At 43.7% G+C, this 144,179-nt stretch overlaps 1 protein-coding gene across 1 annotated transcript; it reads right to left on the bottom strand.

Moving 5' to 3' along the window:
• Positions 1–31,652: 31,652 nt before the first annotated feature.
• Positions 31,653–94,826, bottom strand: NR6A1 (nuclear receptor subfamily 6 group A member 1). Its single transcript, XM_077836257.1, has 9 exons — positions 94,813–94,826; positions 61,580–61,827; positions 52,898–52,953; positions 46,749–46,906; positions 45,519–45,743; positions 44,548–44,802; positions 37,312–37,433; positions 34,333–34,485; positions 31,653–33,256 (listed from the first exon to the last, which is right to left on the bottom strand). The coding sequence occupies exons 1-9, from the start codon at positions 94,824–94,826 to the stop codon at positions 33,168–33,170; spliced, it is 1,320 nt and encodes a 439-aa protein (XP_077692383.1). The 3' UTR covers positions 31,653–33,167.
• Positions 94,827–144,179: the final 49,353 nt, after the last annotated feature.

Consider the following 144,179-nt stretch of genomic DNA (forward strand, 5'->3'; position numbering starts at 1 on the left):
CTGAATTCATGGCCAGTTTAGCTGCATTTGTTCTTGTGCCAAGCCTGTCCTTTAGCTTCAATGGCTCTTCACCCTCCCTGGTGTTTACCCCTCACGTATTTATCGAGTGCAGTCAGCTCCCCTCTGGGCTGTCTTTTGGCGAGACTAAACAAGCCGCGCTGTTCCAGTCTCCTCTCCTCCAACCCCTGATCAGCCGAGTAGCTCTTCTCTGCACCTGTTCCCAGGGGGTAGACACATTTGCCTGCATGACACACATCCTGCAGCCTTGCCCCTCACCAATTAACCCATCTTCCTGCTGCCAAACTGCTAGACAGCCAGCATGGCTGTAGGGAAACTTTTCCGTGGGCTAAGGTGCCACGTACATTAACAATAAGCTGTACCCCAGACGGTGAATTTCCACGCCGGTGTGTCTGTCTGTGGGAGGAAAAATACACCTCATCCTAGCACATCCTCTGGGCTTAAACTAGGATAGTGGTAATAATGAGAACGGCCCTCATGAGGGATCTCCCCGGAAGTAATTGTTGGGTATTTAGATCCTGTTTCATGAGGACTCTCTCATGTTGGGTGCCCAGCTGGAGAGCAGGAGTTCAGAGCTCCCTGGAGCAGTACAAAGCAGCAGTACAAAGCCGCCCCCCCCCCCACCCCCTTGCGTGTTGGTTGTGAGGAAAGTTTGGGAAACAATTTGTATTAAAGTGAAAAAGTGGCTCAAGCCTCAGCATTCCCTGGAGGTGGCTTGGGCCAGGTGTGGAGACCGGCAGCTCTCCTGGGCCCATTACCCCAAGTTCCCTGGGACAAAGGCAGCACCAATCCTTAAACAAGTGAAGCACCTGGAGGGGCAGGGGTGGGGTTCAGCACTTTGGGAAGCAGCAAGGTGTGTGCCGTACAATGGCACAAGCTGTCCCAGCTCCACACTGCGGGGCCTGGGCCAAGTGTTGGTGGGAATTCACAATAGCAACTGATTCCAAAGTTTTTATTCCAATAACCGGAAACTGAAAAGGGGAGATGCAGCTTCAACCTCCCTTCCCAAGGCACCACTGGAGCCTCCCTCTCAGCCCAGACAGCAAACGCCCAGAGTTAGACAGGGACCAACGCCCAAGCAGAGGGCTGCGCTGGTGCGGCATTGCACGCCAGACACTGCAGAGTCCTGGCCAGCCCCAAGAGCAAGTGGCTCAGCCTGTTTCACCCCCAGGCAGGAGCCAAGACAGCACTGGAGGATTTTAAAAGTACAATGATTGAAATGACCTTGATTATCTCTGCTGTGAAATACTCACTCAGAAGGCAGCTCTCTGCTTGGCAGGCTGGGGCAGGCGGGCGAGTCGGCGATCTCGTTAGTACCTCCAAAGCGAAACTCCAGACCAACGAGCCTTGGCTTTAATGGCTCAGATGGACTGTCCCACACGGCCGGGGACGGGGCTGATTTGCAGGCCCTCTGTCTCTTGCGTGGGTATTTAAACATGCACACGCACACACCGTCTTGTGCTGGAGGCCCAGCCAATCTCCTCCCCGCTGGGGGCTAGGCTTGGGGAAGACGGGGCCAAACTAGTTGCCTCATTGGCTTCTGTGGCCACGTGACTGCGCTAAAAAATAATTAAGATACAAAACCCTGCTCATAAACTAGCATTAGAAAGTGACGGAGTGGAGATAAGTGGGACCTTTGCCATAGATAAAGCAAGAGGGAGAAGAAACATGCAAAGGGAGGGATGGGATGGACACAAACGAGCCAGGGAGGGGAGAAGGAGTTCATTAAAACACAAGGGAGGGGAATGGAAGCAGGCGGATTTACAGCCCCGCTCAAGCACGGGATTGGGCTTTTTGGTCCCCTCTCCTGCCCTGAGATATAAAAGAATGGGGGATTGTGCACCCACCCTTCCCATACAGGCCAAGCACAACTCGGGGCCCCTGGGAAGAGACTCCCTCCTTTCCATCAGGCAGTGCCATTCCTGGGATTGGAAACCTAGGGTTCACGGACTTGTGCCACTAGGGTCCAAACCAGTCTGGCTTGGGGAACTCAAGGGCTCCAGAACTTAACGAAACACTTCACAGCTCATCATCCAAGCTCATAAGAACGGCCATAGGGGTCCATCCAGCCCAGGATCCTGTCTCCCGACAGTGGCCGGTGCCAGATGCCTCAGAGGAATGAACAGAACAGAACAATTATCGAGTGATCCATCCCCTGTCATCCAGTCCCAAATACTGGCAAACAGAGGCTAGGAACATCCAGAGCTTGGGGTTGTGTCCCATTGATGGACCTACCCTGCATGAACTTATCTACTACTTTTTTGAACCCAGTTATACTTCTGGCCTTCAAAACAGCCCCTGGCAAGGAGTTCCACAGGTTGACTGTGCATTGTGTGAAGAAATACTTCCTTATGTTTGTTTTAAACCTACTACCTATTCATTTCATTGGTTGACCCACTGGTTCTTGTGAAGGGGTAAATAACACTTCCCTATTCACTTTCAAGGCACCATTCGTGATTTTAGAGACCTCTAGCATATCCCCCCTTACTGGTCTCTTTTCTAAAATGAACAGCCCCAGTCTTTTCCCTGCGGCCACAGAAAGCTATTAATAGACATGTTTGTGTAGCGAACTGGAGAAGTCCAGGGCAGACAGCTCCTTGGATTTACAGAAAGAAAAGCTTCCCCTTTTATTATTATGCACAAAGTTCCCGAGGGGAGAGCGAGAACTCGGAGCAGCACCATAACCAGTTTCCAGGCTGCGCCTCTTTCTGCTCTGTAGCGGTCACACCTCAGCTGAACAGTGTTCCTTCTAAGTCAGACACAGGGGCAAGCTAGAACATTCGTTGTCACATTATTTCCTCCCCCCACAGAGCCCCTAGGGAGATTTTATTATAACATAGGGACCTGGTGTCTAATTAACCAGTGTGAAATAGACTCAGGTACTGAGCCCCCAGTTGCTAAAACCTAGTGCAAAGAACATATATAGCAGTTAAAATACTTTGTGTAAAGCATATTTTAATGGAAATCGTTTTTTTAAAATTTAGATTGAAATATAACCTTGCGATGATTCCAGTTCAAACATTGCAGCATTTTGCTTGTGCATAAAAGCAAGAAAGTGAACCTGACTGGGATATTTTCATTCTCCAGTCATGGAAGTTTGAGGTGGGAAAAAGCCATCTGATGAAGAAAAAAAAACACGTTAGAGAAAGTAATACTCAGAAGGCACTGACTGGAAACTAAAATCCTTTGTTCAGCATGGAGATCCTTTAGGACCCCTTGGTCTATCCCATATCACAGACAAATGCTAAAACAAGCACACTGCAAGAAAACTAACCTTAAGTGGCCTAAGGGACACGTACAAAGGTTTGTTGTGGGACCATGAACTCTCCTTGTAACGGGCCTAGAGTGACCAGATAGTGAATGTGAAATATTGGGCCGGGGGTGGGGGGTAATAGGCATCTATACAAAACAAAGCCCTGCATAGTGGGACTGTTCCTATCAATTCAGGACAGCAGGTCACCCTAAATAGACCAGCACCCAAGGGCCTGGCTAAACACACCAACCCCTTCGGCAGATTGGACATAAGAGTGAGGACTGGCCCCAGTCCTGCAGAGAATCCCGGAGATGGAGATCTTTACCCACCTACACTGAAGTCAGTGGGTTCAGTGCAGGGCTCAGGACTAGGAGACAAAAAGAGCAAATAGCTGGATGCCGTCTCTCTCTCTAGCAAGTACATCAGAGAGACTCAGGCAGGGCTCCATGTGTGAGCAGTCACCCACACAAAAAGCCCCACTGAATTCAAAAGGGCTGTGGAGGCCTGCTCATTGGAGGGGGGGGTGGGGGAGATAAGCGCTAACAAAGGTATGCTAACAACAGCCATTCCCCTGCGGTGGCATTGCCCCGGCTTCCCTCTTCCAGGACAGACGCATTCTGCAGTGACACCAGATCACCCAGGGCTTGGATTTGACCAGGCATTTTAGCATAGCCTTTGCAGGAAAGCATCGAAGTGAGAGAGTCGTTCACAACCCACAGACCCAACAGCAAACGCCCAGCGGAAGTGCCCCACGGAGCACAGACCAAGGCAGAGCATTCGGTGCTAACCAGAATCAGGCACCACAGAAAGCTTCCGTGGAGGTCTGCTCTAGTCCCACTTGCTTACTACCTGGGTTCTAACCCCCAGCCTGGGGTCTGTCTCAGCCTCAAGACACAAGAAAAGCCTGCAGGATCTGCCCTCTCTAAAAACCCCACCGTTCAGCTGTCTCCATCAGCCGCATCAAAAGAAATGAGCAGAAGGAGAGATGATTTCATACTGCTGCTAGGAAGACAGGACAAGGGTCAGGGTTTGAGCTTCAGAGGAGCCAATGTAGCAGAGGTGGATTAGCTATAATTAATATCTATGAGGAATTAAAGGGGGGAAGGACTGCCCGTGTTAGCAGTTAAACATCAGTTTGGTCTCAGCAGCATTAAAAATAAGATTTCTCCTGCTACGAATATTGCCCTCGGTTGCAAAGGATGCTGCTTGCTCACCCGGAGGGGAAATAAGCCAGCAGAAGCAGTTACATGGTGAGAATGAGAGGACAGGCATGTATGCTGGTGAGCAAATGGCAGTGGCCATTGTGTATGCAGCGCAGAGCTGAGCTGAGCGCCAGCATCGCTAGTTACCTTATCCCATGTCTCTCAGTACTGGGGGGTTTACGATAAAGCCCCAGCTCCTGGAGTCAAGTGATTGTATCAGACTCTCAGTTTTCATTTTTACAAAAAGAAAAGGAGGACTTGTGGCACCTTAGAGACGAACCAATTTATTTGAGCATGAGCTTTCGTGAGCTACAGCTCACTTCATCAGATGCATACTGTGGCATCCGATAAAGTGAGCTGTAGCTCACGAAAGCTCATGCTCAAATAAATTGGTTAGTCTCTAAGGTGCCACAAGTCCTCCTTCTCTTTTTGCGAATACAGACTAACATGGCTGTTACTCTGAAACCTTTCATTTTTACAGTGTTTCTAATTCCTCCTGTTAGTGGAGAAAAGCTCGAAAACATGACCCAAAGGTGCCCAACAGCTGAGAAACCAGAAGGCAAATGAAAACCTACAATTTTTTTTTTTTTTTTTATAAAAGCTCATGATTTTTGAATTGATCAATTGACTCATGAATTGCAAATGTTTGGGACTGGTGCTATGGATACCCAGGGGCAGCTGGGAGAGTGGACAATGGCTCCGTCTGGTCAGAGACGGGGAGGAAGATAGCTGTGCGGTTAGGGGCTGTGTGGAGAGGACTGGAACCAGGAGTGCTCTGCCTTGGAAGCCAGGTCGGCTGGGCGCTGTTTGGGCCAGGGCTAACTTTAATGGGGATTGATAAAAGCTCAGCTCTTATCCAGTGTTTTTCCTCTTAAGGTCTCCAAGCTCTTTACCCAGGGGGGTTGGTATCATAACCCCCATTTTACAGGTGGGGAAACTGAGTCAGAGCTGCTGAAAAATGAAGACAATGACAGTGGGATCCTGGCACTTCACAAAGGGATGGAGGGTTAGTTAGTTAGTGTTTGTAAACACCAAGCAAGGCCTGGAAAAGCAGCCTCCATGTCTAGGAAACAAAGAAAACAGCCTTCCTCAGCTCTGGGAGACAAGAAGCTAGAACCTTCCAGCCCTGTGGGATAAGACCCTTAATAATTCAGGTCCTGAATACTTGTGGACTGCCTAGATCTTACCCTCCCTCCAGCTGAGAGAGACCTTGCTCCTTTCCTGGACTCCTTCCAGAGCTGGCTCAGGTCAGGGAGTCCAGCTACTGAGCTCCTTCCTTGTGTCCACTGAGCCCTTCTGCAGCTCCAGCCATGTGACCCTTCAGAGGGCCTCTGTCTAGCTTAGGGCAGGCAGATGGAGTGGGGGGAGGGGTTCCCCATCATTTCTGCTTTGTGAGACATTGGCCCCTAGTCCACTCGGTCTGGTGCTGACAACGACCCCCCCAAGGGGCTACGGTTCAGCAAACAGCCAACTGCAACCACTGCCCTGCAACCCATGGCTCTGGGCTTGTCACCTTAGACTGCTAGCACCCACGGGGCAGGCCGCTGGAGCTCAGCCAGCAAGAGGATTCCTGCCTAGATAGAGAGACCCCAGCCCCGGGCGCAACAGAAAGCCGAGAGAGGCTGCAAGGACAAGCCCCTGGCTCTGCAGGCCTGGTTGTTTTTTCCTTGCTGTGCAGCTGAAGCGAAGAGAAAGCAAATGAAAACACAACTCTGGAAGAAGAGCCAGGCTCTGGAAAGGCAGCTTCCGCCACGATCCCAAGCAATTATCAGCCGAATGCCAGATGTTCCGATGCGATGCCAATGTCATGGAAAATAAATCTTTGGCAGGTTCAAGGTCTTGGCCGGGCTGGGTATACAGCGACTCAGCTGCTCAACACAAAACACAGGCAGGGAAGGCTTCTTCACAGAGTGTCCACTTCCTCCCGCCGGGCATTGTTCCCCCGGGATGCCCCGACCACACACTGCTCACTTGCTATTTTTGCAGCTAGGTGTTTTCAGGGGTAAATACGTCCTCGCTGGCCTTGGGCATTTGCCTTGGAACAGGCTCGTGCCAAGGACTTAGCCTGGCTTCTAGAATTAGTAAGTACCCCGGGATCATTTTGAGTTCATGGCATTGCAGCCACCCCACGCCAGGCTGCCATCTCAGCAGGTCTCCCCTGCTGAGCAAGGCGGGGCTGGCATGGGACTGGGAGACCTGCCGAAAGGGCCCAGCATGTCGCTGCCCGTGGCACTGGAAGCAGAGAGCCGACAGCTGCCAGTGGTCTTGGGCACAGCAGGGGGTGCCCTCCTTTGGCATGGGCAGCTCTTAGAGAACCGGTGCCCCAGCCTGGGGACGGCCGGACAGAGAGGGGAGTGCCAGGACCCTTCACCTGCGAGGGGCTAATACAGACCTAGGCTCACATGTGCTGCTTGGACGGGCATCCCTGTGCACTGGGGATATGGACTAAGAGCAGCACACAGCCCCTGACCCCAGAAACAAACAGCTCCAAGGGCTGGGCACCCAGAACAGAGGGCGATGGCTCTAGGTTCCCACCCCCGGTCTGTCTTCAGCTGCTGAGGACTGGGAGTTATGCAGCTCATGACTCCCAGTGCAAACACAGACCCCTGGGAGCTCCTCACAGCCACAGAGGGCCTGAGCCACAGCATCACCTCCAGAGCCTGAGTTCAACCCTCCTCCCACAAACTCTGGGCCACTCACCTCTCCGGCCTGGCTGCCAGACCCAGAGCCGGCGCTGGCTACTAGCGCTTGGCCATTTGCCCCCTGCAGGCTAGAGCAGCCCAGGGCCCACCGTCCCCATTAGGAGACCCTAAAGAACTCCCCCCGAGAGCTCAGAGGAGCTGCTGCACCCTGGAGGACGAGTCGTCTGCATTTGGAGTCCTCTGGCAATGCAGCCTGCAGCCCCTGCACCAGCTTCGCGCTCTGCCTCCACGCGGGCCGGGAGAGAGTTTGCAGTTATCAGACTGAAGCCCAGGAAAGGCAAGGATGGGCCAGGTCCCTTTAACACTGGCCCTGCGTGGGCAGGGGTAGCAGGAGACAGAGGGTGGGGGAGTCAAGGGCAGGGGGAACAAGGAGGCCAAGCGCTGGCAGTGGGAGGTTTTGGGGGCAGAGTGTCTGGCAACTGACCTCTCTCTACCCAGAGGGGAGCTGAGCGTATTACCAGGCTCAACACGCCAGCAGTTGGCCTCAGTTTCACCCCAGCCCTCTGGAAAAGGACGGGATGGGGTGGAGGCTGCTTGGTTTTCTCTCAGTGGCAGCCCTAAGAGCTCCATGCTGTTTGCCAGAGGGAAGGGGGGTGCTAGAGAGCCAGGCTGGGGCAGGGTTAGGGTCCTTTAGTCTCTCTGCCTGCACTCCCCGTCTGGGCCATGAGGGTCACCGCCCTGCCCTGCCACGCAGCAGGTGTGCAGATAAACACAGTAACCACCTCGAGGAGCTCACACGCCATGCTGAAAGGGGCCGGAGAAGAACCTTAGCTAGCTACCGCCTCTGTCCTCCTGCCCGAGAACCCGCAGAGACAGGCTCCAAACACGCATGCCTCAGGCACCCAATACGCGTCTCTAGGTGCCCAAACACCTGGCCCTTGGTTCTGGCAGTGCCTGTCCTGGCCTCTCTCCTCCTCTGGGCTGTGAACAGCCTGCGGCCCTGCTGCAAATAGCCTCAAAACCAGATGTAACTTTTCCCTTTGATCCCAACACTCGGTGGAGCTTCCAATGGAAAGGGTCCGCCCTGCCAGCTTCCTTCCTGCTGGGCTGGGGACCCTGGTGGGAGAACATGCATCCACCTCTCCATGGAAGGCTGGGGGACAGTGCTGGTGTTTCTGAGCAGTCAACGGCAGGACAGGCCTGCTGGAACATGGTCTCCTTGCTGGTGCGTAGCCTTGACGCTAAGCAAAGCATATCTCCTTCTCGGACTTTATCTCCATCCACTAGTTATTCTCCAGCAGGGCCAGGCCTCTTGCCTCTGCCACGTTCCTGGAGCGTGCCTGCAGCAGGTGTGGCCGACACTACTGTTTGCCAGTTATCTCTGCCTCTACTGTCAGACCCCAAAGTCCCTGACTCCGGGGCCCTCTGCTGATAATACATGTGGTGCAATAACTTCGCTGATAGCACTCCAGATGACATAACCTTGTTCCTTACATTCTTCCAATGCCACGCAAGCCTTCCGCTCTGTGGCTGCAGACAGGGCCCTCCGCATCTCCTCGCTTGCAGATGGTGCTCCCCCAGCGCTCAGAACTGCTGGTGGTCTGCTCCCTGGAGGGGCTCTGACATATCAGTCACATAGTTCTGGATAATTGGGACTTGGATGCAGCCTCACTTTGTGTGTCCTCTTGGCAGTTGCCAACAACATGAAGCACTCCTAGGTTAAACTGACAGCCTTTTGTTTACTACTCCTGCTTATGTGCCTCGTTTTCTTCAAGGATAAAAGCTCTTTATAGGAATCTTTATTGTGATGAGGTTGGCGAGGAAAAGGTTTCTCTCCAGCATTCTGTTCCTCTTTCACAGCTGATTAGCTGAGTCGGAATACACAGCGACCGGATGGCGCGTTGCAATTCAGACTCTGGTCGGGGAGTAGCAGGAGTCATGAGCAGTAGCTGTTCCAGTTCAGCGTGACACCTGCCACACCAGGCAGGCTCCACACAGAGTCCCGCATCTGCCCAGCAAACAGGAGCAGCGCTGGGATGTGTGCCCGTGACAGGCAGGACCCCTCCGCACATGAGCTGGTTACCTTTGGGTAACTGGACAGGATATTCAATGTTACTGCTCACTGCCAGGGGTGGCTCCATGGCTCACCTTCCGGAGTCAGGGTCCCTGCCCCATGGAGCTTATAAACTAACCGTAACCAAGGGGTAGTGGAAAGGGGCACAGCCTGGAAGGAAAGCGGCCCAGGAGGGAGCTGACCCCATCAGTGCAGTGCAGGGCTTCACCACCCCCATGCTGGCTTTGAGTCAGAGCTACAGACTTCCCCCGAAGTGCTCCCAGATTTGCCATACACAGCTGGCTGGTTTCATCAGACTGCAATTGGCCTGAAGCCAGAGAAGCGGCTGCCATCGTGGCTCCATGGGTATCATCTCAGCAAACTGGTCTCAGCCCACAATCGGCCTGAAGACTGTTCTCTAATTTCTTGTGCTGCAGATGTGCCCTGGGCCTGCAAGATCAAGGGAGCTTTTTCTGCTTCCTACATCAGTGGCAGCAATAAAGAGCTTGCCGTGAGGATTCTGTCGCTGCTCAAGACAAGAGTGGCACCCAGCTCACTCTCCCAGACCCGAGCTCGTTCTGCAGAACAAATAGGAGGCACAGCAATTGTGATCGGCTTCCCACATGCCCTGGTATAAACCAGGAGCAAACAAGTGTTTGCACTGATGTGACTCTTGCTTAGGAATAGATCAGAATCTTTAGTGTTTGCTCATTGCCCTAGTGGACAGAAATTGCTTTAGTTTGTCTCTCTCCAAGTATCAATCTGGCCCATTGCTGCAGAATCTCAGCTAAATCACCTGCCAAATAAATCTGCTGTGGATCAGCTCTGAGCTCCCCGAGCAGGAGGGAATAGGCACCTTTCAGATGGTCATGTTTGACCCTAGGACATTCCTGAGGGGCAGTTTCTGAGAGCAACCCCCAGAACAACCTGCCAACCCTGGGTGCCAAACCCCTAAGACAGCAGGAGCTACTGTCCAAGGTAGCGTCAGCTCAAGACAGGGGACTGAGCAATGATGCCACAGAACACTGCTGACACCAGTAAGTGATGAGCAAGGGAAGAGCGCTGGCCCTTTAAGTGTATTCTCTTTCCTCCTCCAATATCCCTGCCCTAGAGCCAGAGGCTCTCTGCAGAGCAGACCCCCCCAGCCGGCAGTGCAGGGAAGAGCCACAAGGCCGATGGAGGGGTTTGGAAGGAAGACACGGTTCGGAATCATTAACAGAATTAAATGTGTACTGTGCACCCCGGAGAGGTGGTTGTTCAATGTGATAAAGAAAGACAGGGTAAGGGACATTAGAAATGAGGGGGCCAGGAAGCATGGTGCTCTGCCCCAATTGGACGTGCCTCTTTACAGACCCATGGCATTATGAAGGCACCAGCCGCTAATCAGTGAGATCGGCCCAGGAATGGATCCGACTGGCCAAAACCTGCCCCTCGTGTACTGACCACCCCGCCCTGGGGACACGCTAGACGTGCTGAGTGGCATTTTTAAAGGAGCCAAAGGGAGGTGGGGGCCCAGATGCAAAAAAAACGTGTGCATCTGTTGCCCTGCAGCTCCTTGGGCAGTCCCAGCCATCCACAAGGGGCAGGATAGCACCCCCAGCACTCTTCCAATCTCACAAACGCTAGCAGCAGCCTGACCCGGGCAGGTCGGGCCGATTCACCTGGGACAAACCGACCCCGGGACGGAGGAGGACGGCACAGGTCCTCTGCTCCTGTGGGTGCTGGGAAGGAGATGTTTGATCTTTAGCTCAGGTTTACTCCTGTACTCTCTCAGGTTATGTCACAGAGTCCCTGGGTGATGCTCTGGAACTGCTCCCTACGAAGCCAGTCAGGACTCTGGGGAAGTCTCCTGTCTGTGAGCAGACTGTCTACAGGACACACAGCTCACACAGCTTCCACCTTCCTGGGTCTGACCTCGGAGCATTCAGCCTCCTCTTCCCCTCCGTGTGCTTCCCACAGCGAGTCCGCCAAGGCGGGGTCCTGGGGAAGCCAGAAGGTCCTGCACCCCAACTCCGCAGTCAGACGTGAGACTCAGCCAGCCAGTAAAACAGGTTTATTAGATGACAGGAACATGGTCTAACACAGAGCTTGTGGGTGCAGAGAACAGGACCCCTCAGCTGGGTCCATTTTGGGGGGCAGTGAGCCAGACAACCCCATCTGCACTTCACTCCATGTCCCCAGCCAGCCCCAAACTGAAACTCCCTCCAGCCCCTCCTCCTCTGGGCTTTGTCCCTTTCCTGGGCCAGGAGCTCACCTGATCCCTTTGTTCTCCAACCCTTTAGCTCTCACCTTGCAGGGGGGAAGGTCCAGGCCATCAGTTGCCAGGAAACAGGGTGTTGGCCATTCTCTGTGTCCAGACCCCTGCACACACATGCCCTCTAGGGCTCTGCAATGATCATACACCCTTACCCCACCCCCTAGATACTTAAGAACTGCATGGGGAAACTGAGGCACCCCCACACTATTCAGAGGAAACATTAAGAACAGTCCTGCTTCATCACAGGTTAGAATGCACTGGCCAGCTGGGGAGGGACTGGGGCTTAGAGGGGGGTAAATTGTGACCCCCCCCAGCCAAATGCAGCCCATGGAGTTCCACAACACAGCCGGCAGCCACCTGCACCCTTACTTGGGAGGTGCAGCATGTGAGAACTACAGTTCCCAACATGCACTTACGTGTCTTGCTCCAGAGGTTCTTTCATATAAAAAGAAGCAATGCATGCTGGGATCTGTAACCTCTATAAAGAAAGGGGGCTTTAACAGACTATATTTAATGAAGAGCCAACAACATCTGCCATTGTCAGCAGGTCCCTATGCTGGGTAAAGTCTGGGCATGTCAATGCAGAGCTTTTGTCATCTCTCATTTGTAGGTTCCCTTTGAGTCATAGCCACTGCCCATGGGGGTCTGACCTTTCTGCTCACTACTATTTCCTAAAAGCCCCCAAAAAGACTTCCCCAAGCAAAAGGCCCTGCTCAGCCCCTGACGCGGCTCCCTGTCCTACTTCCTTCAGACACACCCCTCAGTTCCCAAGGAGCTTCGCCCAGGCAGGAGACACGGCAGCTGCTTGCGAGTCTCTGCAGCCCCCTGAGATCTGCCTGGACCTTGCCGGTCAGCCAGGTGGCTCCTGAGGGTGCACGCCGCTGGATTTACCTTTGTTTCCATTAGAAGCGGGGCTACGAATGGGAATCCACGCAATGGCCTTCGAGTCCCACCCTCTAACTTGGCACCCCCGAGACTCCTGCTAACTGCTGCAAGATGCTGCTGAACCCCCAGAATGTCCGTTCTCACCACGGGGATTTGCCAGCATGTTTGGGTGTAAATCTATAAATCATCGAACCAGCATCCTGTCTTAGGACCTAGCACAAGTGACATCATTCTTCTCTGCCACGGAAACACACTTCTAAGCAGCCTTCCGGACCGTCACCATGCGAGGAGGATTTCTTCGTACAGCATGGCTGCAGGGTCCCGCCAATGGATCCCATCTGTGATTGGGAGGGTGCAGTAAGATCTTGGTACAATGATTGGGAAACCAAGTTAGGCCAAGCCCTAAATTACTGCGCTAGATCCAACTGCTATAAAACATCACCTGTCTCAGAGACACACCCAGCCCCGAGCCCAGCAAGGAAGATGAAGGAGGAGAGGGAGAGCAATCTAGTTAGAGACGGGCATTGGGAGCCAAGATTCCTGGGTTCTGTTCCTGAACCTATCATTAGTTTGCTGGGGGCTTCCTGCTGGTCACCAACCGGCTGCGCGCCTGGCTCTCTCACAGTGAAGGGGTGGCAGCCCTGGCCCATCACCTGGGAGTCATTCGGCTTCGTTCATGTTTGGGGGGTGCTTGTGAATCCCTGGCTGAACAGGGCAGGCTAAGAGCAAAGGCTGCTTGGCTCTAGTGCAAATGGCCCTGGACAGTCCGGCCTTACAATGGTTCTCCTGAGAGGTTTATTGTCGCTGGGCTGTCTGAGAGCTGACCATTCCTCGGGAAAGCGCACTGAACAGCAATGTCCTGCCAGCCCCACCAGCCCTCCTGGGGAGGCCCCAGCTCACTAACTACTGAGACTAGGGACCCAGTTAGTGACCGGCCTGATTTTCTGCTGACACGGCGAAGGGGAGACAGTTCATCTCCCACCAGTTCACTCCAAGGAGAAGGCTGGGAACCCATTTGCATGAGCAACTAGCGTACTTTAACACAATGCAAAGGACGTAACAAATGAGCAGGGTCCAGCTCCCATGATTAATCCAACTGCGCCAGGTTCTAGACGAAGTTAGTTCAGGGAACTGGATGGCAAGAGGATCAGGAGCCATTCGCCTCCGAGTCGCCAGGTCACACCAAGCCCGGGTTGGGAGTGAACCAGCTGGCTGTGTAGTGGCCTGTGCAGAATCAGCCCAGTTCCTTAGGGCCTCACCTGTTTGAGAGCCTCATCAGAGACCCAGAGTGAATGGGGCGCACGAGCTGAGCCTGCCACTGGATGGGTGGGAATGAGGCTCCTGGCCGTTACAAACATCAGATTGTATTGAGTCCTGGTGTTACACCCTGCTGTGTTCTGCAACCCTCGGCATGGTGCGTGAGCACATTCAAGTCTCTGGGGTGGGAAATGGACATGGCCCATCCAGCCACTAAGTGGTCTAGGTGTCAAACATCAAAACGACCACTCAGGGACTTCCAAAGGGATGCCTGGACAACACCCCCACAAGCACTGGGGAAGAACATCTCCCCAGGCTCAGAATCAGCTCCCCAGGGAATTTCACACAGCAATACCCAGACAGAACTCTCCAGCCAGTCATCGGCCCTCTGCTGGAAGGCTCCACACAGAGAACGAATTGCATGCAGCTGAGCCATGTTTGAATGAGGCAGGCTGACCAGCGACAGACTTGCCTCGGACACAAGCGTGTCCCAGGCAGGACCGGCTCTAGGCACCAGCCAAGCAAGCACGTGCTTGGGGCGGCGCAATTCCAGGGCCGGCGTCCGACCATCCTGTTTCGTTTTTGCTTGGGCAGTTGCACTCTCAGAGCTTGGGGCAGCAAAAATCCTAGAGCTGGCCCTGGTCCCAGGGCAGCCAGGACACGCCATTTTACCATGGGCCATGACTCGGGGAATCCAGCCTCAGTTCGCTGACTAGGAGGCTGCTGGCTCCCCGGCACTCTTGAGTGGCGGGGATGAGCTGGTGCACACCCTCCGAGAGGGGCTTTTTTTTAAGAAAGGAAGGCAGCCTATCCTTGGAAGTTACTCCCTGAAGGTCAAAGAGTACGACTATGATAGAACAGCCTGACAACCACAGCGCCGAGGCCTTGGGCCTCATAATGTATGTTCTGGGCAATGTTGACACTGGTGATCCACCAAAGATCAGGTTAACACGGCTGACGTTAGTGACAGCATGATTTGTGCAGCGCTGTCTCTGAATTCATAGAACAGCTGGCCTTCGGTGATAAACTATTGCTCCACACACAATGCAATGGCCGCTGTCACCAGCCCGAGCGAAGAGATGAAAGGCCAGCGGAGTTCTAATCAAAACACAGTGGTCCGGAGAGGCTGAACTGAAAATTAAAATGTGCTGGTACTTTTCCCTCCTCCGATTCTGGTTTTCAAATCGCCCTGTGTGTGACTAACACAGCGCAGCCATCACCAGCCCAAGCCCGTGGCCAGGCTCTCAGCACACTCTCTACCTTCATTTTAAGGTAGGGACAAACCCACCCTTCTCGATGAATAAAGTGTCGTTATCCACTCCCGAATGTCGGACACCCCCCCAACACTGACCCTCAGCACCCCACTGGAGGGAATAAATCCACAAGGGTGGCATGTTGTCAAACAAGTTGAGCTGTGTCGAAGGAGGAGAAATGCTGTAGAGCTTGGAAGAATTAACACAGTAGAAACAGCAGGGAAAAGGAGTCTACTAAGGACAAAAGCAAAGATGCAGATTCTTTCACTGTTTGGGTTGAAAGAAAATGAACCTTTCAATGGCAAGCAAAGAGAGGGAGAGATTTGAACTGCCTGGAATCCCAAAGGCCCTGGGCTGCGTTCCATGCAGGGTGCTGGGGAGCTGCCATGTCCCTGCAGCTCCAGGGCCTGGAAACCCAGACATGCTGCCGTTCTAGGTGCAGACACGTCTGGAGAAGCTTGGAGTGGAAGCCTGGGCTGGTGCAGTGCACCCCTGAGGAACACCCTGAACTCAGAGAGGCGGGGTGTGGTTTCTTTGGAGCCCTGGTCACACTGGAGCTAGTAACTTACAGTCCATCCTAAGAAAAGAAAAACACATTGGCCCCCAGACCCCAGTCCCACCGCCCCCATCCCCGAGCACAGAGCTCCCCAGCCTTTCAACTTACCCACAGTCCCCCGACAGCCTGGGGCCGTCTTGGGCAGCATTCCAGGGTGGTAAAGACCCCAACCCCCCCCCCCCCCTCACTGACAGTCACTCCCTCCTCCACCTGCAGTGAACCATGGCGCCCCATTCTCTGAGTCGGCCTGCGCTGGCATAAGCTGCTCACATGTCTACCATGTCCCTGCCCTGAGGGCTTACAGCATCTCCTGGTCTCTAAGCCCCCTGCCATTGCTTCGCTCCTGCTGCAGGCTCCCCAGTGTGGGAGGGAATTCCGCCCAGATGAGCCACTCAAACCACTGCAGGAATCCTCCTAAGCACAAACCCTGCTGGGGATGTGCAATCTGGTCTGTAATCCCCACAACCCACCAGCATAGCCTGGAGGCAGCCACCATCCTCTAGCTAGACCCTCGAGCCCTGGCCAAGCAGCAAGAGGACCAGCCACTGAGTCATCCCAACCTGCAGCACCTTGGTTTCCCTAGAATAGGGGGCTCAAAACCCCAGCCTCCTGGCTGAAGCTGCCCCACTTTAGGTATTTACCTGGCCCCTGGAGATGCTCATGTTCTGCAGAGTCTCAGCTTTGAGGTCTGTTTTGCAGTGGGTCTGCCTGAGTCTGCAGAGAGCCTGAGCCCACAACCCACAGTGGTGGGCTCCTGTGGCCCCTATTAATCTCACTGGGTGTCCACTCAAAGGGTCCGGGAAGGGCTGAGAGCTCCTGCCGCGCAGGGAAGGAGAGAGGAGGCTTGCAAAGGCAGCAAAGGGAAAGGAGGTTGGGGAAGACAGAAACACAAAGAACAGAAACAGCATTGGCCTCAAAAGGGAGTGGGTTCTCCCATCGAGTGATGCTGAACACAGCAGGACTGGGCTGAACGAACGAAGGAAGAGATCAAAGTTTAGCTACTATGGAAAGGCTTCAACCTAGCTATGAGCAGCTTCAATCTTTGTGCAAATCTCAAACTGCTGGCAGTGGGAGAGAGACTTTGTACATCAGAGCCCATTTACCGATGGACTCTGGCCTTCTCCATTAAATGAGACACACTTAAAAGGCCTCTCAGCCAAGTGCAGGTCCGGCTTGGCCCCGCTTAGCTGAAAAGATCTCCGCTTGAGGCAGGCTAGTGCCAGGGATACTGGAGAGTCTCCCATTGCCAGCATAGGGTGGCACTCAGAGAGAAATGGCATCACACACCAGGGAGGCAGGATCCCCAGTGGTTAGAGCACTAACCTAAGATGTGAGAGACCTGGGCTCAACTTCCTGCTTGTCCACAAACCTCCCATGTGACCCTGGGCAAGTCAGTTAGCCCCTCCGTGGCTCAGTTCCCACCTGTACAATGGGAGAACAGCCCTGCCCTGACTCATGGGCCGTCTGAGGGGTAATGAAGTAAACACGGAGAGGCACTCGGATACTATGGGCTAGGGCCACATACCTACCATAGCTAGATCCTGGCTCAGCTCCCCTGCGACAGTTACCAAAGGGGCCAGGACAGCAGGGTACAGGCCCCTGCTGATCCAGCAGAGACTGTGTGGTGCGCTGTATGTACTGAGGACAGGCCGTAGGGAAGCCTGAAGGATGATTGTCAGGTCGATGGTAGAGCTGCACCAGGGAAACAGCCAAGCCTCTCAGCTCCTTTCTCAGGCCACAAGGCGGGTTTCTGCCCTTAAAAATTGCTGTTCTTTCCACACGCCCCTGAGGGAGACAACACTGGCCAGAGTGAGAAGCCTTTCCTGCCTGCAGCCTGGCTCCAGCAGGGGACAGGAGCACTGGCTGCCATGAACCAGGGCCCCCGAGATTGGCTCATGGCCACCGCAGAAGGAAAGCTCGATCCATCAGCCAGGCCAGACCCTTGCCTGAAGTAACTGGGGGGCAATTCCCAGTCCGACTCTTCATGCCAGGGAGTTTTTCCTAGTGTCCCCTTTCTCGAGGCCGATCCCTCTTCCCGTGGGGCTCCCTCCCACACTGCTTAAGGAACATGCCCCATGTGCCGGGCAGGTCGGAGAGACAAGGCCCAGCTCCCCAGCAGCGCTCAGCATACGTGCCAGGCCCTGAGCTCGAACAGCAGGTAGCTGCTGACTTGCGGTGTTTGGAGATCACCCCTGTGCTGGGTCTCAGCCAGGGCCTGGCTAAGGAATGGGGTGAGCCGGGCGAATCAGGCCTGGGTGCCGCCCCCTAGCGTCATGCTCTTGCTTGCCAGGATTTTCCCCATTCCACTGCGGTTCCCATAGGGGTCAACAGGGAGGCTGGACGGGAGCCCTTCGGCCTAGTGGGGTGAGGCTAGAGACACGGACGCTCCCCCCTCTCCCTCACAGCTTCCCCTACAGCAGGGGCCGAGCTCCGAAGGAGCCACCTTGGTCAGACCAGCTGCTCTAGCAGAATTTCCTGCACCAGAGAAGGGGCCACGTGGACATGAGGCACCTGCCCCTCAGGCTCAGCTCTCCCCAGCCAGCAGCTCCCGCAGGGGCTCAGGGACTGTGGGGCCAAGGGCAATGCTGCGGCCGTAGCTGCCAACACACCAGTGATCAGCCCACAACAGCGAACGCTGCATCCCCCGCGCACTCAGCTACTGCACATGTGGCTGGGCTGACGGCACCAGCCGCTGAGCATTCGAACAGCATCGGTCCAGGCCTACGCCCTGGCCCTGGCGCTCAGCGATGAGACGGGCTGGCTGGGGATGTGCCGGGGTCTGTCAAGCTCTAACTGACTCTGCTGGCGGCCGCGCTCTGCTGAGACCCCCACAAGGGCACTTGGATGTTCTGATTTGGGGCCAGCCCCCTGCTTGGGGGAAACTAGCTGGTCATGCTGGGGACCAGGAGAAACAGAAAAGGGGGAGATAGGAGGGGCTGTTGCTACAGCAAAGCATTTCACGTGGCTCCTGTTGCCCAGGGAACGGGTTCTGTGACACCACCAGCCACATCGGGCTCCCTTGGATTCCTGTTCTCGGTGTCAAGAGCAGGCTCCCACGTCAGATGGGCACGAGTCAAACCCGGCATTACAGAGGGAGCCCCAGCCGGGCAGGGAACAAGCCAGAACACAGCGCCTGCGAGTGGGACACATGGGCTGACACGGGATGGTGGAACTCTGGACCAGACCAGGGGGAGGGCTTGGCGCGGTAGCCCGTATAATATCCCAGTGGGCAGTAGGGCAGGGACGGAGCACAAAGGAAAACCCTCAGAATCCCCAACGGTCTGCTGAAGGGAGAGTGTGGGAAAGCCCTCCCTGCAAGCCAGAGAGATCCACCAGAGGGCAGGTGGGGAATGGCTGAAGCACAGGGCAGGGAGTCGGGACTCAAGGGCCCTCATGCTGGCTCGCGACTGATTCACTTTGTGATTTAGCAAGTCCCATCACCTCTCAGTTCCGTCTGACACTGGGGCTAGTAACACTGATGCACTGCATGGGCTGAATCATCAGCTGCAAAACACTGGGCTGCTCAGATGGAAGTGAAAGCAGCCCAGAGTGCACCTGCAACATCCCAGGGACAAGGCAGAGCCCCTAGGGTTTCTGTGTGGTTCTACCCAGAGTGCATGCAGATCCAGAAGCAGAGGTGGTTAGAACAAGTGCTAGGGAATCTCACCAGCAGCTCTCTCAGGAACATCCAGATCAGGAAGTTGAAAATATTTGACTCCCCTGGACTGGATCCTTTCCTTCCCTACCCTGCCTGCATTCACAATCATCTCAGAAGACAAAGTCAAGCCAAGCCCTGGACTGGCAGATACTGGATTGGGGTTGCGAACACCACCCAGTGGGAGCCAAGACGCAGCAGCTCATTCCAATAACCCAGCGGGCCCGGCGCACCATTGAAACAAGTCTGCAGGTGAAGCTGAGCTTCCCGTCCTAACGGATACTCTGGCGTGTTGATTGCTGCTGCCGAGAGGGCGAACCGAAAGCCAAGGGTTCCGGTGCTGCGCAGGAATTACCACTGTGGCCTGCTGTGAAGTCCCGCCCAGGGCCCAGAGTAGAGCAGGCCCAGGCTCTTACTCCTTGGCACACTGCACTTCGGTCCTTTGGCTCAGCCCAAGTTTTGTGACATACTCTCCCCTCCCTCCACCCTCCCAAATCTAATCCATGGCATCAGGCGGGAGCAGGAGCCTCCTGAATCAAGGATTCCCCCAGTGGAGGATACAAACGGGAAAGAACCTGGCGGGAGCTAGCGCCCCCAGGATGAAGGGTGCAGGGACAGGAGTCACCAAGGGTACATCCACACTGCAAAACACACAGCCCCATGGCAGCGAGGAGTCTCAGAGCCCAGCTCGGCTGAGTGAGGCTCTCATAAGAGGGCTAAAACTAGCAGTGTAGACATTCCCACTTGGGGTGGAGCCCACGCTCCAAGACCCTCCCCTGCTGCTGGGATCTGATTGCAATGAATTAAAAGTGCCTCTTCTTACCAGGAGACTAACTCTTCCATTTCTCTCCAAAGCATGTTGCCTTAGGGTTTTTTGGGGCTTTCCTTTCCTACTTTGCAGCAGCTATGAAGCCAAGAGAAGGAACGGCAGAGAGACAGAGAGGAACATGGCAGCGCCCGCTGCAAGAGATGAATTTTAAAATCCTGAACAGCTGGGTCACCAAAGTCTTGGGACAGACCTGGAGAGAATTTTGAGGTTGCCTTTGAGGGCTACGTTTCCCAACCAAGTCCAATAGCTCTCATTGCTACATAGGGTTCAAATGGAGATAAATTAATGTACTAATATCATACCCACAACTCAGAGCTGCTTGGGCCAGCAGATCCTGGAGCACTTTTTCAAAGCAGAGTGACTCCCCCTCTGCACTTTAGAGATGGAGAACCAGTCCAAGTAAGGTGAAGTGACTCACCAAGGCCGAAACAGAGTCTGAGGCAGGAGGCCTGGGGCTAGAACCCAGGCCTCCCAACCCCTAGCCTCGTGCTCAGGCCACTGGAACACAGCTCCTGCTGCACACAACATGTAACACAAGTCAATTTATTCTTTGCCAAAACAGCAGCTGCCTCCAGATTAAGCTCTTGGGACAGGGACTTTGGGGGGCACTACTCTCCAGTGGTGTGGACTGGCCATTATGAAAAATATCACATTGAAGGGACAATCTCCCTATAAATGAAATGTGTTAAGAACGAAGTCTCCGGTACAACTAGGCAACCAACTGCCATTTTTATCAAGCTGGTGATTTACAGGCAACAAAAGAAGAGAAAGCAGCACCTGAGTGCAGGGGAGCAGCTGCTCATTTGGGGAGCATTGCTGCCTTTCCATGGTTTACCACTGAATGGACCCTGAGTGCGGGGCAGCAGCTGCTCATTTGGGGAGCATTGCTGCCTTTCCATGGTTTACAACTGAATGGACCCTAACGCACGCATGCCAGTATTTATAGACAAACATACAAAACACCTCTGAGTCTTTTAGCACTTGTCTGTCTCAGTGACACGAAAGATCTTCAATTGATTTCTGCAGTTTCTCGGCAAAGCACACTGGTCAAGGTTTTTTGTTGTGTTTATTGGGATTTTATTTCTTGCTTTGCAGCAGCTATTAAGGCAAAAATCTCCTCCTTGCTGGTTTTAAGAATCTCTTTTCATTGTACCCAACAATGGGGACGATTGCCTATTTAAACAGTCACATGTTCTGAACACCTCGCAATGAAAACACACACAAATCTGTCATCGGAGAGCCAGTGCAGAGATGACAAAGGAATTCATAACAAGCTGCAATAATTACAATGCAGAAGATCTGATTTAAGAGGGAAAGTTGCTTTCTACACCCGGCTCAGCAGGAGAAAGTGCATTTGTGAAGACAACATGGCCTTCTGAATTCATTACTTGGCAGAATTCCAGAGAGGCCACTAGTATTTGCCCTCTCAGTCACACCTCTCATGCTCCCCCCCCCATCCCAGTCACCCACCCTCTCCATGGCTTCCACAAATCCCACAGCAGTAAAGCTACTGTCACTCTCCTGTTCCAACAGACAGCATTCAGTCTCAGACTGGCCCCTCCTCAGGGGCTGGCAGTGCAGTGGGGCTATTTAGATTGTAAGTGCATCAGGGCAGGGGACACCGAGTCACTTGGGATTCCACAGACAAGGAGGAGAGATGCTTTTCCCAGACCCATGAGCCACAGAGATGGCAATTTCCTGCATTATCCTTTGGGACCTTATTGGATGAAGTATCTTTGGGATCTATTGTATTAAATGAAGGGTCATGACTTACTGTGGACTGGGATTGTATGTAACCTCTTGAGGGAAATGTGACAGATTAGAGACCCGGGGTTCAAAGGACTATACTGAAATGTGCAAGGCAAGAATAGACTTTTGGAACAAAATGTGGTAAGTCGTTTTCCTGGGGAATCTCTAGGGGGAGGTGAATACAAATTCCCCACCTCTGGTTATGCAAAAGCCCAGGCTTTGGAAGCTACACCCTAAGAGGTGGGCCATTGTCTGCTGATCACCTGTTACATGAGGTCAAGATCAAAGGCCCAAGCTATATAAAGGAAAAGAGAAATATTCATGGTTGTTCTGGTTCTGAATTTGGGACAGTCATGAACTTGTAACCATGGGGAAAACCCAGTTGAGGGTTTTGTAGGACTGCCACATACTAGAGCCCAAGGCTAGAGTTGGTAAGTAAGCTCTGGTAAGCTCTTTAGCATAAGAGTAGGTTCTTTTATTGGTTTTAATATTTTCTCTGTAATGCTTTCACCTTAAGAATAAATGTGCTTGCTTATAAAGAGCTATGTGGTAACTTGTAACTGCAGGCAAATTCTGCTGTTATAGCTTCTGGAGATAAAGCAAAATGCAGATGCTGGCCTGCTTAGGCAGTCTGGTTTGCAGGCATATCAAAGTACAGGTAAGGAACTGTGTGGACTGGAAAACCTCGGCTGGGAAAGAGAGGGACGTGGGTCTCTGCCTGAGAGGTGACAGATGGGGAGCCAGGAACTGAGAGCAGGTGCCCTTGGTGGCCCACGAAGCGGGAATTCAGATGCAGTTGCCGTGAACTATGGACATTTCAACTACTGGCCTCATCACAAGTAGGAATGAGAGAGGCAGGGCAGAGGCTCAGCACCACATATTTGCAAAGTAAAATGTGCCCAAGTCCAGCATTTGACCTTGTTACGCTGACAGAGTCCCTTTATCGGCAAATGACGAGAAAGAACAGGCTGGAGGAGGTCAGTGAAAGGAAACACCAGACTCCCAACCTGCGCAGAACAATTCACATTTATTAGTTCAAACAGCTAACACTTGCTAAACATGCGTTTAACACTTATTGGTCACATTTCCACAGGTAGTCAAGTCACAGAGCAGAGCAGAGACAGGTCAGACATGAGCAGCCTGCACGTCGGCCCACCAGTGGGTGAAGGGCGGGCCCCACAGCACAAGCAGGACACATCAGGAGAAACATTCATTTGGTCATAGTGTAGTGACAAGAAACAGCTCCTGAGATGGGAAGTGTGACCAGCCCCCCCGAGGTGCAGCTGGGATCCCTGGGGGAAGAAGGCAGGGGCCAGCCATGCTGACCTGTCTATACTCCAGCTCTGAGCATGTTAAACATAACAGCTAAACGCTCACTATTAGTTATGTTGAGGTGACATCCTGCTTCCCTGATTTATGCAAGGGATCATGGGAAAAATGAATTGTTTTGCTGTGCTTGATTGAATGAAAACACATTCCCTATAGCACATCTATTGACAGGGCCCAGTCCCAACGCAAGGAGAAGGCACATTGACTACAGATATGCCACATGGAACAGGTGAGACTAAGGGCCAATGCAATTGGGAGGGTTTCTGGACTCATTTTCTTCTTAAGCTGTAAACGTCTGTAACATAGAACACATGCACAAGGACGCTGAGGAAATCCCTGGCTACCAATGTAACGCATACATATCATGCATCTGTTCAGTGCCCATTGTGTGGCTCTGTTCTATGGCTTTCGAGATGCCTGTGGCATAGAGGAAATTCAGTTTAGTTGGTGAAAGCTGCATTTTGCAACAACAGGCTCATGCTTGGTGTGTTAAACCAAACCAGAGGGAGACGTTGGGCAAGGGCTGCAGCCAGCCCTTGCAAAGCATAGCAACCAACCTGGAGAGGCCTGGGCACCCTCTAGAGGAAAGTGCAGAGCTTTGGTTTTCTTGGTCTCTTGCTGACTGGGGACATGTGGGGATTTGCAGCAGTGCAGCTCTGCTGGTACAAATTGGGGCTCAGAGTGAGGGTGCCTGCTTGCTAGAGGTTTGCACTGGTACCGTGACATGGCTGACTGACACCATGGGAAATCCTGAAGGTGGCCATGGCCTAAGTGAAACTCACTAAAGTTCCAGCAAAACCTGAGCAGCCCCGGCAGGTGTCTCCACCATGGTGGTGCTTGGAGTTCCAGTTCTGATCAACAGAATCACAAAATGTCACCCGAACATTCAAATGCTGCTGCAACAATTGTTAAAGGACTAATATCCCAACGACAACTAAATCAAAACGGCCACAAAACCCGAGACATTTTCACTCCACATTTTTCATCAGAAACATGTAAACAGAAAGAGGAGCAGTATTTTGTTTTTCACACAATCCCTTTGAGATGATAAACAGGATGTCACACAAGAGGTAGTTTTGTTATGGAAATTGAGTCAATAATGTTATCAACTATTACAAGACATTTTATAAAATGAAAGAAAACAATGAATCACAAAAGGCTTTGCTGAGGCTGATCGGCATGTGGTTTGGTTTGTTTGTTTATTTCTGCCTTTGGTGGCATTTCTGCCTTTGATTGCTTCTTTCATACACTTGTTAGAGGTCAGTGCACAGTCAGGCTTTTTTTCTCCCACAGTGAAAAAATAATACCTATAGTAAGCGAACATCTCTGAGCATGGACAGTCCAAGCTCAGGCTTCCAGATACTGGCACACCAGGCTGATGAGACAAACAACCCGCTAGCCCTGGGGACGGCTGCTGACCATTGTCAGATTCGGTCATTCTGCCACTGTCTGAGGGCTCATCTATATGGACACTCACTGCACAGCAAGCCAGGGTGTAAAATCCACAGTGCACAAGCCTGCTGCACACAAAGTTTGTGTACAGATCATGCTGCTCTGCACTAAAAGTTCCCTAGTGTACTTTGACCTACCGCTGTTTCAACCATCAGTAGGGAAAGTGCACGAGGGACCTTTCAGGGAGCAGGAAGGGCTAGTGAGCGCACAGCAGGCTGCTGTGCTGTGGATTTATACGAAGCATCCATATTGACAAGCCCTGAGACAACAACCTGTGGTGATTATATCATGGAACAGGGCTCGTTTGGATATTCTCTCAGTACAATTCTCAAGCAGTTTGAATGCACCTAAATCCCTAGGAGGTCTGCAGTGAGAAAGCTGTACTCTACAAAAAGAGGATGACTGCAGAGTCCTCACGGGTGCCATCATGGAGCCTGGCATTTTAAGGCGTGGCCATGAGCACCATGATTTTTATTCTCTTCCGTATTTATTACGTTTTTAAAATAAGGTTTTTGAAGGATAAAGCACAAGCCATTTGTAAAGTGCTTGGAAGAGGGAAATGCAGAAGTGCCCAGTGTTACTACAGCTCTGGGACCTCTGTGTTCTCCAGTACGGCCTGCCAGGAGCTCTCCGAGCACCGGGGGCGTTTTCTCAGAGCGTGATTATGTTGTCACTAGGGCTCTCGATTAATTGCAGTTAACTCATGTGATTAACTCAAAAAAATTAAACGCAATTAAAAAAATTAATCACAATTACAATTTTTAAATCACACTATTAAACAATAGAAACCGAATTGAAATTTATTACATATTTTGGATATTTTTCTACTTTTTCATATATATTGTATTCTGTGTTGTAATTGAAATCAAAGTGTACATTATTTTCGATTACAAGTATTTGCACTGTAAAAATGACAAAAAAAATAGTATTTTTCAATTAATCTCATACAAGTACTGTAGTGCAATCTGTGTCGTGAAAATGCAACTTACAAATGTAGATTTTTTTGGTTACATAACTGCATTCAAAAACAAACAATGTAAAATTTCATATCCTACAAATCCACTCAGTCCTACTTCTTGTTCAGCCAATCGCTTCGACAAACAAGTTTGTTTACATTCACAGGAGATAATGCTGCCTGCTTCCTGTTTACCATGTCACCTGACAGTGAGAACAGGCATCCACATGGCACTTTGTAGCTGGCGTCGCAAGATATTTATGTGCCAGATGCGCTAAAGATTCATATATCCTTTCATGCTTCATCCACCATTTCAGGGGACTGAGTGGACTTGCAGGCTCTAGAGTTTTATATTGTTTTATTTTTGAATGCAGTTTTTTTGTACATAATTCTACATTTGTAAGTACAACTTTAATGATAAAGAGATTGCACTACAGTACTTGTATTAGGTGAACTGAAAAATACTATTTCTTTTGTTTTTTACAGTGCAAATATTTGTAATAAAAAACAAAATGTAAAGCAAGCACTGTACACTTTGTATTCTGGTGTTGTAAATGAAATCAATATATTTGAAAATGTAGAAAACATCCAAAAATATTTAAATGTTATCCTATTATTAACAGTGTGATTAATCGCAATTAATTTTTTTAATTACTTGACAGCCCTAGGTGTTGCATTAAAGATGCCCATCAAGATCAGCAGAGGGCACTGCTGGGTACATTGGGCTGAGGGAGGGCATTTCTATATTTTATTATTTTTGTTAAGTTTAGTGAAGCCTTAATGGGGGGAGGGGTTATTACAGGACACCTCCAGGCCATCCCAAGATTTCCCCTGCAGTTTGCAACCATCTTGACATTTTCTCCTGTCAGCACATCAGTATTCTCTCACCAGTTTGCCCTGACAGACTGACAACGCTAATGATTATAATCCATGCAGTCACAGCATCTGACCTGATGTAACTCAGGGTGTCTTCTTACAGATTTGCAATAGCTCAGAACAGGCAACGTACATCCGAAGGAAATTGTTATTTGTTGTTACTGACTGTACACAAGCCACTGATGTAAGAACTCCGCACAAATAAAGCCAGATTTTTCTTCCCAAAATCCAGATGTGGAGATGCTTACTGAGATTATAATGGGCTTCCAAACAGGCCATGAAAGAAGCTACTGTTGCAACATCAAGATGAGGGTTTCAGTGGGTCACATTTAAATACATATCCCTGAGCTTCTGTGTGCGTTGCAAGCAACGCACTGAGAACCCAAAGAAACGCCACAGCTTGACGCTGACATCTTATGTAGTGTCATCTTTGATTTACACATCATCTAAAACTTACAAATTGGCTTCATACTTAAACTACTTCCCCAAGTTCCCCCCTTCTCCTGCCTTTTATGTGGCAGGGATGATTGCCGCTTCTTATCCTGAGAAATACAGAAATATCATCATCACAGACACCGAGCTTCATAGCTTCAAATCAAAACCAAGGACGAAGCAGAAGAAATGAACCAACGGTGATAGCACATTCACAGGAGGGATTTTTGTTGTTGTTTTCCTTTTAAAAAGTATTAAAGATAAAAGAAATTCAAGTTTTTTAAAAAAAGATTGGTTTGAAGGACTGGACTTTTAAAACCAATAAGCAGAAATGACCATCACTGCTTTGTGCCGAAGTCTGAAGAGTTTGTTCATACCAGCACACAGATCCTGTAATGCAGCAACATAACGGAGTATGGGACATACAGGGCAGACAACAAGCAAGACTCAAAGCAGTCTCCAGTCTTCCTACTCAGGAGAGGGGAAAATCCCGTTTGTTGTGAACCTTCTCATTTATGTTAGCAGGTTCTCCGTGTCAGCCCTGTGCATAGCAGAGTCCCTCCTAGTGCTCAGGCACACATATTCAGAAGGGACATAGGAACATATCAGGCAGAGTTAGCCCCCCAGCTCTTTGCCCACTTCTTGAACTGAACCTCTCTGAGGTGTTATCTCCAACCTCCTATACCTCAACTCTGCAGCTGTGTTTGCACTTTTGGGCTCTGACAAGAAGCAAAAGCACCATAGCATTGGGAAAAGGCTCCCCTGGGACACTGAGCTGGCTGGAAGCAGGAAGTGAATCTTAGAACATCTGCTTTTGACAGAGGTCCAGCCCAATTTTGCATATTCAAGGGGATCAATAAATATCTGAACTGACAAACCTGACACAGTAGGGCCATTTTCATTTCAGTGATGAGGGTATTCAATACTCAGCTTCTAAACTGGCATATATACACAGCAACACTGAACATTTAATCCACAAGAGCTGCATTTTTAATCGGTAAGTTTTCAAAACATGTGGTCTGCTCTTTGGTCTTTATGCCTGTGCAACTGTGGATAAGAAAGTTCAGTACCTGAAGACATGGAAAAGTGGACAGCTACACGAACCACTGAAAAGCAAGTGTTACTCTATAGTATTGTCTAAAGGCTTTAGGAGTGAGCTGGAAAGTGGCCAAGATATTAACATTCAAAGAGTGGTAAGTGTGCATGTGAAATTAATATTTGCAATGAAGACCTCAGCTTCTTCCCACCACATGGTACCTATTAGGTGTTCATATTTCACACATTCAGGCGTTGGGCACAGCTTAGGAAAAGGCATTTCATCTCTTCACACAGTGTGTGCACTGTTGGGGCTGCACTGGTAGCTTCCCTGCATGCACTATGTTTTGGAAGGTTCTTGTCTTCCCCACAAGCAATTCAACACACAAACCTGACAAGCAGCAGGAAATGAGAGAAGAACAATGCTGTTCTTTGTTGCTGATGCCCCAACCTGAGAAACTAGACTTTTTGATGCACAGACCGTTCTAGATGCCAGTGGTGCTAAAGGAATGTTTAGCGTCACACAGACAGACAACAATGTGTTACACATGGTTGTAAGCATAGGTGACACGGTGGGAGGGTCATGCAGGGTCACATGCTGCCTCCTCCCCCCCCCAATTTGCTGATTGGCTTGTACTAAGCATGCTCACATGGACTGAGCATGCTCAGTAACATTGCTGAAGCTTCTGCCCTCACTCTGCCCCCCCACTATTGGTAGCCATAGGGTCATCTCTGGTTGTAAGTTTGCCTCCTTGTATTGGTGCTGCTGAGTGTAAACCTGATAGGCCCCTCCCCCTTGGTGAGAACCCAACGTTCATGGTGTTTATGAAACTAACAATTTATAGTTATAACTGGCTTTGATCTCTTGCTGGCATGACACACTTGGCTTGTGAGTTATGTCCCCTTCTAGTTGCTGGTCCCCACAGAGGATAAAAGCCTACTACTGCTAAAGCTAATGGAGTAAAAATTTACTCTTTCAGCTCAAGTTGTGTTTCTATGGCCTTATTCACAACACTGAGGGCCAGTGGAAAGATTCCAACTGACTTCAGCGGGCTTTTAATCATGGCCTGCGGTGCCAGGTCATTAGCACATAAGTCCAGCACCTTCAGAACTGAAAGCATTGACCTTGCCGCTTGAGCTAATGGAGTAACACCATTCGCTGGTAGCAGCAGCTTCTTGGCAATGCAGTGATTGGCGAGAGATGATACTTAGAACCTGGAGTGTTTCCTGGAGCAGATTACAAGAACTTTAAACTTGTTCATTTGCGATTCCCAGACTGAGTCCCCCTCTGAATATGTGAGCATATGCACTTCAAATTTATATCCCAAAATCTGTTTGGACTAAAAAAACTCTTCAGATTTACATTTGCACAAATACTATGAAGGAAAGGATGGGGTCGATTGAGTTATCTTTCAAACCAGAGATAAATATTGACTTGTCCTGGCAGAAAATTCTGCCAAAAATGATTATTATTGTTTGAGTCTTCTGTCATAGAAGTCCAGATAAGCAACAGCAGATACCAAAGATAATGAACATCCCCACCTAACTAGCATTAAGCACAAATAAAATATGGTTCCCTGTAAACCGAATGTTATGTGAAGATTGGGACAAACAATTCCAACTTTTGTAGGATGTCCTTCAAACCAAATTCACAAATACATCTAGTGACTGACCTAATGTCACTACATTTCTAGCTACATTCCTATCTTCTCATCATAATACCTGAGTTTGCAATGCAACACATTCACTTTACCCTGTTTAAAAAACACAAGTCATTAGAGGACTTGGTGCAGAAAACATTAACGACTGTCCAGTGAGTTAGGTTCTGGTTCGGTATGTTAGTCTCGTTCTAGCTTGTGAATTTAGCACAGCTTTTATGCTCACTGCGATACATGGGGGTTTGTTAACAGATACTGCTGCCAATCAACATTTATCAAAATGGTTTACACAGTTGCAAGTAGTAGCACATCCCCCCCTTCCATCCCCATCAAGTTTATTAAATCTTTGCTTGTGCAGCATTTTCTTGGGGAGTCAATTAATTTTGGACAGAGTACAAACTAGATGTTTTTGTCAGGTATTTGGCAAAAACAAGTTTTCTAATGTTAGCATAGAGATCTTCTAATTAAACAAACCCTTATTCATCAATAATTAATAATCTAATAACTGTGGAATAAGATTACTTCTGTGCAGTTAAACTATTCCTGAAATGTGTAAGCAAGCCAGAAAATAACCCGTAATACAAGTATCATGTGGAATTATTTGAAAATGAAAGTTAAAGCTGTCAATATTTCCTAACTTAGAAATAAACAGATACACTAAAATCTTCCCATGTATACTTGAGGTATATACTGAATGCAGAAGGCTTTCCTGAGAAATATGTGCTTGTCTCATTTTATAAACAGAAAGCAAATGAGAGTCTTGAAACTAACTTTGGATTCGTCAAGTGATATAAAAGTGGACTTCTGCTGATCCCAGCAGCTGTTACCCGTAACATCTTATTTTACGAAAGTGTATATCAGCAGCTAGTGGACTACCTAAAGCAAGGGAAACAATCAAGTGGGAAGATCCACAAAGCAGAACTAAAGAGAGCAACACTGCCTTTGGTCTACATGGTTAGTCAACAGCTTGTCTCTGCTGAGATGGTTTTGGATGGAGTAGTCTTCATCTCTTGGAGGCAGGACCCATTTGCACTTATCGTACAGAATAACTGTTGACTGACCTAGAGATGTGCCAAGCTAGCAAGTTCCAATGACTGTTGGGTTGCTATTTCACTAGTCTGTAGGTAGCATTTGGGGCTGACTTAATGATATGCTTCTGCTGTTCACCCAGTTCTTTTCTACCCACTAGCAGGTACAGTACTTCAGTGGAGAGCAGGGGCTTGTTCAGAAGAAAACACTGCTTCTCCTGACCACATATTTAATTTGTGCCATACACTCTGATGTGTCATGACTGGATAGAGGATGGCAAGAATATAAGAATGGTTTCTCCCATCCCAGAAGAGCAGAAGTTGTTTCCTGAAGAACTCAAGGTAGTTTAAAAATAGCAGGTTCTTTAACATTCAAAAATGTCTCAGCCTAATGTAACCACTCAAAACAGATTTACAACTAAGGGTCCCAGCAGAAAATTCAGCAAAGGCAACATGGCTGCCTATTAGAATGAGTGGGATTTCATAAATATATGAATGATGGAAACAGGGAAAGAAATCTTCCCCAGCTAGCAATTGTGTGGCTACAGGAAGCCATGGAGGACACTGAGGCTTAATGGACAGTCATACGTGTTGTTAATCAAACAGCTGAACAGCAGCAAGTAAAGCATTTTTGATGTAATGCAAGTGACTGAAGTTACTGGGTGGAACATCTAAATTCTGGGAGAATTAGAACCAAGTAATATACATGAATTGTACTAAGAGCCAGGTTTTCCTACTACTCTCCCCTCCAAGCAATAAAATGGTACATGCAGCACTTGGTTAATACCCATATATTCTCCAAGGGTCAACAGACACCCAATAGCAGAGGATACTGAAATCTCTTATCAGAAGTCATTTATTTTATCCATAGGAGGGATAGAAGCTGCGAGGTTTGAAGTGTTCGCTGATGTCAACTACTTGTAACTACTGTAGTAGGAAATCCTCTTCACTGGAGTAATTTAAAAACTAGGCCAGATCTAGCCATGGAGAACGTATATTGCCCAGGCTTCTTAGAATGCTTTTCCAGTTTGTGATTCTAAGAGATAGCATTTAGCCAATAATTAAATTATTTGCAGTCTGCCTGGTTTATTTCTGCCTCCCTGTTCAAAGCCTGTTATTAATTACGACACAATTCCAGTTTGGTAGGAGAGTCATGAGGGAATAATCATGCATCAGTTGGAGAGAGAGAGAGAGAGAGAGAGAGAGAGAGAGAGAGAGAGAGAGAGAGAGAGAACATTTCTGCATTGCCCTGGGAAGGGGAATGTGGGTTAGGGGTCTTTCTCAGCCTTGGAATGCTGCAATTCTCGTGACAGAATTTCAGGGGGACCCAATTTACATCATGAGAGCTGCATTTGAAAACTGATGAAGTTTAGCTAGTTGACCAAAAAAAGTCTTAATTTCTCCCTCTGATTCCAGAGAAACTCCATTTTGAAATCCCTAGATTCCTGGCTTCCATTTTAAATAAGCAAGAGTCACTCCACCACTGGCTGACAGCTGCAGGTCATGTAGTATTAGGAAGTGGTAAACAACAAATGACAGATCACAACACTGAGGTAAGTAACGGCCAACTGGAATGACGGATGTGTGACCGTTAGCAAAGTAGGGTATAAAAGTCAGCAGCAGCTGACAGTTGAGAAGGCAGCTGAGCAGAGAGCTGAGAAGGCAGAGGGAGGCGTGAAAGAGGTGAGGGTGAGATGAAGGAGAAGCAGCAGTAAGCAGTGGGAGAAGAGAAGGACGCAGCAGAGGAGTGGAGAGAGAAAGAAAACAGGGAAATATACTGTGCCGTCAGCTGAGTACGGTCAGACAGAGTAACAGGTATAGTTATAACAGTCTAGTGTTTGCGTGTGCGGGGGGGTTAATACAGATGTATGCATGTGTGTGTGGACTGTGAAAGGGGTTTATACGTGTAAAAGCTAATGGACATCTAAAAATGGCTGTCAGCTACCTGCAACAGACTGACCATCTGAAGCAGGGAGCATCCGCTCAGTATCATTTCAAGCTATAAGGCAATGTGGTTTGAGGTGCTCTTTAACTTGTTATGAGGGATTTGTGTTTAGATTGTTACTGTGTCAAGAAATTGTTCAACAAAAGGTGCCTTGTTTTGGAACACTGCTTGTGTCAATCATTTATCCACGGCTGTATCTGTGTCCTCCAAGTATTCCCTTAGCCACCCTGGAGACCCACACTTAATGAGAACAGGTTGGCTATTCTGGGGGTACCCAAATTCTGGTTTTGGGGTAACACCTTTGCCCCCACTTATCTTTTTTGAAGCTTGGCACTTCTCTGATGCCCACACTCCTCCAATATTCTCCAGCATTTGGGATGCTAATAGTTCTCCCAGTGGAGTGAGGCAGTTTGCTCTCTAGGCAAACACTTTGGATATGAATCATGAAATGATCAGTACATGAACAGCATCTTCTCATTGAGGTAGTCTTAGTCATATCGGCCCCCAGCCCCCCAAATACAAAAGAACTAACCCTAACAAACACTGTAACATTAAACATCTTTACATTCTGTAAACTGCAAGAGAATGCAGCTGCTGCATTCATACAGAACCATGTGCACTGTGTTGAAGATCATACATTCAACTCTGTCGTGAAATAAATATATAGGAAAAGAGTTTAAAAAACAAAAACAAAAGATTCTTGCTACAGTGACAGGGCTACCTGCCACCTTGTCTCAGCAGCTCTCTACTGCCTTGATCATGGTTTTTTTCCCCCCTCTCTCTTCACATGTGAGCCAGTTCCCCACCTGAAGCACCAGAGCAAGGCATGGGTTCGGGGCAATGAAGGCTCACTCTTTGCTCACGCTTGTCTTGCAGGAATGCAGAACGGCTTTAAAAAGGAGGGGCAGCTGCTCCAGAGGGACATTCACCATTTTTCCTGTTAAGAAAGAATCAGAATTAGCTGCCATTCCTGAGCCAGATTTAAAAAACACGCTCATCTCCAACAAGCTGGTGACATTGGAGACAGTTTCACCTTGAACCTTTAGAGAAACAGTAAATCACCCAATTCCTACATTAGACATTTGATATTCTTTTGGAAACAACAGGATGTGTTAAAGAGTGGAACAGAAGCTAAGTGCGTTGGCGAAGTCAGATAAAAATGATTTCCCCATAATGGAAGCATATTTATGGAAGATGGGAAAGAACACATCCCACCTGTCAACCTCCCCTGTCAATCACAATGAATAGATTGTGTGTGATGTGTCCACCTGGTGCCAGTGGACAATCCTGCTTGGTATGACAGAGGAAGGTGAAACACGCAGATCCTGATCAACGTGCCCCAGGGAAGAACATTTCTTCCCAATCGCAAATAATCTGTGTTCATTATCTTAACATTTAGGTACAAATGTCTGATGTTCTCATGAAGATCCTGGAATAATTCCTCTAGAGCCAATTAATGATGCATTGAGATGGAAAATTCACATGCAGATTTCAGTAACCCAAATGCCAGGGAAATTCAGATTCGGGGACTTCATTCAAGCCTATCTAGGCTTTTATATTGTGATATTCACTATGGTATGCAAGTGCCATCTCTGGACTCAGTGCGAGCTCCTCCCCACGAGGCCTATGCCATCTACAGATCAGGGTTATTTCTGCAGCAGAGAAGATACTTCAGAGTTGAGTCTGAAATTAAGACCCTAAGGAGGTTTCGATCAAGATACTAAGGAGAGCTCGTTATTGGTGAGAAAAGAATATGCCTTCTTACTCCCTAACCTAGGAACTGGAGTTCATCACTATTTGTAAACACAGATGGCTGGAGCTACTTATAACCAGACCCAGTTGTTACACTGGGTTTAGCCTGGTAGAGAAAGGCTCACATAGAAAAGGTCCCACACTGGCACTGCTGTCCAGCCAAGTAGCTAGGAGTTTAATTATAAAAAGAAGAAAGTCTCCTTTAAAAGAGATTTAACGATTCACACAGGGGCCAGCTGGGAGAAGAGATCAAAAAGTTACCTGCAATGTATCGTATCTCTGGCAAACACATCATTAGATCTGGAAAACGGTTTGGCTGATGTGGGTACTTGTATTCCGTAAAATCCTGGCACACGTACCAATACCGTTTATTCAACTGCTCCAGTTGGGATGTATTCGTCAGGCCCCTAATGTCTGAGTGAAAACATAAGAATTAAGTGACTGGGAACAGCTGTAACACTAGAACAAAACCAGATTCAGATTCTTCCTCATCACTATTCGAGTCAGCAATTGTAAAATGGAAGGACAAATCCATTTATAAAACTCAGTCTAACAAAATCTACCTAAATTATACAATGCTATTGAGCAGAGATTTCACGTTTATAGTCACCACAGGATTAAAATTTCACCCTCCTCCTCCAGGACATACTGTAATGAGTATCTCCTACATGTACACACTTCAGATTAGATGTGAGGGTACAAGATCTTCCTTTCATAAGGGACACGGATGAGAACATATAATGTCCTAAGTTGCTCAGGCTCAGAGATCATGAACCTTTCAGAAGATAACAGCTCTAGCAACCTTAAATCTCTACTTCCTTTTTATAAAGTAGCTATATGTCAAGGCTTTCAGTCCTAGCAGAGGGTGCAACATAAGATTTTCCACAGAAAGCAGCATGTTGATTCTAGTTACATCGTCTCATCTCTATGGGAAGTGTTCAGATCAGTAATTGAGGGTGTCGTCTGTTTAGGAATTTCACCACGTGAGCTTTATAAACTTGCCAAGCTTTTATTTTAAAAATTAGCGTTTCCAAATGTCAAGCAATTTCCTCAAAGTAGACATTTCAATGCTAGCAAAATAATTTGAGAAAGTCCCTCTGAATGTATTTCAGCACGATCAATGACATTTATATACTACTTGATGTCATGGGAAGGGATCCAATAAATTAAGAATAGGCAAAATATGCAACTCCTCTGAGGCTCAGTATTGTTCTTCAGAAATACTGTACAAGGGAAGGAGCATTTATTTGCTGTCCAAAAGCTGACCTTTAAAAATAATTTTCAGGTATTCCACATAAAAAATTTGCAAACTCCAACTAAAAATAAAAGAAGACAGGAAGTTAATGAAAATACATTTTGGAAAACAATAGAGACAGCTAAAGAAGTCTATCATCCAGTGTCAGGAAACTGTCCAGGGAAGCAAACCGGAATCTGTGCCGGGGCACACACTGAAGTGTCAGCACAAAACACTTGGTATAACCAGGGGGAGGAGGGGGATTTCAGCATATCCTTGCAAAGTAGAACACTTCCTTGTGGTATGGAAAATTCCCAGTGGTTCTTATTTCTTGAACTGCTTTTGAAACTCACCTATGAGGCTAGTGCCATTGAATAGCTTTTCATTTATGCACAAGCAACACACAGACCTGTGGTAACATGTTACTGCACATGTATGAAGCATCATACACACACGAGTACTGACATGGGAACCACACCACGGTGTCAGACTGGAGTGACCCATACCAAGTGTTACTGAAGAAATTGAACCTTCCAAATAATTTCAGCATGGCAGAGTTTCAGAGAAAAGACCAGTAACTTCCCACCCTGGACTACCATTGCACAGGGCCAGCTCAACCGGTTTTGCCGCCCCAAGCAATTGCCGCCACGGACAGCAGGGGAGAGAGAAGCTGCCGCCGAATTGCCACCGTGGTGAAAACTCTGCCGCCCCTTTCTGACTGCCACCCCAAGCCGGCCCTGCCACTGCAGAATCCATTTGCATGTTATTTCTATGCTGACTTCATGAATTTTCATGAATTTTGAAGTGTTAGGAGTTTCATAACAGAATTGATGGACAGCTCTGAAATGCTGTGTTTGACCACAAACATGGAGTCAGTCCTGTATTAGGCAGCATTCATTACCTGCAAATATTACTGCATTAGGCACCATATTAAAGGACAAAATGCATATTTTCACTTTCTTTAAAAAAATGTCAGACAAAAGTATTAGGTGAAGGGAAACACAGTGATGAAGAATCCAGAAAACCATGCCAGTGAGGTTATCCAACATTTAGCGCACAAAGGTTTTTCAAAGCTAATAGCTTAAATTGGAAAAAAGTGATGCAAATTGGTTGTCTTGATTGCTGCCTGTCAGAAAATGCCTAGACCAGTGATACTCTGACTTAGGCTCGCAAGCCACAAGTGGCTCTTCAATGCATCTCCTGCGGCTCTTTGCAGCACATGCTATTAAAACACGGTGTGATTTAATTATTAACCCATCTAAGTTATTAACGAATCAGGATGCTTTTACTATGTTATTAGCCAATTGTAATTTATAAAATGATACTTGGTCAGTAATTTTGCTGGGAGAATAAAATAAAATTACTCCACTGGATGCATCCGATGAAATGATCTGTACCTCACTAAAGCTTATGCTCAAATAAATTGGTTAGTCTCTAAGGTGCCACAAGTCCTCCTTTTCTTTTAACACACAGAGTGAATTCACACAACTGTGGCTCTTTTAGGTAATACTTATCGTTGAGTGTCACTGGCCCAGACCCTTCCGCCATGAGCAGCAAAATTTTCAGATGGCATGCACCTTGCGCATGATGAGAAGTTTGCCACAACAGCTGGTAGGTAATCAGTCATTCAGGCCTTATCTAGAAAGGTTTCATCAGTCACTCTGCTCTGTTCTTATTCTGCTGCTGGTAAAGTAGGTACGTATTTAAAGTGACGCACATACTGTCCTTGGCGTCTACGATTAAAGGCATTAAAAATTGATCAAGCAAAGTGAATCCTTTTCACTTCCTCTGTAATTGCTTCATTTAGGTGTCTGAAACAGCACACACTTAATATGGCTTTAACTGTGCAATCGCAAAAACAAAAACCTTTTAATGCTCAGGAGTCGATTTCAGTTTGGATTTAGGACCCCCCCCTTTCTCTCCCCATCATCCAAAGGAAGCAAAGATTGACTAGCTTATTGACTAGTCATTTACTCCAGTGGGACTAATCCCTTTCTTCCACTCACCTTGATTTAGGAAGTTAATGGCTTTCATACATGCATACTCCTCATTGCTGACCTTCAACTGGTTAAATTTGCGGTAGAGGTAGATCAGCCGTTCCATCACCTCCATTCCCTCTTCACTGAATCTGAAGGAAAGGGAGACTGATGTACACAACAGGGTACTCAAAGGGGAGAGGCCCTTTGCAATTAAAAGTAGGGAGCTTAGTGACTTACTAAAACTCTACGGCGCTTAAAATACTTTAATACCTTGCATTATAAATCAGAGACCCAGAAGCTTCAGGTCTGTTGACACTCTTCATGAGAAGCAAAACTGGTTACAAGGTGATTCAGAACAACATATTTGCCAGTTACATCAGACCTTTAAGGAAAATGGGGATTTTGTGGGTGCACATTGGTGTATATTGGCATAGCTGCTTGTGGATATGTGATGCCTGGTCATGGTATTAGGTTGCTATGACTGGGAGAAACAAGTATTAGAAGTTCCTGGCTCTGCCAATGATTTATTGCATGGCCCTGGACAAGTTACTAATCCTGTTGTTTCAATTTCCCCATATTTAAATGAAGATATTTCCCCACCTCACAGGCTCGTTGTGAGGCTTAATTCACTAGTCTGTGTAATGGGATGATCCTTAGACAGAAAGCTCTGGGGTTGTGCAAAGTATTATTATTATACACTCAGTAATAGTTATACTGTATTTTATGACCCATCAACTGTGCAGGTCCATCTAGGAAGTTTGGTGAAATTTATACGACTTCCAGCTAAATTATAGTTATTCACTATTACAAGGTATCCATCATAAAATGCGGGCTGCAGGACAAAGGAAGGGTTGAAAACAGGGACAGGAAAACCTCAAAAGCTTTAGTAGTTTTCTTCAGATGATATTTTTCAGAAGCTCTTATTTAGAAATTAGTCTAGAAATTTGGAAAGAATAGACTGTCCCTCCTGTTCCTGCTACTCATCTTGGAACAGACTCAGCAAAATCAGGCTTGCCTTGCCAGGTTCAGTATGTGCTAAGTATCTGATGGTTGGTCCTGGACACCCTAGGCCTTCACGCTGGATCCAGGGCACTCATTTATCACATTACACAGCACTCTGCCTGCTTCAACACAGCCACTTGTTCTTAAGGCTTTATACAGAAAAAAAAAAATCACGCCATCCTCCTCCACTCACCTTCCCAGCACTTCCCCAGTTCTCTCTCTCAGCTCCAGCCCTCTTTTAGCTGCCTTCAGCCTCCCCAGCTTGAACTTTTCTCCTAGCCATGCAGGCTGTAGGAATAGGATGTTAGAACATCTCAGGTGAGATGTTCACCGGTCACACAATGTAGTCATGTCATGACTACAGGTAATATAAACGTGATCTGTTTGTCCCATTTGGACCCAGGTTTCCTCCCCCATTTCCAACAGCATGGCTGTACCCCGCCATGTCAGAATGAAACTGCACATGGAGGGCACATGGATATGTGCTGATGTGCAAAGCTTCAGATGTGAGCTCTAAACTAGCAGGTGAGCAGGAGATTACATGCAAACGTGGGAGTCTGATGCATGAGAGAGAAAACGTCCAAGCAATTTTAGAGTTAGGAGGAGGTGCTGAACTCTTTCCAAGAAAAGAAAACACACAAGGTACGTGTAGCTTGCTTACAACAAGCTGCAACTCTCTCTCTGAGCTAGGACACTTGCCCAAAGAACTTGCTAACGGGGAGGGACGTGTAATACAGTAGGTTGGGAAGGGCTCACAACAGTCCAGTGAGTGCAGTCTCTTAAGAGCTATGGGAATGACCTCAATGGAAACTCTGTAGTGAAGAGTCCTAGTCCCATAGGGAGTCCTAGATTTCTGCAGGAGGAGTCTGAGAGGACCCCTGCTTGCAGGTGACTGGATCACAGGACAGTAGACAAAAAGATGGCATAAGTGACATTCATGAGGAGCTGAAAGTACAGATCGCATATTTCAGTGTTCTATTTGTGCAAATGGCCAGTAGCCATTCCTGCTACATGTGGTTTAAAGCAATAAAGGCTAGTTTGGAAGAAATAGCATGTGGCATAAATCTTTAGCAGTGAGACAGAAGTGTTCAGGAAAGCTTCAGCTGTGTGTTCTGGCATTATACAGTACACAACCAGAGCACAGCCAGAAAGCCATCTCTGAACAAAAACAGAAGAAAAATAAACCCCCCACCCTTCACTGAATATCATCTGATTTTGGCACGTGTATTTGTTTACTTCAAAGTTATTTGTAAAATGCATGGTGGAGTTTGACCTCAGAGAAGAGAAAACAAGCTGTCTGAACTTTAGGTCAGTTCTTCAGGGAAGTAATATTGTAAGTGATGAAAGCCTTGTCGGCTAATCTAAAGTTGTACAATTTTCTTGCTCTCAACTTGACATTAAAAATCCTGCAGGTGCAAGATTGCAAAGCTCAAGAAGTTAATGAGCACAAAGACCACTCACAATCCTCTGCTGGGTCTAATTGTTTTTTGAACATGCACATTTTTACCGACCACTCGTCACTTCCATAAATCCAGGAGAGCTCTTCTCTCATGCTTGCAGAAGAACAGTCTTGGTTTTCTGTGCATACATTCCTCCCCTTTTCAAACAAAGCTGTTCTGTTTTGCACAGCCCTATTCCTTCTGGAGCACTGACTCCTCCACACACTGTCTGCCTCACAGCTTTTACACCAGTCTAATTCCTAGCTATGTATGAGCAGGAGTGACAGTAAAAAGTTTAAGCTGCCATGCATTTTATTTGCATTTTTACTAGACTCCAGAGATTTAAACATTAGATCTAGAAAACAAACACCATTTTGCCAGCAGTTTAAATCAGAATTAAAACATGAAAAAGTTGATGATATTCATTCATTTTTCATCTACTTATATACTGGCAGTCACGGTTATAGCCAGGTACAGAAATAAACTACAACCTTCTAAGTGCCAGGGCATCTTAGATCAGCATATTGTTTTTAAATTGGCTAACAGACAACATGAATCTCAGACAACAGCAGTCATTCATGAATATTGGAGAATCATTACGGTGAGCCGCTCTACCATGAAAAGAGAGCCAAATAAAACCCTCTGTTACACCCAGGTAACCCCAGTGAACTCACTGGGGTTACATTGGTTTATATGAGAGGATCATGCAGACCTATTTTTCAATGAAGAGTCAGTGACTGCTTCAGAAGAGATGGCCTCTGGTGTTACTTGCTGGAGATGCAAGTAAAAAACACTGCTTTTGTACCCCAGAGGGACAGCTGGTTGATAGAAACGACCGTTACAAAGCCAAGAGTAACTCGGAGTGTAAAAGGCACTTTGAGCAGCACATGCTCATTAGGGCAGCGCTGAGCTGGCCAGTGGCTGGTGCAGCAACCTAGCTCTCTGTCAGACTTGTGAAATCCCAGAATCCAGTAAGAGGCTGACCAGGAGGAAGAAACACCACACACTGATTTAGTAATTAAAGATAAAAAAGAAAAGGCAAGGCGTAGTTTTGGGGGAGAGAAAACACCTTGAATAAGCCTAGAGCTGCTTCTTTGCTGGCTAGGTGTTAAAGAGTCAGGGAGGAGCCAGCCAGGGACACTTGGCTCCCACAGAAGACAGGAGGGCAGGAGTGCACTTGCATGAGCACATGGGAGAGCGCTGCTAAGACTTTCACTCGAATACAACAGCTTAGTATTGTTACTACTGCCCTGCTGCACACGGATCTTTAAGCTATAAATAAAATGCTCACTCTGAAATAAGATGACTGCATGACTGAGTGGGCACTTGCACATGTAGGTCCCTCAGCTGTGCACCTCACACAACACTCCTCCTTCCTCCCAAATGGCCTGGTAAAGCTACATTTCCACTTTTTTGCGAACGTCAAGTAGTGATAGTTTAAATGCTGAATCAGTAACTGAAGTTAAAGGAACCATTCCACTGTCAAAACATATCTATTATTTTAACCCCTTGGATAAATACACAGATCTTCTCTAAAGCATCCCTGAGGCTGGCAGGTTAGAAATTGGCAGAGTCGGAAGGGTTAAGACGACTCCTTTATTATCTCTCTTTCATTTTGGGTCTGCCTCATATTTTATACACGTCAACTTTTGGGGCCTTGAGAGGGAGAGCTTGAGCATAAGCAAACCTGCACACAGGAGTAAGTGCTTGGCTCTCGCTGTGAGATTCCTCATTGAAGCTGCACTCGTTGCACTTTGAATGTCTATTAGATCACGGATTATTTATAAAATGACACTCAAGATTTACCATCCTATAATTACCATGGCACAACGACCAGCTCCAGCAAGGGCAGAGCCACAGAAGGTCAAATATTAACAGGGAGGCTGGGCAGCCAGTTAAGTAAATCCTGCAAATGTTCTGTCACAATGCTGTCAGTCTCTCTGCTATCCAAACAAGAATCGTCTGGGACTCGGACTACAGAAGAAAGAAAACTGACCAAGATGATGAATTAAAGGCAGGTCATCACTTGGAGCATCAGATAGCACTGTTTCCTCTGCAGTGTCAGCTAAGTTGCAACATCATTAAATTTATGTAATCAAAAACAATGAAATAGCAATTAATAACATAATATTGTGGAAACAAGGTCACTAGCTGTGTGATCAGTTCTTCATTCTCCTTCTAACTGGGAAGCTTTGCGAACAAGTTTGTCATTTTGTATCTCGTGGTTATTTACAATATTTATATAGTATTTCTTTGAGCCTGAGTAATTCCTCACATAAAGGGGCTCTCCTCTCAATCCTAGGGTGAAGAAAGGAAGAATTTCTATGGGAAAACTGGCCTTGACACTAGGTTATCACTCTCTGCTTTTCTTCAGAACGCTGGGAAAAATCTGTATTGTCCGAGGGGGATCTTCAGTAGTTAAAAGGAACTACACTGATGAAACTAGAACTATAGGTTACAGCTGCTCAGTCTTGTGCCATATTCTTTTTTGTACTACGTGCAGGGATTACTCCCAATTTGTGCCCCTCTTCCTTACCCTCACAGCATAAGTACTGCGAGTACTACCGTGCGTCAGGCAAGGCCCCAGGAGCAAGCTTTTGCTGGTTGATTGGGTTAAAATATCTAGAAATGGATCATTTTACCCAAATTTTTGTTTAAAGTTCACTGCACTTTAATTTCATCAGGTCTTAATATCAACCCTGAGGAAACAATTAATAAAAAGCAATCTGAAATAATGCACTGAAGTATCTTAGAGAGTTTCAGAAGAATGCTTAAGAAATCTGCCATATTCCATCAGAATAGTTGGGGCAAACTTCTGTGAACTATATACGCTCAGACGGATGTGAAGAAAATGAAACCAGCCATTTCAATGACAAAAGTAAACTGAAGTCATGGGATCTCTCCCTCTGATCTCACAGGACCTGCCCTTTTTCCTATCTCGGGTTTCAAAAGGATATTTCAAATTGAGAATTATTTAAGGCCTCGTCTACAGTTTGAGCCCTGATGTTAAATTAGCACAGAAACTCTGCGTAGACTAGCTCTAGATGAGTCGTCTTAAAGGAGACATAAGTTGAAACCCGACATTTATGTTTTATACAAATAAAAATTGGAAGCTTGCGAGAGAGAAATCCTCATTTAAAAAGAACGGTATTTTTTTAAACTAAGAGATTTTTGAACATTTCCCTGCGTACAGGGAAATCCAAACATCACAACCACGTGGCAAGAGCAAGGGCCATGATTTTCAAAAGTGATGGCAAAGCTGATTGAAATTTTGAGTTGTGATTGTGAAATCACAAGTCACTAGACTAGATGTTTTTCCTTAAAACTCAAAATTTGGGCACTCAAAACTGAAAGCGAAATGGACTCGTTTAATTTCACAGTCCCAAGTGAAATGAAGTGTAAACAAACAACAGAAGTGGCGCTGGTAAGTTGTAAGAACATCATGTGTGCTAGGAATGCAGATAAGGCATATTTCACATATTTAGGGTCTGATTTTCACAAGTGTTGAGTCTCCATATCTCCAGTTGAAATCAATGAACTGTGGGGGCTCAGCACCTCTGAAAACCAAGCCAATGCTATGAATCTCAAAAGGGTCCTTTAATACAAGAGCTATATCCCCATTCATAATTCTTCACACCAGCTAAGGCTTTGTAGGATTTAAATGTTGCAATGTAACAGACTTTTGACTTTCTCCCATTTATGCCTGTCACCCTTGACAGCAGAGCTGAAATGACATTCCTCAGCAAGCTAACTTGAATGGAGCACACTGAAAGGAGGCCAACCTGTGCACAGAAAGAGTCCAGCGGAGGGCAACAAAAATGATTAGGGGACTGGAACACATGAATTTTGAGGAGAAGCTGAGGGAACTGGGGATGTTTAGTCTACGAAGAGAAAAATGAGGGGGGATTTGATAGCTGCTTTCAACTACCTGAAAGGGGGTTCCAAAGAGGATGGATCTAGACTGTTCTCAGTGGTAGCGGATGACAGAACAAGGACTAATGGTCTCAAGTTGCAGTGGGGGAGATTTAGGTTGGATATTAGGAAAAACTTTTTCACTAGGAGGGTGGTAAAACACTGGAATGCGTTACCTAGGGAGGTGGTGGAATCTCCTTCCTTAGAAGTTTTTAAGGTCAGGCTTGACAAAGCCCTGGCTGGGATGATTTAATTGGGGATCGGTCCTGCTTTGAGCAAGGGGTTGGACTAGATGACCTCCTAAGGTCCCTTCCAACCCTGATATTCTATGATTCTCTGACAAGGTTTTCCGGAGAAAGTCGATTCTTTCTATTACAGTTTTGAGTAATTGCCCACCTCCACAAATAGACTTTAATTTTCAAATATCTAAATGGCTTTCAGGAGACGGAGAGGCCTAAGGACAGCATTGGGATTAGGGCTACAGGCAGAACAAACGGAATGCACCCTACTCCTGGGGAGTGGCAGGCATCACTCCCTAGGCAACCCTTTGGCAGCTGATTGACAAGATCCAGAGGGCATTCCGCACAACCAACCCCACGCAGGGATTTTGAGATGGGTAGAAAGGGAAGGTACCCCTCCTTTGCCCACATGCTCCCCACCAAAAATTTCTTCTCTTAAGCAATGATCCCTACACGTACATATAAAAGATTTCAGAGTGATATACAAGGGTGGGGACTATAATCCCTTCATACCAAGATGGAAAGTGAGATGCCAGCTGAGAGACTTGTCCAAGGATAAACAGTGAGTCAGTGACAGAGCCAGGAACAGACCCTCTTCCCCCCCTCAGCTCCCCCCAACCCAAATGACTAGATACTGCTACAGCCCCAGAAGATTTAACCCACCACCTCACCTGTGCAGCTCATCATCAGAGGGAGAGTACTTGGAGGTTACATCAGCAAGGTCACCAAAGATCTGTTTACTGTAAACAGTTAGTGAGGACAGCAGAATCAGCTCCTGCCATGTGGAACTTAGCAGGCAAGTATAGTCCTTGATTGAGAGTTCACAGAAGAATGGCAGCTTCTTAATCCAAGCAATCTGCCTGAAAAGCAACTCATCTGCCAGACGACACAGCAATGCAAACAGCTCTGCCTGAGTCACTTTATACCTGCAGTAACAGTTAATAGGAAAACATAAAAATGTATTAAAAACATTGGAACACAAGGCACCAGGACAACAAGATAACATCTGCGTGTGTCTTAATTCCTGGTGACCACAGTGTCACCCAGTGGTGAGAACAGAAACTGACTGCTGGCTTTTCTGCTCCTGAGCCCACAGATAGCAGGTGATGAAAGGTACCATCCCTGCACCTGTGTTTTTCCCCAGAGAAGAATGCCATCCCTGCAGATGCTGACTGAACCTAACTAGCAATCTTCTCATTCTACCAGCAGCTCTGCTCTCAGGAAGCCTCCTGCAGTCCTGGATACCAGACAGATTAACAAGCTGCTGCTGCTTCCCATTTACAAGGGAAGCGGACGCTGTACTCCAAAGATGTGCAAATTATTATGCAAAGAACAGAAAAGTGATTTCACTTGTGAAATAGATCCTCTCAGCCTACAGACATTAGCATCACAGTATCAGCTCTAGCCCTTGGATGACATTCTTTGGCTACTGGTTTCAGAATCAGGCATAGTTTATTTAATTACCTATACACATGCAAAATTAAGAGATCTGTAAATACGTTATTATTAATTTAAATACTCAAAAGGTGTTCCCCCAATAACAATTTATGCACGTTCCATGTGCTGTGCATACAGAGACAGTACCGGCTTTACAATGGAGCGGCTCAGGGCAGCCTCACTCCACCAAATCACGTGCACTTACCCATCTTCAATAAGCATTGGAGTGCCAAGTGGTTCCAGGTCCTCAGCTGACACTAACTGATTGATAAGACTATGTGACTGGGGATCTAGGCTTCGGGTCTGTGGGGGCATCAGAGCTGAGTGAGCAGAATAGTTAAAAAGGTGCGGTAGGTACTGATAGTGCGTGGACACTGGAGTCCCAATATATTGATCCCTGAGTGCAGTGAATCCATTCAGCTCCACAGACCTACTGAAAAGGGAAGATCTATTTAATAGACTGGACAAACTCCATCTAATTCATTACAATCTTTCATCCAGCTCAGGGACAGATGGAAATAACGCTTCATAGAGAAGAAGAGAAAAGAAGAGAAGAGAAAAGAAAAGAAGAGAAAAGGGATGAAAAATCCCTTCTGGTTAAATTCTGTGGTGAAAGCAATCAAGAGCATGCAGACAAGCTGCTTCATACTTGCATCATGTCCAGCCTGACCTCCATGCTAGTTCCATTTACTGTGATTTTCTAAAAACTCTGCCGCTTAGAAAGCATTCTTAGATTAAATCACATAGCTAAGGTTTGTGCTAAGCATTTCCATCTCTACTTACTGAAAGGCCCAGAACTTAGGTTTCTGAATAAAAAGGTTTACAAAACCTATGAATAAAAATATTTTCATTTACATTTTTAAAACAACTGATAATGGAAGAGTATGTATGTGTGGGGGGACGAAAAGAGGGCTGGGGGGGGGGTTGGTTTGGCATTTAAACATTCTTTCCCGTGTTTGCAACCCAAGTACTGAAACAATGTGCTAGGGGATGCGAACCTGAGAGTAACACAAAGTAATTAGAAAATCAAATAAGCTGACTAGCTCATTTTCAATATACAAACAAAATGAAACGGAAGAAAGTAAACAGACAGCATTAATATTGACAGGTAAATTATGTGTATAAAATTTTCAGATTTTCATAATCTGAAGTGGTATTAAAACAGATTAAAATATTTGCTTTAAATGTAAGACCTTTAACACAACGTTTCTTTGTCAATCTTTCATGAGACTTTTACTCTCAGATCACACTGGATTGATCTAACACAGTGTATATGTCTCTAGCTAAAATATGTTTACAAAGAGGTCAGCATTCGCAAGATGTGTTTGAGTTACACATCAAAATGCTCATTTTCACTTTTGGCCCAAAATGCAGCCCTCAGGGAAATACAGGCAGAGTTACATTCATCTGAAATTCTTCCAATGGAAACTCCCACCTTGAAGACGGAGTAGAAACAGGTGATGGCTGGTTGCTCTCAGAAACTCCATTCCCGGGAGAACTATGGTCACTGTCTCCATTGTTACTCCAAGAGATGTTTGCCTCCCCCTCAAATTCTTGTCCAGACATAATTCGTTCAATCTCCTCCTCGGATATCTTTTGGGTAAAAATGACGACAGTTAGTGAGGCTTATTCAAGCCAAGCACAGAGTTAAGCGAGGCTCTGAGCTGCACGTACTGCTGCTTTAGTGTGGAAAAATTACTAAAGCCTAGAATTCTTGAGAGGGATCTTTTATATGGGAGGAACGTTCAAACACACTTAAAATCTTCCATGCTTTTCTTATTGTTTTCCTATTTTTTACTAATGAGAGATTTGTTTTTAAATAAGGATTACAGAATTATATGACTGCCCAGTCATAACAGTACAAGCCAAGTGAAGTCAATGTGGTTCTACTTAGGGGAGGAAGTTCGTATAAATGAGGCCAGAATGAGAGTGTAAGGCAGAAAGAGAAAGTTACTGACCTTATAGAAACTGGAGGTTCTTTGAGATGCGTGGTCCCTATCTGTGTTCCACTGAGTACACATGTGCTCCACGTACCAGGAACTGGAGAATTTAGAAAGCGGCATCCATTGGTCCACACATGTGCCCCGGCTCACTTCATGCCTCCGACAGAGGAGATAAAGCACGGGGCAGACCGACCACCTCTGTCTTCTCCACTGCAAATCAGAGAAGTTCCGAAGCAGAGGGGAAGGAGGGCAGGTAGTGGAAGTGGAATACAGATAGAGACCACACATCTCGAAGAAGCTCCAGTTACTATAAGGTAAGTAACTTTCTTTTCTTCGATAGCTGGTCCCTTTGTGCATTCCATTGTGGGTGACTGACAAGCAGTACTCGAATAAGAGGAGTGTGTTAGGTCATAGATGGCAGAGCCAAATGAAGGACTGATGTTCCAAGAGATGCAATCAGCAGAGGAGTTCTGCACCAACAGACAGTGTCAAGCAACTGTATGGACTGAGCTCCATGTAGCTCCCTTACAAATATGAAATGGAGGCACCTCTTGAAGTGACACCATAGATGTTGCTTGCGCTCTTCCCCATGAGGGGAAGATCAGACAGCTGACAGAGCAAAATACACCCAGAGACCCATTTTGAGATTCTTTGAGAGGATATATCCTGACCTCTGACCCTTTCTGCTATGGGATTTCTTGATTGTTTCCCTTCTTTGCAGGTAAAAGGCTAAGACTCGCTGAATGTGAAGGGAATGCTGCCTTTCTTCTGAGGATGTGTGAGGTTTTGAGAAGAACACAGGTCAGTGGATACACTGGTTCAGGTGAAACGCAGAGACTACTCTGGGAATTAATTTAGGGTGTAGACATAATGAAACCCTGTCCTTATGAAATATAGAATAAGGAGGACCTACCATCAATATCCCAAGCTCATCAACCCTCCTGGATGAGGTGATGGCTACGAGGAATGCAACTTTCAGGAATAAGACAGACATGGAGCAAGAAGCTAATGGTTCAAAAGGAGGATTAGATTAGAGAACAAGGTTCAAGCCCCATTGAGCACAAGGCTTTTTTTTTTTTTTTTTTTTTTAAATAGGCAGAAAGGTTCTGATTGACTAGCAGATTCTGGAAAGGCCTAGAGGGTGTGCAAAGATCAAGTAGCTCTGTGAAGGCAGATGGTATGCACTGATTGCTGCCAAGCGGATCCATAACGAATTGACAGGCAAACCTGCTGTCTTCAAGGAAAAAATATAGTCCAGAATGAATGGAATACCTGTTGCTTCTGGAGAAATAGGCCTGGAGAAATAGGCCCAGATAAATGGTTCCCCTTGACTAGGTAACATTTCCTAGTGGAATCCTTCCTATGAGGAAAGACATTCTGCACAGCTTCAGAACATGACTGCTCTAAGGATGACGCCCATCCAAAAACTAGGCTCTGAGATGAAGCAGCCGTTGGCTGGAATGCCTGATAGTGCCATGCCCTTGAGTCAGGAGACTAGGAAAATGTAGGAATGTGATCGGTGCCCAAAATGCCATGGGAAGGAACCAAAACCATCTGGGCCAGTTGGGGGCAATGAGATTAACTCATGCCCTTTCCTGCCAAATCTTGTGCAAAACTCGAGGCAGAAGAGTGGTGGTAGAGGGAAGGCATAGTTCAGATGATCTGACTATGGAAGTAGTGTTGCCCTGTGAGTGACAACTCAGGGCTCCTCTAGAACAGAATATGTTGTACTTTCTAATTTGTTGGAGAGGAACAAGTCCCTGGTGGGGTCCCCTGTGGAGCAAAAATATTGTTTACCACAGAGTCATGAAGCTCCCACTTGTGTTCAAATGCAAAGTGTCTGCTGAGAGAGTCCACTAGCACATTCTGGTTTCCTCAGGGGTAGACACTGACAGGGTAATCTGATTGCCAATGCACCAGTTCCGCAGGCTGACCACTTCTGCACATGGCAAAGGGGAGGGGGCAGGCGGGGCTCACTCCTTGTTTGTTGTTGTAAAAGACAGCTGTGATGTTGTCTGACACAGAGCGCATGGTGACCTTGAACAAATGGGAGAAAGGTTTTGCAAGCTCTTCGAACTGCTTGTAACTCTAGAACATTGATGTGCATCTGGACTCTCAAAATGTCCAGATTACTTGCTCTGTATGGTTGTCCACATGGACTCTCCAACCCAATAGTGATGCATTGATAATTACTGTCCTGTCTGGTGCACAGGCTACTGCTTATTGAGGACCAGTCTTGGCAACCATTTTCCCTTCATCTATGACAGCCTGGAAATGAGCTCTGTCCTGCTGGGGGAGACTGTCAATGGAGTCTGTGAATTTTGAATAGTTTAGGAAGTCATACTTAGCCAATAGTGCTTGGTAGCTGGCTATTCTGAACTGGAGGCTAGAAGAAGAAAATACTTTCTCCTTCCCAATAAGTTGAGATGCTTGCCCTCTTTATCAGTCAGGGTAGATTGCGGGTGTTACTGCCCAGAACTCTCTACAGCCATTTGGACCACCAAAAATTAGGAGTAGAGTGAAAGAACAGAAATTCCATCACCTTGGCTGGGACAGAGTCCCATTTCTCTACCCTCTTGGGCATGGAGATGCAGGTAGCTGGGGATTGCCAGACCACCCTAGCTGGCTCCAGGATAGTTTTATTAACCAAAAGCACTATTCTACTGGAGGCGGAGGGCTGAAGGTTGTCCAGGAGCTTGTGTTGAGGCTCCTGAACCTCAAGAGGAATCTGCAGCTCCCCTCCAATTTTACAAATCCGTTCCTTGAAGTGCTTATAGTCATTGGAGGAGGCTGGAGACATTGAAATCACTACCTCATTTGGCGATGAAGACGGCAATCTCGTCTGATCTTGTAGAACTGCTTGATCCAGTGTGTACTTCTATTCCTCAATAAAATCTGGGGGCAGCTCCAGTTGTCCCCTCAAAGGGGAGGGAAGGGGTGACTCTCCAGCAAACCACTGAGATGGTACTGGTCCCATGGCCCCCAGCGTGGCCAAAAGAATGGGTCAGATGGGGGTTGCTGTTGTCCCTAAGGCATGATGAGGCAGAGGTTGGTCCCAAGCTGTTCCTGGAAGGTGTTTTGGAGGAGGACATAATGATCCATCTCCTAATGAGGAAAAAGTTATTTTGGTTCCAACACGGTTGCCACTGTAGGGAAATCACAGCCCAAAGATGGATAGGGAGACAAACTCCTTCAAAAGGCCAGCTCCCCTGGTGGCAGATGGGGGAGGGATAGCTCAGTGGTTTGAGCATTGGCCTGCTAAACCCAAGGCTGTGAGTTCAATCCTCAAGGGGGCCATTGAGGGACCTGGGGCAAAAATTGGGGATTGGTCCTGCTTTGAGCAGGGGGTTGGACTATACCTCCTGAGGTGTCGTTAGAAGCAGCATAAGTCTCGTCTCTTACCAGAGCCACACTAGAGACAGCGTGCCAAAGCTGTTGAAGTCCGATGGAACTGCATGTGACCAATGCTCTCAGCTACCGGTCTTCATTGGTGCCAGGGGAAGTCAGGGCTTGTGCTCAGGAGGTACTGGTCCACCCAATCATGACACGGTGCCAATGAAGCCCTATACTTGTGGGCTCCCTTATCATGCCTCAGACTTAGTATGTACTAAGTTCCCTTGGGCTGGGGGTTAGTGCTCAGTTTACGCAGGGCTACATATGACTTTTAAGTGGATTTGGAGGAAGACTTATCCTCTTGCTTATGAGAATGCTCCCTGCTCTCCCAACAAGACTCTACTGAGGGATCTGTGAGGGTAGACTCCTTCGTTCCTGTTTCAGACCTCATGGAAGTAGACATGCTGCTTGCTGAGTCAGGCCAAAATGGGAGGGTGGGGGGGAAGGGTCCCTCAGCCACAGTCTGATAGTGGCCTCATGGCCCTTTCCATTAGGTGCTTCCTAAGGGGAAATTCCACCCTTTCAGGGTATGGCTGGAGAACAAACAGATACCGCACCTTGCTGCAATGTGGGCTTCCCTGAGACAGTACAAGCAGCATTGGTGGTTTTTCACTGACGGAGGAGGATCACAGGCAGGAAGCACAAATTTTGAAGCCCATAGTCCTGGGCACAGTCCAGTACCCAAAGGAAGTCTGGGGAAGAGGTGGTGCTCCCCAGGTCAGAGAGACTGGCTAACTATAAAACACTAAAACTGGCAGATAAAAACTTCAAAACTCTTGAATACTAAAACTATTTAGAGATATCTAAATACACTTTCACAGCTAAAGAAAAAAGCTGAAGCATTCGAAACAGGAGTGTCCAACCTGGATCAGGAAGTGGTGAGAAGGAACCGGAGAGGCAGTCAATCTGCCCTAACATTTATGTCCTCAGTCGCAGGCACAAGGTGAGCCAAGGTACATGTGTGGACCAATGGACACTGCTTTCAAGATTCTTCAGCTTCAGGCATACCCACAGCATACACACAGTGAGATGCACATCAGATTAGCACTGGAAGAGCAATTACTAGATCTGGACCATTTTGCTTCCTTACAGCCCACAACATTTCCCTATGATTTAACTGCATGTGTCTGGAGAGGTGAACTGCGAAATTTGGAATTAATATTCCAGAAGCAGCAGCTGGGCTGGGATCAGTATTATTCAGATATTTCTCTCCTCTTTTTTTTTGTATACAGACCATATTTCCTTTCCTTCCCGTCCACTCCAGTTCTGTGCTGTAGTGAGTAGAGATTTTCATAGATGCACAGCCATGGACAGTGTCATGTAAGGCTCTTTCTATATTATTAAAATAAATAGTATTTTTAAAATAGTGTTTCTTGCTGCAGGCTGGAAAATGGCAAATCATTTCTCACTTGTTCAGGAGAAGCTATTGTGCCAAATTACCTAGCATTTTATAAGACATCTCCAGACATGCTGCCCCATCAATCAGGAAGACATTTATTGGGTACCCCACTTGCAACAACTTAAGAAATTGTGGTATGGACACTGCAAGATTTACTGGGAGCTTTGCAGGGATTGAAGTGCTTGTCCTGACCTACGAAGGACAGAAGGTTTCCTACAGTCTGATCAAGTAGTTTAGAGATTGTCATTTTATTCATGTACCCAGCTGATGACATGGCCCCAGTGGGTTACAGGTTATGTCTCTAGGGCCAGGCAAGATCAGGGCTTTATTTACAAATCTGCTGCCTAAATGGAATGCATCCTTAATGACACGGGGCTGGCTGGAAGATTGTCACCAAATTAATTCAGGCCTAAATCTTGGGCCTGGTTGCTTCCATGGCATAGAGCCTTGAGATGCTAAGTAACCATCCTGGGTTCTGCGGTGCAGCAGCCAACACAGATCCTAAAGAGAAATATCCAGCACATTCAAGGCAGTCCTGAAACACCTACATACCCCCAAACTCCAACTCAACCCCTTCTCCTAGGGTGTGTTGTCCACGACTGTGCCTCATGCGGCAGTTAGAGGCAGCAGAAATGATGTCAAGGGACGCTCTGAGCATATGCAGCCTCCCGGCAGGATAGCAATGTTTTCTCCCCTTCAAAGCCTTAATGACTCGGTCACCTTCCCCGTTTCCTGAAGTAGCATGATGGTGTCTTTGTACAAATGTGCTCTGGTGTCATGTGATTAAAGGCTAACAAACACTACAGAAACTGAAGAGCACTGCACTAGGGAAAGTGAAAATACGCTTACCTGGACAGGTCCAATACTTTTGTTCCTGCCTCCTGGCATGCCATCTTCTCTGATTGCTGAAAGGAAAGAGCCAAACGCTGATTAGGAACACCACTGTTCTTTCGCATTCTGGAATGCTATTACACAGAGAACACCTGGCCTGCAGGAAATCGCCTGTTGTCTAGGGAGACATTGAATCGGAGTTTTATTTTGTTAATTAAGGCAGCTCACGTGTATTTCCCCCCGGGGGAAAGGAGAGGCTGTGTAGTATGTATTGAGATTCCCACTTGCAATGTGAACCACAAAAATATTTACTTGGCTGACAAGGGCAATCAGAGATTTAAGTAATATTTATATAGCCACTGCAGATCCTCAAGTGAAAGGTGATGTAGAAATGAAAAAGTACCATATCACCACCAACTGCCTGAAAATTCAAGAGATGATAAAGGGAAAACACCCCACTGTACCACTAATGAGAACTGGTTGAAGTAGCAATGTTCTCCACAGCAGGGTGTGTCCCCCCTTCACTAGTACTGGGATGTATACGCCTATGCCAGTGGTGGGCAAACTTTCTGGCCCGATGGCCACATCCAGGTGCGAAACAGTATGGAGGGCCGGGTAGGGAAGGCTGTGCCTCCCAAAACAGGCTGGCCATGGCCCCTTATCTGCCCCCTCCCACTTCCCGCCCCCTGCCTGTCCCCCTGAAAACCCCCAACCCATCCAACCCCCCTGCTCCTTGTCCCCTGAACACCCCCTCCCGGAACCCCTGCCCCTAACTGCCCCCCCAGGACCTAACCCCCCCGCTCCCCGACCGCCCCCCCCAAACCTCCGCCCCATCCAACCTCCCCCTGACTGCCCCCCAGGACCCCCTGCCCCTTAACAACCCCCCCAGCCCCCTTATCATGCCGCTCAGAGCAGCATGTCTGGCCGCCGCACCACCAGGCCGGAGCCAGACATGCTGCCATACTGTCCTGCATGAGCGTGCAGCCCCGCCACCCAGAGCGCTGCCGGCGTAGCTGTGTGGGAGGGCGGACAACAGGAGAGGGGCTGGGCGCGAGCCTCCCGGGCCAGGAGCTCAGGGGCCGGGCAGGACGGTCCCACAAACCATAGTTTGCCCACCTCTGGCCTATGCACTGTGCACAAAACCAATAGCAAACACCTCTCTGGATTAAACCAGGGTCCTGTCAGAGTGTTAACTGATTCCCTCTAGTGTTGAGGCTGCAGACAGCACAAAAGACAAGAGGCTTCCATCCCTGCTATTGCACAGGGTAAGGTCTCCTCAAGACACCACAGAGCATGGAAAGGACACACTTTACAAGTTGCCTGTATGTGAACCAGTGACTTGAAATCCTAGCTGTTCGAATAGGTAAGGAGTTTTATTCCAAAAGGAGGAAGCCCTTTGAAAGGCTTCTAAATAGTGAGGCTTCATTTCTTAAAGGCTCACAAACCATTTATAGAAAGTCTCAATTGTATTCAATTTAGAGCTAGTTTCACCTCTATTTGGTGTTTTCTCTATTCTCCCACAACCCCACTTTCTTCTATTACCAGGGAAATCCTGCATGGGAAAAGGACCATTGTGCCAAAGGATTTCAGCTGCTCCTGCTGCTTATTCTTCTTAAGCCCCTCTTAAGTTTGTGAAATTGTGACCCAATAACCCCTTTATGCTGGCAAGGAGGTTCCAGGAATGCCCTGATTCTGGTAGGTACATTCTGGTTTACCACAGAATGTCACCTGAGGTCTTTAGTGAAAGATCAGTAATGCTGGTCGTTAGTATCACACTGAAATGTACGTACTGACATTGTATGAAATTACATATATAGACAAAAAACAGGCTCCTAGAGCCCAGACAAAGGTCTGAGTCTCCAGCAGAGGCGAAAACTAGACAAGAGGTTTTATCTACCTGTCTCTCTGTTAGGATGCAAATTAAGCACTGCGAGCTAACACTCATTTATATACAAAGTGAATGGAGAGATGTGAAAATCAACAGGGAAGCAGCGCAGAGGAAAAAACCACAGGTGGTTATCCTGTCTGAAAATCAACAGGGAAGCAGCGCAGAGGAAAAAACCACAGGTGGTTATCCTGTCTCTGAGGACAGACAATGAACATTGGGGAATTCAAGTAGAAGGCAAAAAGGGGCATCCCCAAATCCTGCATGTAGGAAGCAAATGGACAGCGTGTTTACATAATTGAAAATGAAATCTCATCCAGTCTTGATTGAAACACTGCAAGACACTTTGGGGATGAGATAAATCTTTTTAGCCAGGAGGTTAGACTGTTAGTTAACTTTAGTCCCTAGAAAGCATGCTACAATTTTGTTTTATATGTAATCACCATTTGTTTCCACTATTCATACTTACTATCGCTTGAATCCTGACTTTTTGACAACAAACATTCTTGTTTTCACCAGAAACATATCTCAGTGCTGTGATCAAGGTGCTTATCCAGAGTCAAATCATACAAAAGGGTGCATACACCATGGGTGTAGTTTGGGGGGGTGGGGGTGGGGCGTTGTCCCCCAAACTGCAAGCCTCAGGCGGGCGTGAAATTTGCTCCCACATGAGCAGCCCTGTTGGCCTGACTGGTGCTTCCCCCCTCCAAATATATAAGTCAAACTGCACCTATGGTGTACACTGTTCTTTGGGGCTGCAGATCTGGTATTTCTGTGAGTGTTCAGCGGATGAGTCACTGACCACTACAGGGAAATGCTTCAAAGGGACTCAAGGACTGGAGTGCACATATTGTAAGGCAAGGTAAGAGCTGGAATAGCCCAGAGGAGTGTGCCTGAGTGACTGACAGGTGGTGCTGTCATGGAACTGACAGCCCGTTAGGCATAAGCAAGACTCCCTCAGGCTGGAGGGAGGGGGTGAAACAAGATGACTCTTAGTCCCGAGTATCCTGAGAATCGACACATAGGTCACAATCCCTTTCCTGGCCACCCACCGTAGACACAGCTCAACGTGGAAGACAACTCATCCCAGGCGCAAAGCAGCCTCTGGCTGCTGTGGGGTACCCTCACCCTCCCTCTGCAGGAGCTGATGAATGACTCATGCAGCAGTGCACAGTAAGGGGGCAGGAGTAAAAAAATAAAAAATATATATATAAAAAAATCCAAGGATAAACTTCAGCCCCACTATGAATAATCCCAGGGAAGCCTAGTGACTCCCAGTAGCAAGTCACTGTTTCAACAGGGGTTCTCCAATGTTTTCATTCTTCAGTGCACTTCATCGGTGAGATGACTTCAAGGTATGTTCACCCTGCAGCTCGGAGCAGGCCTCGCAACCAGGGCAGAGAGACTCACACTTGCGGGGCTTGAGCTAGAGAGCTAAGAACAATAGTGTGGACGTTGAGGCTCAGGATCCAGCTCGAGCTGTCAAGCCTACCTGACTTCCAAGGCTTGAGAGGCCCATCTGCAGCCTGAACCACAAGGCAAGGGAGAAGCTACCACAGCCAAAGCTGTACAGATAAAAGGGCATCACCTCTGGCTGGGCAGCCTGCGGACTGGCACTCAGGCGAGGAGGCAGCAGCAGCATTCTTCATTAGCCTCAGGAGGGAGAAGATTCCATCCACAGCCCCGTAAAACCAGGCTGCGTTAATGAAATACAGAATGCCTGAAGGATGCCTAGGAGCTAGCATCACACACATGGGGTCTGTGTTTTACAGCATGCCCTGTCACTCCAGCACTGCCCACCTCCCTGCTGAACTGGTTTGACAAGCTGCCAGCCATCCTTCAAAATAGGCATGTGCAACCAGAAGAGCAACTACAGTCTCCAAATGAGCGAACACCTCCTACAACCTCCCATACTCTTGGGCCTATTCTGTCCGCCCGCAGCACTGAATTGTAATGCTTACCCTGAACACTCAGTCACTGAACGGGATCTTCCTCTTCATTTTGTTTGCTTATCTGATTTTCATAGCAAAGGCGTAATCCAGCTCTAGCTGATGCAAGCCCCATACTTTGTACTCACCGATACTACTTTATGCAGACATCTGCAGAGATGCTGCACACCTGGCAGCAGCAGTCCTTTTTGCTGTTCAGCACCCCTATTTTGGACTCCCCCTTTCTTTACGCAATAGTAGTTACAAGGTGCTTTGCCTGCCTCAAGGTTTTTTTTTTTTTAATCATGCTTGGAAAGGTCATTTATTTAGTATGTTTTCAAGTGGGATTTTTGAGAGATTTTTGTTACCCCTTGTGAAGTGCTCCCAGTTCTATAATGCCTGTAGACGTGATGTTTGGTGATGGGTCACATGTTGGGGACAGTTCTGTTAACCTGTGTAACATTTCTTTCATGACTTACATGCTAGAAAATGCTTGATGCTAGAACAGGCTGCTCTCCAAGCATTCCTGCACTACCTGTCTTGGTTACCAGGCCCTGTCAAAGGCTCTTCAGGAGAGAAATGGCAAGTTGGACTCCTTGTAAGCTGAATGCTAAGGGGCCTGTCGACCCTACAAAAAGATACGTTTAAACATGGTTGTGAAATATATTTGTGGATCAATCATGCTATAACTTTTTTTCTGGCCAATGAGGACAGAAAATAAACCACTGTGAAATTATGCTTGAAACTTGGTACCTACTGGGGTAAAAAAAATGAGCAACTTTCCTGTCCACCCAATAGCCATATAATAACACATCTGAGCCACAAAGATCTTTGAAGATGGTGAGTTGATAAGTTACACAGGTCTTGTTTGGAAACCCCCCCAGTTTAAAATTTATTTATTTTTTTATACACACAACTGAAAAGCCATCCAGCCTGGAGCATTGTGAACAGCTATAAATAATGTTACCACCAGTCACCCTTTTTTTTTTTTTTACCATTCTAAAAGAACATCTGGGTTTTCATCTACAGAAAAAGCCCTAGCTATTTGACTTTGCTCTTCAGTGAGATTAATTAATGGAGTTTCCCAGGAGAAGGAAGGAAAGAAAGGAAAACTAGTCTTTTTCACTGTGGTATGCCTGAGCAGTGGCCAGGAGATGTCGCTGTTTCCTTCTGAATGAGCAGCAGCTAAAGCCTCCCCTATGTACTCCCTATGTACAACGGCAGATTAAAGAATTCCCGGAATTTACCGGAGCCCACTGAAAACTGGGACTCCAGCTTTCATTGCAGGGCAGAGACTTGGAATGTAGTCAGTCCAGGGAAAGGGGAGCTAGCAGGAATGAGGCCTGCATCACTTCACAGTAATCCCCCATTGGCCACTCAAGGAGCAATGGAGATTTAAACTTTTGTGGGTCGATATTTAAAGAATAGATCACTGTACGGTTTTGATAATGTCTCTGACAACTGCTAGGGGTAGGTGGTGCATTTTTGGTGTGGCAAGGGCCTCTCACCAATAGACTCGGCATTATCATAACATCTACAAGAAGGTAGGAGGCAAAGCACACCAACCAGGAAAAGTAAAGCGACCATTTCTCCAACCCTGGGGAGTTTTGATCATTCAGAACACAATTCTCCAAGTTTAAATTTAGCCAGGCCTAACCCTTGTTCCCACTGAGCAAAATGCCCTTGGATCTTTTATGAGCACAAATGGTCAGGGCATCACTTTCTTCATCTCATCTCAAACACCATTTACTGTAATGAAGTTTCACTATAAAACAGTATTTGTGGAGCTCTGGGTTTAGTGACTGTATAACATATTCTGTAAGAACATCTAAGAATGAATTTGGTGATGGCTTTCACATTCGTGATAACAAAGTCTTAGGAGAATTAATAGTTGGGTTTAAAAGAAACGACATTTCTGCTTCTGAATCCAGGAAACAGCTTTTCCCACAAGGACTACTCATTTGCCTTCTGAGGCCTAATACCCTCTATGCATATCAAAGGAGCAAGCCTGAACAATCACTGTATTACAGCTTCACCTCGTTCTACTCAAATTTCCTGTTTGTTGTTGCTAAGCTAAAAAAAATCTGCTTTTAAAAAGTTTAGGAGGCCACATTGCCAAGGATTTAAATGGTCAAAATGTTGGTGCGCCAGTGAACACAAATGCATACCAAAATCAAACTAGGAAGATTAGTTTTTAAAAATCAGTTTTTCATTCCAGGGAAGAGTAAAAACAATCCTTGTCAAGTTAAAACAGGGAGTTGATGGGCTAATTAACCACATTAAAACTTCTTTACAAGAACACTTTTCTATTTAAATTAAAAGCCCGCATCATGTGCGCACCCTAGATTACAAAAACCCTGCATGGCCCATTTAACCACACACCAGTCATCCCCTGATCAAAATGACAACCATATTATCTGATGCTGCATTGCATTTTAGACCCATTGCTTCTGTCAGTGTTCAGATGAAAGGAAATATAACACAGATTTACTTTAGGTCTTTTCACAGACAATGTCTAAACTGAATATTCCATTATAAAACTGTCACCCGTAACTCCTCTCCCTTCACTGACTAGGTCAGGTTTTGGACCGTCATTTCTGTGGCCATTCCACAGCCAGTTTAATAGCTATATGATGCAAAGGCAGTAAGCTACCACACGAACTAAAACAAATGGGTTTTCTCCTCAGTAGTAGAGAGGCAATCGCATCCGACTAAAGAAGAAGCTAATACAACAGGTTTTCAAACTGATCAGTGTGTTCCAAACTTGATCTACCTAAGGAGATTGTATGACAGAGCTCCCCAAATTAAAAGTGCAGAACTCCTACTTTGCATCACCCTGCTTGGTGAAACTGTACCTGGCAGAAAAGTGGTAGACTATTAATGAACTATTATGATCTAAGAGCCACCTCATGAAGAAAGTTCCAAGTGTAAGAGGACACATTCTTTGGGGGATGGTTGAGGAAGGGTCCAACTATGGCCTGTGATTAAAAGTCAGGCATTCCTGATGTCCGTGAAATCTTTTCCTGTCCCTAACTTTCAAGGCCTTTCTGTGGTCTCCAGGGATTTTTTAAAGGGCTATTTAAAGCTGTTTCAAGGAGGAGTACTCCAGCAAATGGTAGCTGTAGTAAAAGTCCCTTCCCCTACCCTTTCCAAAAACATTTGTCCTTGCTAGGACGTCATGTTTGGTTACGTTTTAAAAATCAATCTTGGCACAAGTCAGTTTTCCAATTCTAGTAATGGAGGCACAAACTCAGGTTTCCTTTGCACGGCATAAACGAGCTGGCACAGATTCAAAAGTGAAAGACAACATGCAAGGAGGGTGCTGCACTGTTACCCTCACTGAGTAGCTGATCATGGTAAACAATTTTAATTCCCATTTTTAAAATGGTGTCAGCTCTCAATCCCCCCCCCCGCCGTTGCAACTCCATAGGTTTTTTGACAGAACTGGTTTGGAGCAAGCACACACAGGCTTGGTCTACACTAGCCTCTCTTCCCTAAAATTTAAGGCAGGAGATGAGAACTGAATTCCCACAGAACGCACAGAAGACATTTAAGTAGAGCCCTGCAAATCTGCGGATATCCGCAGACCATTCTTGCAGATAGTAGATCGGATGCAGATACAACAGCAAAGGGCTCTACTCACCGGCGGCCCCTGGCCTGTGATGTCCAGCTCGGGCAGCCAGGGGGCATATTGCACTCAGGGCCAGCAGCCAGGGCTGGGCGGCACCCGCTCACTGTGCGGCTTCTTGTCCAGCAGCTCGGGCCCTTCAGGCAGTGCCAGCATCCCCACCATAACCCGGCCCGGCAGCACTGTCTGCGCTCCCAGTCCCGGGTCCGGCCTGCTGGCTCCTGGGCAGCAGGGCCCGCCCCCAGCCATGTGGATTGGAGAGGGCAGGGCCCCATCTCCATCCCTCTGCCCCTCTGTGATGGAACACACAGTGCTGCTGCCGTGTGCCATCGCTTGAGAGTCCCCGGGAGCAGCATGCGATGCGATGCCCCATCCCTCTGCCCCCACCGCGCTGTCTTCTCGAGATTCTGCCCCTTACCCCCAGTCCCTACCGTTGCACTGACTTGTCCCCACCCCCAGCCCCTATGAGATGGCTTGCTGCTGCAGATGCAGACACAGGTAAAAGACAGCTAGCAGATTGCATACCGGATCACAGTTGATCTTGGAGGATGTGAATCGGGTGTGGATCCTGAGCAGAGCTCTACATTTAAGTAGGGAGGAAATTAATTGCTTGAGTTGGATTAATCTTCCCTACCTGCATAACACAAAAGCATGCCTATATTTGCCTTTTCTGTTAATAGGCAAATCACAAATTTCTCACCCTTTGAGTGGTCAAATAAGATAACAGTCTCTCGAAAAGCTTACCTCTAAAATGAGAAGGTTTGAAAACTTTCACCCCAGAAAAGTAGTTTGGGGAACATGATAAACCCCTGAAAACCGGGAGTAAAAATGAAAATGCCTCCTCAATCAGACACCAGTGTGTAGTGTCACTAGAAAGGACAATATGATACAGTAGTGTCAAAGCAGGTCAGTAGAATAGTTTGACAGGTACTGTCCACATCCAGCACAGATTCCCAGAGCACAGCAAACACTGTTACTAAACTGAATCAATACTGTCTTTTGCACCAAACCAAAATTATAAGTGAAGGGGATACCCAGTCCCCTGTGGGAGCAGAGAGAGTTATTCTTGTTAGTTTTTAACTGACTGCTTAAAGAAAACCAAAATGTTATGTTCTGAAGGTATTGAAAACTCAAACCAAAGAAGAAATCTTTCTACCCTCTCACAGAAAGAGGTGGCTTCTGTCACACAGAGGAACTTGCTGCAATGTCCTGCCCTGTGTGTGCACACTAAACAATTAAAGAAGCTTAATTCTCTTTACCTTTCCGATTCATCCCCATCTGGAGGCACTTGAGCAGCCTGCAATACTGGCATCTGTTTCGCTGTTTGCGTGACATGACACAGTTCTTGTCTCGACTGCATCTGTAAACCCGCTTGTTGCAAATGCTCCTTTTGAAAAACCCTTTGCAGCCTTCACAGGAGATGATACCATAGTGCAGACCTGTAGCTCTGTCTCCACAGATAAGGCAGGTTCGCTGATCAACCCGGTCATCTGGAAGAAAAACAACACTTCGTAGTTAGAAAATGGCATGCCTGAAAAAATAAATGATCTGAAACCTTCCTTATTCAGTGAGATATACATGCCTCCACCCTCGCACCCCAAGTCTACAACAATGAAAATTAGATCACCGTACACCCACAAAGTAGAACCTTGTGAAGCTCCTGGCATACACACACAGCATACTACTGACAGCCCGAAGGGAACCCTTAGCACCAGTGAGATCCTACAGAATAGGTCTGTGTGCATGGGAAAGACATCCCAGCTCAATCTCAGAAATGGCCTAATTTCAAATTAAATACTCAAGAAGATTTTAGGAGAAGTGTGTTGACACTGAAGACCTTTAACAAGAAAGGATGAGCATCTAATGGTTGAAATCCAAGCAGCAGAATGTCCTTGGGTAGCCACAGCATTATCGCCCTTAAGGAAGGTGTGGCTAGATTAGATATATAAAACATGGTGTCTCCTGTAAGGAACTGACAGTGTTCCACTGTGGACTTAAGCATCACACAAGGATCGGAGAGGGGAGTGCCAAACCTGCTTCTTGAAAAAAATCAAATCAAATCAAACAAAACAAACAAAACCACACTACAAGAGAGAAATAGGGCAAAGAGAGACACTACCTGCTCTTTCACACTCCCCCTTCCATGCACCACTTACAGACACTTGGATATTTCCCCTAACCCTACCATCTGCTACCTACTAATAAATAAATGACCGAAGAAGTGGCCAAGAGAGAGATTGCATCACATTTACAACATCAGAATCCAATACCATAACACCACCATAGCAGAAAGATGCTTGTCTCCTTCCCAAGTAACGCAAAGAGAAGAGTTGAGATCAGTAGTGAAGGTTTCTTAACTGCCCTAATATTGTCCCCACCCAGACTACAAGAATTCAAGTGCTAGGCTTCTCATCAGTTTCAGTCTCCAAGGGGCAACAGAACAACAGATTATGAGCAGTGATTCATTATCAGCTAATACTGAGGTTTCTCCTTCCACTCCCAGGTCTGAAATCTTCGGTAACATGTTAAATCTACACTTTCCAGGAGTCCCATTTGCAACCATAATAAACAAATAAAGCATTTCATTTCAATTTACATCAGGGGTTCTCAAACTGGGGGTCGGGACCCGTCAGGGGATCACGAGGTTATTATACGGGGGGGGCGGGGGGGGAAGCTGTCAGCCTCCACCCCAAACCCCACATTGCCTCCAGCATTTATAATGGTGCTAAATATATTTTAAAAAGTGTTTTTAATTCATAAGGGCGGGGGAAATCACACTCAGACGCTTGCTGTGTGAAAGGGGTCACCAGTACAAAAGTTTGAGAACCACTGATTTAGATTATTTCAGATGAGATCAAGACCAAGAATTCTAATATGATCTGGTGGTGGGAAGGAAGAAATCACACAGAGGAAAGTCTAAGATGCCTTAAAAACAAACAAAACAAAAAAAAAACCCACAAAAGTGCCCCATTCACCCAATAAGTTAATTTAACAAAAAAATTATACAAATGTAAGGGGATTGTTGGCCCCTCACGGAAACTTACGCGTTTTTTTGGTTGGCCCTCTCCCAGTACCAAAAGAAAGGGGAAGGGCCAATGAGATATCAAGACCCTGAGTCTGACAGTCCTCAGGGCCAATGGGGAGAGGCCAACACTCAGGCCAGCAGCCTTACTGACAAGACAGGCAGGCCAATGAGGGAGTCTGGAGCACGGGGTCCCGTACTCCACCTGAGCTGGAGCTGCCTGGCCAGAAGGGCTGAGCTAAGGAGAGCGCAGAGCGAGAGCCCCAGCAGCAGTCCAGGGAGCGGAGCAACAGCAGCACTGAAGCACAGTGGAGCTGGAGCAGTCCAGAGCCAGATGCAGTGAGCAGCTGGGAAGCACAAGAGGGACGCTAGCAGAGGGCCCAGTGCAGGGAGAAGCTGCCAGCCCAGGGGTCTTGCAGGCTGGACTTGGAGAGGGATCATAACTAGGGCCCTACCAAATTCACAATCCATTTTGGTCAATTTCACGGTCATAGGATTTTTAAAATGGTAAATTTCATGATCTCAGCTATTTAAACCTGAAATGTAAGTGTTGTAATTGTAGAGGTCCTGACCCAAAAAGGAGCTGTGGAGAGACTGCAAGGTTACCGGGTGGGGGGTTGTGGTACTGCTACCCTTACTTCTGCGCTGCTGCTGGCGGGGGGCTGCCTTCAGAGCTGGGCACCCAGCCAACAGCCGCCGCTCTCCAGCCACCCAGCTCTGAAGGCAGCGCAGAAGTAAGGGTGGCAATACCACAAGCCCCCTAAAATAACCTCTTGACCCCCCTGCAACTCCCTTTTTGGTCAGGATCCCCAAATGGAGAAATACTGGTCTCCCCCCACAAAATCTGCATTGTATAGGGAAAAGCACACAAAAGACCAGATTTCACGGGGGGGGAAGCCAGATTTCACAGTCTGTGACGTGGTTTTCATGGCTGTGAATTTGGTAGGGCCTTATTCATAATCCCGACAGAGGAGCTGACGCTAGGGGGAAGGGCACTGCCACCTAGAGGCTGAGTGTGTGTGGCCACTGCCAGAGCAAGTGTCTGACCTGCGGCATGCCTGAAGCCAGAGCTGTCCCTTGGGTACAGCAAATCAGGGCGACCGCCCCAGACCCCACGGGCGGGGAGGCAAGGCAGGAGGGCAAGCGGGGTAGGGAGGCTAATGGCATGCGGGCGGGGAGGCAAGGAGGAGCCCCCCTACCAGAACCTCCCACTCCCCCAGCAGGTCCAACCAGTCAGCACCTCTCCCTCCCTCCCAGCGCCTACCACGGATCAGCTGTTACGTGGAGTCAGGAGGTGCTGGGGGCAAGGAGCCAGGGCACAGCTCGCTCAGGGGTGGACCTGGGCAGGGAAGAGACAGGGTGAGATGGGGCTTTGGGGGAAGGGGTGGAGTGAGGGCAGGGCCTGGGCAGAACTAGGGGGAGCACCCCCGTCCCCCCCAGCAGATAGGTGCCAAATTTCTAATGTCCCAGGCCCCGCACCCCCCTAGGGACGGCCCTGCCTGCAGCACAAGTAAGGAACAGACTGAACTTCCCCTATGCTCCAGACATGTCTGGTTTTGGTTTCCCCATGCCCATAGAGTGGGATTACTGGTTTCCTTTAACTTTACCCTTTTTTCCTTACTTTTTTAATCGATTGCTGTTTAATAAATTGTATTGCCTTTGAACTATATGCAATGATCAGTGGGTCAGGGAAGCATCTAGAGTGTGGAAGAGTAATCCTGGCCCCTGTCCTAAGTGACCACAACAACATTCGGTGTTGAGCCCCCCAGGAATCCTGGGCCCAGCCTTGTCAGGATTAAAAGGACACTGCCACACAGGAGAGTGGAAGGGGAGACTCCGAGGTCAGGCAGGCCTCTGGGTAAAGGGAGTGGGAGTGAGGACTCAGATCCTTTTGCTAGCCAGTTCCACCAGGGTAACGTATAAGCCAGGAAAGTTCCCCACAATAGCGGGACAATTCCCTCGCTTACACAAGGGAATGTCAAATAAATTGTGGTTTGGGTTCTGGAAAGTGATGATTTTACGTTGCAATAACTGTCCATTATAATACCCTAATCATGTCACAAAAATGCAATTTTTCTTTATTCCACATGCAACATTACAGCAGAATTTAAACCACCATACTTCAGTGTCAAAATGAGAGACTTCATGGCTTCCCATGATCCCATTTCATATGTTTCTTTTAACTGTAGTTAATAAAGAATAGAGCTGAGATCAAAGGCTTGAGTGACATATTTCCTTACTAATGTGGTCCATGGATTTGTATTATCTCCAAGATCCATATTTTATTTCCAATTTAATCTTAGTTTTCATTTAAACATTCTGCTCCATATCAGATATTAACCGTAAATGTGTGCTACATATTAGGAAAATGCAAATACCTGTCCAAAGCTCAGAGGAAAACACAAGTTTGTAAGAGATTAATTCTGGCAATGATGGATTTCAGATTCTCATGCAGACTCAAGGCACGACACTGGGGAGCATGAGCACATCAGTTTAAATACTATGCTGCTTTTTTACTTATCCTACAGATAGAGTACCTCAGAGAGGGGAACAAATAGCACTACCTCCCTAGTTCAACATTAGTGTAACAGGAGAGAATAGCACTGGGGGGCAGAGAGGAAAAGCGATACAGCACAGAGAGAGTGCAAACAGCAGCACTCCTGTGCACAGGGCAACCAGTGTATGCAGAACCCTGCCTCGGGTGGAGCGAGTAGCTTGGCAAGCATGACAGCCTTGTTTCGGTGCTCAGGTTTCCATATGGCAGAAATAAATCAGCATGAGTGAGTTGGAGGTGGCTGGCAGAAGCCAAATTGGACTTTCACATGGAAAGCTTTGCTCTAAGTCAACTGACATGATCAGAGAGCGAAAGCAGAGAAAATTTGGCCAACAGATACACACTGATCTCTCTGCTATATAAACACGAATGGGTACAGCTTGTGTTTTGTTCAAGCAGGAATGAGACACCAGAAAGACGTGGCTGTCTCTGTTTTACCCCAGGAGTATCAGCAAAAGCTTTGCTGTGCAACTGACACACAAGAATCCAAATGAACATTATTATACAAATGATAAGGTTAAGACACAATGACTGGATATTTTCCTATTCCCTTTACAAATCTTAATGAGAGGCTTTTGGATGAAAAATGTAAATTGTACTACTCCCAGCAATAGGAGCTGTCATATTAAATTTGGTATCTTAAGACGGTAATATTCCCACTGAGACAGAATAGGGCTGATGCATGGCTCAGGAAGGATTGCAGTGGGCACGTAGTAATTTTCATAGACAGAGATGTCAAACTGAAAGGAAAATAAAGTAAATGATGGCTAAAGCAACTGACTTTAACCTAGATGTATTCTCATTATCTCATATCTACACGGTTAGACCTAAATCTTGCTTCCCATTAGAAGTCGGTTGTACTTAAAATAATTCTATCAACTTGTATGTAAAGCCTTTTTCTGCAGAAGGTCCTTACCAGGGCCAAACATGCTTTAACTCTTGTCATCCCATGCAAATCACGTACACAACGTATTTTTAACCATTACAATTTTTTCTTGTTATACACAAAACTGAATGTAAAAAATAGATGTTATTCAAGTGTGTTCAGCGAGGAAGTACAGAGCTGAAATGGAGTATGTTTAAACGGTTACTGTCTTCAAATTATAATTTAATCACATCAACCTTGAGTTTGAGTAAGTGTAAAATATTCAGAGAAACCACCTTTTTTAACTGAATTAGAGAAATAATAGTCTCCTGTAAGTAGGAGCCTTTTCACATAAAAAGTCCCCATCTCTTCTATTGTGTTGCTAAGACCCTGAAATTAAAGACTGAAATGGGGGTGGCTCACCTGGAATTGGAAACAGGTGCAAGTGACATTTGTTTTCTAAATAGTGTTTAGAGTGAATAAAGAAATATGATTTGCCATTTCATTGTACATAAAAGCAAACAAGCATGTTTTATGACCACACTTCCAGTTCAGGAAGAGCAGCTCCAAAAATGAAAGGCAACAGGTCACACACACACACACACACTTTCTGAATCAGGAATGTCCTGTCATGACTAGGTGCATTTAAAAATATTTCCCACCAGGAACATACTGTAACTCAACCTGGGTTTAGTTCCTTCAATTTCTTCTTGATAACCAGCTTAACACTGTGCATAGGAGACCAAGCATCTAAATTCACTTATACACAGATTCTATCAGCATCCAAACCAATTGCCCATTATATTCTGGATCCTCATAAGGTGGATTCTGCCAGTACTTCCTGAGCCAAATGTTGATCACTAAGGAACAGAGGCCATACATGCATGTAATTTTTTTTTTTTTTTTAAAAAAGTCCCAGCAGTGACTACTCGTTCTCTTGCTGCTACTTTGTTCAAATAAATTCTTTCAGTCCCAAAGTCTTTCTGCTTTCCTATAGGTGTTTACATATGACAAGAGGATCTTTGCCCTGTAAACCCCCTCACTTTATTTTAATAAGTGAATGGAAAAGTAAGATGGATTTTTGTCCTGTTTTTTGAACTACTTACATTTCTGGGTGTCCAACTGAGACTGTTTGATGGCCCCTTTGCTGAAATCATGGGAGAAAAAAGCGTGGTAAATGACCATTAAACATTGCTGGACTCTAACCACTGCTCCCACAGTCTAACCCAAGGGTTCTCAAACTGGGGGTCGGGACCCCTCAGGGGGCTGCGAGGTTATTACATGGGGGGTCTCCACCCCAAATCCGGCTTTGCATCCAGCATTTATAATGTTGTTAATTCAAAAGTGTTTTTAATTTATAAGGGGGGGTTGCACTCAGAGGCTTGCACGTGAAAGGGGTCACCAGTACAAAAAGTTTGAGAACTACTGGTCTAACCCCATAGAAACGAATGATTTTCAAGCCAATTGCTGAAGCTGTATTTGTCACAGCCAGTCCTGAGTATGCTATGTGCGGAGAAGAGGGGGGAAATCATTTGCGATCTATCCCAATTTTGCTCCTGTAAATCCTTCTTCAGTGCAGCTTCCAGCTGTTGTAATTCAGCATCTCCAATAGGCACAGAATTCAGCAGCTGGGCTTTTCAGCACACACTTGTGAGTGCAACTGGCTCAGGTTAGTTCATGAGTTTGATTTTTGCAAGATTCCATCCCTTCTCATTTCATTGGCATTAGCTCACTCCTCTCCTTCCATCTTCAAATGGCCTTGGTGTGTTCCACATGTACTGACTATATCCCATGCTCCTCAGCTGTGGAATTCGATTCTTTTTATTCAAAATATACAGCGCTACAATATCACGGTCATATCTGACGGATCAAGTTAAAAGCTGCTGGTTTGATTTGACTTCTATTCCACCACAGATTCCAAGACCAGAAGGGACCACTGTGATCATCTAGTCTGACCTCCTGTATAACAGGCCAGAGAACATCCCCAAAATAATTCCCATGGTATCTCTTTAAGAAAAAGATTCAATCTTGCTTTAAAAATTGTCAGTGACGGAGAATCCACCATTGCCCTGGGTAAATTGTTACAATGGTTAATTACTTTCACGGTTCAATATTTATGCCTTATTTTCTGTCTGAATTTGTCTAGCTTCGGATTCCAGACATTGGATTGTGTTATACCTTTCTCTGCTAAGTTGAAGAGCCCATTATTATATATCTGTTCCCCCTGTAGACACTTACAGACTAATCAAGTCACCCCTTGACACCTTTTGAAGTGTTACTAGTAGAATTAATAGTTAATGTGTACAGTGAGATTGAGATCCAGAACATGGTATTCAGAATAATTTCCACCTGGAGAATAGCTGGAAATTGGGAGTATTTCGGGAGGGACTGGGGACCTCAACTCCAACTGGTGAGACAGCTGAGAGGGGGCTGGTGGCTTGGGCATTGGTGGACAAACAGGAGTCTGCCACACTGAAAAGGTTAGACGAATAGCCACAAACTATTAGCAGAGATAGTTGTGATGCCTAAAACTCTATCAGCCAGTTCTCAGTTGCTTATTCATTTAACCAAACTAACTGTTCGGGCTGAGATTTTCCATGCTTGATCTCTGCCTTAAGGTGATTGTTTTTTATTTCGACCAAAATGGCTCAGCTGTTTCCGAGTACAATGCTAGTAAAAAATAGGTTGTTTTGCAGAGCTATAGTTTTTTCCGATGGTTTCTTTGAAGAGCTTTATCTCCCCCAAGGTTTCAAAGAAGAACTTTACATTTGTTGGGAGGATGGTCCTTGAGTTAGAGAAATGGCTTTTGTTCTCCCCAGGAAAATCCACCCAATTTTGACCAAGATATAAGCCTCTGAAAACTGCTATTTGCAGATGATCAGCAGATTTGGTTAGAGACTCTCTGCCAACGCCTGTGAACATTCCATTAACTAGGATGACCATATTCTCCGAGAGGGAATATGGGACATGACGTGGGTCAGCCCAAGACCCCCTGCACTCCTGTGTGGGACCAGACTGAGTCCTCACGGCCTCCCACTTGTGCCAGCCTGAGGTCTTCCCACCCCCGCCAGCGCGGGGCCAGCCCGAGCCCCTCTTCTCTCACCTGCACACAGGGCCAGCCCTAGCCCTCCTGCCCAGGGCTGGCCCAAGGTCCCCCCGTCCCCCTCCAGCGCACAGGGCAAGCTCGAGACCCCCCTGCCATCCTCCCAGTCCCCCTCCCCGCAGTGGCCTCCCCTCCACCCACATGTGGGGCTGGATCTAGGCCCCCTGCCACCCGCTCACACCTGGGGCTGGCTGGCCTGAGCTGCTCTCCCTAGCCTTCCCTCCAGCTCAGCCCTGGTGTAGCAGTTTCCCACCCCACTAGGGATCACACCCCACTCTTCTGATGATCAGCTGTCAAGACCAAACAGCACAAATGCAGTTTTGCCAAAAAAGTCGGAATGACCAGGATAGGGCCTAAAAAAGGGACTGACCTGACCAAAACGGGACCTACAGTCACCCTAACTAAGCAGGTTTTGGAGTGGTAGCCATGTTAGTCTGTATCAGCAAAAACAACAAGGAGTCCTTGTGGCACCTTAGAGACTAACAAATGTACAGGGGCATAAGCTTTCATGGGTTTTAACTTATGCCCTAACTAAGCAGGCTCCTGTCTCACTCCGTGGAGTTCTCTGACATGACAAAGGTACTGAGCCCACTCTGAGGCATGGAACTAGAACTTTAGATCAGTGGTTCTCAACCGGGGGCCTTGAGGTTTCAGGGAGTCCATCCAGAAGGGCCAGCATTAGACTCACTGGAGCCCAGGGCAGAAAGCCGAAGCCCTGCCATATGGGTCTGAAGCTTGGGGTCCTGATCCCTACCACCCGGGACTGATGCCAAAGCCTGAACCATGTAGCATCATGTGGGACCCTGTGGCATGGGGCCCCAGGCAACTGCCCTGTTTGCTACCCCTAACACCAGCCCTGGCTTTTATATGCAGAAAACCAGTTATTGTAGCACAGGGGGGCTGTGGAGTTCTCACAGCATGTTGTGGGGGCCTCAGAAAGAAAAAGATTGAGAATCTCTGCTCTAGATGGAGAAGACCAGCAAAAGCATTAGCAGCAGCTACAGTTAGGCCCCTTTGCACAGGGGACAGTGGCTGGGCTGAGTGCCAATCAAGCATTGAGGTTAGGAAGTAGCACAACAAAGGTTATTCATGCAGCCTTAATTTAGCCCCCTTTAGGGATGTAATCATCATTTAAAAAGTTAACCGTTTAAACTATTAAAATTATATCATTTAATTGGTTAACCGGTTAAAGGGAGAGGAGCTGCGGTCGCATCAGCCGGTGCAGGGATGAGGCTGCCTACTCCAGCCATCCCCAGAGCTGGGGGTTAATGGTTAAGGTAGGTTAACCAGTAAGACTAATGCTTACCGGTTAACTGTTTAATATTTACATCCTTAGCCCCCTGGTGCGTACGCACTATAGTTTAGCTTGGAAGGATTTGATTTTTATCACTAAATATCGGTAAACATTGATTTCACTACACACACAAACTGAGGAAAAATATTTCCATTGACAATAACTGAAATTTAAGTGTTGGCAAGGTAAGGAAAATACTGCTTCAGAACTGAAGAGTTTGATTTCAGGATATTTTGACATGTAATTTTGACAATTTCTGCTTTAACTTTTTGAATCCCAACATCTACGGTCATTAACCAGTTATTGTTTCACACTCTCTCTTAGTTCTTCACAAGTATGAAAACTTAAATAAATAAAAATCAATATTATCCATTGAAATTATAAAAAAATAAAGCCCAATTCTGCCAAGCCTATTTATGATATAGTCTTTATTAAGGTGATCACATGACTTGTTCTAGGAGACAGACAGTGAGTGAGGCAGAGGACCTCAGGTGCAGAAGGACATTCTCTTCTCTTCAAAAACACTGGATTTGGACCTTGGGTCCAGAATTCCATTCCTGGCTCTGCCCCATATTTCCTAGGTAACGGTGGGGAAGATCATACCACATATGCACAAAGGTGCTAATCAAAGTTGCAGGAGCAACCTTATTTCTGGCATTTCCTAATTTCAGTGCATAACTTTGCAACTTTAACATTCTTTTAATGTAGTTTTTTTTTAAATGTACTATATACATATTTATTTAAAATCAGGTTAAGGTATTGAGCAGTATTTATTTATATTGTGGTAGCACCTAACAGCCCTAGTCATGAACTAGAACCCCACTGGGCTAGGTGCTGGACAAACACAGAACAAAGAGGCAGTGCCTGCCCCCAAAGAGCTTACAGTTTAAGTAGAGATAGATAACAGTAATGGGAACCAACATCCTAGGGCAGCCAAGGTCTTGTTACGGTTTTTCTCAGGAGGGGAAGGGGAAACAGAATGGCCTTGGTGCCACCTTCCCGCCGCCCCTGGTCAAGTTGGAAGGTGAAGCCAGGGAGCAGAGCTGCTGAGGCTACTGCCCCTTTCCTCTGAGAGAAGACAGCAAGCCTGGAAAGGGAGTAACTTGAGGGCTGTTGCTCCTTTAAGGTATGTCAAGAGGGAGGGGGAAGCAGAAGCAATGTGGCCTAGGTAGCATGATTCTATTTCAGCAGGACCAGAGGCGCCCAGGAGCCATTGCTGCTTTCAAGATGGGAGCAGAGCAGCTGGAACCGGTACTTTACTGAAGAAAAAGTAGGGGGAGCCAGCATGGCCCGGGAAGTGGGTGAATAGGAGTGCATGTGCTGGTGGGCTCATGCAGATGGCTGGGTAAGACAGTGGATGAGGATCAATGGCAGAAAGTGAGTGAGGGATAAACTAAAAGTGGGGGAAGGGTTAGAGGCGGAGCAGAGAAGTGAGAATAAAGGACAGTAAAAATATAGGGAAAGAGGCAGAGAACAAAAGAGTGGTGAAGAAAGGCTGTAAAGGGATGAAGAGAGCAGGAGAAGGAAAGGAGAGAATGGCATGCACTCAAAACAATGCAGAGAAACAATCCAACACGATGCATGCTCAGAAAGAAAGCATAGCAAAGGCAGGAAGGGCAGACAAGACAACAAATGGGAGATGACTTTGTAAATGCGTAACTGTACTTTATGTATCTGTAGTACTGGCAATGAGCCACACAGAAACTTTCATTCCTTTAAATTGCAAAGATGTGGTTTTGAGGGCATGCTAATCACAGGGATTTTTCTTCTGCGCTAGTGGTTTTGGTCCTTGGACGAGTTGTTATTGAACAAGTTTTTCAAGCCCTGCCTAAGGCAGACATAGGAAGTGCACCAACCACCCTTCTCCATGAGGTCCTGACTCTACATCCCCATCTTCTTCTGGCCCCAGGCACAAGGCGATAGATCAGTACTGAACCCTGGTCACCAAGAACACAGTATAATACTGTAAGACAGTACCTCATCAGACCACCTACCTAACTTTATTTTACAACACTCTTGACTCTTAGAATACAGAGGATTTCGAAAGTTTTTAGCACAGAGTGCCGCAATCTTAGCAAGATTACAAACAGGAAAAACTGTCCAAGTCAGAGAACGCACTGAATTCACATTGAAAGAGGTGAAGACTGAGGGATGAGCATAATATGCTAATTCACTTGCTTGATCATTCCTAAACCAACAGCTTTTCTTAAGATACAACAGAATTGTGAGAAAGTGCTTCATAGGGCTGGAAGCTAAGGACAGGGAGTGTATGGCCGTGCTCTAAGACCTCAATAATAAGAGGGGGGAGGCACAAAACAGAACTTTGGAATGCTATTAAAGTATAGATAAGAATGAAATCGTCTAAGACATTGCTTTAAAAATAGGCTGTTTCTTTAGCAGTTCTTTTTTATTTGGAATAGTTCAATTTTTAGAAAGAACACATAACTAAACCTGCCCAAAAGACAGAGGCAGGCATTGGTTGCTAGGACAGCCATTATTCAGGGGTTCTCAAACCATTTTTTTGCTGGCCTCAGAGTGTGGCCACCAACTCTTGCTGGTGGCTGCTCTGACAATTTTTCCTAAAATACTTAATTAACTTTAGAAAAAACAGATAAATATGCACATATACATGTCCAAATCATTGTAATTTATTTATGTACAGGGTTGGGTTTTTTTGCAGCCTCAGTGATGATAATAATGTACAGTTGTTTCTATTCTTTACTGGACCTAAACCGAATAGAAAAACAAATAAAGGTGCTTTGTACATTCTTGTCTTGTTGTTGTTGTTTTTGCTTTTGCTTTTTGGTTGCTTTTTTTTTAAAAAAAGAACTTGCTACATAGTAAGTTTGCTGCTGCAAAAAGCAACATTTGTATGTTTCTTAATGTCACTTTTCACAGCAGACTTAGCTGGGAGGCTGTGAAAAGTTATATTGAACAAATACAAATACGAATTTTCACAGCAGACCTACTCAGCCCTGGCAAGCCAGGAGACAAATTAAGCCCTGAATGGTGAGGCGGGTAGGGAGACAGAGGGGGCGCCAGGGATAATATGGGAGATGGGAGGTGAGCCAAGGGCTGGCATCCACAGCCAGGGACCAGGGCTGGAGCCTGAAGCTCCACGACTGGAACCTGCTGCCTGCCACTCCAGGGCTGAAGTCCGAAGCCAGAGCCACACCGCACCCAGGAAGGTGGAGAACTCACTGGCTCCCTGCTTCTCTGATGTTTGTGGCTTTGGGGTGGGGGGCGGGGGCTGGGGGAGGAGCCACGGCTTTCCCCCCTTGTTCCCCCAGTCACTGCCCAGGAGGCTGCAGCCGCAAGAAAAGCCCCTGGTGGCTGCATTTGGCCACGGTGGCCGCATTTGAGAATCACTGCATTACTTTATCATGAAGTAAGTAAAAATATATTGCACAGCTACAATAAAAGAGGAACAAATCCCACTCCTAGAAAACTAAGATAAATCTATATTTTCCATCAAGGAAACAGGCAGCTACCATAAGAAATTTAAAAGGGAGTTCTTGGTTTTTATTTGCAGTAAACAGCAAAATTGACCACATCTACTTGGCTGTGATTTGTAACATAGGGACTTGGGACTCTTTGGCTATATTAGAACAAGGCCCACCTGAACTGCTTGTATTACGTGTCTACCAACAACAACATGTTCTGCTTTGGTGGCTTTTTGTAATTTACCCAGTTTTTCCATTAAAGCCCCACTTTCAGAGTTTCTCTCAGTCAGTAAAATTTACTCACAGATTAAACCAGACCAGACCAGCTCACTCTTGTCTTTTGGTATCCAAACGGCTTTTATCTGTTCCACATGTGCAGACTACATCTTGTCAAGAGGATTTGCAAACCATGCCCTCAGCCTTGGAATTTGATTATTTTTATTCTGAACAAACAGGGCTATGGTATCACAGACATAACTTAAAAGCTGCTTGTTTGATTAGCTTTTTTAAAATGCTACCTGGACCGCAACTGCATTTTTAAAAACTGAATGCTGACAGCATAATTAAACAACCCAGAATACGTCACCCTGATTTCCAGATATATTATGCTTGGAACAAGGGAGTGTATAGGCAGAGTGCTTTTTGGTTGTTACCATTCTTTCAAAAGGTTCATTTTATTCTGTAAGCTACAGAAGAGCAGCAATGATGATGATGGGTTACTGGATATGGACATTCCAGTGTTTCCTGAAACACTTGGGGCCAGATGCTGGGGTGCAGGTTAACTGCACAGAGCACAGGTCAGGGTCAGTGTGCACAGCTGCTTAAAAAAAACACCTTTGCAGTCCTCTGATCCTGCTGCTACTCTGTGCAGGGCCACTCCCCCTGCACCATGTCAAGACATTTTGAGGACTACTCTAGTTTACACTAGGCTGCTTTTCAGCCACTTTTATGGCTCAACACTCACACCCGAATCAGAGTGGTGCAGAGGTTTCTTGCCTGGTCCCCCTTCCTCCAGCCACAAGGAATGACCAAGACCTTGCAGGATCTGGCCCTCAGGTGGTATGGATTGCTGAAGATGAGGTGTAGCAAACAAGCAGCAGCAAGATAACCGGAGTCCTGTTGTTCTCAGTTGGATGCTGGTACATGGTCTTCTGGTGGCATGACGGTGTCTGAAGTGGCAGATTTTTGGAGCAGCTGGAGGCAAGTGTCACAATGGACTCCGGTTCAATCCTGATAACTACCGAAATACACAGGTAAAACAATACTTCGCCTGTTACTATCACCGAACAGATGGGATCATTGGAAATAATTGTATCCCAGGGGGAAAGAGGTAACACGATATACACAATTCCAGTGGCAACTACATGAATGTGATCCAGCAAAACACTAGGGATACCATGGCATGCAATTCTCACCAAATTTCATAACATCCCACATGAGATGCAGTCCCTGAGGCTAATGCCGTGGGATCAGGATGGAGCTTCAGCCCTTCTCAATTTAAGGTACTTATGTTTGGTCAGTCTCTTAAAGCTGTTTATGTGCACACTGAAGTCAAATAATGTATATGCACACACTTTTTGATTTTGGGGAGGGAGGACAGGGGTTGTGGAGAATGTGACCAACTTAGGCCTCAGGAGTTGTCAGAAGACCTTATAAAAGGCTAAGACAGCAAACCTGGAGTTCAGTAGGTAGGCTCATACTTTGATTTCACACAAAGCAAACTCTAGATCTCCCCAAGAGTTGCTGAAGTAGATTCTGTGAGTCCATGTAAAACAAGAGCAGTGTCTCATATCCCATCCCATAACATGCACCACAGAATCCTTGTGAAAGTTATTTGCTGTGCCTGCAAACAGACAAATTCAGAAGTGGAAAGGGGACATGAGCTTAACAGGACTAGCTAACAAATTGAAATCATAGCAACTTTTGTCAATACCAAGAGAAACTAGAGCACATCATGAAAAATATTAGGATCAGAAGTAAAATCAGTTTTCAGTTACACTGGAAGAGTGAAAAACTTAAGCAAACTGAACTTATTTCTGGATACTCTGTTCACAGTTCTAGATCTCATGGTAAGTAGCCTTTGATTTCTTTCGCATTTTTTTTTTTTTTAAAGTCACTGCTGCCCTCTATGCGTGTCTCCATTGCTGTGATTTTACTGCCATTGTTACCAATCTCTAAAAACAAAGGGGTGGCTAATGGAACCTCTGACACCTTTAACTGCAGCAGCACTCATGGGTCTTATCACCCCAACAAGACATTCCCATTTTTACACGACAGACAACTTTAGACATGTTCTTAAAGATGACGGCTGAAGGAATGCTGGTGCAGATCACAGACAACACTCCTAATCTAGTTGAGCATCTTGCTAAAGAGAAGGTACTAAACATGACTTTGTAGTCATGAATTGCATAATCTCTACTTTAGTTATCTGATAAACAGGGAAGGGGATTAACATTGGATAGAAAAGGGTCCTCTATCTGTGGGGTTTTGCCTAACTCCACCCCACCCCCATCACCACCACCATAAATCCTTGGCTAATGGAGAGATCCCATGGTTACAGTGAATAGCTACATTCTGCAGACCGTTCCACAGTGAGAATGCCGCTAGGCATGCAGTGCTGCTGCGGAGGCAGGCTGAGGACGCAATCAAGGACCTATAAAACTATGGGTTAGTGCACGTTGTGAGAAGCAAGAGCCACAAATTAACACCACCCTGGCAAAGTAGAACACCAATATACGGTGCCATAATTTGTAGCATTTTCCTAAAAGATTACAGTAGACTCTCCTTAGGCTCTCTCATCACCCAGGCTGCAAACAAATGACTAAAGATTTAAATTCGGGCTCATTTCCAGTCTCATCTTTTTTGTTGCTGCCATTGAAAGAACGGGGCTGTGACCTAGTGAGTGAAGGAAGTATGGATGATTAAAGCAACCGAGAATCAGGATCCTTCCCTAGGAATAACAAGTACTCCTTTCCTTCTAGGGTGGAAATGGATAGCAGTGAAGTAGTATGAATGATCCCGTTGCCACAATAACCTCAGTAGGCACACACCTGAGAGCATTCAGTGTTAAGTAATTGGTTACATTTCCAGAATAAAACCCACTGTACACACAGTGCATGCCATGGCTCCCCAAGGAATCCAGTCTGCAGGAACCTAGGAAGGCCCAAGTGACCACCAACTGTTTACACTGAACTATTACTCTGAAACCGAATTGATCGTTTAAAAGCCAGTTAAATACCTCCAAAACCCAGCAATATTTTGACGGTTTTAAAAAATCTTGCAGGAATTCTGACTGGCCACTAGACAATCCACTGAGGCCCACAGGTTTGCTGATTCCTGACCTTAGCTATTTTTCACCTTAATTAATGCAAGATTCTTGTATAAGTGAACATCAGAATGACCATGGTAGAATTAGCAATGACCTTTAAATTTACCCATACTTTTCAATTGTGTAAAACATTGGGACTGCTTCATACGGTCCCTCAACCTTGAAATTTGAACAGAGAATTTCAGAACACATAAATGGTTATCATAACTTTTAGAGGAAATACAAGGCTCTTCTCTTGATTCTGTTACTGCTTACACACATTAAGAGTCTTTCAGTTTTATAGAGCCGTGTGCGATATAGCATTGATTAAAAGACAAACGCCAATCGTCGCTGTACATTTTCATCTGGGGCAGAGGGGAGAAATTAGGAAGCATTTTTCTGTTCTTAAAGTGTCTTATGCTTAAAGAACTCACAGGGGATGCTCTAGCTTTGTTCTCCCAGGCTATTGTTGCAGCCCCTAAGTCAAACAGTTGCTGCTACAACAAAAGCACTCACAAAAATCTCAACCTCATCTTGAACCCTGAAGATTTTTATGGCTACTCCCTCACTAAATCCTCCCCCTAAACCACATTAAAGGACTCATTGTTTTCAAAGGTCATGGTAGGTTTCATACTAAATTTTAATACAATAAAAATTCTACAAGAATATTATAATGTTTTACATAGGTGTCATATAAGACAGTGTGAGAAAGCAGAAGGAACCTCAACTTGCTTAGCCTTTTATAATGCAAACTGTAGAACCAATAGAATCAGTATCTTTCAAGATAATTGTAATTACATTTCTTAACAGTTTTTCCTAGTAAGATAAGATAGCACTGTGGATGATTTTTAAATGAAGTTGATCTAAGAACGGCCAAAAGAAAATACGAGTTTAAGCTGATACATGTACATAAGCATAAAGAGTAACTCAGATGTATGTGTATGTAAGGAAATCATACATGTGAACAATATTATAAAGATACAAAATGTGATTTTTTTTAGTAAGTCACATGTTGATCTATAAGCAAGTGCACCTTGTTTTATTTTACTTGTGACCTGTACTATTCACAAAATGAATAAAAGTTGCATACGGGCTACAAAGAATATGGATGGCTTGTTTTTGTTTTTCCAACATGTCAGTACCACAGCATTCCAGGAGAAAAATCTGGATGCTGTTATTGTCTAAGCATAATTTCCTTATTTGCTGTTGAAAAGTATCATCTAATTTTTTATTTTTATCTAAAGAGTATTCTTTAGATATTTACTTCTGTTTTTGTAGTTTGGTTACAAAAACCTCTCAACTCACTACAAAGGATTTAGCTTGGAAATAAAAACTAGAGTCTACACAATTAACTTATATTATCAGTGACAATTAGTGCTTCACAGTATGGCAGGCACAAAAACCTGATCTCTGAGAGCAAGGAAAGAATTGACCTTCGTCCCTAAGTACCCAAACCAGAAAGTGATAGAATGAAGCATTTTACTGGAATGAAAGAGGGAAAATATACAAAGCGACCAGTTTCAAGACATCTTGTTTACTGGAAATGCAATTTTCTAATTATAGAGACTTGTATCTATAAAGATTACAGACGTGACGCACCTTAAAATCACAATTTATAAATAGATTAGCACATTTTTAATTATGCATTATTTTCTCTACTTCTGGTTTAAACTCATCTCAAAATAGCGCACCCTCAAGTATTTGTTTAGCCATGTTTAAATTTCAAGAGCCAATAACAGCTGTTTGGGGGAGAGATCTCACACATGTGTTACTTAAATCTTAACAAAATCTTGCTCCCTTCACACCATCAGCGATGTCTCAAACACCAACAAGGCACCAAGGAAAGATTTTTCCCCCCCTTCTTTTGCTTGTCTTCACAAATGCCTTATTTGGGCTCAAAACAATTACATTTTGTAGTCAAACATTAGTATTAAGGAAAAGAAATTCTTAGTAAACTCAAAATTTCTAGGATTAGAATAATTCCCTTCCCATAACTGGATTGTTGCATTGGTCAAATAAGATTACAAAGCTTTAATTACACCCCAAAATAGATAAATTTGCTTAAGGGGGCTTTATTTAAAATGAAAATCTATAAACACATGGCTTTTTAAGCTTAAATAATTTTTTTTGCTCTTCCCGAGAAAGGCTCAGTATGTGAAGAATGCATCTATCTTAAAAGGGTGCACAATGGACCAAGGTCTGTCTCCCATACCCTGTTATTGATCTTTACAGATGCTGGAGATTCCCAACCCCCCATTCTGAAGGATAGCTTAAGAAATAAGACTTCCTGCCTAGCGACTGACAGGGCTGAAAGACCAGATTGTGTTGCTCTATGGATCAGGCCTGCCATAGTGAAAGCCTGAATAGAATTAACCCTCTGTGAACTAAAACAAAAACATTTGTATGCCCAGCTGTGATAGAGGTTAATTTAAATGGACATGGCCCCTAAAGTCTTAAAAAAGACCATTTACAATCTAATACTCTTCACTGTAAAAAGCATTATTTTTACAAAAATACAGACTTTAGCCTTAATTTCAGAGGCATCGGTTAGAATATTTAAAGAAAAACATAAAAGGAAAATACCATTTCTCTGCCACTGCAAATACATAATAGTTTTGTTCATTTTCTCCAGTTATTAGAAACCACTCAAACCAAAAATGATGCCATATCACATTGCCTTTGTTTCTTCAGAGGCAAAATTATATCGTCTGATCATATGGTATCACAAAATAAAGAGGACAGACAAAGGAATCTCTGCTGACCTTTTTTTTTTTTTTTTTAATAAAATGCAGACAGCGTATTTGATATAAAAACACAACTTTCTCTTCCAAAACCTAATGTTTCTTCACCATCAGATGATCAAAAACTAATCTACAAAATGCAATTTGTTGAGTGCTGGCTCTCATTAGCTGCCTTACCCTCTCACACAGCTGTTGCACACACAAGTGAGGAAATCATTTATCCTGCAGTTTCATTGGATCAGACTTCTCAAATATATCAAGTAAATATATACACCAAATATTATTGGCAAACAGTGCAAGTTCTAAAACAACTGTACACAATTCACCTGCAAAGCAAAAAGAACATTCAGAGCAGGAAAGAGCACACTGCTCCAAAACGTAATCCATAAGAATTCTACAGGATCTTCAGTGACTCATAACACATTTATCTTAAATTAAAAGACATTTAACATTTAATTTTATATAAATAAAATTGTAACACTGATCAGAGCCAAATGTTTTACAAAGAGCTTTGAACAAATGCTAGCCCCTTGAATTTTTGTGTAGTTTGCCAAAATGATATAGCCATGTGCTTCACCTTTTGACTGTGGAGCTGTATTTTGCAGATGTTATAATACCCACAAGATTCAAAGTAACATTTTCCATGAGTAGATGTTTTACACTGTTTACTCCTTTCATCAGATTTACTAACTGAGCAATTTCTCTGTCCTGATAAAGTCATGAAACTTTTTTCATGAGCACTCAGCCGGCAATTCAGTAGAAGGTTATATTTTGGCTAAAATTGGTCAGATTATGTTTCTTTAGGCGTAGAAATTCTGAAACAGTGAAACAAAAAACTAGCAAAGGCCCATGGGAAACATTTCTCATGGATGCAGTCTGTTACCTAAAGGTGTAATTTTCAAGAGTGAAAGAATTAAAAGGTGAAAAGATTAAAAACCCAGAGGAACTTCAGCCACAATGATTTAAAAAAACAAATACACTATTCTAATACAAAAGTACTTTTTTTTAAAAAGACTAAATCTATTTAAAGAGACTCATCAGTGGAGACACTGCCAATGTTTTTAAGCATAGAAAAAAACTGTAAAATAAATATCTGTGAACTAGAATTAGTCCCAGGAGAGATGAAACTTATCAAGAGTCCACATAACCCTGATACTATCAATAATTAACAATACTAAATAGAGCTTTTCCAGATGGTCATACGGATTAGGGAATTTAAAATATAAACAAATTAAGTCACAGAACAAATAGAATACATTTTAAAAAAAATTAAATAATCTGAAGTTCAATTAAGCATCTAAGATTTGTGTGTAAAACGTAAAAGCATTCAATCTACACTTTTAAAAAGTGTGGGGAGTTTTAAATAATGAAAATAACTCTCTGCAACAAACCTTAGTGGCAGTCTTCAAACTGCACACAAAAACCAGTTGCGTGCTCTTGCTAACTCTCCTCCCCTTGAGGCTACTGTTTGCTATAAACCTTCATAATATTTCCCTAACACTGAGATAGTTCTCCCAAAGTTATGAACCAACTCCTTTACCTTCCCATGTATCCATTTCATGCTTCTCCGAGTTTGCTGGGGAGTTCTGTAGCAGCCATGAAGAAATGTATTACAAAACAGCCACCAGCCTGATGGTGAAACCTCACAATCCTTATTGCCAATTTCTCTCTAAGCTTTGGATACAACAGTCATCCTCACAGGTCAGTTTACAAGCTGGTCATGTGATTAGAAAGTTCAAGCCCTAAGGTCACAACTTGCATGGACTCCGTTTATTACCAAAGGTTACCTAAGTGGAACTGATAGCCTTATTTTCTTCAGTTAACAATGCTGCCTCACACATCTCTGAAAACTAGCAGGGTAACATTAGCTCAAAACACCCCTTTGCCCGGACGTCTTACAGACGTAACATGTGAACTGATGATATCTAATTAAAAAGCCATCATTAAGTGATGTGATAATTCCGAAGCATTTCTCATCTTTACAGAAGCATTCTATTTTATTACATAAAACCTGACTGATCCAAGCCTAAAAGCTTCACAGGAGTTGCACTTATCACGAAAAGAAACTCTCCTGAAATCGTTACATCTGTATTTGTGATGACAATAGCAAGCCTTTCTAAGAGAAAAATGAAAAAAATACGTTGTTGCTGGCCTGAAGGCTATTTAATTATGACCTAAAAAGGCCCTCTGCACTGATCAGTCCTTAAAAGCTCCACAGAACCAGGATAAAATAACCAGGCCTCCACAAAACTACTCCAAACAAAAGATGATGTGCAAAAGTCAATTATTAAAATATATGTTAGAAACCTCAATCCACTGAAAAGCACAATCTTAGCATCATACATTACCTTCCATAAAGTATGAATCTTGCTTCCTTCGCTCCCCCACCCCACCCCAAAGTCCTGCAGCTTTTAGAAAAGCATCATGCTACTGCCTTCCAGATTAGGGAGCCATGTCAACAATGCAACAGAGAGCAGCCCATCTCCCTGACATTGCACTGGAGAAAGCCAGGCAGCTAGGATCTTTATGCTAATGAGCTGTGATGTCACAGATAAAAGCCTTTCAACATTCAGTTAACAAGAACTTGAAATAAAAATGCATTCAAGACAAAACAGTTTCTGAAAGCCCAACACCACGTCAGGAGCTGGAGGATCCAATTCAGATCATCTTCAGGTTAGAGAGCCCCTTCTCCTTCTCCCTCCCAAGAGCCTAGCCTTCTTTCTGGATAAGCCAAAACATGGCACCTCCTGAAACATTCCACACGAGCAGGACCCTCATTAAAGGGTGGGACAGTGATTTATCACAAGGTGGCCATGTGATTGGATGGCAAATATTTGCTAAGCCTCATCACTGGTGACTTTCCCTGACCAATGGGGCCAGGAGCTCCAGCTCCAGATCATTTTACAGGATGGGGCTCCGCAGCTCAGATAGAAAACAGCAAACAGAGCATGGAAGGAAAGGCTGCAATATAGCCACAAGTAACTTCTTCCAAAAACAGCCAGTTAGTGCACTGAATTCATCGATGAACTGGAGTCTGAATTAAGATTTTGTAAATGTTATTACAACGATCACAGGCTGAATGGGGGAAAATATTAGAAGTGCAAAAAATGTAAAAGCAAAAGAACCTGAAAATTTATCGATCTGCTCCTTTCACTGGGACCCAGGCAAGTTATCAAAACTTAATATCCATTCACAAAAGCTGTTTTCCTCATGTATTATTCTTTGAGAAGTCTCTATGAAATATGGATTTTGTGAGCTGTCAGAATGTACCTTTGAGACAGTAATGAAAGAACTTTCAGGATTTCAAAGCTTAAGGACAGCTCTAAACAACCTTTTCCTGCACTGAGAATTATTGGTATGCTTAGGAAATTGTCTTTATGTATTCATTACCAGCAGGAGAAACAGACTGGTAATTCTTGTGAAAACTTTCCTTAACTTGAAACAGATTATATAATTGTAATCTTGTTTTTTTATTTTTTATTTTATCATTTTTAACATACTTTCCATTCTAGTATTAGCAAATGTTATTCTTAATCTGTTCCGGCTACCTTTAAAAGACACCTTTGTGTTTACAATACTGAAATACAGCTACCCCTGCAGTGGAGCAAAGTAGTTAACCAGAGAACAGCATGCTGTACAAAATTTGGAGGGGAAGTTTTGGTTAAGGACCCTAGGCTGAATACTGACGTGCCCAAGGAACACACCCCTCTAGTGGTTTAAGGTCTCTTCTGAATGAACCACAACACAAAAAACTTTGTGGAACGCTCGTTACACACCTCAGAAGTTGAAGAGGCATGAATAGATCATGTCAAGATTTAAGCCTGTGATTCCAGAGTCTGGCTATTCCAAACTTAATGCTTAACCCACCAAACCATCTCCTCCAAAACTCAGGAGCACAGTGCATTTATATTCTTATAAAAAAATACAGTTCCCAGACTGGAACAGATACGTGGCATCCATCTAGTCCAGCCTCCTGCCTCCAACAGTAGAGGTATCAGATGTTTCAAAGGAAGGTGCAAGAAACCATGTACTAGGCAGATATGGGATCACCTGCCCCTCATGAGAGTCGCATCCTAATTCCTCAGATAGAAACAGGTTTAAACCCTACAGCATGTTTTAGATCCTTACCAAACTATTCTAGCATGAACAATTGTGACTCTAGGTATTTTAATTCATAGAAAAGTCCAGCTCCTCTTTAAATCTTGCTGAGCTGTTGGCCTTTGTCACAGGATATTATTGAGGCTATGAGTTCCACAGTCTAATTGTGCACTGTGTGGAAATGCATTTCCTTTTATCACTTTTGAATTTTCTGCTTTCCTTCTCTTCACCATTCATTATTTTATACACATTTTATCATGTCCCCTCTTATTTGTCTCTTTTCCAAGGTAAAAAAATCCCAGTCTTTTCAATCTCTTTTCACATAAGTTTTTCCAGGTGCCTAATCATTCTCGTTGCCTGTTTCGGAACTTCTCTAATTCTGCCATAGCCTTTTTGAGGAGGTGTGGCCAGGACTGAGAGCAGTATTCCAGATGAGTGCAAACTATGATTTATATAATGACTGTTCTCTATATTTTTCACTGTCCCATTCCATATGCATACTAATATTTTGTTTGATTCTTTTGACCATAGTTGCACACTGATGTCCCTCTGCTGTTACTTGCAGCCCCAAGCCTGTAAGAAACTGACAGTCATATGGACAAAGGCTCTGCCTACATTCTGTAGAAATGATCAGTTCTACACAGCACTGTGTGCTAAAACACATGGACTCAGCCCCTCTTACATTCTGCTTGCTAACATTAAGATTGAAGAGCAGCCAAGAGAGGCAGGAAATCCCCAATTTCATATTTAATAGGAAGATGTTAGTAACTAGCGCTCACAAGACTTCCAGTTCCTGCCTTGACAGGGACCTTCACCACTGATACTGTGCGAAGGAAAGTAGCCTGAAGGTCACTGATCTCATTCCCTTATAAATATTTCAGAACTCACACTCTTTGAATCAAAATAACATCTCTCTGATGTAGCCATATTGATTAAATCAATCACAATCAAGTTAAAGTTTTTTAATCGATGTACGTAACTGAATTAAAATATTTTCAACTGAAGTGCCTTAGAAGAGCTGTTGTCTGAGCTGCACAAAACCTGCACTTCCCTTCATTTCATAAACACTGAAACCATCCAGGGCCAATAAGAATGCTCTATACTTATAGCAGTTAATCATTTTCAAGAGTACATTATAAAACGGTTTCTCTACTGTCAGAGTTAGATCATGTATTACTGAAATTTAAATTAACCAATTTTCTGTCTTCAGGCTATTTAACAAATTGGGATTTGGATTTAACATAAGGACTTCAGCATTTTAACATAAGTCTGTTTGTTTACCAGCGACCACACAAGAGCTGATCTGAAGCTTTGCACCTAGAGTAACATGAAGAAAATAAAAGGAGTACTTGTGGCACCTTAGAGACTAACAAATTTATTTGAGCATAAGCTTTCGTGAGCTACAGCTCACTTCATCGGATGCATTCAGGTTTTTTTTTCCACTGAATGCATCCGATGAAGCGAGCTGTAGCTCACGAAAGCTTGTGCTCAAATAAATTCGTTAGTCTCTGTGGTGCCATAAGTCCTCCTTTTCTTTTTGCGAATACAGACTAACACGGCTGCTATTCTGAAACCTATGAAAAAATAAATAGGTTTTGGAACTCTGCAGAAAGGAAAAGAACAGCAAGAAATGGCAGACGGAAACTGAACCCAAGAATAAAGGTGTGTGCTTTTCTTTCTTCTGTTCAGATGCACATTCTGAGTGGGAATTTTGAATGTCACAGCAGCATTTCAATAAGAATATGAAAAGAAAAAAAAATTTATGTAAAAAGCAGCAATAGTAGACCAGGTTGTGTAAGAAGTTTATACCTGTGTCTCCAGTATTAGGGAAGCTGTTGCAGTCACACCTGGAAGTGGGATTAAACTGGCCCTTAATTATTTTGCGAATGAGTAATGCTGGACAGAAGTTTTCCTTGAAACAGACCAAAAATTCCAAATCAAAACCTTTTTTAAAAATAAGTATTTCAATAAAAATCCACCATGAAAGTGATTTCCAAAATTTTGTTGTGAAATGAAGTTTTAGAATTCTTCAAAATTCAGAAATGTAGTTTCAGAAATTATCTTTTTTCATGATTATTTTTACTATTTTCTGTGTTTACATTATTTCTTAACATTGCAGTAGTAGTCATGTATATTATATTATGCATGACTTCTACTGACATAATTGAAATATTGTATTTTTAAATTTTTAAAAACTAAAATTTGGGAATTTCAGAAACAAATTTCTAAAGACTCAAAATTTTGGAAATTCTGTTTTATGAGAAATGAAGAAAATGTGTTTCTGTTCTGAATCAGAATGAGAAAATTTGAAATGTAAAAAATTCTTACAAAAAACAGATATTTCTGTTTTGACCAAACTTCACAGCCATGTAGGTGAGGCCCCCACTATAAATCTCTGAATTCATGCTATCCAAATCAGGCAGCAGCCAAATATCAAGCAGTTTGTATGATGAGCAAGCAACAAATACATGAAGGGTAATATGGTTAGGTGGTGCTAGACACATGCAAGACAAGAGGTCAAAGATAGACAGGAAAGCAATCCCAGGACTTAAAACACATACGCCACACCACAAAGCTCTATGATGAACCTAACTAATGGAATAGTGTCTCCCAAAGAAAGTCATGGAAACACCATAGCTGGAATGGATTTAGAACTATACTGGACATAGCCCTGGAGTGAACAATCCTGCAACAGAAAAATGGGGGACCAAGAGGTCTTTTTCCCTTCTGTCTAATTTCTATATTTCTTTGATCAGGAAAAGTGGAACACTGCACTTACTTACCTATCCCTCTCAAGGTAGTTTAGCAAGTTTAACTACCTACCTAACTGCCAAGCTAAGGCTAGAGAAGGGTAAATAGCCCAAGAAGCAGCCAATAAAGCCTTCCAAATTACTCAAAACCCACTTCGTCTGTGCATGCAGAGATCTAGTTTGCTAACAACATCTCTCTCACATTGGGCAACACTGAACCCTCAGAACACGTAAAAATTGAAGGACTCTAATTGTTCTGTAAAAGATGAGGCCGGAAGGTAGATGGACAGTGTACAGGAGAATAAGACAGGAAGGGGAAGTTCGTTCAATTGACTGAACCAAACAACTTTAGAACAGGGCTAGTGAATGGGCAAAAGTTCTGGCTGGTTTCTAAATTGTCATTCAAATCCAATTCAAACCAAAAATCCCAATACTATTATAACTGATGGTGTACGTTTTAAAGCAACACCAGCTCATAACAGCAAAAGCCTGATGTGCTAGTTAAAAACTGGCCCAGGTACAATCCTATTTGCAAGCAATTGATTCATTGTCCTGACAGCACATCTATAACCTGCAGGCAAGGGAAAGGGCAGGAGAAAACAGAGTTATATGAGTATTTAGGTAAGGTTGGCAAGGGCTCTAAGACGACAGTAGGTAGAAGATTTCCTCAGGCAGCCCACCCCACTTTCACCAGGCTTCTCCCTCACCTTACCAGCAGGATACACTCCCAATACAGGCTGACTTTGGCATGAGCATAGCAATAGAGTAGTATGAGTCTACCAGGAAGGGAAAATGTACCCCCCATCCTCAATATTAGAATATCATTAAAACTTTACACCATCACCAAACGATAAAGGGGAAAGCCAGCCTAGCTGGTGAAGTCAGGCTTCTGGCAATACTGTCGGCAAGGACTGTCCTCATACTGATGGCCCAGCATTTTCCTTCCAGCTTAAGTCTACTGGAAGACGACACCATCTGGACAAGTTAGAAGAGATGATTGGGCAGATCACAGGTCATGAGAGTTGGAGGAGGAAACTAAAGTGGAGACGGAGTTGTGCAGAGCATTAAAAGATAGTCTGCAAAAAATGAGTGCATTTGTTCCTTTTTTCATTTCTTTGCACATCGTGAAGTAGGCCTGAAAGATGGGGTGATGGTGTGTTTTGAGGGTTTTTTCTATTTGGTTTTTACAATACAGAATATAGATGTTTCTTACCTGCCCCATTTTTCTTGGAAGAAATCTCTAAGGATGACTGGAGAACTAGCAGATTTATGACCATTCAAATAAAACTGATTGATCGAGGGGAAGTTATCTTTATTCGGATTGTTTAAAGCTCTTTATATTTTTAAACTGGTAAAGATTCAAGGCTCCTGCCTCTTTAATTTGGAGCTGAGAAGAACTCCAAAATAATGAGTAAGTACCTACCCCATGACCATTTAAAAAAAAAAAAAAAAAAAAAAAAGATTTTCGGGGCAATCTTAGGAATATTTTAGGATCTATCTTCTAGCTTTGTAACACCTCCACCTATTCTCCATTGCATGTACAACAGTTACAAATGTTTATAATTTACCTTTAAACAAATACAAAATGCGCACATGCACCAATGCAGCTCTCAGCACCCACTCCCCTAAACCATCCACTCCCCCTTTCCACCATCTCATGCCAAGAGTCTTCCCAGGCCCGCACTGTACCCTAGCAAGGCTCTGGATACTCTCCTGCCCCAACCCCACTCCAGCAGCTGCTCCTATCTCCAGCAGAGCCTTGAAACATGAGCTGAGCCTGGCAGGACCTGACTACAAGTAGGGGATTCAAGTCAAGTATGAAAAGAACTCTACATTCTTGGGCACAGGTTGGAGTGCAAGGGTCTAGTTCTGAGGAAGGACAACTTGGCAGCTGATTTTATGCTGTTGCGTCTTTCCTGGGTCTTCAGATGCCACTGTGTGTCGGACGAGGGCTCTTAACAGCCACATTATAATAACTGTCCCCTTTCCCCATTGAGTGGCCAGGAAGCAGCTGCCTGGTCTGGACCTGAGCACGGAGAAAACTAGGCCCCCGTTCCAGGCCTGGATTGGGCTGGCCAGTGCCATGTGGTTCATATCCTAAGTCATCAGTAAGACCCACCGCCACCCCCACTTCAACCACAACTGTTTGCAGGGGATTAGCAAGATGGTCCCATGGCAGGGGTAGGGGATGAGGGGACAGGAGACCAGGCCAGTCTTATCCCAGGGCGGGTAGTGTGCAGCAGGCCCAGGGTGTGTTTCAGTAATGGCTAGGAAGGTGAACCAAATGGCACCAGCCAGCCTATCCCAGGGCAGGGATCCGGGGCTGGCCTGCCCAGGCTGTCGCAGTTATGCCCAGCTGGTGCAGAGAGAAGGCAGCATGGACAATGCAGTGACTAGGAGTCCTGGCCCAGCCTTCCCCAGTGACCTGCTGCAGGCGTGGGGGACATGCCACAGCATAAACCTGGTTGCCACGTTGGCCCCCCAACCTCTGCTAGACCTTTGCAACCCAACCTGAATAAATACTGGGGTCAGGGCAGGTGTGAAAACCACTGTGTACTCTCAGGCTCAGGTCAGGGTCAGACTTGCTGTGGTGTCATGGTGTTTGGGTTGGGCTTTAAAATAGGGCCCAAGCAGACTTCTAGTCTCCAGCCTGCAGGACACAGAGCTTCCCCTGGACTCCTACCTCTGTTAACTCCCGTTTCCTGTGCTGCAGTGAGACAGTTATTGTTGAGCTCCGGCCATCTGCCTCCGCCGCATCATACCTGTCCCGGGTCTCTAGCTCTTCGCACACATGGCCTGGCAGCTGCTATCGTAGGCATCTGCAGCACCAGTGGCTCAACAGTTTAGTGGCCAAAGTGGCCTGCAAACAACTCAGGCAAAATTCCTAAACTGTTCGTGTTTTCTACCGAGAGTCCCAATTCCCTCAAAACTGGCCCCAAATCCTGACACACATTAATATCAAACGTGTTAGTAACATTGAAAACTAGACCACACAGACTATCAGTGTAATCCCAGCTCAAACCATCTGCCTGCCTGCTCTGGAAAAGGCTGACAGTCTGATGGAAGAGAGGCAAGCAGAGCTCTGGAGAACATGTAGATTTTCATATCATAGAATTAAAGAAATGTAGGACGGGAAGGGACCTCATAGGTCATCTAGTCCAGTCCTCTGGGCTGAGACAGGACTAGGTATTTCTCTCGCTCTCTCCCACAGTGAAGGAACCTGGAGTGTGCTGCACATACAGGCATGCTGCATGTCCAACAACCCCCTCCATTCTTTTCAGAGACGGTGGAAGGATTATGGGGCATTTCACTACCTCACCGGACTCCGCTCAAGTGAACAACATGACCTATCAAAATAGGCAATTTTACTGTTTTGGCTACGGAGGCTTCTCATGTCTACAAGTGTAACCTACTAATTCAGCCTGGCCTATAGGTCAGCAAGAGCCAGGAAGCTTCCTTGCTATATTCAAGAGTTGGAACTTCATTGTTTTTAGATCACTATCTTTTTTCACTTGACATGAGGACTTCATTCTGCATCGAATTAGTACCAAAAAATGGGTACGGTGCAGCGAGCATGCTGTTAACATCACACAGGGGGCTACTTACGAAATATAGAGGGTTTTTAGCTTTCCAAATCCTTTTGAACACTGCTCCCATACCAAAAAGCAAGGTATTCTGAACAAAGCTTCAGAGACATAGTACATATGCTAACACACTGAAAAAATTCATTTGACTACTGTTAGTGTGTTTGCCCATTATCAGTCCTTTGGTGTCAAAAGAGTGATAATTTTAAGGACTGTTCACATGGCAGTGCAGTTTGACTTTCACCAACACACTCTTCTCAATTCAGAGATAAGATTTAAAAAGTCAGATTAAGATACATTATGACTAATTGTTTAGCACCAAAAAATGCACTGGTACATTCAACAAAGAAGATTTGAAAAGTTATGTGGAGTTTAATTTCCTGGTGTTGGTAGGTTTTCAACATCCAATACTGTTTGGATGAAGTTTTAGCGGCTTGGATTGTAAAAAATAAAAATAAAAAAAAAATCAATCAAGATTAAAAAGAAAACATTGAACTGAATGCAAATTGATTCTATACAGATAGTGCCAAACACAAAAGCCTACCAACGTGTGCAATTTCAGAGTTAGACAGTTCTCAAGAAGTGTGTGCAACAGCTTTGAGATCTGTCCCTGTCTCTTATGTAAAAGTGTAGTTAAAATGGTTAGCTGTTTGTGTCGGATGTTCAATAATCCACACTCAAGCAACTACAAAATAGTTATACCCATTAAAATGGGTAAGAAAGGCCATGTGCAATATCCAGTTTTTAAACTCAATTGATTTTTTTAATCACAGTCTCCAGTACACCCCAATAGTCAAAACGTCATTTAAAAACAAAACAGCTCCCCTATTTTAGGATCATGGTAGCTCCACTGAACAGGTCTCTAATTCCTCCCACCCCAATCATTTCATAATCCTTCACAGCACTAATGAAGCTTTGCTCATTTTCATAACAATGCGACACACTGCCATGCAACCACTGTCTGAGGCACAAACACCTCTGCGGAATGAATGGAGTCGAGGTTGTGGATTACAATATTGAGGACATTTGAATGTTTATAGCAACTTAAAATGTGAATTGGTTCCACACATTTCAACTTGCTTTGTAAAAAACAGGGGGAAAGTATGGCCAGGGCCAAACCAAACACTGAAATGCTTTTGTTTACAGTATGAAACTATATATAAAGAAATGTCAGGTTCTTGATTTTGCTTTTATATCTCTTTACCAATGCAGATACATCCACAAACAATGGATACATAAAGGCAAGAATCAGAGGTTCAGAAATGTCCATGGCACCTTCCAAACACAAACAGAATGCAACAGCTACTGAATGCTACACAGGCAAAGAAAAAATTTGGCCTAAAAATCTGATAAGTATGTAAAGACGAACGTACAATGGGGCACTCTGGGATGCGGTATGCAGGGATTTACCTGTTTGACTACCATTGGTGTTTTAGGCCTGGTAAGTGGCAATGCAGAATCTAGGTATTGCTTCCTGGTGTTGAGTTATTTTAACTGAATCTTACCTGCCAAAGTACTGGGAATTTGTATGGAAAGGTCTGAGTTTGAAAAATGTAGGGTTACAGACTGCCAATTAATCCTCTAAAACAGGGGTTCTCAAACTGGGGGTCAGGACCCTCAGGGGGTTGCAAGGTTATTACATGCAGGGTCACGAGCTGTCAGCCTCCACCCAAACCCCGCTTTGCCTCCAGCATTTATAATGGTGTTAAATATATAAAAAAGTGTTTTTAATTTATAAGGGGCGGTTGCACTCAGAGGCTTGCTATGTGAAAGGGGTCACCAGTACAAAAGTTTGCGAGCCACTGCTCTAAAATGTGTCGTAAAAACCTCAAATATCAATTAAAAACAATATAAATAGCAACTTCTGTAACCAAAATTAATGCAACAGTTTGGTAATTGTAGAATGACAAAAATATGGAGAAGAGCAGTAAGCCATTAGCTTACATTACAAAAAAGCAAGTGTGGGGCATGTACCCTTCAAGGCAAAGGCCATAATTCATTCCAGCCTCCGATCCACAACCCTAGCCATTCTTGTCTGGATATGATCATAGCGACATGCCAGTGGAGCATTACAAACTGCTCTTATTTGGATCAGACTATAGCAGCTTTTGTTGGCCTGAAGGAGAGCAAGTTGTTTTCAAACATAAAAAGAATGCTAACCTGGTGAGCACATCACATGCCAGTTCCTTTTCAAAGGATCTTGTCCAGTATCCATCCATCTGGTATTTCCAGTAGAGTTAGAGTGAGGAGTTATAACCTAATCTATAACTTGCACGAGTGCTTTATTATACTAAAGTATTTGCAATTCTGTCAGACAAGAGTTTGTAAATCCACAGATAACATGTTTCAGCTACACTGATCCTGACAGGGTCACATCTACATTACTGGGGAAGTTACAGCTTTCATTTGATGCAATGGAAAACAGTTCAGTTACAATAAAATATACCATGTCCATTTTCCATATACAACTCCCTTGTCCCCTATTCTTTGTGTACACATTCCTTTGTTTTAATCATGGATAAAGAAGAGATTATTGTTTACATTTGAAAAACTGGTTTACAAAAACTTGGAAAGATCTATAAAGAACGTTAACTAAAACACGAGCTTGGTAACTAATCCTCTCTTCATTATTTAATGCATTGAAAATGAATTAACATGGCAAAAACACTCATCTGGTGTACATGAAGTAAAGACTCTTCCTTCTTACTAGTCCGATAGATAATTGTGCAAAAGTTATATTTTTATGCCATATCCACTTTTCATATTTGTGTGGGAACTGAATTCTTTAGCCTAATCAATTTAACGTGGTGCGATAAGTATTTCAGTGCTATTGGTCTGATCAGGGACACGTAGCAGAAGCTATCTCCATAGAAATGAAGAATGCAGAGGTGAGGTTAAGCGCCGTTTAGAGAGGTTACCCTTATAGGAAAGGAAGAAGAAAAATGGAATTTTAGGAGTGAGATGTATATGGTTTTACTGCCTCAGGGAGTAAGTACAAGAAAAGAGATCTGCAAGGATTACATTGCTATCAACAGGTGATCCAGTTCCTTTCTGGGTCTTAATAAAAAGGGCTTTATTTGATGTCATGACCTTCTGTCAAAACCAAAGTTTTTAGAGACTTATTACTGAAATATAGGATTCTGTCTCTCTATGCTTGGTAATTAGAGGAAGTAATAGAAAACTGGTAGGGTAGGTTCAGGTCATTCTAAAGGACATTCTTAAGTCTTTGAGGCAGATCCTCACCTCTGATTTTAAAAAAAAAGCATATATTCTGTGCTTGCACATGCATGCAGTGTGCTCCATTTTTCCATCTAAGCTAAGACACTAAACAGCCAAGATTGAATTTGAATTGTACATTCCTCAGATATTAATTTAAGCATTTAGTTTTCATAACATGGCCTAACTGGAGTAGCTAAATGAACAAACTCTTATGGAATTAACAATGCGTGAATAATGCTTTGCTACAGAATATTCTATCCTGAAGGAGCATATGACAAGTATAAACTGATATAAAAACACACACAGAAATCACTTCATCCACAACTGAAATGCAGCCATTCTTGGGTGAAACATGAGAATCATGTAATAGTGCAGATGAGTTAGCCAGGATGCAAAAAAAAAAATCTTTTGTATTTGATGCTGCTCGGGGAACTTTGTTAATTTCCATTTTTTTAAATTGCTAAACAGAAAAAGGGCAGAGTTACTTGGGGTCTATTGTGTAACTAACTTACCTGAGCACAACCATGCTAATTATACTTGGCTTGCTGCTGTTGCTGGTATTTTTACTGTTGGTCTGTCTATTATTATTATTTTATTAACGTAGCCCTTGAGAATTTCTCCCAAATAGCGAGCTGTGTAAGTAAAACAAGCATTGATTAGCATCTATAGCAGAGCAGCAATTACATCACCTTCAAGAGCTGCCCTTGCCTTCAAACTTCAGTCAAAAATCCAACCAAGAGAGACAAAGGCTGCTGCACTGAGAGATGAGACCTTCAACAAGTAAAAAGGTAAATCCTGTAATGGCACCAACTAGGGATGTTCTGTCACCACTCAGCTGCTTGAGATAAAAAAAGGCATGGGAGAGATGCCCACTGAAATGACACTCCTTATGAAAAAGCACATAGCTTGTGGGGGAGGGGAAGGAAACAGCAATTAGAGCCATCTGGAACAACAAGGAAATCCACTTAGGCAGTGGGACAGTAGTTTCATCCGAGGAATAAATCTCTTGGAAACACCAATAAATAGGACCCAATCCTGGCAAAAGTTCATTGCTTTCACTGGTGCAAGCTCATGACCAAAAATTTACTTGTTTGTTTTCCCTCCCAACTATGTTCTCCAGATATTTGCACAAACCACTCAGAGGGAAATCCTGTAGAAGAAAATTGAGGTTTTATACCTCTTCCTAGCAACAGATCTGAAACAGATATAAAAAGTTATATGGAATATCCATTAATCCAGCTGGTTACAGTCAGAGCTTTCACAGACTATAACCCTTATTACAGGAAGGGAGTCGGCAGCAGAGAGCAAAATAAAAAAACCTCATTTCAGAGCTTAAATGACAACCAGAGTAACAGACCAACAGGCTCTCTGCTCTGGATTATTTTACTAGTCGTGGTCTCTCAGCTCCCCAGGGCAGCAGGAATCAAGACTGCCTGTGGAGTGAGAATACCCAGCCAGGAGCTGGACTGAAGGAGGGGAGCAGGCCCCTCGGGCACATGAAGGAGCAACACATTTAAACACTTTCTTCAGAAACCAACTGTGTAATTAATATACATCCAAACTACCTAAAAAACAGACCAGCTAGCTCAGCTTCATTACCAGTAGACAAGGAGGAAGCAGAACAGAGAGAGACAAATGTCTCCTCTGAATCTTTAACATGCTATTGGGAAGTGGGGGCAGGGCAGAGATATCAGCTTCTTGTGGGACCAAGGAGAAAAAGGGGAAAACATCAACAGAGGGATACAGTACCTAGGAACAAAAAAAGCAGAGTTTGCCATAAGACTGATGCCACAGCTCAGTCCAAGGCACAGGGTTCCTTCAGAGGCAGTTGTCTCCAGTGGAGCAAGATCTAGAAACTGCCAAATCTTCCACTCACTGTGTGGATTTAGTCAAATAACCTCTTCCCTGTGCTCAGGATGTTGTGAGAATTAATTACAATTAAAAAGTTTCCAAGCATTTTTGGGTGGTTGACAATGTTATTTAGTCCACTCTGCACTTGTTCTTAGGCTATGGAGCAGACCATGCGTTTCTAGAGAACAGAAGTGTATTTAGATTGTTCTATTTTTCTGCTGAAATACTGGGGTGTTCACAAACAGAACATTTGTAGTGCAAGTTCTGCCTACCAGTCCTTTCCTCACCCAAAATACAGGCAGCAGCAGTGATTAAATCCCAGCTTCTTTGCTGGGCAGCAGTATAGTAACTGATCCAGAGCACTGGGTGTCTGAATGTGGGCATGGGCAGGGCACTGCACATGTCACAACTTCCCACTTTTGAGCTAACTGGGAATTGAGCCCTCTAAGGGCATGACCTGTGTGCAAGGATCGAACAGAAGGGATGAGGTGAAGGAATGTGACCTGAAGGGGAAAATTCATTGGAACAGATCAGCAGTCCCTACCATACAGCTCATGCTCATGAGATAAATGTGCATATTGTATTGAAAAAAAAAGTATGACTGAGGCTTGTAGTCTTCAAGATTTACATTTAATTAAAAAGGTGACATCTACTGTGAGGAGCACCCTAACCTGGCCTGATCTATGGCACTGGGCCTTCCCAGAGTCAGGAGGAAGAGACATCTGAAATAAAAACAACCTGCTAGCCAGGAAACATTGCAAATGATGAACAAATGCATATGTGGGAGAGGGAGGAGGAACAGCTACTTCTCTTACAGGGCTCATTGAAATGAAAGATGTATTACTATAAGATAGTGAATTTCTTGGGTAATTGGGATTTGAACTCATTCTGAATCTGGTACATTAAATATTTTATATTTCCTATCAGAACATCTTGAGTCATTTCGGTGCTAAACTTGGCTAAGTTATTAGGTTTCACTGGATTCCTGAACATACTAAGCTTTCACCATTCAGATTCTGATGATTAAACAGTAGAGGGCAGCATCCTACAGACAGACAGGGACCAGCACTAAAACCACACAGGAAGAATGGATGACAGTGAATAAGGTTGTCACCCCATGGGCCCACAGGGATGCCTAATGTAAAGGAGCAAAACACTGAAGGCAGGTGTATATCCTGCAGAATGCAGTCTTAACAATAATTAACTTAAAAAGTGATCAAAACAATGAAATATCAGACAACAAGGGATAGTGTTAACACCTCCAGTCAGAAATAGTTCGCACTTATTTGCATCAGTCAGAGGATGATGAATACGAAATACAAATAATGAATTAAACCTTAGCAATGCCAAGGGTAAGAAACTATTCTTATCCATGTTGAACAGATGGACAAAGACTCAAAAGGTGAACAACTTGTCCAAGTTCACTCAGTCTGTGGCACAACCAATAATAGAAACAAGATCTCCTGATTTCCAGTCCTCCGTTCCAATGACTAGCCCAGTAAAAGTTCCCTGAGACTTACAATTTCCATATATGTAGCTGATTTGTTATTTTTAAGTACATTTTGTTGCAGTGAAAGATGCCAGGCTGATAATCCTTATAACAGTCTCATTCCTGGCAGCAGTTGGAAAACTTCTCTGCCTCCTGCCAGCGTGCTACAAAGCTGAAATGGAGTGACTTTTATTTAAAAGTAATAATGAGTAAGCAGTGAAAAAGTATAAAGCAGGAGTGTGTCGGGGGTTGGCATCCCTATCTAAGCTCCTGTGCCTGATCGTAGGAGTCAGCCCCAAAATCCATGGTGAGGTAAGCAGGCACCTCAACCCATCAACTGAGTTGGTGAAGCCTCTCTACTACCCTAAGAGACCAAGAATAAAAAGTCCTCCCGTAGAGGAGAGGAAGTACAAGTTGGTATGCTTGGGGCACTGAGCCAATGAGTTTTAGCTGTCATTTCAGAGTAACAGCCGTGTTAGTCTGTATTCACAAAAAGAAAAGGAGTACTTGTGGCACCTTAGAGACTAACCAATTTATGTGAGCATAAGCTTCCGTATGCATCTGATGAAGTGAGCTGTACCTCACGGAAGCTTATGCTCACATAAATTGGTCAGTCTCTAAGGTGCCACAAGTCCTCCTTTTCTTTTAGCTGTCATTGAGGACGTATTAGGTACCAGAGTTGGGACCACCATCAGTATGAGTGCAAGTAACTTCACCAACGCTAACAGGGGGAGTCTGGTACGGAGAAGACTGAGGGGTCTTTAGCTGCCAGGTAAGTCTTCCGTACTGAGTACAACAGCCCTGGTCTTACCTGAGCCACTGGCATCAGGATCAGAGTAGACAGTACTAGACAATTCGATCCCAGGAGCTTTGGTACCAAGGTGTGGGTACCAGGTGATCTCTGGAGAACTAGAGAATAATCTAAGGCATGGGCTCCAAGACCTGAAGAGGTGCTAGAAAAACCCTTTTTGGATCTCAAGCCATCAGTCTGAGGCTTAGGAGGATTTATGGGCCTTAGAATTTGAAGGGCCTAAAGGAGACCTCCTTTTCTCCCTATGAGCTCTGTGCTCTTTCCCCCGCCCCCTTCACCTGCCGTTTTACCAGGTGAGTTTTTCACCAGTGAGACAGAGGTATAAGTCTAAGAACAGCAGAAGCACTTCTTGATGAAGAGGGCTCAGACATTTCTGTCCCAGGCAACCCAGAATAAAAAGAGAGATACACTGGTCTCACCAATAGAAACATTTTTAGTGTAGATTCCAGTGTTCCTTGGGTTCTTTTAGAGAATGATTTCCAGATGGCAGACCTGTCAGTGATGTGCCCTTCTTCCCGACACAATAAGCACCTTGAATGCCCATTATTTAAAAGCACTACAGCTTTGCATGAAGGACAGGTCTTGAAACCTGGAAATTTATGTTCAGCCATATTGGTAAACCTGGTATTGAGAGTGCCTCCCAGGTAAATAAAAACTTCCCTCAAAAAGGGATAACAAAACCTGATGCCAACCTAATCCTATCTAAGTACTTATTTAAGAACTATTTATTCATGAAAAGAAAGGCTGTACAAAGTGCAAAATGTCTAAGCAAAGAGGCAGACCCTTCAAGTTCCGATTTGTGGCTGGTGAAGAGGAACTGAGAGGCAAAGGGGTGGTCCCACCCTTTTTGGAGGCAGGAGGCTACTGAATGCACCCATGTGGCCCCAATGAACACTGCTAACCAAAATAATTGGTTGATGTGTATGCACTCAGTGGAATATCTCTCTCTCTCTGCAAAAGATGTGCTGCACAAATTATTTTGGATAAACTCTCTGACCTGTGTCACACAGGAGGTCAGACTACATGATCACAGTGGTCCCTTCTGGCCTTGGAATCTATTAATCTATATGGTGAAGTATTCTAACAAGGTTACTTTATGGCCCAGATCATAAATCATAAGACACTTTATGGCAACTTAAAGATGCATAGGATTTATTCATGGATCTTCAGCAATCCTTGGAGCTGGAGACCTACTTGATGATCATTCAGCATTGAGGCAATTTTCCCCCATCAACACATCAGCTCAGCAAAAGCAGACATACATATGGGCAAGATTTCTTGAGAGAATATTTCCTATGGGAGGGAGACTTCCTTCCTGGGGGCTTCCCACCCCCCCCAAAGGAGGGCATACTCTTGCCCTATATATCTACCAGATGCCTGCAGTTTGACACTGGCAAGTGACCACCTCATCATGCTTCAGTTTATCTTTCTGTAAACTATGAATAATTCTACTTCAGGTTGTTGTGGAGCTTAATTGCAGTGGTAACATGTTCTGGGGTCCATGAAGAAAAGGTATCTTTAGAAATGAAGAGCATAATTAATAATGGAGAAAGTGACATGAGACAGGAAGAAAGGGAGCTATCAGACAATAAGCTGCCTAGTGCAATAATATCTCCATCATCAGAGACATTCTGAAATAGTTTAGACAGGTGTCTGCTGAGATTACAGCGGTGGAAGAACCAAGGAGGGAGGATATCCAATATCCTCCAAGGAGGGAGGATATTGGACAAGAGAAATCTGAGAAGTCGCTGCCAACCCTGTTTGTGAACATGACTTTTAAAAGACAAGCAAAAGATCTTGAATATAAAGGTATGACCATCTGGTTTTATAGCTTTAGATCTCGTTCCCTCTGAGAGATGCCCCCGTCTACCCCATCTCTCTCCTACAGCACTCACTAGCCTAAAAACTGTAGCTTGTCCTTCATGTGAAGTTATAAATCTTTGCTTGTGATACCACAACCGCTTGTCGTAAACAGCGTGATGTCATAGAGGATGACAATACCAGAGAAGGTAGAGGAATGCAGCTGGAGAGTAGGCGTAATAGAGATCCTGTTTTACCACAGAAATCTTTGGAACTGAAGAACAAAGAAATAGAAACAATGAAAATTTGCATTTAGAAACAAGTATTGCTGATAAATCCTGGGATTTTTCATGTTACTTTAACTTATGCCACGGGACTGGAACTGAGCACATTTGTCACGGGATTGGGAGAGTGGGAAGGTGGCTTAAGTCACTTTTGCACCTTCCTCTCCCCTGCTCCCCCCTTCCAAGGGAAACTGTGCACACTTTGGATACCACAAGAATCTAGGACTTAAACAATAACTCTTCTCTCCCCTTCCATCAAATTTGGCACTAGTCACTCCCTTCAACCAAATAAAGGATTTTCTCAGTTTTCCCAAAGTCTGCATCTGAAAATGGTGGCAACAACATCTATCCCTATCCAGCTGTCTCCCTTTTCAGACAGCATGAAGCCCCAAATTGAGATATATCTCAGTGCAAATAAAATAGAGGTAATTTTACCAGAACAATTTTAGTGAAATACATTTATTCCTGTTTCTTTTGGAGAATTGCACAGGGAAAATGGTTCCAATTCATATTAATACACAGCAAGATCACCACTGAAATAGGGACATTTTCCTTTTGATGAAAAAACTGAAATCATAAATATACATTCTTTAAGACAATTCATTTTTTTCAAAGAAACTACACAAACATTTCTTTCAGGAGTAATCAAATTATATTAAATCAAACCTCATAATTAAAATCATGCCATTGGTCAGCTCCTATTTGTTTTCTCTGCACCCTCATTTTTGCTCCAGATCTGTCACATTACATTAACACCTTTCCTACTCATTGCCTACAGAAATAACAGCCTTTGACGTGCCTGCACAATCCATTTGTCCTGCTCTAATTACTTTTTGACATAGCCTCTTTTTCTGTTATGTTGCCTTTACTGACCTCTGTATATATTAAAGACATTTAAATCAATCTTTAAATCCTGATATCTATGTTGTTTATGATGCCATCGATGCAGAAGTCACTAGCATTTTGGAGATCAAATATTTATTTCTATGTTAATGGGATATTACCTATGAGGGAAAGCTACCACATATTCATAGTGGTTATAATTCACTGTCCTTCAATGTAGGCTCTTTCAAGACCAAATAGAGGTTCATGGTTTCATTCCCAAACTGTAAACTTATTATCCAAAGCTCAGTAGCTAAAGGGAAACTGGATTCTTGTGTGCATTGCTTGAGAATTTCCTCTTAATATCAGCGTATACTTACTGGCTCTTAGAGAAAATACCAATCAATTTGGGGGAGAAAGGAAAAAAATGCATTTTTACAGGAAAACAAAGTAAAAAAGAATTTTTGCCGGCACCGAATTGGTATATGGATTGTATCTTCTGTTCCGTCTTGGGGTATTTGTTAAAGAAAATGTAGATTAGTTATTCCATTTTGCAAAGCAGCATAAAACCCCTTATGGGTTGCAGCACACAGGTGCCACGGGGGTTAAGTGAGAAGATTTAAAAAGTGGATTCCCTCAGCTCATAATCCTCTTGCTTTGTTTATTTTGAAGTTGAACCTACACAAAAATGTTAAAATACCATTTAGTCTTCCACATTCTTCAGACACACACACTTCTGAGGAGAACAAAATTAACCCACTTCAGGGCTTCCCATTACTGAATGTATCCATGGATCAAAAATGGAAGAAAACAGCAGAACGAAACAAGTAATTGTAACAAGAATTGTTTATTATTAGGTCACTGAAATTCTATTTGTAACTACATCAAAGCATGCCAAACAAACAGAATTGGCTGAATTATGACAGGAGAATTATCCCAGAACAGAAAGTGTGACAGCACGTTATTTAAAATATCACTGGTATAATCACCTAAATGCAAAAATAGTGAGATTGCACCGGTTGTGAATGATTTAAAAATATTACATTCGTCTAGCAGAATAGCAAGACAGATCCAAAAAGAGGGTTTAAATTAGCCACCATGTCTTTGTAATTAAAGATAGCCAGCTTAGCTAACAATTTGAGAGAAACGGGTCCACTGCTTTTCCTCACCATGTCAATCTGCATGCTCAGGCACAGGCCTGGTCCCCACTGACTGAGGAACTGTATTTACAGCTGTCTTTAAGCATGGTTGCAGCAAAAATGGTGTACACATCCCATTTGGTCTGCATATGATTAACATAGTCAGGAGGGCCAGGTCACACCAGGCTATAAAATGGTTTTATATAACCTTGTCTAAAAATGGCAATGTTTAACAATTCCACAGTCAATGTGGCCAAACCCAAAGAGCTATCACCAAGTTTCAGCACCGATAAAGATGGGTGTTATCATGCATCCATCCTACTCCCAATTCAGGCAACCCAACTTCAAAACTGTATGCTCTTGGTACAGTCTCAAAATGGCCAGATACACTCTCCACATACAACTGCAGGCAGTGCAGAGACCCCTTACAGAATTTGTGCAGTCAATTGCTTGAGACTGTTTAAATAGTGATCAAGCTCTCTGGATTGGGGTTGCAATGTTTTTTGTCACTAGTCATATTAACACTCTTTGCATTACCCAAGAAAATGTTAAGACTTAGGAACTCTTCCTTAGCGAGACTAATTCTTCTCTCTCTCAGGCTTCACCCACCCCACAGACACCAAGGGGATGCAGGAGCTGTTCAATCCTTAATCCTTGAGACTGTTAACCAGGGCACCAATTAAAATGAAACTTTTGAGCTGTGGACACATCTGTCCATTGGTGAAATGAACTGAGACCAAGCATACACTTGATTCTTACATGAAGAGAAAGTGAAGTCTCCCAGAGCTGTTCCCGACTGTGAAAGGCTTAGTTGGTTAGTATAGATCAGAAGTGGGCAACCTACAGCCCGCAGGACCATCCTGCCCGGGCCCTGAGCTCCCGGCTGGGGAGGCTAGCCCCCAGCCCCTCCCCGACCGCTCCTGCCGGGCAGCATAGCTGGCTCTCGCGGGGCTGCGAGCACCTGCTGCTTTGAGCAGCATGGTAAGGGGGAAGAGGGGTTGGATAAGGGGCAGGGGCAATCAGGGGACAGTTGGATGCGGCAGAGGTTTTGGAGGGGGGCGGTCAGGGGGCAGGGAGCAAGGGGGTTGGACAGGCGTGGGAGTCCCAGAGGGGCTGTCAGGGGTTGGGGGTGTGGATAGGGGTTGGAGTCCCGGGCGGGCAGTTAGGGGCAGAAGGTCCCAGGAGGGGACAGTCAGGGGACAAGGAGCAGGGGGGTTGGATGGGTCGGAAGTTCTGAGTGGGGGCAGTCAAGGGGTGGATAGGGGGCAGGGGCCAGGCTGTTTAGGGAGGCACAGCCTTCCCAACCCTACCCTCCATACAGTTTCGCAATTCTGATGTGGCCTTTGGGCCAAAAAAAGAGTTCGCCCACTCCTGGTCTAGATGGAACTGGCAGGGTCACCTGCACTTCATGCTGCTCAACACTTCCCAGATTAAGGTCATGTTTTCAGGTGCTTCTGTCACCACCAAGCCTTACCCATTCGGTCTGAAGTTTTCATGCCAGATGTGTGTCCCAGCTGGACTTTTTTTGAAAATTTCAGCAGTTGAGTTGTTTCTGAGTAGGAGATTACAGGAACCCCCTGCTTTGCCCCTGTTAACAAGCCTTACAGACATTTCATGAAGAAGCTCGAGGACATCTGTGCTTCATCAAAATTCAAGTCCTGGCTGCCAACAGGTGGTCATGAAAATCCACCCAAATTTGACCAAGTTATGAGTTTCTGAAAAATCAAGGTTTGTACATGCTCAGTTGAGACTTTTAAGAGTTTGGCAGCTAGATTTTCTGAAGATTCAGTCTGTCCTGAGTATGCACCAGCCCAGGGCTGCAGGGCCTGAACAGGACCTTCCCCATCGTTACTGCTTTCAGCTGCGGGGCACCAAGAACAAAAGAAGAGAGAAGATCTTTCCTAGGCTACCAATGCTTCTTATGTGGGTAACTCAAGCAGTATGGAGGACGCTTCCTGATTCTAGTGCACAGGCAACAAAAGCTGGACCTAGAGGAAAGGGAGGATGGTGGTAACAGACTGGGACAAGGAGTCTACGGTGGGGTGGGATAAAGCAGCCACAACTGTGACTGGCTGGACAAGGAGCATCTGGGGAAGACTTGGATGAGGAGCCCAGAGAGGGAGCGTGTGTGTGTTAGGGTTGCCAACTTTCAACTTGGACAAAACCGAACACCGCCGCCCCACCCCTCCTCCAAGGCCTCATCCCCGCCCCACCCCTTCTCCGGGGCCCCACCCCTTCTCCGGGGCCCCACCCCTTCTCCCCTCCTTATGTCACTCGCTCACCCCACCCTCACTCACTCGCTCATTTTCACCAGGCTGGGGCAGGGGGTTGGAGGACATGGGGTGGGGCTGTGGGCTCTGATGTGGGGCCAGAGATGAGGGATGTGGGGTGCAGGAGGGGGCTCCGGGCTGGGATCAAGCGGTTCAGAGGGCAGGAGGTGGATCAGGGCTGGGTTGGTGTGCAGTGGGTTGGTGTGCAGAGGGGGTGTGGGCTCTGGCTATGGGTGCAGGAGGGAGCCCCTGACTGGGATTGAGGGGTTCAGGGTGTGGGACCAGGCTCTAGGGTAGGGCTGGGGATGAGGAGTTTAGGGTGTAAGAGGGTACTCCAGGCTGGGAACAAGGGGTTCGGGGGGGAGATCAGGGCTGGGGCAGGGGATTGGGGTGCATGTGGGGGCCAGGTATGCAGGCTCCAGGCAGTGCTTACCTCAGGCAGCTCCTGGAAGCAGCAGCAGCAGCAGCAGCATGTCTCCCCTCCAGCTCCTACATGGAGGCGGAGCCAGGCAGCTCTGCATGCTTCCCTGTCCACAGGCACCTCCCCTGCAGCTCCCATTGGCTGCGGTTCCTGGCCAATGGGAGCTGCAGAGCCACACCGGGGCAGGGTATGTAGCCCCGACTGCCCCTACACGTAGGAGCCAGAGAGGGTATATGCCGCTGCTTCCGAAAGCCGCAAGGAGCCTGCCTTAGCCCTGCAGCACTGCCAACCAGACTTTTACCAGAGCTGCCAGGGTCCCTTTTTGACTGGTCCCCTGAAAACCCTAGCACCTGGGTGGGGGGAAGGGGGAGAAAGGATCTCAGCCCAAATGATTAAAGTTTGGCAACACGTAAAGACCTGAAAACAGGATCTCTTAATGGGAAGAAGGGGTCAAGCTTTTATTTAATATATTATACAGCTCCCATTAACATAACGTCCAACATCTCCATCTTTTAATGTATTTATCCTCACACCACCACTGTGAGGTAGGAAAGTGCTATTATCCCAATTTTATAGATGGGAAACTGAGGCACAGGGAGTCTAAGACGCAGATTTATAAATTATTTAGGCATTAATGTGCGTACTGCCTTACTGATTTAGGAGCCTAAATCCCATTGTCAAAAGGGACCTAGGCCCTTAAGTCTTAATACTATCAACAAGTGATCGCATTTACACTCAAATGCCTAGATCCATTTTCCAAATGAGATTTAGGCTCCTAAATCAATGAGGCATTGTGATACTTAACACACTTATAAACGTGTTCAGGAAACTTATAAATGTGACCAACTTTTTTTGTTCCACAATGTATGAGCTTTTAATTGTACCTTATGTGTAGGGCCCTTCATTTTCAGTTTTTATTTTATTTAATTCTTCCCAGAAATATCAGTATTTATTACCACAACAAAAAAAGCAGATGAAAATCAGTTGTTTTCTGGATAAATATCTGATTTTTTGGTGGATTGAAAGACGGGGGGGAAGTATTCTGTAGATCGGGGTAGGCAACCTATGGCATATGTGTGGATTTTCAGTGGCACTCACACTGCCCAGGTCCTGGCCACCAGTCCGGGGAGGGGGAGGGGGGCAGCTCTCTGTTTTAATTTAATTTTAAATGAAACTTCTTAAACATTTTAAAAACCTTACTCACTTTACATACAACAACAGTTTAGTTTTACGTTATAGACTTATAGAAGAGACCTTCTAAAAACATTAGAATGTATTACTGGCACGTGAAACATTAAATTAGAGTGAATAAATGAAGACTCGGCACACCACTTCTGAAAGGTTACTGACCCCTGCTGTAGATTAATGCTTTCAATTCCGTTCAATGAGGTTTGCTGCAGAACTAAAACAAAACTCAACACGTACTGCCACCTCCGAGTTTAAGAAAACAATACATCTCAAATCCCAAAATAAAACTTTTCATTTGAACAGTTTACTGTTGTAGGCTTAGAACTATTAGCCTATAATATTTACATTTAATAATTGGGCCAAACCATTTGCACAGTTTTTTTTAAACTTTCGAATGCTTCCTTGTATTCTGGGAAGTATTCTGATACAGATTTTCATTTTCTTCCCATTTTAGCGCATCAAATCTTTAAATTTTTATTGCTAGCAGCTTGAAATGTATATGTGGACATGAGATTCATCACTACATTCAGATGTGCACAGTTCAGAGCTTGCGTGCATGCCTTTATTTATTGTGTGTATCTTCTAGACTAATACCTAGCCTTACTTCAGCATTCAGCTTTGCATATACAGACAACATATTATTGTAATACATCTCACGCAATGTATTGTATTTTCCTAACATGTTATTTTTTATACGTTTGAATGATACAAAAGTAGGGCTAAAATCAGAAAAAACTGAATACTTTTTGTAGAACCCGGGAACTTTTCGGTAAAAACGAGTTTTAACTGAAAACAAAGGGGCTTATGTGTGACAAGATAATGGCATATCAGTACTTTGTTCTACTGGCACCGCACTTGCATGCATACACACATAGAATGGACGTTTCCATTGAATAGGGACTCTCTTGGATTTGTCCATACGTGCACATGAAAAGTCAGTGCAGTTTCATTTAATATGCAAGAGCATGTAAAATATAATCCATGATGGTGCATATGGAAAGAGGTGGGGTTCTACTCAGATACACATAGTATTATACAGGTTTCAGAGTAACAGCCGTGTTAGTCTGTATTCGCAAAAAGAAAAGGAGGACTTGTGGCACCTTAGAGACTAACCAATTTATTTGAGCATAAGCTTTCGTGAGCTACAGCTCACTTCATCGGATGCATACTGTGGAAACTGCAGAAGACATTATATACACACAGAGACCATGAAACAATACCTCCTCCGACCCCACTCTCCTGCTAGTAATAGCTTATCTAAAGTGATCACTCTCCTTACAATGTGTATGATAATCAAGTTGGGCCATTTCCAGCACAAATCCAGGTTTTCTCACCCTCCGTCCCCCCCCCACACCAAGTCACTCTCCTGCTGGTAATAGCCCATCCAAAGTGACCACTCTTTACAATGTGTATGATAATCAAGGTGGGCCATTTCCAGCACAAATCCAGTATTATACAGAACATATTACTGCTGTCTAGCAAATAGTTACACATGACCATTTGTTTTTTCATTTTTTTTTTTTAGGTTAGTAAATTACATATAAAAACTACACAAAAACATTATGAGAACTCACGCATATGGAAAAGACCGGTCACCCAAGCAATCTTAATTCTGCTTTCTTGTTTGTATGCATTATGATACAATCTACATTTTAACCTACCATTTTTTCAACAGGGTCTTTGCCTCATTAAGCAAGTAAATTGGATACTGATTGGAAAAGACTTATTACTCTGGGGGAATTCCGCACCAAAAAGTAAAAAATTCTGCACATATTTTAAAATTCTGCATATTTTATTTGTGAAAATAATGCAATATAATCACAACAGTTTCAATTATTTTTGGTCATTTATTTCAAAATACCTGTCAGCAAGTATGTCTAACAATACAGACAAAAAAGATTCAGGAAATGTTTGACAAATAGATTCCTTACTAGGCACGTTAATACAGAACTGAGTAATAATTCACTTAAACTACAATACAGAAGCGTATATCCTGCATCCCTCAGAAGCAGTGAGGGAGAGGGAAGTAAATTGCTGGGAAGGAGCCTGGGTGTTAACTTGGAGGGTTGTTGGGTTGGGTGGGAAAAATACGGAACAGGTTTTTTGAGGGGCAGGGAGGGTTTTTTGAGGGGCTTCCCCCATACAGACCCTGGCTGACCCCTAGCCTCTCCCATTCAGTCAGGCATATCTACCCCATCCCCATGTGTCCTTGCACCCCATCCACGTGTCCCTCTACCCATTACCCCATGTGCCTGTGCCCCCATTCAGCCACCCCATCCCTATATGTCCCTGCACTCCCCCACCCCCATGTGTTTGTGCTCCCCCCTCAGCCACTGTCCCCATGTCTCTGTGCCCGCACCCAGCCACCCTCTGTCCCTATGTAGCTCTGCGCGCCTTTCCCCATCACCATGTGGCCCTCCACCTCCCTCCCCCTGGTGGCCCTGTGCCTCCACTCCCATTCAGCCCTTGCCCCAGTCTGTCCTCCCCCACTAGCCCTTATGAGCACCTGTCTGACCCCCCAAGTACCCCATGCTGTATCTCTCCATAGCCCGTCTCCTGACCTGGCCTGACAGGTGCTGCAGAGAAGGCAGGCTGTCTTCCCTAGCTGGCTGGGAGTGGCTGCTGTATTCTATTGCCACAGCACCCTCTGGTGGGGAAAAGGTAGAATTGCAGCAACATTTCATCAGAAGCTTTCTGTGCAAAAAAATAAAAATATGCACAGCACAATTATGCACAAGTGCAGAATTTCCCCAGGAGTAATAATAATTATGTAAAAAGAAAAGGAGTACTTGTGGCACCTTAGAGACTAACCAATTTATTTAAGCATAAGCTTTCGTGAGCTACAGCTCACTTAAAGCTTATGCTCAAATAAATTGGTTAGTCTCTAAGGTGCCACAAGTACTCCTTTTCTTTTTGCGAATACAGACTAACATGGCTGTTACTCTGAAACCAATAATTATGTAGTGAACAAGGCTGGGATATCATAGACCCCAGGCTTCATTCAGTATTGTACCATCCATCCCCACAATAAATATAAAATAAATACGAAGTAGCTGTCTTATTTACTGAAAACTACCTAACTTGTGCACTGAATGAGGCAAGGGATCTTGTGGGACATATGATCATGTAACTGAAGATTGTATTTCAGTGCATACTCAGAAAGGGGAGAGTTGAGTTCAAGATGTGAAAACAGCCTTAACTTGAGCATTTCCTGACCTTTTTCCCCCATTGGGGCAGCTTTTGTATTTCCTCCAGGTAGCTTTGTTTTTTGGTACAGAATTACACAAGTGCTTGAGATTACCAAAACAGGCCCTCACATTATCAAAAGACACAATGGGAATATCTGTAAATCCTACATTTGTACTCTTAAACCGCCCTATTTTCAGGGACAATTACCCCATCTGTGCACAGAAATATAGGTTTTATAGTTTCAACAGGTATATGCACAATTCTAAGAGCACACCCCTTGCTTCTCTCTTTGAAAAGAATGGTTCCATATTTTACTTTACTTTTCAATGAAAGCACTGTAAAACTGAGGGGGACAAAAACAAAGTCAATTAAAATACACGAAGAGTGACCCTAAATTTAACATAGCTATGACTTTAGTTCACAGCCTTCCAAGAGTTTTTCTTTTGGATGTTTTTAATTTGTTCTGTCTCAGGAAAATCTTAATGAACTTATATCAATAGGGCCCTACGAAATTCTTGGTCCATTTTGGTCAATTTCACAGTCGTAGGATTTTAAAAACTGTAAATTTCATGGTGTTGTAACTAAAGGGGTCCTTACCCAAAAGGGGGCTGTGGGGATGGGGGGTCGCAAGGTTATTGTAGGGAGGGGTCATAGTATTGCCACCCTTACTTCTGTTCTGCCGCCTTCAGAGCTGGGCCCTTGGCTAGCAGCTACTGCTCTCTGATCACCCAGCTCTGAAGGCAGTGCAGAAGTAAGGGTGGCAATACCGTGATCTCCCTACAATAACCCTGCGACACCCCCCACAGCCACCTTTAGGGTCAGGAATCCCCTTCCCCCCCCCCATTTGTAAAACAGTCTCCCCCATGAAATCTGTATAGCATAGGGTATATACAAAAGACCAGATTTCACGCTCAGTGAAGTGTTTTTCACTGCTGTGAATTTGGTAGGCCCCTAACCATCAATATTCTAGAAGTGACCTCCTGTTCCCAACCTCCTAGCCTCTACATATTTCACCACCAAAGCAGATTTTTACCCTCCCCCATCTTTTGGGATCACAGCAGTCCTGCTGCTCCACTCCACCAGACATGATAGACTCAGACTTGCAATGATATCTGAAGCCAGAATGCACCTTTGTGCAGGCAGCAGGAGAACAAACCCATCTGCAACTGATTTACTTTTAAAGTGCACCTTCCAAAAGCTCTTGAATCCTTGTTTGTAGCTCAGTTTAAAATGCAGCTGAATTGACAGTAAGATGCTGGGTGGAGCAGAATGGACAGCTGGGCTTTGATGTACCAGAGGATGATGTGATGGTGGGGGAGAGGAAGAGGGTGGATTTACTCCAGGAGACCAGTAACGATAAATGCACTACCTTTGCTAGATTCCGAAATTTATCCTTTGCTGAAATCACTATTTGGACTGTAAAATTATGTATTGCTTGTCCTATATATAAAAATCACAGAAGGAGGGCAAATATTTTTATTGACTTTTCATTATAAACCTGAATTTTTAGAGGCTCTGGGATGACAATTATCCACACCTGAATTTGCTGAGGAAACAAGATTAGCACCCACTCTTACCAAAAAAGAGTACTGCTCTTTGATATCCATAAGGTAGTCAGACTTCAATTTTATACCTCATTGAAATGACAACACTTCCATTGTCAAAGCATTCTTCCAATGCTGATTCTTTAGACAGAAGTCATCTGCAATTAATAGAACTGACCCATTTAATAATTTTTATAGGGAAAACAGTTTAATGTGTTAATTACTTTTTACCCCAGCTGTAATTTAAGCATAAAATAATCCTCATGGCTAAAAGTACATCTATACACTAATTTTTTGCAATCTCCATAAGATCCATCATTGATCCTGTTCTGAAGTTCAGTGCTGGCAGTAAATAAAACCAAATGGTTTGATGTTTACAGGGCTTGTCACCATGAGTTGGGATCCTCTTGGCCTGTAAATTTCCTTGCAAAACCACCACAGCTGTTTTAGGAGCACCGTGAATCCAGGGTCAGCATAAAGCAGTTCAGAAAGTCCTCCTAAATGTATTTTATATATTGCATCCTGCTTTCCTGAACTCCCCACTACTGTAGTGTTCTGCACTTCCTGTTTAACTTTAAAAAGCTTTAAAGTTCATCCCCAGAAGTGGTGATAACCATTTTTATTTAACATTTGTATTTCAGTCATGGCCACAGGCCTTCATCAGGATGCTTTCATGTTAGATGTTGCACAAACCCATGGTTGAGATAATCAGCTCTCCCAAGGAGCTTACAATTTGAGATTTCAAATATGGGGGAGAATATACAATTTTTACACACAAATATTGTTTAATTACAGACCATTATCTTGCAAATGCTACTTAACCTAGCCATCATTAATAAGTGGATTTCTTATAGGCATCATAGCAGAGGTGGGTCTTGAGCATGTCATGCAGGAGAGCTGTGGCATTCCAGATCAGATCAGTGTATTTTAAGTTGAACCAGATAAATGACTTCCATTGGTACCTGAATCTCAGTGGAGCCAGATCTGACAGATCACCAAGTGTAAAATTCTAGAGTCAGTAGTCCTCATCTGTGAAACTCTTGCAACCAGTCTTGGAGTGCTAAACTCCATGAACCAAAACAAGAACCTCCGGCTGAAATCTCCACAAAAAGGCAGTGGGTTGCAGATTTTATTCTGCTGAAGCTAATGGGAGTTTTCCTATTAACTTAAAAAAGAGCAGATCACAGAGTGAGACAGGCCCTCAAATAACTAGTTTTAAAACATTTAATGGTATGGAACCTAATCAGCACCTTGAATTGCATACAGAAGCAAACAGGAAGAGAAGGCAAAGATTCAGATATGTGATATGATCAGACAGGTAGCTGTGCTCTATACTAGCTGCCTTTTGGGGCAAAATTCAGGTGGTCTAATCTACAGGAAGAAGGTGGGGGTGAGGTTTACTATGTCCATATTCCAAAGGGGTGTGCAGATTCTTCCTGGTGATAGACACTTTAAGCCAGGGGTTCTCAAACTGGGGGTTGTGACCCCTCACGGGGTCACGAGGTTATTACGTGGGGGTAGGGCACGTGAGTAGTCAGCCTCCACCCCAAATGCCCCCAGCATTTATAATGGCATTAACTATATTAAGAAGTGTTTTTAATTTATAAGGGGTGGGTTGCACTCAGAAGCTTGCTCTGTGAAAGGGGTCAGTACAAAAGATTGAGAACCACTGCTTTAGGCTAGCACTGCTGAGAATTCAGGAGCAGCACCAGATCCAATAGGACTCCAAGGCCCTGAATAATTGTGACAAAAGGCAGGTATGCACTATCAATTGAAGGTGGAGAAATTACCTCCAGCCATTCCTCCAAGTGCTTTCTCCTGTCAACAAGCAGCACTTGTGCCTTATCCAGTCTGAGGCACAGTCAACTGTTCATGTTCTCCCTCTGCTCTATCGCAGCCCAGATCCCTGCTTTGCAGTACTTACTGGCTGCCTATTAATGTGAACATAGTGAGCAATAATGTGGATTTGCATTCCTGGACTGATAGCAATTTACACTGTATGCAAATTGTTGATAAACCCCATTCTCTCCCTATATGGTGCTTATCAGAGTTTACAGTCTGCAGAAAAGCAAATTCAGTTCTAGTAAATCATGGTTAAAAATGAAAGTTTGGCACAGGGCACAGATGCACTAGCAAAGTATATAATGTAAAATTGTACCTAATGTGAATTTAGTGGCAATGACAAATGGCAAGTGTTGGTTTTTTAGGACCCCATTTACACTTCACAGAAAAAAAATCTGAGAGACAGACTCTGCCCCAAGAAGTTTACACAGTGGGTTTAAAAAGTTAATCAGATATAAAGAATAAATTCAAAATGCATTTTAGCTCACGCCAAAAATCCATGTGCATGTAAAATGTCAGACAACTTTGTTTTTAGTAAGTGCTGCAAAGAATGTCTACATTGTAGATATACATTTTTCCATACATATTGCATTTATCAAATTAGCACATGTGATTAGAATGAAAAAGATAACACATCCAGGACTGATAATGGAGAGGCAATAATGTAAGATTCACCATTAAGTTTGTCTCCACAGGAATTATCACTTTTCCTATCGCTACCCTGTCTTAATAGACTTTCTTCTTAGATAGGAACATAGGAACATCCATACAACATAAAATGCATCCTTTAGCAAGGGACTCAACCCAGGCCTTTGAATTGGGAGGGTTTGTTTTCTCTAACCCAATAGGTCCTCATCTCTGACTATTATGATCCTTCCACACCTGTTTAAGCTATGGCTAGTGCCAACTTCAGTTCTGCTCTGATTCTCCATGTTATTCCACTTATACCATGGCTACCTCAGTTGCTAACGTACGCTTCCGTGAAGTCAATCTCCAACTCTGGCAACAGATGGTAATTCCATCAGCCTGAATACTGGAAACCATAGAGGGGATCAAGTCAACTTACCTAACGTGAAACTCAAAAAATTCACAGAACAAAGGACTTTAGATGTTCATGTCTCTCTCAAGGCAGCTCCATTTAAATATTCCTACAGACATTTTGATTTAATAATTTTCGATTAATGAGACCAAACAATGTAATATAATGAGTAATTGCATATTTTAGCACCGCTTTCCCTACCATGGGCCTCGGCAACACAGATGCAGAACTCAGTAATGTCACACTGAAAATATTAGCCAAGACATGGACAGCTCATCTGAAGTCATTCGCATTCTGATTTTATAGTGTAATTATTGAGTTGCAAATGTGTACGTGCACCAATCCTTTAGCAAGAAGTCAGAACGTAATAAATTCTTCCTTATTTCAATACACTTATCAATAGTGTCTTTCATCTGTCTTTCATTTTAAATAGTTTAAAACACACTTATTAAGCCTCATAACACCCGTGTTAGGTAAAGAGATACACGGGGGTCACACCATCCGCCACTGAAAAAGCAGCCTCCTTCTGGGGATGGAACGAGACTGTTCCATAGGGCACAGCGATACTGCTCAACAATTTAGCACAGGAATTGAAAAAGAATCCCATGTCTGCGTTTTCAGTGAGCTATGATTAAGGCAGAGGTAATTTGTTACAATCTGGAATTTTAGCCAGGACATCAGGCTTGCCACTCTTATTCTTACAGAAAGTGCTAAGAAATGTTAACCACCACAAAGAATCAGGACATTGGTTGTCGTTTTCAACCTAAAAGATGGCACCAAGCAGCAGCATAGTGGGCCATGAAACCAGGCTGAGGCACGTATTCAGAGCTGAACCAGAGCGAAGAGTGCCACCTACTGAATGACCAACACCACTTTTTGCTGCACCAGAAGGTTCCTTTGAAGTCGCCCCTCCTGAGCCATCCTGACACTGCCTAGTTTATGGTGAAATCTGAGTGGAATACAGCCCAAGGTTTAACAGCTGCATGTCATCATAAATCAGCAATACAGGACTTCAAAGGATCACAAGAGAATCCTAATCCTGGACTGGTTTATCAAAGTGAAGGGGGGGGGGGAGGATAGTCACTTTCACCAATGGCTAGGAAGGAAAAGGGGAGTGTTCTTCAATACATACTGAAGTGGGCATTGGAAGTGGTGCTAGTAAGTAGAGTCCCTATGGTCCAGAAAAATAGTGTCAACATGGCATGCCGTTTATTATTACAACTAATCACAGCTGCTTTCTTTTACACCTGATAACAAGCAGGGCTTTCCAAGTCACCAGTTAGCAAACACAGTAATATGGTGCCAAAATCCTTGGTCCCTCATAATAGTAACTCCCCTAGAAAAAAGGTAAACTCTCCAATAAACATGTTCCAATGATAAAATTCCTGGAAGCTACGAAAGTCTTCACAATGCATATATATTCAGAGATTTTGAATGAGGTGCTTCTGTGACAGTAATTTCTTCATAGCCAGTAGATTCAAGATTTTACAAGATGATCCAAATTCTTGATCTTGTGTGCTGAACCTTAGAGATAAAAATGCTAGCAAACAAGACATATGCCTCAAGTCATGAAGTCTGGACACTTGCTTTTCATTGGCTCCAATTACTAGTTAACTTCAGTTTATTTGTATTTTTTCAATTTATATTCAGGGAACTTATCACTCTTGAAGCTTCATAATAAAAGTAAGCACCATTAATGAAACCAGCTGTCCACCCAACAAGGTTGTCCACCATGTTACTCATTAATACCTTATAAACTTACTGCATTATAACTCCTTTAGAATCAAATAGCCATTCCATAACCTTTTAATTTACTCTTTAAAAACCTAAATGCAGGCCTACGGACAATAACTTGTTTCTCAATCTGTGACGACCTCATTTTAGAGATTACACAATTATAATGATGGAGATATGTATTAAACACATGCTAGATGAAAGAAACTAAAAAGTTAGTCAGCAACTTAAGTTACCAAGCGTTTTGGACAACGTTCCCAGAACATAACTGTAGTGTAGGTGATTACGTACTCCAAGACTGAAGTAATTTGACTTATGACAACAGAAAGCTAACCATTTTTATAAGCCTAAGGTCTGCTCTGTAATAAAGCAACTAAGTTTAAAAAAAAGATAAAGATGAGTTATGACATTGCAAGCTACTTATGGGCTTTCTGTTGTGATTTATGTAGTACCCTAACACTACACAAACCTTAGAGTAGTTAAAGCATGCACGTGAAAAAACACAGAAAACTAAATCCCTGCCTGAAAATGCATAAATAGCTACAGTATAAATAGTGGACAAGGGGCAACACATGGACATTAAGGCAGGTGTGTTTCAAAGAACAGCAGTGATTAGCATAAATTGCAACTATTATCCTGTAGAACAGCACTGATGAGAGAAATTAAGCTGTTTTCTCAAAAGAACAATCTGTCCATAGCTAACAGTGACGAAACCATAAAGGTTTGATAGGCACTCAATAAGTACCTTTAAATTGAACTGTATGAAATGCTCCAACTGCCCCAGTCAGGGTGAGATGCTTTACACAAGAAAAAATTACTTGTTCCAACTTTCCTCTGCAAATTTCATACAGTAAGGGGACTTCAAGGTATTTCCAGAACTTCTTACACTGCAGAGTAAGCGAACCCCTGGCCCAAACAGCTTACATCCTAAGAGACAAGACAGAGAAAAGGTGGGAAGAACCAAAGGCCCAGAGACGTGAAGTGACCTGTCTGGGGTCACACAGCAGGTCAGTGACAGAGCTGGAAACACTATATAGTGTCCTAGCCACAAGATCATGCTGGTTGTAGGATACACTATGCGCTATTTAGACCAATTTTTTTTTTGTTATGCATCTTTTCGTATTCTAATTTTAAATCTCTCTGGCCTCAACAACTCAGGAAAATTTACCAATATTTGTGTAAGACAACAGACCTATGGAAATCAGCATTTCAGAGAGCTATTTCATGGATACATGGACCAAATTAACCCTAATCTCTCCCATATCCTCTAACTGAGGTTATAGCCAGAAACAAACTCAATGTCAGGGCAAAACAGTTTGGGTAAAAAGATCCACAGAATTAGCAGTTAAAAATGGAGGTAGGGGGCCCATCCACTGGGGGTTACAAAAGCTCCCGAGAGCTAAGTAATACTTATCTACATTTTTTGTACACCTGTAAGATTGCACATGCTGACGCCCGAGACAAGGAACCATCTGAACTCCATGGCCCCAGCATGCTCCCAAGCAGCAGCAGCACAGCATGCCGGAAGCGAAACCTTTCCAAGCAACTTTCCCTTCCTACCCAGCCAGTTAGAGATTCAAAAGCCACACTTTATCAGCAGGAATGTTGTTTAAGGCTGTTTGTGGGACTCCAGGAATTGTGTGTGGGTTCAATTAACTCCAGTTATTTCTGTTGTGGCTATGTCAAGGTGCCCCAAGCACTGAACTGGGTGCATTTTGATTACACTTTATCTAATCCTAGATAAATAAAAGAAAAACAAATAAATATACAGCACATTATCTCAGATATCCCAAATAAAATGGATGGGAAAGATACCAGGCACACTTTTAGGGTGAAAAACTATAAGGCAACGTGAAGAATGCACAACTAACTCGGCAGAGATTCCAAATATTCAGCCTAAAGGTAAACAAGGTAGGATCAATTTTGTCTCTTTCACTAATACAAAGCCAGCCTATTTACAATATTTAATACATTTCCCAATGGCTTCCCTTTTCTGCTTCTGTACATCACTGACGTTTAGAACTGCAATGCAAATCTCTGACAAGGCTCTAATGAGGCAGAGTCTCACCAGGAAGCTGCCTATATGGTACAACAGGGTTTCCTTTACAAAAAAGGGCTGGCAGATCTGCAATATTGTTTTTTACTTGTCTTATTTTCATTAGTTAAGGAAAGTGAGGGGGAGGGGTGGCATAAGGGGCAAATAGTAAGAAACTTCAGTTACTAGAGGCCTTGCTTTGCCATTGTAATTGAAATGGGTGGTGTTCAGACATCATGGGTAGACCTGTACTGGAATTAGGATCGTACCACCCAACCAAGGTACACAGACTTGCGCTAGCTTTGCTCCAGCTTGCGCACCAAACACTACAGTGTGGAAGTCGTGGCACAGGCAGCAGCTTGGACTAGCCACCCAAACTCAAACCCGGGAGTTTTCCAGGCTTGGATCTGGGCAGCTAGCTGGAGCTGCTGCCCTACTGCTATGGCCACACTACTCCTCTTAGCAGGCTAGCTCGAGCAGAACTAATGTTAGTCTGTCTACCCAGGCTGAGAGGCACACTGCCAGATGCAGTGTACCCATGCCCTATGGCAATGGGAGGAAAACAGGTAAGGGGCAAAGGAACCATTATTTTGGTGTTCCCTCCAAGCTGTGGGACTGCACCTTTGCAAGTGCCCTAACAAAATATTTTGGTTAAAGCAAAGACGTGCATGTTGGTCTGAAGCAGCTCAAGAGAAGATGAGAATTGATTTTCAAGTTCCAAGATGGGAAACTGTTTAAACACAGATGTCCAAGTATTGCAATACCCAGCCAAAATATTCATATAACCACTGAGAGACAGGCAAGTATCATCCCCACCTAGGGCAGAAAGGTAGGCAGACCCAAGAAGAATCAGTGGTAGAGCTATACTGAGAACCCAGGAATTCTGACTTTTGATCCCCTATCCTAACCATTAAACTTGTCCTAAATTGCATCCTATAAGAATTACTGCACTTCCTTTTGTCCACACTGCCAAATCAATAGCTACATTAAAAATTCATCAAATCCATTAAAGCAGACACGCTGCTACAATTCTTGTTTGATTAGTTCTAGTTTTGTTGGGTATGTGAAAATGGCAGCTTGTTGTCTGGAATAAACAGCTCTGCCAGTTTTTCTCTGGAGGCCGAGGGGGTATCTGAGGCACAGCTGCACAACACTGATGAACCTCACAGGGTGAAACATGATGGTTTGTACGGTCTCAGCTTGAGCACAGCAAATGTACCGAAGTACCCTTCCATAGGAAATCCTTCAGTGCAATGTGCTATGGCTTACCCTGAAGGATCCTTCAGAATGAGAGATGCTAAAGAAAATGTAAGATCTTAAAAAAAGAAATGTAAGAATTAGATTTGAAACAAAAGTGATCAAGTCCCAACTCCTTGGGATTTCAGAGTTAAATTGTGAAATGCCAACTACATATGTGCCCAGATTTTCAATGTTGGTAACTTTTTAAATTAATAAACTTGTATTATGTTATCAGTCAAAATCTTGCAGTCTTGCACTAATAGTTTACTATTACACATCTTGAAAAACAAAACAAATAAGAGAGCCGTATATGAGAAAGTATGCCCCGTCAGCAGAAAGTAGATTTCTCCGTAACTTCATTTGGATTCCATTTATGCAATGCTCTGGTGATTTTACAGCATGCAGATTACAGTAAATCAACAGCAACATTTCCCCCCAATGAATATTGTATTATGCACAGATTTTCTAAATCTTTAGATCCACTCAGCTCTGCTAAGTAGGGGTGTGAGATCTAACTTTGTATTTCCCAGGTGAGAAGGGGAAAATGCCACGATAGAATGTTAGCCATTAGCAACGCTTCCAGTTCTACTCCAGCTTCACTAAATTATGCTTGCCCTACACTCAGATGAATAAATCGAACCTCAAACAATTCTGCACCACAATGGAGCCACTAGATAAAAGGTAGCACCAGCATTAAAACGCATCTACATATACAGAATTGTGTTACAGCAAAAGTCAGATTATTTATATAGTATTGAGAGTGTACATCTCACTTTATGAAACAAATCATAAAGATCCTTGGGGCAGTGACCTTAATTATCCGACTAAAAGAAGGACACATCCTTGTGCTTGAACTGTCACCTCAGGTATAAATCTTGCCTATACATATTACACATCACTGTATCATAGAAGTCAAGCTTTCCTTCTGCTCTAACAGGAAAGAGCAGTTTTCCCTTTCCCTACACTTTAATATGTACCACCAGATAAAATATAGCTCAGAGTACTTTGCATATATAGCATTGTTATCTACTTACTAAATTGCCAGGAACTTTTTCTTGCATATATTATTTCAAAGACCAATGAGCTGCTGCTTTTCACAATGGCAATGCCATGGAGTATACAGTGACAGTCTAACATGGTGTCCTGCTGAGATCCAAGAATAGTGATGCCTTAAAAGGCAGTGATGTTGAGATCACAAGAAAAAGAATTAGGGCACAGCTGTGGAGTTCTGTAGGCTAAAACATAGACTCAATATGTCACAGAAAATTAAATCAGAAAGCTGCATGTAATTTTTGGTCTCCTTTGTAACTAAACCGCAGAGTGCTGAATTTGTACCTCTGATGCCTTATCGTGGCTTTGCTCATACAAAAAGCATACCCCAGATACGGAGATTGAATTCTAATTTATTTATTTTTAAGAAAAATAAATCTGGGGACATTACATGCAAACAGTCACCATAACACCTTCCTTTCAAATCACATACAATGTGCGATTCTAACAGATGAAACAAATTTATGCCAGTTCTCAAATCCAATTCTGAGGACAACTGGAGAAGTGGTTCAGCTACCTGTAAAGCAATGCTTAGCTCATTTCTTTATGCATAGAAACATCAGCATACCTGCCATCAGGGAGACCTCAGATATGCACCTTTCTTCAAGCACTATGCAGAGGGAGCCCAAACAAAGCAAACCTTAAAAGAGTATTTAAAAGGCCTTAAATCATTTTCTTACTTACAATCCAGTCAAAGGGGCTAATGTTACTTTCATTTGAGGCATCATGTAACTTTCAAAAACAAATGGTTCATTAGGGAGATGGAATGGTGAGGGTGCCAGGTACAGCTCAGAAAAAGAGGTGGAAATATGGTGAGAATGCAGCCCATGATGGAGAGGATCAAAAGCATAAATCCTTTGGGCAAGAAAAGACATGGAAGTGCTGAAGACAGAGATTCCTGAGCACATGCACTTTTTAATATATTTTTACTGCAATTAAAACGAATCAAGAAAAAGACACTCTGCGGTCACGGGGGAAATTTTGTTTCCTCTTAATAAGAACTATGTGTTACTTAGAGACTCAACCTGATCTGTACATGTAGTTTAATAAATTCCTCAGATGATGCAGAGAGCAATCTCTTAAAGTAGGATGTAAACTGGGGTCTTTAATTCCCCTAGAATTATATTTGAAAAAGAAGGCTTATCATACATGTGTAGGGCCTTGTGACCTTCCATTCTAATCACATTTTCAGGGATGTTTCCCTTTAAGTAAAATTTGCACTGGCTTGGTTGCTCAGGAAGCAGTGTTTAGTTCTGTGACCCACTTTTGCATTGTCCTACTAGGACCTCTGTCACTATGCAGAAATACAAATATAACTTCGCAGCACACAGGGTTTTCCATTTCCTTCTGGCTCAACTGGAAGTAGGAGTGTAACATATTTAGCCCCCCACACAATATATGCAGATTGAATATGAGAGATTCTCAAATCCCAAGAATATAAGGAATTGCAGGATTTATTTTCTTACTGTCATTTGTAGGGTACACTCATGATTTAGTTAGAGTGCTTTGAAAGCTACTAAATGATGCATGCTATGAATCCTTAGTAACTACTGAGAAAAATCTGGGAGTTTATTTCTGGTTAAGGCTCCTTTAAGGAATTTTGATTCTCTCTTTCCCCATCTATCTTGGGCATTTCTAATGCACCCAATAAATATTTAACCTATCTGGTACCTATGTAAAGAGTTTCATTCAATTTGTCCATAAATTATTATTCCTTTATCAATCAGTTCTGAAGCTACAGGCATTTCATGAGGACGAACCTGTGCCTTCCCACTTAAAATCTAGTGCACATTTACTGTCTATTTGCTATTCATTCTGTTCCTGTAGAGGGACAATGACAACTGTGGATTTGTAGGGTAGTTCTGATGTTGCCTAAAGTAATAGTTTTGGTGAAACATCCACTTTTCCACTTTCTGAAATTTTGTGCTGAAACTATAAAAAAAGGCTGAAAATCTCTTCAGTGGGAAATTTCACAAACAGAGGATTATAATCACAGCTGAAGAATAATCAGCAGGAGCAGATGGAACTCTTCAGAAACAATTATTCTATTTTCATGCAAATTTCCTTAGTAGTAAAAAAAATAAAGGAAAAAAGCACCAAGATATGAGAATGATCTCTAAATGGAAGGTTTTAGAATGTTGTCTGCAAGCAAAGAATCGGCAGCTCTTTATAATATGTTCATTTTAGTCTCTGCAATTCCAATCACTTAGAAATAATCAGGACAGAGCAAAAATATGTACGAACTAAGTATGTCTTCCCTCTTTTGGTTCTGTAATAAGGAGACCAATAGCAGAAATGGAAAACAGTTAACCAAATTAAATTTTAATTTTGGTAATGTTTAACGCTATAAGCAATGTTAAAATATGTACTTCAGAGCCCAGATTTTATGCCCTTTAAGACTGTGCTTCACTCTTGAAACATTAGGATTCTTTATCCACCTGATGACTACAGAAGATGACAGCCACTGAAACAAAGACAATCCGTGTGAAATCAGCAGAGTGCTAAACTGCAGTTTTCCTCCCTTTGGGGCAGAAATTTTTTCCTGATTACAGAAACATGGACAAGAGTCTTCCACAGCTGAACTGTGGAAAGGGAGCCAATTCATTGCTACTAATAAAGGCAGGATAGTCTAGAGGAATGAGTACAGGGCTTGGATCAGGAAGTTCTGACTTCCAATTCATTGCTTTTCCACTGACATGCTATGTGGCCTTGGGGCAAGTTACTTCATTGTGTCTTAGGTTTTCCTATCTGTAACAGGTTAAAAAAACTAACCCACCATTAACGTCCATGCAGTGTTTTGAACATATAAAACACTATATAAATTTTTATCATCACTAGTTCTGTATTTAAGAAATAACTTGGAAGACTCAGGAGTCAATGTAATTCCACTTGTAAAGACTGAGGGTTCACAGAAGACTGTAAAACACGTTCAGAAAGCAAAGCAAGAATGATCCACCAATGTGTGTTACTCATCACTACATGCAAACTCCACAGTTAACTCAAAAATCCTGGAGTCAAATACTTTCCAATGAAAGTTTAACTTAAAAACACTCATGGTTCCATTTCCTCCCAAATACATATGTGCTACTGCCATTAGCCAAGAGGGGAGCTATGCATGCAGGTTGCTGGGGAGTATGCCATTTATTGTTCTTTATTTTAAAGGTGCTGGGATTTTGGGATTGTGGTATATCACCCAATTTATAACTCACTCAGTTTCTGGTAGCCTATGTGAAGAGAAATGAAGTAGCTCCTTTCTAATGTATCCCAAAGCAATACAAAGTTAGCTCTTTAAATTAGGTCACAAGAGTGGGGAAGGCAGACAACATAGTTCACTGGACTGAGCACCAAGAACTCCAAAATTTAATCTCATTCAGTCACTTACTTACAGCATGGCCTTTAGCATGCCACTGGCCAAGTCAATGAACTTCTCTGACTATTTCATCACACCTCTGTCAAATGGAACTCATTTACCTTCCTCACAGTATGGTACAGATTAATGTTCACACAGCATTTAAAAATTGTAAGCCACCATGTAAATAAATATAAAGGACTGATAAATCAATTGCTTAACCAAGGTGCGTCTTCTGAAGAATTGTACTAAATACATTTGGGAAGGTCACTTAAGATTGTGGATGTCACCTAGTAAAGGAGAGTTCTTGTATAGATTTACCTTCATGTTTTCTTTGACACACTTTCTAGCAGGCACAAGTGTCAGGGCAAACAGCTTCCCCAAAAGCTATTAAATAGCTGTTACTCCTGTTTGCTCCAGAATAACTCCTTCCATGACGAACTTTCTTTTCATGGTTATTGGTACTGAGACAGTGCCTAGAGGGCCCCAGCAAAACCCCGTTATGCTTGGCACTGTACACACAAATAGGAGACAGCTCCAGAGTATGTAGACAGGGTGGGAATGGAAACAGACACCATGACTAGTCAAAGGTCACACAGCAAGTCAGTGGCAGAGCTGGGAATACAACCTACATCTCCAGACTTCCAGTTCAGTGCCCTAGCCATTTCACCGTATTGCCTCCTTCACGGGTCCTAATCCTCGCTCTTCAGAAACACAGGTCAGGGATCAGAATGGCCAAATACCAGCATCACAATCTGGAGAGAGAAAAGCTTCCATTCTGTATTCATGCAAGGGATAGCCTCATATCAGAAAACATTTTAGATGAGGAAATGTTGGCCTGAACACTGCAGTTTATTCTTTTTAAAGAAAGAGTTTCATGTGGTCTGAATGATACCTGGCAGGCTGTACATTGGGATGTCATGTGGGGCCTTCTCTGAGAGCACCTATATCAGTACATCACCCTTTTAAGTCACTATTGTCAATATTAGTTATGATGCTGTGTCCCAAGTATGAGGCCCTTTTTATATTCACTCAAATCCTAGATACAATAGAGTTCCTCATGCATATTTCACCCATCAGTAATGCTAATGCCAAGCTGCTTGAATACCAGAGCTTGTCTTGCCCCTTTTCCGCTGACATTCAAGAATCACCAGAGGGCAGCAGAAGTTTGTCAGCCAAGCAGCCGGTAAACTAAGGTATGTACAAGAATGAAAGCGGTTCCTATGTTGACATGAGTACGTCCTGTTCTGATTAACATTGTCAGTAAGATCTCTTTGCATCTCTGTAGCTAAATGTTACACTAAGCAAAGCCTTCACAATAAGTAGACAAGTAAGAATTTTATCTAAATCCCACTCTACCTGCTGAGCTTTGGTGATTCAGACGTCAGTCAGTCACGTGGGTCCATCTCTGCTACTTACACATGACCTGCACCAAAAACTTACTGAAATACTCTCCGCCCCTTTACGTCTTCTACAGCTCATCAGGACTGGAAGCAGTGATAGTGTCTTCTGTCTTGAGAAGATAGAAGGCCTTCCCTCTGGGTAACCCACCAAGGCCACACCAATCATTTAGCTGTCTTTTTGATCCGGGGTAATCTTTTTCCATAGTCTGTGCAGGAAGGTGACAGGGATGGGATTACAGTACAAAGTGTAGGATCTTTAACAGTGGCTGGAAGGTTGAGGACCTGGACCTGGCTGTCCGAGAAAAACCTCCCCCCACCCCCAATACGCCGTCACTAGTTTTAAGATCCTCTACGGCCCACGATATTGATTCCCACAGATGAACTTTCCAGAAGCAGAAGATTTTCAACTTAGGGGACTTTGCCTATGGAACTCACTTTCTGACCATTCCGTCATAGCTGAAGTTTAGCTCACATCAGAGAACAGTGAAGTGTTCCCCAATTTAGTCTGGCTTTTATTACTAATCTAGAGCAATAAATTTACTTAATACCTTTAAATGTGTCTTAAAACTGAAGATGCTCTGATGGTATGGCCATGGGGGCACTATAAATACGAGGGGGGAGGGGGGTGAGAATGTCTTTTCTGGATCCTGATTCTAGTTGTCCAAGGGCTGGTTTTTTTCCTTTCTCCAAATCTGAAAGTTGGTTCAGTTGTGAAGTCCCCAGAGGGCTTTGTGTTCCAAAAGATTAAAATGTCAGATTGTTTAGCAGAACAAAAATTGTTTGAGGCAGGACGCTAATGTGGGCTTTCTGTTGTACAAAATCTCAGAGATGCCGAACTGTAGCAGCTGAATTCTGGTCCAATGTTTGGTACTATGAAGTCTATAGAATTTATGCAGCAAGTAGCAGGAACTTTTCCTCAACACTAGGGTTTTCAATTAAATTGACCCTATTTCCCTATTTTCAATACAAGTCACAAGAACAAAGCACGAATGAAATTGGCACGGGGTACTTTTCATTAAGAGACTTCCTTGCTTGAAAGTATATACAACGTGTGGAAAAGTACAGTGGATCTATAAGGCCAACTATAGGATTTTGCAGAAATTAAGACCCGCAAGTCATTGAGGAATTGTTCCGACAGAGCTAGACAGCCCGCAGACAGCTAATTTTTCCGTTACAAAGCCAGAATAGCTCTTTGAATACAGATATGACGACTCTGACCAAGGAGTGTGATGGACAGCAGCCAAACACATTACCTAGTCAGCACATCTCGCGTGTACCGCGTACCAGCAAGTTCCGGGACCAGAATGAATCCATCGCAAGATGCAGCAGAGTCGCTTTCTAGATCTACATATTGGCTAGCTGTGTTTAGAACGTGATTTTCAGGCAACTGAATCCCTGAGATTATATGCAAAATAGGAGATGGAGCAGGACTTAGAGTGGGGAGAAGGTATAAGCAGTGTACTTATTGTGAGCAAAATCTGAACATCTTAGGACACTGGGTGATTAGGGGCTATGCAAAAGTGAGTGCCACCTTTACTCTTGTGAAAATGAAAGGGACCATCTTTCATCCACATCAACAACAGCTGTGTGACTATTTGATACGGGTATGGATCACTATATGAACAAAGGTTAAATGAGTAGTTCAGATATCTCTGCTTCTGGTGAAAGTTTAGTGGTTATTCATTTGTATATATAAAAATGAATATCCAGTGCAGTAAGGGCAGAATAATTCTACTTACATTCATCAAATCGAAATGCTAAAGGATTTCCCCAGTCACTAAAATGAACTCCATTCCCCAGAAAAGCCTAGGAAAACAAGTTTTGCCATATGTCCTGAAGACCAACAAATCCAAATTCTCCTAAACTAAAAATAAAGAGTGGTCTGCAGAAAAGAAAGAATGGGGTCCAGAATCAAAGGCCTCCTCACTGCCACCATCCCCATCATTTAAACCAGAGGGCTCTAAGTCCATTGTCTGAGCTGACGACAGCAGAACCACGTAACAGGAGAGATGGACCCAAATCACATATGGCTTTATAGGTTAACAAAACCCATGAGCCTCCATGTTGACATCAAGCAGCAGGTAATGCAGATTCCAGAGCAGAAATGAAACTGCTTAAAGCAAACAGCAACACTGCAACAGCTTCAATTTCCAAATTTTCGTTAGGTGTAGCACCAGGTACAGTGCATTGGAATAACACAAACTTGAAACAGGAAAGACTTCAATACCCCAGCAGGTACACCATTAAGAGACATTACAGACATTGTAATATAAAAACATTAGCAGATGCAACAGGGAATCCAACAGCTCCCAAGTTGTGACCCACAGAAGCAAATAATGGGCATTCCCACTTTGTCAAGAGGGCAGATAAAAAACACTGCTATTTCAGCTGCTTCCTCCAGATAAGCAACCTTTCAGTCTCTTAGATCAAGTCGCAACAAGCTTGTCCTCATCCTGTTGCCATCTATACAGAGAACTGTGCAAATGGCTCAGAGAGAGAAATAGGTTTCAACCACAGTTTGAAGACAATACAGCCTCCCAACATTCAGTTTTTCACTGCTAGATCCCGACATGTCATCATCACTGAAGGCAGCTGACCTAGATATTAAAAACAGGAAGAGCACAGACTTGTTCTTCATTTATTGGTTAAAGCACAAGACTGGGACCAAGGATTTCTAAGTTCACACAAAGTTAATGGCACAGATGAAAGTCACTTAAAACTCTCAGCCTCCATCAGAAAGACCAGATTTATCCTAGTTTATAGATAAGTAAACTGAGTCACCTGGAGGTAAAGTAATATTCATAATGTGCTTTGAGATCCACAGATGAACAGGTATATAAACAAATTATTATTGTATGATACTTGGCACTAATGTCAATTCATACAGCTTGCCAAAAATATCACTGCACAGGATAGTAAAGAAAGCACTAGTTCTAAGCAGCAAAAACAGGAACTTTAAGGGGTTGAATTTTAAACATAGTATAGGTTCATAAAAAGCTGGTGCACATTTTTCATGAGGCTCTATTGGCTTTATATGTCGGAGCTGGTATGCGAGTGCAGTGCCTAAATTTCTATTCAATACCCAAACTGGAAAATGGGGAGCCAGTATCATCCAACCAACCATTTTGAAACATGATTCACTCTCTGGCTTGAAATATGGAATACAAGTAACATGAGATGCTCAGCGGGTCACCTCTTTTACCAGAAAATTCATGGGAAGGTGAGATTGAAGACGAGACCTGGAGGAACCAGGATAAAACCTTTTACAGCCATCTTGAAAATCAGTGCTCCTGTTAGTGTCATTGTTGCTATTGTAGGTGACGTTTTAAAACCACTTCAGTAAAATACTATCAAAATGAAAATGGCTAGTAGACCAGAAAGAGGTTAAACATGACTGGTTTCCCCACGATCCTCCACCTGGAGCCATGTAAACATCTGCTTGTTTCCTTCAAAATCAACAGATTGAGTACCACTCAATTCCTTTTCAGAGAAGGAATGACTTCTCTGACTTAAAGGTCTTGAAGGCATAGCATTTGTGCCCAAGGGAGACTGACCTAATTGTGTGGGGTTGTTTTATTGCCCTTTTTTTTGGGGGGGGGGGGGGAGGGGGGCGGGCGCACAAGAGAGAGAAGGGAATAAGTGGTCAGGCTGCAATATTTGCATGTTCACGTTCCTCACCTCTTTACCAAAGGAAAGAATGGAAAAAGGAGAACAATTCACTAAATCACAGTCTTCCCTCCCTGCTAGCCCTCGAGTCTTGCATTCACACTGGAAAAATTCAGATCTGGTTTGGGAAGTCCTCATTCTGCAGTGATACACTGCACACAGCATAGAATAGGATCTTCAGTTCTCCTATCCCAAGAAACAAGAACATTCAGATGACAGACAAGATAGAGTTTGGAGAAAATTGAGGTGGCAGCAGCTTTCAATTTTATTAATCTGAAGGGACATGGATTGGGAATAATTTATTACTGGAATTTACCCATCCATTGGGTGGGCTCATTTGAAACCATGCTTAGAAGCACTTTATCTCTGATTTGTAAGAAAGGCATTCATCTCCCCTTCTTGTATTCTGATACAGGTGGCATTTCTAACAGGGACTCTTAAGGAAGGAAATGGAAAAGTTGCCTGGAAACTGAATATCCTTCCAAGAAACATTTTATTGAAACAATAGAGTGGGATTACTCCAACAAAAAATGGACACAATCCCTGATTTTTCAGCAGTCTGGAGAAAGATTTATGTGTTGGAACTCTTATGACATTAAATATAAATATGAAATCAACTCGTTAAATAAATGAGGCTACTTTAATGCGTTAAACAAAAATGTCACAACCGACACTGCTGTATCATGACCTAGTTTCCCAGTGGCCCAGAAACACTTGAAATAAATCCTGGGTCCACTAGTTTAGACAAGATGATGAGAGCAAACCCCGACTGTCTTGCATGATTAAAGGCTGTCACAGCTCCCTGGGGACTGAGCTTTCCAAGGCACCCTTGTGGCATTGCTTTATGTGACTTGATACCAAAATAAGGGGGACAACCCCAAAAAAGGAAAAAAAAAACAAAACAGGGGTTTCAAGACTTTAAAAAAATGCTGAGCATAAATGAAGATGCTGTCAGATAATCATCAAATTCATTTTCACTGAATCAACATGTTAAAATGCTACAATGTGTTTTCTCATATCAAGAGGAAATTCAGGATTTTACTCACACTTTTACACCATGATGAAAATACAAGAATATATCCCTGTGGTAACTGTTACTTTAATTCATTTGGTTTCAAAGGAGCATCTTGGACAAACGCATAGACGACAAACAGTTCAGTATTCTTATAAGGCTACTAGTTAATGTCATTGCAACAGAACTCTACATACAGTGTGGGAGGAAGACAGGTGTTTGGTCTCAGATACGAGAGGCAGTATCAAATAGAACAGACAACTTTAAAGCACTTCACTATAAGTGAAGGCAACTAGACACCCAAACAGCCATTCCTGAATTGCAGCCTTTGAATGGTAGGGGCTTCACATTTCAATGATCAGGGTACGGCCCAATCAGGAGACAAACCCCTGCACTGCCAGGGATCAGCAAATAGGCTGTGTCCCAGCCCTGCACATGACTAAATTTGCTTCTGTCCATCATCTGGGTCATATATAGTTCAATTCAAGTAGAACAGACAGGGCTGCAAGGAAATCTGGAGCAGTTCAATACCTCGTCTAGCCTGCTTTTGTGCCTCTCATATTTAGTGACAAACTCATGGCTACATTTCTTTCTCAGAACAGAATGCGATGCTGGCTGGGAGCGCCTTTTCTACACTAAAAATGTATTTGAGCTAGAGAGAACTTGCTCTCCTGCCTGCACCAGATACAACTTTTTTTTGGACAAAGATCCAACTACAAAAAGTCTTTAACCTAACAGTTTGGGACTACTCAGTTTCTTTCACTAGGTAAGATTTTTAAATTGTTTAAATATTCTTTTAGACTATACCTGTTAGAGATATTGCGGAGAACTCGTGAATAGCTTGTGTATTGAAATAGTCAAGTGAATTTTTTCCAGTCTCGTTTCTGCACGTGTTCCTTTGTTCTCGGAACAGAAGCTTTTTATATTCATCTCATAATATAACACAGCTGGAGATAGTTATGAAACCAGTGAGTGCACGATGAACACACAAAGGTTTTCCTGACACGCTCTGCTTTAAAAAAAGCTGCAAGGGGGAAATTCAAAAAAGAAGAAACTTAAAGAATTCTGTAAAGTTGAAAGTTTTTATTCTGCTTAAATCTTTAGTTTTATGTAACCAAACACTTCTGTAGCCTGGAGGGTTAGTGGAGGCAAATATAGACAGAGAGGAACTGAGCCAGACATGGACAAAGGCATGAGCCAAAACCAGACAGTCCAGGTCGCTCAATAGGCCAGCAGTGGACGAGACAGGTCAGCCAGCTGCTGTGCAGAAAAAAATGGATGTGTGAGGTGCTCATGCGTGCAATCGTGACTTGCTTCTCAAAATGCCAGCCATTTTCCCCAGCTGTGCTTTGTGCAATCTGAAGGAATGCAACACTAAAAACCAACCCTCTGCCAGAGCAAAATGAATTTTAAACAACAGCAATTAGAAAAACAGGGGGGAAAGGGTGTGGAGAATTTTAGTGAGATGGAATGTGTTGAGTGACAGGAAATGCCCCAAGCCTTCCCCCCCTTTCCAGTCGCGCCTGCTTTTGTCTAACTCTCGTAATCCCCACACTACTGCTTACAAAGCTGTCTGAGTTTAAGACAAAAAGAAACATAAAAAAGAGCCCTCTTTCATACTACCTGTGATACAGCAGGGTCATACACAGCGCAGTCACTCGAATGGGTACTAACCTCCAGACTTTCCCTTTTGCTTGCAGAAAAGATAAGTGTTCAATAATCTCTTAGCAACAGTTGTTATGAATTTTATTTCGGAAATATTTTTCTGAACAAGCGGCAAAAATGCAAGAGGAACCTTACAAGATTTCGGTCACTGTTTGACTATGCTCATATAACCATTCATTTATTTGTAGGGGGGGTTTGTTTTGGTTAAACTGCTCAGATTAATTGAGTTACTTCTATTGTTTTTTGTAACACTCGTAGAAACCACTATATACATTACTATTACTGTAAGATGAACACATCAAGTGGAGCTCTGCTTGCAGTTTTCACTAGATCATGAAATGTTTGCTGAAATGGTCTTTAGCTTATTTTTAGTATACTTGTGCAAGTAACTGCAATTTTTAATTATGACTTTTTAATTGATTACTTGTATTAGAAAATTCTCAATTAAGGTATCTGTACATTTAATTTGTTCTGTGAACTCACTGTTTTCTCAACATTTTCATATCAGTCTCTTAAAGACTGAAATCAGGGTTTATTTGTTTTTGTTTATTTAACTAGTATTATTTTAACCAATTTAAGAAATAGGATTTCATCCCCTTCTTCTGGCCAGAAATCTAAAACTACATATTAAAAATGATCAACATGCTTAAAAGGTCAAGAGGAGTACTAAAAGCGTACTTAAAAACATTTCCACCTTCTGCATCTAAAGACTGCAGCTGTGAACCTGCGAGTTAGTTAAGCTTTCATAGCCTGGTTTGTAGCCTTCATGCCGAGCAGAGGTTATTCACATGGCTGTTCGAGAAAGTCCATTCATATATCTGACTACCTGGATTTGAATAGAAACCAGACAGCAATTCTTTAGTTCCAGCCACTATTCGACCCACTGGACAATAGAGATTTGTTAGCACACAGGCACAAGCTATAGGACACAAAGCTTAAAGCAGCAGAGAGATAGGGGGCTTCAGTGAACAGGAAATTACTGCTTTTGATGCACTATAGGCAGGTCTGCTGTTACAAAAAAGCAACATAACTATGCCATGTTTAAGAGCTACTGCTGCCATTTTTAACCACTAGAATATCATAAAAGCTTTATAGTCACAGTACGTAAAATCATGAAGTCCATATGGTCACTTTCCAACTATGAAAACTTCTCAGTGGACAAGTGGAGAGCAACTGGAAAAGCAAGATACAGCTGGGGATTTTAATTAACCCCAAAAGAGGTTAGAGAGATTTTAAAAGACACACAAACTAAAAAAACATTTATACCATCATGAATTCTCCACTGGTCTGGCTGGTGTCTACTAGGAACAGTTTTCTTAGAAGGCTCTTGTTACAACAGATCTGATTTCATCAGTATCTGAAGTGACTAGGCAGTTAATAAGCTTTCACAAAGTTAGAGACAATAAAAAATTGACACAGAAGAATTTATTACATTTAAAGGAACATTTATGAGTTATTTCAGCTTGGTGATTACCAAAACAAACAAGCCAAACCTTAGACTTGGGAAAGGGTTCATCAGGTCCTACTGTCCCCTACCCCCAAACCCTTTAGAAGCAGCTCCCCAAAGGAAGGGTGAACAACTCTGAAGTCTGAACCAATGAACGGAGTATAAAGACGAGCAGGCCTTATTATATTAAAAGCCTGCCCCCAGCTACTGTCACATCAGCTGAGCACCAGAAGCAATTCAAATCTTTACCTCTATGACAAAGGAAGGTTGGAGGGTCTGAAGTGGAACAGAAAATGTTTATGACTTTCTAATCCAACCCCTCTGAAAAAGTCACTTTAACTGTTTCAGCCACTTGACATTAGATGGAATTAATCCTCAACTTGAATATAAAAAAGTCAAAAAGAGTACATTAACTGGCATGCTGGTACAGCACAGATAAGGTTGTTTACACACATGAACATGTGTAGAAAAGCCTATCCCTTCAAATACAGCATGGAAAGCAGTTAACATATCCAGATCAAGCGAACAACTATTTAAAGCACTCATGAACTATAGTATGCTGTGGAAGTGAAACTTACACTGTAGTCATGAATTGTATTAAAGACATTGAGTATTACTATTTTTAACATACAACACTAGAGAGTCTCCCACATTTATCAATCTACATACTGTAGCGACCACCAATATGATCAGGGAGCAAATTTAAAATTGGGCACACTAGGCCCATTTGACTGCTCTCCCAAAAAATTAGAATCATCATCCTCAACATCCTCCTCCTCCTCATCAAAATCATCTCCTGGATATTTGTGTGGGCATGCATGGCACCTACATGCCAAGTGAACACTGTACTTATTTCCAGAGCTCCACTGCGAATGGATGACAAAAAAAGCGCCACACAAAATTATCTTTAATACAGAAAGTAAATCACTAATTTTTAAAGTGGTATTGCTAGGTTTTAGAGCAAAACATTCCTAAAGGTGAGGTATAGATCATGTCCATTACAGCTGCTATTTTAATGCATCAGATATATGAACAAATACTTTTTACACACACACACACACACACACACACACACGTATGTTGAATCCTACAAAAAGGAGAGATTTTAAAAAGAAGTTGTATTAATAATATGGCACAATGGATTGTGTGCATTACTTATCAGTAAATTTAAGGCTATATAAATTGGATTACAGCTGACTGATTTTTTATTTATATTTTGCTGAGGTTCATATAGAAAGTTGGTTTTTTAAGCACAAAACCAAAAGGATATAAAAACTCAGCCATATGTGGCACGATTAGAGACTTAATTTTTAAACAAAACAAAAAAAATTTGATGGTTTCTCCCCGCTACCCTATCCCTGAAGATCATCAGTCAGAATACTAGATGCAACGAGATTCTTAGACAGCAACAGCCTCTACCATCATCTGTGGTTGGTACCAATTTTTAGTACTCCTAAGAGACTGGCTTTAATGTCAATCACTACTTTTTTTAAAAAAGTGTATTCTGGGAAGTAAATCTTTACTTTCTTTGCCTGTGCCACTAATTCATATTTCAATAAACTGGAATACAAGTTAAGCAAGCAACTGACTAGAAGACAGACTCCTGCAGGCTAGCAAAAGGGAGTTCTCCTTCCTTATAGACTAAAAAGCCATAAAAGGACTGTCCCGGCAAGATTCTCCCTTCTGTGAAGATATTGGTGTACTCATCCTGGAGCTGAAAACAACCCTATGTACTATGCACATGGGGAAAGCATGCGTAAGGCAGCTTTTTTAAAAAAATGTAATACATATAGAAATTTCTTCTACATAATTTAAAAAAAGTCAGAGCTGAACAAAAAAAAAACTAAGTCAAATAATGTCTGTTCTAGGATAAAGTATATAAAGGCATCCAGAGCCACAAAAGAACATAACAAGAAAACTATCAGTAGTTATTAGACTTTGAAAATGAAGCAGCTGCATAATATCAAAAGGGCAAGATCTGTTTCTTTGAAATACAGAATGCTGTTTGATGGTTTTGTATTTGATACAGTCATTTTTTTAAATGATCAAAATATAAGTGTGACTTTTACTTAAGACTTAAGACTTATTTATCTCAGCAGCAATCAATTGATGTATAAACCTTCCAAACACACATTAAGAATATTGGCTATTATATAATTCAAGTGTTTCAAACAGTAAGAACAGTTTCCAAAATAGCAATCAGCTATTGATCTACTAAAAAGAACATAATGGCATGTTCTGCCCTATGATGCAGTACTGACGTATGGATTTGATAGAAAGTTTTGAAGCAAATTTTGGCTGGTCTTCCTGTCTAATGTGCTGGCTTACTATCAGCAGCTGTCCTGGACTTTAAACAAATACAACAGATAAATGTAATACGTTTCTGTTCAATAATCATGAATGACTGTAAAAAGTGCAAGTTTTGAGTGAACTGGAACTGTTGTGTCTTAGTGTTGAGAAAGATGCCCTATACCTTTCCTCTGGGAAACAGTTAACTGTACCATCTTAACACCCAAAAATATAAATTACATGCTTAGTATTATGCTAAACTTGTTCTGAGAATAGAAATATAATTAGTTACAAAATCTTAATGAGTTGGCAGTTAAGGTGACTTGCCATTAAGAAAACTGGGTGTGTTAAAATTGTGTACAATTTGGTTATGCAACACCACATTGTTCAGATCTATGGTTAACCATAATTTTACACACAGACTCCACACCATCTTTGAGATAAGATGCCAAAACATGATTAAGGATAACAGTGTTCAGTAGGTGGTGTGATTAGAAGAATGGGCATGGAGCTGCACACACTGCATTAACATGCCCCCTTATTTGCTATTACAGAGCCTACATATGACAGGCTCCTCCACATCATGGCTCAATGACTAGTTGTTATAAACTGCAAGACATCAGCTATGTCCTTTGATTACAACTCTCAACCATGATGAACATCGAAAATGACTAGCTTGTTCATTTTGTAAAGACATTAAGGCAGAGTGAGTGAGGTACCGTATGTCAGCTAAAAACCCCAATGGATTACAATCTGAAGTTTTCCTTTTCACCACCCACCGATTCTTGATACTGTAAAGTTGGAACCAACAAATCTAAGATTCCTCAGAACAGGTATCTTGCTACATTTTCCCACATTATTTAATTTCTTCTAGCTTCAGTGAAGACAAGCCACACATTTACTTGCTGCTGTGGGTTTTAAAATGCAGCATAGACATACCTGGTGTTTCCAAGCCCATGCTTGAGCATCCACACTACTTTGTAAACCTGTGTTTACAATTGCTGGACCTGGGTCAAACATCCATGCTAACGTGTCCATACTGCACTGTGTAGACCTTCCGACTCACATATGTGTCTTGACCTGAGTCACAGCAGGGTTCAGGCTCTGACCCAGCCCCCACCAGGGTCCCAAATAGCTTGCTGACCCAAGTCAGACTGATGTGTGTGTCTGGATGGAAGGAGGAGCTTGTGCTCAAACATGAGTCAGTGCCCGGGCTTGTGTACAGGGTAGACCTACCCTACGCCTCTGGCTCTGCAGAAGCATTCAGTCTCTGGTCAGCCAGGCTGAACTGAAATCTTGCCTAACTTGACAGAAAAATTCTACATTTTCCATGCAAGGCATTTCTGTTTAGAGTCTGACATATCAATACCTCATGACGCAATTACAGTGTGCACGTGTATGTATGTATAATAATGGGTAGTTACAGCAGGTGAGTTTTTGACAAGCTATTTTCTGTTTAACCCAAAGTTTCAGATTTATGGCTCTTTGAAAGGAGTCTGAAATACAGATCTTTAATATGGCAGCTAGATTAATAGATTTGTAGGCAAGATTCATCCCAGAGAAATCTAGATTCTAGTTACAGAATCTGATACATCAGAGTTTTCCATAGTTGACTTTTTACCAGAAAAAAGAATCTACCATGTGGCTTTAGCTTTTTCTGTTCACTGGATATCAAGGTCAATTAGGAATGATGTCTGTCTAGTACTCTCAGAGCAGATTAGACAGTTGCATCAAAAATTAGGAACATGTATAAGTCATCTGTTACTGTGACCTAGATTTCTGTAGAATCTGTTCAATTTGTATTATTGAAAATACTGTACTCAGTTCAGTTTCCCTTAGCAAACTTCTCCCATTCTATTAAGAAAACATGGCTTTGTTTGGTTATTTAAAGACCACACTTACTTCTTAAAAACATATAAACCAGGTTCAGGTAGACAGTCTTGTGCTTGTCATTCATTTAATTTTAAAATAACTTTAGGTTCCAAAGATTTATGCATTATAATGTAAAAAATTTGCTCCGTATGCCAAGAGCAATACACCCTGAAATACATAATAGCTTTACAGATGCTTTATTTTCCCAGTTTAATACATTTCTGGTGAATCCAATGAATGGACACATTATATTTGCAACTGTACTTAGCAAACAAAATGGTTGGAAGAAATTTAAGAAAAAAAGTCTAGCTTCCAGTCTTACATGTGCATCATTTTGCGGGAACCATCAAACATCCCAGCAGACATGCTGAAGGGAGAGCTTGACCAGAGAACAGTACAGATCTGCTGAAAAGAACACTGGCCATCAGTCCTGTTCCATTATGTTTCAATTTTATTACAAATTAAGACAGATGGCCTTGTCTGACTTGCGAAATTTTTTGCTCTATGCATCTTGATGCAGATAAAGCAGCATATTCACCTGTGTTTAGTGGGCTGCCATTTTGGAGCCACATAAGAATTTGGAAGAGTTTAATGAGAAGTAAGATTCCCCTTTTTTAACTGGAAAATTACTGAATTTGCAGGCAGTTCACAGCAGGCAATTCCATATAGACCCTATATACTCAAAAGTCCGTGCCACAAGTATTTCAGAAAAAAAAGTGACTAAATATGTAGAAAGGTTTTCTAACAAAGCCAATCTTTTTCAATAAAATACTAAATCAACTGAGTAACTCTGCATGGAGGAGGAAAAGGTGTTGAATCACTTCAGAATTAGCAGCAGCAACATGCTCACTTACTATTTAAAACATATTTTAGAACCCAGTATAAAAATTACTATCTGCAATTGCTGTAGAGAAAAGTACATTGTGGTGGGATAACCAGGGCTCAAAATGCATCTAAAATAGTTCTGCTTTGACCATGCTGACCATACAGCAGAACATGAAGGTACGTAAAAGCAAGAGAGTCATACTATTGCAGAACGAACCACTGAGCTGTGAAATAAAATAATGCCAAAAGAGGATTCCCTTGTTAATATCCCCTGTATGTTACTGTTTAAAAAAACAAAGACTGATCAGTAATCTGAAGTTTAATGAACCATTCCCAATTCTTATAAAATTCTAAAATTTATTCATTCAAATTATGTGAATTTTATGCTACTTTCATTTGCAAACCTTTCTGTGCAGTTGTTAGTCCATCAACATTATTTCATAATTGCAAGGAAAGCAAAACAGAAAACCAGAAGTATTTGGATAAAATAGCTGGACTCAAGACCTTTATATATATTATATACATACACACACACACTCACCATGTGTGTATCTTTTCTTGCCATGCTAACCTATGCCATGCTTACCTACCTTAATGTATAATTCAGCAGAGAAAAGCATTCTGCTTACATGGGCTTCATACCAATATGCAGCCAATATTTACATAAGCACACACTTACAAGTGGAAATCAAATATTTACAAGCGAACACCTCTTGCTTCTCACAGAATAACTACTGATAATCCCATTGCCACCAGATGTAATTTGTACTGCTTTATTTTCTCAGAATCTTGTTTAATGGCAACAAGATGTTTTGAAGAAGTTTTTCCTTCACAAAAATTTTAACAGCACAGAAATAATCACAGAAGTACAGACGTTTAGTAGCTAAATGGTGTTTGAGTCATGTGGAAAAAAATTACCACAGAAATACCACATTTTCAATGTATTTAGTCAGAAATGCCACAGTAATATCTGCCTGCCGATGTCTATACATAAAACACCACATAACAGCATATGTAAGGTCTAAGTGATGTATTTGCTACTGCAGCTCTGGTAATGCTGTCATATATACACTTTCTTTCCTCCTCTTTTCCCCCTGTATGTTTGGAACTGCAGATACCTTGGAGTGCATAAATAAAAAACATGTTCACTTATGTATGATAAAAAAGGATCTCCTGACTCAGAATATATATTCTGCATAAATGATGCAAGAATCATGAAAAACCTGAAGACAAAAAAAAAAAACAAATGTATTTTAGACTGCAAGACTATCTGCTAGACGAAATTCACCAAAGGTATTTTCTGGCAATCTAAATATTTAGACAGCATAAATGATTCACTTCACAATTACACTTTTTTTTATCTTAATTTTTCTTCTATAATTTTGCATAATATATCTTTATTGTTAATAGGGAAGCCAGATATCTGGGAATCCAAATAATTTTGAATACTCTTAAATGCTGTACACTTGGTACCATAAGTATTAGCAATGATTGAAAACTGTGTAACACCTGTTACAGCCTTGTATTTACAGACTCTTTAAAGCAAGAGACCCCAGTTTTGTAACACTGCCACCCCTTTATGCTACTCCAGAGACAGAATCAGTCACCAGGGAATGCATCCAGCACAAGGTGGCAGACAGCAAAGAGCTGACAAAGCATCTACATCAGCCCCCTTTACAACTCTCATTGTAGTGGACATCCCTGGGGACGTGGTCAAAGTGCTACTGCATTCTGGATATTCTTGACTGTAAAAACTACCTCTTGGAGGCTGTTGCAGTTAACGGTGCTTAAGACTAGTTCTGATGATTAAATTGTGTTGGGGCTGGACAAGCCTCAGCAGGGCTGAGAACATTAAAGTGCAAAAGTGGTTTAAAGTTAATTCTTTCCCCAGCTTCCTTCCCATTCTTTTGTTCAGCAGATTTCATCTGGTCTAAAATCTTCGCATACAAGAAGTTTATAATAAGGAATACATCTTTCACAAAGGCCTTCTACTAAACTCTTTTCCCCAAAAGGGATATTACCACAGCTTGATAGCTGAAAATCATGGAAACGTACAGGATCTCAAGACGACATCAAGTCCAGCCCCCTGAGCTAAGGTGGGACCAAGCAAACCTAGACCATCCCTGACAAGTCCAACCTGTTCTTAAAAACCTCCAATGATGGAGATGCCACAACCTCCCTTGGAATCCTATCCAGAGCTTAACTATCTTAACTGTTAAAAAGTTTTTCCTAATATCTAACCTAAACCTCCCTTGCTGCAGATTAAGCCCCATTATTTCCTGTAATATCTTCAGTGGACATGGAGAACAAGGGATCCACATCCTCTTTGTGACAGCCCTTAACATATTTGAAGACTCTTGTCTCGTCCTTCCTTAGTTTTCTTTTCACAAAACTAAACACATCCAGGTTTTAACCTTCCTAATAGGTCAGGCTGTCTAAACCACTGGTTCTCAAACTTTTGTACTGGTGACCCCTTTCACATATCAGAGGGGTAGCCGTGTTAGTCTGGATCTGTAAAGCGGCAGGACTCTTTGCCGCTTTCACATAGCAAGCCTCTGAGTGCGACCCCCCTTATAAATTAAACACTTTTTTATATATTTAACACTATTATAAATGCTGGAGGAAAAGCAGGGTTTGGGGTGGAGGCTGACAGCTTGCAATCCCCCACGTAATAACCTCGCAACCCCTAGGGGTCCCGACCCACAGTTTGAGAACCCCTGGTCTAAACCGATCATTTTTGTTGCTCTCCTCTGGAATTTCTCCTGTTTGTCCCCATCTTTCCTAAAATGTGGTGCCTAAAACTGGCCACAGTACTCCAGCTGAGACCTCACCGTGCTGAGTACTGTGGGACAGTTACCTCCTGTGTCTTACATACGACATTCCTATTACTATGCCCCAGAATTATATTAGCCTTTTTTTGCAGCTCCATCATATTGTTGCTACTGTGACCCCAGATCCTTTTCAGCACTACTACCTCCTGCCCAGTTATTCCTCATTTTATAGTTGTACATTTGACTTTTCCATTCTAAGTGCAGTACTTTGCACTTATCTTCATTGAATTTCATCTTGTTGAATTCAGACCAATTCTTCAACTTGTCAAGGTCATTTTGAATTCTAATCTTGTCTCCCAAAATACTTGCAATACTTCCCAGCTTGATTTTAGCTCCAAATTTTATAAGCACTCTCCACTCCATTATTCAAGTCATTAATGAAAATATTGACTAATACCAGACACAGGACTGACCCCTGTGAAACCCCACTTGATATGCCTGCCCAGTTTAACAGCAAGCCATTCATAACTACTCTGAGAACAGTCTTTCAACCAGTTATGCATTTACCTCTTAGTAACTTCATGAGAGACTGTACTATATGAATTGAGAAGAAATACTGTAGTTTATATGACCAATGATTTGTTAGTGACCAAGAGTCAGGATACCAGAATCTGCATCATCTAGCATTGTTCATTGAAACAATATTCGGAGGCTTCATATGAAGATACAATAGAGATTTTGCTTTTCTTCCTTTGTCGCATTTTTATGTAAATACAACACATTCAATTAAAATATGGCTCAAGCAAACTGTTTTCCCTAAATGAAGACATGAATCTACAAATAATCCATCCAATCAGTATAGCACATCCAATAGCTGCTCCTAGAGAATTAAAGTTTTCCCTAGCATTTTAAATACTACAAAGGTTGCTTCTAACTTAGCCAGAATTTCTCCCCCAGCCTCCCATACCCACTTTGTTTAAACACTTTGGTTTCATAAATAGGATAGAAGAATTTAGCAGCTCTCACCTGCTATAATAAGTAACCATTATTTTACACATACACACCTCCCAGAAAATAATGTTCTCTGCCTCAGAGAAGTGTTACAAAAATTTTAAAGCTTATCTTTAAATTTGATAAGAACATGCAATTGATTTTGTATCTTGATCCTTTACTCTTGTTTTTCTATCCATTGGTAATAGGACAAATTAATTTTTTTCTTTTGAGCATTTTGCACTTAATTTCCTTCCCCTACTTTTTATTTCAGCATCCATGCATGTTCTGATCTATGCAGATAGATCTTGTAATGAAAGAGTGCTCTAAAATTAAACATGATATTGCAGTTTCAGTGCAGAGAATGTAGACTTTTACTACGATATACACATTAATGCCTCATTAGGTAATTGGGAGCAGTGCATGAATACTGAGTGTCATCTTGGTTTTTCTTATCTTCCCAAGACTACTTCATGCTCTACTGACATTTTTACATGAAAAATGCACTGATATCAGAGACATTTTACAATAGTCAAACACCATTTTAACAGTAGAGGAATCTGCCTATAGAATAGGCCATCACGTATACTAGAAAAAGTTCTCTAAAGCTCATGTTATCCATGCAAGCACTTCTGGTTGCAAGGCTTCTAGCACATGGCATCAGGGGAACTATACAAAACTCTTAACTAAGATTCTGTTTCTTGATTAAAAACCATTAACCAGGTACTGTACATGCCTTGAGGATACGAATACTACAGTACACCCATTAACTGACCATCAAGTTTATTTTCAACCTAGGTGCTAAGTGAAGCATTAGAGTAAATCAACTGTGTGGGAGAAGATCAGTGTGTATCCAGAAATACTCTCCCCAAAGACCTTGTGTAACTCTGATTTTTTTAAAATAATGTATTCCTCTATGACCCCTGACTAGAGGAGACTATTAAACTAGAAGGTTCCCTCCATATTTCTCTCATATTCGTGCAAAACCATTCTGATTGTTGAATTTTGTATTTATTCTTTAAGAAAAATCTTACCACAGAAGGGACAGCATAGACTACATACATTTATTTTAGCCATAGTTTAGAAAGATTTCTTTAAAGCACTATTAAAAATAGATATACCAGACCTATGAAACATTAACTGACTGGTGTAAGCACAGCTATGTTCCAGAATCAGACACATCCTACACCAACTGCATGAAGAGAGGATGAGCTGGTCTCTCAGGTGAAACACCACTCATAATACAAGCTTTTAATCACCTCTAGTGTTAAAGTATGTCTAGCGCAAAGAAAATGGCTAACGATAAAAAGGTTAAGCAAATTATTAGAAATAAAGTTAATATGGGAAATTAAGAAGTGATGTCCCCCAAATGAGTTGCTTCAGCGAATACAAGAACTGGCCTAGATAAATCTTATGTGGAAACAAGGAAGGAACACAGTGAAATGCAGAGGGGAGGGTTGTCACACTGGGAGACCCAGTCATGGGGCAAGTAATTATATTTGCAAGCATATGGAAAACTGCACACTGCAATTACAGATCTGTTGGCACTAACCTAAAGCTACCAAAAAGAGAACAGTCATATAAGACAGGGTGGTTTCCCAATGTGCTTTCCCCTCTTCTATTCAGAAAAGCCATTTATCTTTACCACAAACTTTAACAAAGGTATCCATTGTGGATACCCCACTTCCTCCACTCAAGGAGTATTAGTTTCCCCCCTCCCCATTTCCAGAGGGGAAAACTTCACAGAATACAGCCAAGAATGTCAGGGTCAATGAAGGAGAAGTCTGTCCTAGCAAGATAATTCAGCTGAGCCTGGGAATTCCAGCTGGACACTGCCAAATTGCAAAAAATCTTGATAGCTGCCTGAAAAGGGGGTTTTCCCTTTCTTTTTTCAGCTTGTTGGGGTTAAACTGTAGTTTGATTTTTTGCCTGAATGATCTATTGGAGGGCAGGTCTTTATTGTATTTAACTACATCCTGAAATAGAATCCTATTAGATGGTAATACACCTGATGTGTTATTCTCCTGGTGTACTTGAATCCTCCCTCTGTGATCTACAAGTCCAAATTTAGATGTATTCCTAGTCAGGAGAACTGAGGTTTTAAAATTTGGAAATCTGTGAAATCAGGGTTACAAGACTGTGGTTCAAGAATACTGAAGTTCCATTATCTTCAGAGAATAAACCTTATGACAAAATCACAGGAGTCACTATCAAGACTATCAGGAGCGAATCCTTAAAGTGGTCTCTCAGTGAACATTCTTATGTCACCAAGGAAGCAAAATTTAATCTGAGTCATATCAGCTGGGACCACGGATATCTCAAGTTAATGAGAGCTGGTCAGATGAGGCTTCACAGGGAATGTATGATGAACGCTCTTAGGTTTACTTCTCTGGTGCTAGTGATTGGGATTTTCAAAAGAGACAGGCACTTTTGAAAATCCCAGCTAGGGTGTGATAATCTGCCAGCCCAATAGTGTTACCCTAGAGTATTCAGACAAGGATACAAATGTACTGCAACAGTGAGTAAACTAAACACACACCCGTAAGCCCAACCCTGCTGAGATACCCTGTAACAAGAAAAATAGTTCTTTTATAAGACAGCTAAGCTTCCTTCTCTAGCTGGTATAACTTGTTTGGAATTGTATTTCAGAACCAAAACAAATATTTAGCATTTCTCATGTGATTGTTTTGCAAATAATTTCTCTACATTTATGACAGGTTTCAGAGTAGCAGCCGTGTTAATCTGTATCCACAAAAAGGACTTCTGGCACCTTAGAGACTAACAAATTTATTTGAGCATAAGCTTTCGTGAGCTACAGCTCACTTCATCGGATGCATTCAGTG

This window comes from Eretmochelys imbricata, chromosome 16 (assembly GCF_965152235.1).
Source record: "Eretmochelys imbricata isolate rEreImb1 chromosome 16, rEreImb1.hap1, whole genome shotgun sequence".
Lineage (NCBI taxonomy): Eukaryota > Metazoa > Chordata > Testudines > Cheloniidae > Eretmochelys > Eretmochelys imbricata.

Excerpts from the sequence above, each read along its gene's own strand:
- NR6A1 (XM_077836257.1), bottom strand. Across the intron at positions 45,744-46,748 it reads GTTTCTACTCCGTCTTCAAG|GTCTGTGGAGCTGAATGGAT; the intron begins GTGGGAGTTTCC and ends CCTTTTCAGTAG. Across the intron at positions 37,434-44,547 it reads TCTGATGATGAGCTGCACAG|ATTCAGTGAAGAGGGAATGG; the intron begins GTGAGGTGGTGG and ends CCTTTCCTTCAG.